Source organism: Grus americana, chromosome 1 (assembly GCF_028858705.1).
Source record: "Grus americana isolate bGruAme1 chromosome 1, bGruAme1.mat, whole genome shotgun sequence".
Taxonomy (NCBI): Eukaryota; Metazoa; Chordata; class Aves; order Gruiformes; family Gruidae; genus Grus; species Grus americana.
The window spans coordinates 21,997,285-22,141,463 of record NC_072852.1 but is presented as its reverse complement, the minus strand read 5'-3'; the positions used below and the strand labels follow the sequence as shown (position 1 = coordinate 22,141,463).

Below are 144,179 nucleotides of genomic sequence, written 5' to 3'. Positions count from 1 at the left end.
CAGTTTTTGCAACCATAGGGAGGAATGGGAAGATGTGAGACACTCTGCAGACACCAAGGTCAGTACAGATGGAGGGGGAGGAGGTGCTCCAGGCACCGGAGCAGAGATTCCCCTGCAGCCCATGGTGAAGACCATGGTGAGGCAGGCTGTCCCCCTGCAGCCCATGGAGGAAGGATGAGGGGGTGTAGAGATTCCACCTGTAGCCCATGGAGGACCCCACGCCGGAGCAGGTGGAGGCACCTGAAGGAGGCTGTGGCCCTGTGGGAAGCCCACGCTGGAGCAAGCTCCTGGCCAGACCTGTGGCCCCATGGAGAGAGGAGCCCACGCCAGGGCAGGTTTGCTGGCAGGACTTGTGACCCCGTGGAAGGGACTCATGCTGGAGCAGTTTGTGAACTGCAGCCCGTGGGAAGGACTCATGTTGGAGAAGTTCGTGGAGGACTGTCTCCTGTGGGAGGGACCCCACACTGTAGCAGGGGAAGGGTGTGACGAGTCCTCCCCCTGAGGAGGAAGAGGCAGCAGAGACAACGTGTGATGAGCTGACTGTAACCCCCACTCCCCGTCCCCCTGTGCTGCTGCAGGAGGGAGGTGGAGAATCTGGGAGTGAAGTTGAGTCCGGGAAGATGGGAGGGGTGGGGGGAGGTGTTTTAAGATTTGGTTTTATTTCTCATTGCTCTACTCTGTTTTCCTTGGTAATAAATTAGATGAATTCCCTCTCTAAGTTCAGTCTGTTTTGCCCGTGATGGTAATTGGTGAGTGATCTCTCCCTGTCCTTATCTCTACCCACGAGCCTTTCATTGTATTTTCTCCCCTGTCCAGCTGAGGAGGGGAGTGACAGAGCGGCTTTTGTGGGCACCTGGCCTCCAGCCAGGGTCAACCCACCACACCAGCTTAATTTCTAGTAGAAATGAAGTCAAATGGGGCTCTCCTGCTGTAATTTACAAAAATAAGAGAATGTCATGACTCTGAACCTCTAGTTCCTCAAAAGTATTTTGGTTTCAGTTGGCGCTGAAATGCTGAATTTCCCAGCCTATGCTGGTTTATGCCCAGTGCAATCTGACACTGAGAATTACTAGAAGGTTTCTGTCGATTAGTCCCTCAGGTCACAGCTTGTTCCTCTGCAGCACAGGACACTATTGCTTCTATTCAACTTGGACCTTTTTTTCACAGCAGGTCTTACAGAAGGAACAAAACCACACAAGTTGCAAAGAATAACCTGACATTTTACCTCTCTGAAGTTTGTGGTCACATTGTAACTGAGAGGAAAAAAAAAAAAGGGTTGAAAAAAGAATTGAATTTACTGTCAAGAAGTAGCTGAATCCTGCTCCATTTGAAACAATAGGAATTATTCTCATTTACCATTAGATGGCATACATACAGTATCAAATGCATGATTAAACAGAATTCCAGTGTACTAGGTGAAAGGTGAAGTAATACTTCTCTAGTATAATAGATGCACACTAAAGTCCTCTAATAATACTTGTTTCCACTCAAAGTTGTTATGTCTAAAGAATCTCAGACTCTCTACATTGAATACTGCTAGATAACAGGCCAAATAAGTCTGTGCTGCTAAAAGTAGCTCAGCGGCTCTTCACGCTGCAGCACTGCTGTCTGTTCAGCTCCTGCATCCCTCTTTCCCATTTTCCCTGTTCAACAAAGACATGCCATTATTTTAAGTTCTGTAACAGACTCACAATACTCTCCATCCCTTTCTCGTGGGTGTGTGAGAAAAGGAATCACAAAAAAATAAATTTCTGTGAATAAGTTAAATGAAAACCTAAGTATTTTACTTCAAAAAAGAAATGCCTGGATTTCTTCTCCCACTGAAATGGAGTTGGTCTTTATTCATAAGTACTCTAAGACAATCTGTCAAACCTGTGTAGTAGTTATTGTGTCAAGCTGTCCTGCTAAGCATGAGGAAGATACTGCTCTAAAGCGAGTAAGGACTTTAGATATACTTGACGGTGATCACATCATAAGATGTATACTGCGTTATGAAGTGGAGTTATGAAACATTCCTCCTGGCTGGGTCGGAAAGGAGGGGATACTGTTCAAGGCTGCAGTGGAGAAAAGGACATACTGCTTGGTACTGGCAGGTCTTGGTAACATCATCCCTCTTGTCCTGAAAGCCGGTGTGCCAGGTATATTTGCCTGGCATGCTGACCAGCTGTGCTTGGAATGACGGGCTGAGAAATGGAGGAAACTCAGTGCTGTGCATCAAATGTATGAATCTCTCGGTTAAGAAGTGGCAAAGGGGCGGAGGTTAATGTACAGCTACAGCCTGAGTCAAGAGGAGAACTAGTTCAGAACGAAACTTAAAAGTGACAACCTGTTCAGAAAAAAAACATTGAATTTGTGGAGGATCTGTGAGTGTAATAAGAGAACTAGAGAACTTTTGGGCTCATATGCCCAGAGGCTTAGATGTAGAGGATAAGATAGATATATTGTCTCTCATGACCTTATTCTCTCCTGCTGCTTAGTTGGTGGTCAGCTCATCCTGACTCATCAGATAATGTCTTAGTAGCAGATGTCTGATGCACAAAATGTCATGATGGCTTAAATTTGTCTCTAAACTAAACTATTTCTTTCCTTATTTGTGCTGGAAAGGAATTTGTTGAAAGTTAAGGTGGTACCTCAGCAGATTCCTGTAGAGATGCATACAGCAAACTAAATGACTTACTGATGCTACAGGAAATGGCTAGTATGATGTATTGCATAGTGTCAAGTTTTAGTACAGCTTTGTTTAGTCTGAAGAAGCTCTTTCAATTTAGAGTACTGCAGATCTGAGAAATAATTTTTTTCTCTAATAAAATGACAATGATACAGTGAAAGACATTCCAGACAGGAAAATAAAAAGCTAAAATAGTCTGGAATTAAAATGTAGGTGTATTAAGGATGAATAGAGGCCGGATTGACAAAAATGTCTTGTTGCCTCGTTTGGAGAGTAATTTTTCCAGACCACCTGTTGTTCTGCTTGATTTCTGTCACCTAGATGAGGACGATATTACACACTACCTTGCATGTGTTTCTGAGGTCTAGCACCTGAATTTCTATATTCCAGCCTGAAAAGAAGTGCAGCAGGTGTTGCAATTGCTAAGTAATGGAATTAAGGGAATCCCTCTAAGTGTGGGACTATTGGAAAAGAGAGATTGTGGAGGGTTTAAATGAATAAGAAGACTAGAAATATTTCCTAATTTTTAATAGGTCTCGCAGGGAAAACCTGCTCAATTCATGGAGCTTTAATCAATATTAAAGTAGCTTATTGATTTACCAATGACATGTAATTAGCCAGTAAACAGGGAGTAGTGCCCAATGGAGAGGCAGCTCTGCCTGGTCCAGGCATAGGTTGAGATGCTGGAGGAAGCTTGTGCCAGTGTCAATCCAAGTTTTGACTGCTGCTCTTTCTTGTAAAAGGTCTTATCCCCCCATTACAAATGTCCATGCTTTTATACTTCTTTTCAAGTTGAATTCTCCTGTTTTACAAAAGACTAAGCCTTGAGCCTCCTTCTAAACTTAGCCTGGAGAAGAGAAGACTGAGAGGGGATCTCATCAATGCTTATAAATATCTAAAGGGTGGATATCAAGAGGATGGAGCCAGACTCTTTTCAGTGGTGCCCAGTGACAGGACAAGGGGCAATGGGCACAAACTGGAACACAGGAAGTTCCATCTGAATATGAGGAAAAACTTCTTTACTCTGAGGGTGACCGAGCACTAGGACAGGCTGCCCAGAGAGGCTGTGGAGTCTCCTTCTCTGGAGATATTCAAAATCCACCTGGATGTGATCCTGTGCAACGTGGTCTAGGTGATCCTGCTTCTAGCAGGGGGGATTGACTAGATGATCTCCTGAGGTCCCTTCCAATCCCTACCATTCTGTGATTCTGTGATTTGTAATTCTCTGTTTACTATTCAACCTGCTCGATGGGCATCTTCCTCTTTAATGTGAACACTCTGGAGGCAAATGTCCTTCCAGACAGTTTTGAGCATTTGAGCCACTTGTATTGGGTATACTCCATGTCTTAACAAGTGCTGATATCCAGGCTACTTGCCAAAGGACCACCACAAAGTTTCTAGCTAGTATATAATGATGGTGTCTTTTAAATATTATGATCAGTGCTTATTTCAGAGTTACCTGGGACTTGTAGACATAGGCAGTGTTTGTTTCTCTTCAGGACAGATGAAGGTCTTGTCAGTCTTGATTAAAAGCTGGGAGTCATTCATAGTATATTTTAAAAATTGCTCACACAGACAAGGATATTATTACTTACATCATTGCATATGTTTATATTAAACCAAGTGGAAACTGGAATTTCCATCTCCTAGGAAATATTTGCATTTTTGCACAAAAAAAAAAAAAATATTTTTCCCAGATGAGAGCAAAAGTTTGGAAATATGCTTTCTTTTTCTTATCCTCCCTTAGGAGCCATAGAGAGAATGATTGCTTTTTGGGAAAGGGTGAAGAGAAGTGGGAAAGTATATTTATTTTCACTTATCAGCTCCCATCTTGGCAGCAGACTGCGTTAGGGCTTGAGGGCCTAACATATGAGGAGCTGAACAGTTCTTGCTCTCTTGAAAGATCTTGGGAGCCTGTGTTGTGGAAGAATACTGAAAACTTACTTACAGGAGCACACCTGGTCAGCTGCTGAAAAGCTGGGGAGTTTCAGAGCTCCTCCAGTGTGACAGTAATTTTTTGTGCCATAAATTAACTTTGTGATGCAGGAGGAAAATGTCAGTGTTCATTAGTTCTCTTATTTGAGCTTGAACCATAATCCTTACTATGTTCATCTCACTCCAGTTATAAATTGTGTTTTCTTGGATGGGATGGAGACACTGAAATAAAATGGGAGCTTTACATTTGTGTCTCATTACTCTATGAAAATACAGGTGAAATAGATTCTGGGCTAATACCTGGTCGTAGCTGAGTGTATAAAAGCACACAGGCTGTGGAAGATGAATATGAGGGGGCCATGAGTTTTCCCAGGGATGTGAAGTGAGCACTACAAGTAAGCTTTACACCCCTGAAGCTTTTTCATTGGTCAGTAAAATGATTTGAATGTGATTGTCCAGAAAATAGAGGATGTGGCCAGTCCTGTCCCTGCAGGACTGGGACTCCACTCCAGGCTTGTTTTGTCCAATCTTCTGTAACCTTCTAAACTGCAGCAAGCTGGACAAAGTGTTCATCACCTCCGGGACATAGCTGAAGGTTCTTTGCTGAAGACTTTTGAGTCACTAAATGTGTTATGGATTCAATGACTCTTTAAACTCTTGTGGTTCCTCCTGCTTTGCACTGTGAGCCTCCCTGCTTAGCATGCTGCCAATGAGGTACCACCTGCCCTGCAGGCACAAAGCAGGTGGAACCACAACCTTTTAATTTTGAATACAAGACTGCAAAAACCAAGCAGAAAGAGACCTGAACGACAACTGAATGCGAAACATTGCAAAAACAGAGCTTTGGGGACATGACACCAGTCTTTCTGGAGAGGTACAATTCAGGTCAGCACTAACCGTCTCAGCCAAGTGTTTTTATGGTTCTGTGGCACACTTAAGAGGATTTGCTACCTTTTAGTTGAGATTAAAATCTAATTCCCCTGGAAACTTTTTGGAGCACATAAGAACGAGCTGTTTAAACTGTCCAAATTCCAACACAATAAGTTGCATTCTCTTTAAGTACATTCCCTGTACAGTTACCTATCCTTCAGTTACTACTGGTTCTTTCCTTTCTTCTCTAAATTTGGTTTTGGTACTGCTGAATGCTCTTCAGCTTTGTGTTTCATTCTACCAGGGTTTGCCTTTCTACAGTAGATGAAACAGTACACTGGGATGAATTGCTCTGTAAAAATATAAGAATATATATTATTTCCATTATTTATCTTTCGTTTTTTCTTTTAAACAAAATAAAATCATCATGATACATAATGTTCATTTGACATAGTTTGTGGCCAGGTTCTGGTGAGTGAATGCCACTAGTTAGAAGCATTCAATTGCCTAATTTTCGCTATATCTCCTTAATTTTACCTTTTTTCCCCACCTTTTTGTGCACCACTAGCCTCAGTTAATTTTGCCAGTCATAGACAATTGTAACTGAAATGAATGCCAAATGGAGTGGCTCATTGAAGTGAACCCATTTATTTTTATGTCACTCAGTCATTTGATTGTATAAATTACACTGACTAAAATACACTCTTCTGGTTGTGTTTTCTTCTTTAGAGATATTCACATATCTCAGTTTTTTCTTTTTGAACAGCATTGATAGACCTTCTGTGTAGCTGCTCAAGAAAATATAATGGGTGAGGAGATTCCCCTTTTTTGCATCAAATTCACGAGATCAAGATTAATCTCCCCTTGCAAAGTTGGAGGAAAAATAAACACTCCCAGGCCATCTTATAGGATCCATTTTTAACAGAAAATGTAGTTTTTTCAAGCTGGCTTCACTTCACCAAAATGATGTTTTGGGGTTTTTTTTGTTTTGTTTTGTTTTTTTTTTCTACTTGTGGGAAAAAAGAGAAAAAAAAATGCTTATTGATGGTTGGTAGGACCTTACTCTGTACCCCAGAGGTCAATACTGTGTCCAGTCCTGTTTAGCATCTTCATTAATGATCTGGAAGATGGGGCAGAGTGTACCCTCAGCAAGTTTGCTGATGACACAAATCTGGGAAGAGTAGCTGATACACCAAAGGATCATGCTTCCATCCAGAGGGACCTTGACAGGCTGGATAAATGGGCTGGCTGGAATCTCATGAAGTTCAACAAGGAGAACTGCAAAGTCCTGCATGTGGGGAGGAACAACCAATACATGCTTGAGGCCACCCAGCAGGGAAGCAGTTTGGCAGAAAAGGACCTAGGAGTCCTGTTGGACACCAAGCCTGGAGAAGAGAAGGCTCAGTGGGAATCTTAATAATGTACATAAATACCCAAAGGGAGGGTGCAAAGAGGATGGAGCCAGGCTTTTTTCAGTGGTGTCCAGTGACAGGACAACAGGTAATGGGGACAAACTGAAACACAGGAGGGTCCATCTGAACATCAGGAAACATTTGTTTACCGTGAGGGTGACCAAGCACAGGCACAGGTTGCCTGGAGAGCTTCTGGAGTCTCCATCCTTGAAGATATTAAAAAACTATCTGGACGTGGTCCTGGGCAACTAGCGTGAGATGGCCCTGCTTGAGCAGAGGGGTTGGACCAGATGACCTCCAGAGGTCCTTGCCAACCTCAATCATTTTGTGATTATGTGATTCTGTGCACTGAAGATTTGCAGTTTTAATTATTGCAATGACCTAGTGGCTAGACACAGACCTTGGATTTAAGGTAGCACGTGAGTCTTTCTCTTCTTTTCTTGAGCTGCAGAAAGAAGAAATAACAATCAATCAAGTTCAGACAATTGGCAACAATAAAGAGTAGTGCAAACATAGTCCAAAAATTCACATTAGAAACTGGATTAGAATCTTTTTCTAGTAGAAATCACCATCTCTACTCAAGTTCTCCAAACCCTGGGGATGCATTCACTTTCTTTGCCTCTCTGATACCGTGTCTGACTGTCTTTGTAGGTGAGATTTTCAAGGTTGAATTTATCTAGCTCTGACTTTCATTTTATCTTGTTATGCCTTTGTCAGCAAGGCTGGGGAGTCCCTCTTTTTGTCACAGGTTTGTTTTTTTCTTCCAATGTAAAATATCTCTACAGAGTAATAGTCACTTTCAACCTTTTCTTTTCTGATAACTCCTGAAATCCTCCCTCAGAGAGCTTGCTTTTCAGTGGTTGGCTCTTTGTGCATGACAGTCTCTGCTCTGAACTCTCTCCAGCAGATTGTATAGCTTTCTTGAAATGAGGATTCAAGGCTGAGCATGACAAATTTCTTCCGCTCCATAATTTCACTTTCCATATCATTAAGAGTGTCAACTGTGGTTTGGTTGGTTTTCTTCTTTCTTATCAGAAGAATACCCTGAACATTCATGTTGAAGTTAAAATCAAGTTTTGACATTTATGAATTGAAAATTCAATTATTTTTTTTCCTCCTTTGAATTTATTTTAGCAGATGGTCTTGAAATATTGTCACTTCCTATGGGATGGAAATCCTGTTTACTTTTTCAAGGCCATTATTCTATTAGATGGGTGCCAATATCTCTCCGTATAAAAATGAAATCTCTTCTCTGGTTTGTAAAGAGGAAAATGGGGAAATACCATTTCATCTTCACTGATACAAACACAGAAAAAAAATAAAATCTTGTGACATTAATGAAAAAATATTCACTAAGTTGAAGGAAAAAGAGGAGGGTGGGGATTGTGACAGATGGGAAGTGAAATAACCTATTTGTGCTTTTGTTAGGAAAATGTGAAGTTTCCGTTAAAAATCGGCCAGACTATGGTCTGCACCACGCCAGAGTTACCAGGGGGCAAGGTGAAGTGCTAACCTTGTTGCCAGCAGCACACATCTTCAATGACTGAGAGCAAAGGAGAGCAGTGAGTGCCTCCTCAGAGCAGAATGCTTGTACTAAGAAATGAGGAGAAGATGAGAAACAATGCTCTGTATGGATATTTGCCAGAACAATCTTTACCTTAATACCTATTGGGTGCTTACTGAATATTTAAGGCGTGATCCTCCTCTGATTTTGACTAGTCTTGCTGGTAGAGCAGAGCGCTGAATGCACCACATGGCACAGTCTGCATGCAAAGCAAGGAGTGGGGTGGTGGGAAATGCTGTGGCCTTGACACATCTCCATTTCTGAGGGGCTACCCAGAGGGTTGCAATGGGACCTGGCATTGCTGAGCGCAAGTGTGTGCCGGCTGGAAGAACCGCCTGGATTCTTTCTTGTTTAAGCACCAAGACAAATGTCAGAAACACATAACCCCTAAAGGAGCAATATATTAGCACAAGCAAATTATAATAAAGCAGGAAATGTGTCATGCTCCGTGGCTCAAGCAGGAACTGACAGTGGAACTTCTTGAGCTCTATTTTTGACCTAGCTAGCTAGCTTTATGACATTGTGTGTCCCTTAACCCTGTTGTGCTTGTATTATGTAATATATGGTTATATCTGACCTCAGAGGTTTGCCTCAGAGATTCATGTTTTTCAACAGAATTTGGTGATTCTCAGGGGAAAAAACGTTATAAATGAGTCATTATTAACCTATTGCACATCCAAGCTAATTTATTTTCTCATGAGATTTCTGCTAAAAATCCTTTGTCTTTGATTTTTACAAAGAGTACTGAAGGATGCAAGCATTTTAAATCTTACCAGTTCTGAGGTGTTGTAGGTGGCTTAGGGCAAAAGCAAAATGATAAGTATAAGTGATATGAGGCCATTACGATCACTGCTTTCATTACACATCAATTTACGTGATTATTATAACAGGTACAGTATTAGGAAGGAAGCCAGAATTGCCATAAGGAAGAAAAAAAATCTTTACAATTTATAAAAGTTTCAGGTTTAAGGTTTCTTTTCCTTTGCCTTTGTTATAAAAAGTTGGAGCAATCTCTCTCTGGAGAGAAAGAAAAATGCTAAATATTCAGTTTGCTCACTGATAGTTCTATCAGGAGAACCAACAAAACCCCAAACCTAAAATCCAGCTACTGAGGAGGGGGCATGGCAAGTCACAGCTAGCAGGAAAGGCTTGCAGGGCAGGCAAGGAAAGGTCCAGCTAGTGGGACTGGGACTGGAAATAGGGAGATTCATGAGGAATAGGAGTGACTGTTGAAGAAAGGTTCACTGCAAGATCAATGGCAGCTTAAATCAGATCTTGCTACCCAGCAGGATTTACTAATTCCGGTGGATGTGATGCTGCTGCAGAAGTGGGAGAGCAACCAGCCAGCCTAACTGTTTGTATTCAGTGGAAGCTAATGATTTCAAAGTAATATAGCTGTACTTTAGGAACTAGCTATTATATGCTACTCTGTTACGTGTGATGTCTTCTCACCTTCCTTTAATAAAACTACTGTTTTTAAAGCATGTTTTAAAACATTAATTTTTAAAATTCATGTTTGCCTTGGGAAAAACTAGCTTATACAGAATCAGAAAGTTTAATGTAATTTTCCCAGGATTCTGGACCAAGTCAAGGTATGTTAGGAGCGACGCTTTTAAATGTTAACTCAGCCTTTGATGCTGTTAATCAGCTTATTGCAGAAGGACTTCAACTCTTAAGGTCTACTATTATACAGGTAAGAAAAACAGATGAGTGACAGAGAAAAGTAAAATACTCAGTTTTTCAAACCTCTGAAACCATCGATTGTGACTAGAGGTTTAATATAATTTTTAAAAGAGTGAGAATACAGGTAAAAATATAGATCACCAAATTAGAGAATATTTAAATATGAATTAGTTCTAAGCTAGTGACATTAATCTTCAGGCATCAGTGGAACTAGATGGCATATTTTCTGCATTAGTGATGACCTTTGACAACTTTTAGAGAACAGATAGATGAAGAGTAGAGAATAGGAAAAATAATCTGTTCCAAAGGAGAGGACAAGTTTAGCCTTTAAGACTGCAACCTACCACTGACCAGAAAAGTACCAAAAAAAAAAAAAAAAAAAGGTATGATCTGTCTGTGAACATGTAAAGGGTCATATGGTGATAAAATTCAAAACTGGTCAGTCAAGCAGTCTCATTTACTCCCTGGCTGATTAATCAGTTCAGTGGGTAGGAGAAAACAAGGGATGTGATTTATTTTGTCTTCAGTAGGACTACTGACACAATCCTGCCCATGTAAATTAGGAAGACATGGTTGGGTGAAATTAGTGTAGAGTAGATAAAGAGCTGCTTGAAAACCTGTGCAGCTATCATTAGGTCTTTGCCAACAATGGGAGGAGAAATCAGATGAGGACTTGGATGTATCTATTACCAGTTGATAGTTTACTTAATCATTATGGTAGTATGGATGACATAAGAGAAAATATACTTTAAAATGCTGATATGAAGTTAAATGTGGTTACAATAATCTGAGAGAGGAGGAGAGAGATACAAGTTAAGATTTCAAAAAGTTCTTAATAAATTGGATAAAGGGTTTGTAATCAATAGGATGAAATTCAATAAAAAGCAGTGCAGAATAATTCATTTGTAGGAGAAACAAAATGTAGAAATACAAAATGGACAATAACTGGCTAATGAGCTGTGCTGCAAAAAGTGATCTGAGCCTTGAGATCTGAGCTCACAGGTGCAAGTTAATGCAGTGTTCTCTCAACAAAACCAAATACCTTGCTGGGATGCATCAGTAAGATTGTTACGCCTCACCCAGCAGGTAATTTTGCCACTAAACAAGTGCAGTCTCAACTGACACCCCCAGGTCTGGGCATCGGAGAGGAGGGCAAGAACAGAAGAAAACTGATATGTGAAGAAAGGTTAAAATAGTGAGAGCAATGGAGGGGGAAGGAAGATAGGGTGACAGACAAAAAAACCCCCCAAAAACCAACCCTAAAACTTCAGGGGGAAACAAGGACTTTGAATAGACTCACAGAATGATTTGGGTTGGAAGGGACCTCAAAGATCATCTAGTTCCAACCCCCCTGCTGAGGGCAGGGACACCCTCCACTAGACCAGGTTGCTCAAAGCCCCAGCCAACCTGGCCTTGAACACTTCCAGGGATGGGGCATCCACAACTTCTCTGGGCAACCTGTTCCAGTGCCTCACCACCCTCACAGGGAAGAATTTCTTCCTAATATCTCATCTAAGTCTACTCTCAGTTTAAAGCCATTACCCCTTGTCCTGTCACTACTTGCCCTTGCAAAAAGTCCCTCTCCAGCTTTCTTGTAGGCCCCTTTAGGTACTGGACGGCTGCTGTAAGGTCTCCTCAGAGCCTTCTCGAGGCTGAACAATCCCAACTCTTTCAGCCTGTCCTCATAGGAGAGGTGCTCCAGCCCTCCGATCAGCTTCGTGGCCCTCCTCTGGACTCGCTCCAACAGCCCCATGTCCTTCTTATGTTGGGGGTCCCCCAGAGCTGGATGCAGTACTCCACATGGGGTCTTATAAGAGTGGAGTAGAGGAGGAGAATCACCTCCCTTGACCTGCTGGTCACACCTCTTTTGATGCAGTCCAGGACACAGTTGGCTTTCTGGGCTGCAAGTGCACACTGCCGGCTCATGCTGAGCTGCTTGTCCAACAACACCTCCAAGTCCTTCTCCTCAGGGCGGCTCTCAATCCATTCCTTGCCCAGCCTATAGTCGTGCTTGGGATTTCCCTGAACCAAGTGCAGGACCTTGCACTTGGCCTTGTTGACCTTCATGCGGTTTGCTTGGGCCCACCTCTCCAGCCTGTCCAGGTACCTCTGGATGGCATCCCTTCCCTCCAGCGTGTCGACCACACCACACAGCCTGGTGTTGTCAGCAAACTTGCTGCGGGTGCACTCGATCCCACTGTCCATGTTGCTGACAAAGACCTTAAACAGCGCCGGTCCCAGTACCGACCCCTGAAGAACACCACTCATTACTGGTCTCCACTTCGACACTGAACCATTGGCTGCAACTCTTTGAGAGCAACCATCCAACCAATTCCTTATCTACTGAGTGGTCCATCTGTCAAATCCATGTCTCACCAATTTAGAGACAATGATGTTGTGTTGGACAGTATCGAATGCTTTGCACAAGTCCAGGTAGATGACATCAGGGTCTCTTCCCTTGTCCACCAACTCTGTAACCCCATCATAGAAGGCCACCAAGTTTGTCAGGCACGATTTGCCCCTAGTGAAGCTGTGTTGGCTGTCACCAATCACCTCCTTATTATCCATGTACCTGAGCATAGTCTCCAGGAGGGTCTGCTCCATGATCTTGCCAGGCACAGAGGTGACACTGACTGGCCTGTAGTTTCCCAGGTCTTCCTTTTTTCCCTTTTTAAAAATGGGGGTTATATTTCCTCTTTTCCAGTCAGTGGGAGCTTCACCAGACTGCCATGATCTCTCAAATATGATGGAGAGTGGCTTAGCAACTTCATCTGCTAGTTCCCTCAGGACCTGCAGATTCATTTCAACAGGTCCCATGGACTTGTGCACCAACTTAATTTACCAGCTTTATTCTTCATGCTCATTGGAGTAGGAAAAGAAAGAAATCTGCTTATTTATCAACACCAGAAGTGAAAGGGAGAAGAAAATGTGTAACAACAGGAGCTTTGAGACAAAGGTAGAGACTGCCCACAGAAATGACACTCCTGTCTAGGGCTGGTCATCCATGACCAAAGGTCTAAGGTGATGTGACCTACCTGTGAGCTGTCTGGATAAGTCCCATCAGTTCCAGGCTAGGGACCATGGTTAGGGAGAAAAGGGGGTGGTGATGGTGGTGATACAGGAAATAATTGTTAGGGAAGCACAACAACCTGCAGCCAGGCAGGTATGATGGAAATAAATGTGTAGTCCTGACATTCACAAAAGGGATTTGATCATCCACACCCAAAAAGGCTGTATGCTCTGTTCAAGGTACAGTCGATGTTGCCTTAAGGCAACAACAAAGGAAGGCAAAGTCGCTTTTTGCCTGATATTGTAACATTTGCTACAACATTCACACACTTTGCAGGGGGATCCTGGGTGTGGTGCCTGCTAGAGAATCTAGTTTCATCATTACTTGTAACCGGAAAATATATATATTTTTTTTTTCCAACAGATGGATTGCAAATCAAACTGGGATGCCAGGATCTTTCCCTGCCTCCTGGCCAGTAGGGCTGGAATTCCTCCCTATGTCTGGGAAAAGTGGGAAACCTGGCTGGCTGCCAGACTGCAGATTAGGGCTGCTGAGATGCTGTCAGCAGCAGTCTTGATGGTAAATATTCATGAACAAAAATGTGCCAATATTCATGTTTGGCAAATTGCATATTCAATGTTATTGTCTATACCACTTTGTAAAGGTCATCTTGGCATCTAAAGTCAACTGAAATAACTGATCCACTGTAACAGAATACCATTGTCTTAGAAAGTGTGAAACCTGTGCATTTTTGAGTAGTGTATGTTGACCACTTGTAAACACTTCTGTTTCCATTATCAGGTGACAGTCTAAACATATAGAGTAGCTTTAATTTAGCAAGAACAACTGTTTGTCGTGCCCAGCTTTCCTTGATTCTTGCTATGCCTTATTTGACTTTGAGAGTATAAAAAACTGCATCTAGAATTTCATAATTTCACCCGCTTGTACAATGGGTTTTTATCTGCAGTGCGACGCAGCCAAGCTGATGGCTTTGCAGTTTTTGAATATCGAACACATTTTATTAAAAAAAAAAAATCACTCTACTTAGCTTTACTTCGTGATCTGCTTATTTTGGGATGGGGCAGGGAAATCCCATATTAATTTTCAGCAACAAGAAGGTATTGCTGTGGGTGAATTTCTGTCAGAGCCAAGGAAACGATTTTTTCAGCTGCAAGAATTCAGTGCTGCAATGTCATAAGAGCATGTAGTTATTATTCTGAATGCTATGCAGACTGTAACATAAGACAGAAAAAAGTGCTCACGAGGAACATATTGAATTATAATAAATCTGTCTCGTCTGGAGACAATGATGAGCTGGCACATTTTGTCAAGTGGCAGTCACATAGGATGCTGTGCACTGCATACATATTACTGCATTAGCAATAGGCAGTGAGAGGATGGCACCAACAGGGGAACTGCTCAGACAGATAGGTTGATCATTTGTATTCCAGAGCTCAGCAAGTGCTCAATTCACTGATCCAAACCAAACATGTTGAAGTCAAGGCCTGTTTCTATAACATGTTTGATATACAGCTGAGCAGTAACTGAATCAAAACAGCATCTCATCTCACTATTGCTGTCTGGTGCCGTACTGGGTGGTGAAAGCAAGTGAAGCTTTTCCTGGCACTAGGGGTATGTTGTATGCAAATGGACCATCTCAGTGGTAAATCTTTAATGTGGCAGACAGAACATTAATTGCATAGCTCCCCAGGATCATGTTGCATGCCCAGTTTCCTTAAGTTAAATTATTCCAACGATTCTTCTCTTGATGGAGAATTCCAGACGTTGTAGTCCTACTGTGTGCCATAAATTAACTCTTCTGCCGTTCGGCTTCAAGTCCTGCCTAACTCCTGGGGCAAATGCCATTCATATTCACAACGTGTATCTAACTGAGACAACCCAGTGTGTTAGCTACGATTCGTATTAATTTTCTGAAATGCAATCTAATCAATAATGTGATATGATGTAATATGTCCACAGTTACATCACCTTTTTGTAGGGTACCAATTCATCTGATGAAAATGAAAAAGTTGCTCATTCAAATCTTTAAATAAGTAAATGCCTAAAGTGCTCTTCCCCGACATATTATAAAACCAGTTCCTGGCATGTACACAGTGAGGAAGGATCAACCCTTTGCCCTTTGAGTCCGTACTATACTGAGGCCATATAAACATGCACACGCACCCAGATGTGCACACACACGTGCTCACACGCTTTGGTCTGGCAGCTTGTGCTGTAGAGACCTTGCTTTTTATTGGCTGCCCATAACTTAGCTCGACTTTAGCTTGTGCCATGAGCAGCACGCAGCAATTTGCCAGAGGTTAACAGCACGGCAATGCAGTCCTTTATTTTCTGTGAAAATTTTCACCTCTTCTTAATATCCCTCCATTTCCATGTATAGGTGAAGATCTATCAGAAACAAACTCCTTTTAAGAGTCATTCAAATATCTCTGTATGTGTGAGAAACAGTCCCTTTTATTTTTCCAGGGAGCATTCTAATGTAGCCCTTTCCATTGGAGTGAAGATGCACTATTTTAGACAGATTAGTCCCACTTGCAAAAAAGAAAAAGAAAGCTCAGTCCTTTCCAAAAAGAAAAGCTCAGCATCTCCTAAGATAGATTTCACTTGAAAGAACAGTCTAATCCACCTTGGCCTTGCTCCCATGGTTCCTTATCACAGTATACTTTTATCCTATTTTCTCTTCAAGAGAATTGACCCTCTTGAAAATACAGCATATCTCCAGTAAGGTGAAAGAAAACCAAACCAAAAAGCAACCAGACAATAAAAGGAACATTTTTAATAAAAAGGTGGAGGAAAATATATGTGAGTGATAGATGGGGAAGGAAGAAGATTGTATAGAAAAGATTGCTTATTTTACAAACTGAGGTTATTTTTGGGTTCTACTGAATTCCCTCTTGCACCCCTTCAATAATACATATGAGAAGCAGGCAGGAGGGCAAGACTGACCGTAGTAGCAAGTTATCAAGCAAGCCATGTACTTCTGCCAAGAATGACTGGTAGAAGGAGATGCCCTCTGTGACCAGATGCATTGCCAAGGCAAGCAGCAACTGGAACAGAAGAGTTGAAAAATGCTTATTTTCATGGTTTATTTAAAAAATTACATAAACAAACCAGCTAGAATACAAATAAAAGGAACACATCGCAGAGCCATGCAAGCTTAAATCAAAATGTTTTTAATAAGAAAGTATTCCCCAATCCTGTGGCTGTGGGTTGAGCACAACATAAAGAGGAAAATACATCCAGTAAATGTTCTTGTCAGCTTGACTTAGTTAATCTAGACATCTGGAAACACAGAAGTGCCTTCAGGTACGCAGTGACCTGTCTGCTGGACTTGGACTTGCAATATTGAACATGGGTTCACTGTATGGCTACCTTTAACTTATACAGCAAAAGTAAGCAACAAACAGCACTTTTGTACAATGCTACCTGACTGTAACTTGTCTGATACTCAGCTCCAGCAGATTTTAATTTGATTTGTCATGATCACATAAAAGAGAATGTCTGGTAGCTTGGACCTATAAAGCTCCTTATGGGAGCAGGATGCTATAGCATGCAAGCCACAATTTGGAGCTGTTAATCTTATACCCATTAAAGACAATGTATGCCCTGCATTACTAAATCTTTTCCAGACTCTCTTCACTTACCTTCCAGTGGAAATTATTCTAAGGTATATTAAGACTGTGATTAATATTTTTCCTCAGAGAAACAGAATGCCTAGTTTATGTGTTTCTGCTTCTGATTCACGTACTTGTGTTCTCAGGTCGGGGGAATCTCTGAAATCACCTCTGAAATGATACAAAAAGAGAGGGTTTGGAGACACCAGTGTTCAGATGTCAGAAAATTCCCACTGCTGCCCATACACTTAGGAATAAGAGGAACAGAGAGGGAATTGTATTGACTTTTAAAGTCACTTATTCATCCCCTGGGGTTCCCCTGTGGAGGTGCTGCTACTTGGCCCTTCTTATGCAGTGCTATACCTAAAGGCATTTGTTATAAAAAATGACATAATGTGTGTAACACTACAGTCATTTTTAAGACTGCAGAATATCAGCTTGAAGAGGTTTCTTTATAGCATGTTTAGTGGCTGATTATGTAAACGGAACAAAGTTCTTTTTCTGTTACATGAGTGTGTAATCTCTAAATGTTTACGATCCAAACAATTTGAAAATGTTGGCTTTTTTCCACTTTTAAAGGTTATACACCCAAGTAATCCCCACAAATACCAAACTGCAATAACATGTATTTAAACTTCAAATGTCTCTGGCAAAACGTTCTGTTTTTAATCATATCCTGGAAAATGTAAATGTAGTTTCAGAGGTAACAAATGGTTTATGGCAGGCCAGATTCTGTCTCTGTTACTCCTAAAAATCTGGGCTTGGAAAAAATGATTCTGTTTAAGGAGTAAAGCCCTTTGTAAGTGAATAAAAGTGGTAGGATCATTTCCCCTGTTAGCAGAGGGCGTTCCTATGGCTCTGGATATCTCTCTGCTTGGAGACAAGAGCTATTATTTCATTACAGTGCTCTGACAAATGGCACAGACACATTCCAGGGTCTATAAAACCTCCAAATGCAGTGGTGATACTTACGCCAGCTATTCCCTTACTTCAGACTTCATATGAAATAAAATAGACATTACTGGTTGGAAAATTTGACAATCTCCATTAGTGTCTGATCAAGCTGCTGAAATTACATGATGTGACCCTGGGTACTTACTTGCACCCCAGACATTGATGTATGTGATTTGTAAAACACCATGTATTCTGATCCCAAATCTCTGTTTCTCTGAATAGCCTTACAGGTGAAAAAGGAGGCTGGGGAGATGGGAAGGAACTGCATTAACATGAACTATCTCCTATTGCCTCTGTTGATCCCCTCAGTTCTTCCACATCTGTTCGAGCTGTCCATGTTTTTTATTTACCAATCCAGTGGTAAAAATAAATATGAAATAGCAGGTAACAACCTTACACTCACACAATGGTTTGTGGACGGTTTCTTTCCCCTGTAAATTCACCTCTTTTCCCTAAAGGCAAGATTAGAGGCGATCAGAAGTGAGAACGTGAGGCACTGAAAACTCCAGGACATTGAATTCTTGCTCTTTCACATGGATGTAGAGGGAATTGATGAATGATCAAAATATTTGCTCTTAAAACTTATAGCATTAATCTCATATGCCTTTGATATACATTGATCTGCTTATTGAGAGTGGTTGGTTCTATTCTTTTAACTGAATAACATCGCTGGCTGTCAGGTAGATGTGGAAGAAAATCAGACCTTGAGGAAATAAAATATAAGGCATTCTAAATTCTAGGCTCTCCTTCATAATTATATTTTTCTTTAAACTCTGTTTCTAAAGCTTAGGTGTAAATACACTGTTTTGATAGCCAGGTATAAATAGGACTACATACAGGTGAAGTATGTATTAGGATAAGCCAAGGCAACTCATTCTTTTATGTCAAAGCAGGAATTCATTTCAGAACCTTTAAAAGAGGACAGAATAATATTGGTCATCCCTGTTTTTTTTGTTTTGTTTTGTTTTGTGTTTTGTTTTGTTTTTAAATGAAATCTGATGGTCCAGTCCTCCATAAAACATGTGACATACTTACTCAGTTTATTAGAAGATCGTTAAAGCAATTGTTATCTCTTTAATATATTTTAGAAATTAATTATGGGTTTCTAAACACAGGAAAATGTCGAGTATGTTTTCTGATATAGAAAAACGCACAGCAGTCTCAAAAATGTGCATGTACTATATAGGATACTGATTTTTAAAACTGGTAGTGAAATATATTTGGACTTACTGTAGTCTGCAAATATTTTGCATCAGGAAAATTCATGAAGACAGCCTAAATCTTGGAAGTTTAATTACCTTACGAGTTTGCTTTAGGGGAGGAAAAGAACTCCATGTAAGGCCATCAGAAATTATTTGTAGATAATCGGAAATGACTTAATGATCTCTGTAGACTGACACTCTAGGCATCTGTTACTTTTTGCCACACTGCCAGCCATCTTGATCAACAGATTTGAAAAATCAGAAAATTGCACAGCTTTGAGATAACAGTGAGGGACCTAAATTTTGTAAGATAGTCTGTGTGAAAGTGGAACATTGAGCTTGAACACTATGTCAAAAAAACCTGGAAAAAATAGAAAAAGAAAAAAGACAATATTTGCAAAAAATATCCCCTATCTTACTGAGTCCTGTTAGCATTTCATAAAAAATTGACTTAGTGGAATTTTAGTGGAACTCTTTGCCTGCAACACCTCTCCCATATAGACCAAGTCAAGATTAAATCTTGACAGCAGTATCAGGCCTGTTTGCAGGCATAATTGTGCTGGGTGGCACCTTCAAGTCAAACGTCTCTATCCACCAGCTCTGAACTTGGGACAAAGCACAGATTGCTCAACTGATTCCTTGGTTTCAGTGGAGTGCATAATGTATGCTAAAGGGTTCAAGGAAATAAACTGAGGATAATGGATCTTTTGTCCTGCTGTAGCTGTGCGTGATTTGCAAATAGTTGTTTAATTCTGACAGATTTTCTCTTGATATCTTGTTTGTATTTTTTTAACCTTGGCTTTGCTAGTCGGCTTTTAAATCAGGAGTGGACAATGTTCTACTAAGGTTGAATGTTTATCCTGGAATTTTCAAGCTATTGCATGCAACTTGAAGAAGGATTTATTTTTGTTAATTCTCCCAAGTGCATAAATACTTTTAATGACTAAGTTTGCTCTATTAGACTACTGACAGCAATACTGTTCCCTACTGACCATTTTTTCTTCATCCTAAACAGTAAGATTTTTATTTTTGTGTCCTCCTGCCACCCCAATGGAAAATATTTTCAGGGCCAAAACCTGTTTTGACCTGTCTCTTGCAAAACACAAAATTACTCACGGACTCTATGCAGATCAGCATTTGTGGAGTTCTGTGACTTTCTACAAAATCTGCCCTGACCAGTCATATTTTGCAACAGAAGTTGCCAACTGCCTTCATGATGCATATGAGATATAAAATACAAATATACACACACGTGTAGATATATATGTCTATATATCTATATATCTATATATATCTATATATATATAGAAATTGCTAGTCTGTGTGAATTTTTCTGAAATGCTAAGCAGTCATATCTCTCATGGCTTTAAAACAAAGACCATTCAAGCCAGAAAACTTTTTTTTTTTTTCATTACTCAGTCAATTCCCTAAATCAATAAGCAATTCTATGTTAAACTCTGGTCAGTGCCCATGTGCTTATCATTTGTCATCTGTTAATTTTTACAGTCTGTTTAATTTCTTAACTTACCACCTTATAGATACACACTACTCGATAGGGCTTTTTAATGCACATATAATGTATTACCCCTGCCCGTGTTTGAGGTTTAATGTCACTTTAATCCAAGGAACTGACCCAGGAACTCTCATTCAGTAATATTTTATTCGCTTGTACAAATAGCATCTGAGCATCTCTAACGTTGACACAGACAACGATGCAGTGCTAATTGTGTGGACGTGTATGCATTGCTATATTCAAAGCTTCTTTTCTCAGACAGAACTCATAGTTCCAGTGTGTTTTATTTTGAGGAACAAAGAAATTGTTAAGCTTCTAAATGGTTATATTCACTTCGGTGTTTGCTGATCTGCTATTTGTGTTCATTATTTCAACTGTGCTTGCCCATTAACCATAACCCGCAAAATATTCTCTCACCCTAATTAAGATAGGTGGTGACACACTCTTTGTTGTTGACAGTAAAAGCTGACTCACTTGACACTGTTAAGTTCATATTAAAACACACTGGGCTTCCAAATCTGGTAGAAATCTGCTTATTTTTGTATACAGTGTACATTTCTTATAACTATAGTTTCAAATTATTACAAACAATCTTTTAGTATTACTTGGGGGGAAGAAATACATTTTTTTCATGGTATGTTTCTTAGCTCATTGAATTATGTGAAGGACTCTATAACCTAATAGAAAAAAAATATGTAAAATAACTAAAATCTCAGGTCAAAGTTCAAACTGGAAATCAAATTTATCTTTTTTTTTGTTTTGTTTTGTTTTTAAGTGAGGATAAACAGTCATCAAACAGATCTCCCAGAGGATGGGGTAAGTCTCAGGCAGGAAAAGTCTTTAAATCTGGGCAACAATTTTTCAATTTTTCCTGCATTTACTAGGTAGATGTAGGAATCACTGCCTGAAAGCAATAATATGAGATTAGTCTGAATGACCATTGTGATCCCTTCTGACCTCACCTACCTATCTGTGAAAAAGAAAATTACTTTCTGATTTTCTTGTGGCCATTTGGTCTATCACATACTGTGCATTAGCCCGAGACAAATAAAACCACGGGAAGGCAAATTGGAAGCCAATATTTGGACCAGAAAATGCAACAGATGTGAAAATTTTAATATCCAGTTTATACGCCTGCATGTACAACATATGCCAAATCTTCAAGAATCCAGACACTTGAACTTGTAATGGTTGAACACAGAAATTTATGCAAATAAAGCTCAAAGTCCTTTTAAATAATCCAATAAAAGGAACCAAGCTCCCAAACTAAATGTGGTGCTTGATCCTCTCTTCATGCTGCTGGGAACTCAATGTTTTACTGCCCTGACATGTATAGAAACGGGGATCTGGAGATATCCACACTCTTTTGAAGTCCCTGAAGAAACTTTGCTTTTCTGTTTCCTTCTGTGCTACTAAAGAATCATGACTATATTGCTACTTTGTACTTGACACAGTATATTGCCCTGCCATCCTACGTTTGCTAATTGGCAGAGAAGAATCACAGTTCACCCTTCCGATGTATAGAATTTCTAGTTATAAGCAGGGAGGTATATCTCCCTTTGGCTCAGGGAGGTAGAAGTACTGCTCTTGGCACTGTCATTAAAATGCCATATAAATGCTCTAGTCCCAGTTTAACACACAGTTTCATTCAGCATTTGCATGATCACATAAAACGAGACATGGGCTGAATTCGATGACTATAAACACGTGTTGTCTGTACACATGATGCAGTATGACTGTTCACATATGCATAGCTTTGAGAATTGGGTAAATGCTACAAAAGCTTTTAATCCTGCCCTAACTTAAATTTTTAATTCAGTGGTCATGATTAGAAGTTACATCTCAAAAATTGGATCTGTGAACTTAATATGATAACTTCTGAAATATTATGAAAGACAGAAGCGTCCTGAGCCCTTTTCATAGGCAGAACAGTAGCATCTCTGCAATATCTCTGCTTGCAAGGAGGAGAACCTGATGTAACTTTTTTTTTTTTTTTTATGGACATGTATTAACAATTATGAGTCATGAGGCAGTCATAGCAATGAGGAATGAAGTGGAAAATATCAGGTAGATGACCATCCCTTTCATCTCCCTGCCTTATTCATTCTCTTTTTTTACATCTGCCCCTAGAACAGCTAGATGTGAAACACTGCATTGATTAGCTTAATTGACTTGTCTCCTCAATTTGCCTTGGCAGCTACACCTGAAGGTTGCCAACATCTCAGCTTTCAGAACCCAAAAAGGACAGCCTACTCTCTATAGAAGTACTACTGCTCTAGACAGCCTGTTTGTGCAAGGTGCTACCAAAAATGCTACTAAAGAAGTGAACAAAGCTCAACAACCCCCCCACATTTGACACACATTGGTTAAAGACTGGTCGCAAGAGTAGTTACAACCAACTTTTACTTGCTACTGCAATTACAGCCTCTGCAACAAGAAACAACTAAGCAAAGTTGTCTTATATTTTAGTGTCCTCGCTATCCCTCCCTGAGCTTCCAGACAACACTGGAATACAAATTAGCTGATGGATTTTTATTTCCAAGGTGGTTAGAGGGTTCTTTCGGTAAACAGTTGAGAAATATCTTCTAGTGTACTTGATACTATTCTCATCAAACCTATTTGCTGGTAAGATGTGCACCCATTTCAAGAAGCAGTTTGATATATTCACCTTCCTTAATTTGAACCCTCTTAAATATTAAGGATACTTCTTAATTTTCAAAGACACCCCTGGAAACTGAGGCTAATTTTGTAGGGTGACAAAGAGAAAAAAAACCTGGAAAAAATACCTTCTTCAGAGAATTAACTAGAGAATGGGAAGAAAAGACATGACTTGAATGCAATAAAAATGATGAGAAAGTATGCTTTAAACACATAATAGGCTGTGTTGTACTATGAATTTTAAATGCTGCCTACCGTAGGCACATTTAGCAGTTGGCCCATCTTTTTTATATGAATTCCATCTCAGTTACTCAACAATTGGATTTTTACTGTCTCCTTTGTTTCTTGGCACTGCCATTGGCCCAACCTATTCATCCACTACCTGTTGTCTTGAATAGCTTATTTAGGAATGAGATCTCATCAGCTATTTGTGCAACACCTAGCACAACAGTGTTAGGTCAGGACATAATACAAATTGTCAGTAAGTATGGATGCTGTTCATGACTTTAGGCATGTTCAGGAATGAAGGAAGGGTCAACATAAAATCTTATTTCCACCTGAATTGCTCGTTTAAAAAAAAATCTCATCTACTTTAATAGTACTCAGATTTCATGCTAAATTTTAAAGTTGCAGCTAAAACTATTCCCATTAAAGTTCACATTGGGCCTTAAGTTCATGGGCTTTGTAAAGGAAAGGGATTTAACTATGCTTTAATCTTTCAGTGCTGGCTCTGAGATCTGAGACCATCCTTGCTGTCAATATGTGTAATTAAAAAGAAGAGGAATGATTGTGGATTGTGGAAAGAGGAATTATCTGTCCTTGTTTTTTGATGAAGAAAGCAAAGTAAAGATCCTGGATCTGATATACCATAATTAGCAGCAGTTTTAATTGGAAGCAAGATTGTTTCCATGGGATTGTCAGCAGGATGCAGAAACCATTTGGCTATACACGCTTTTTTTTTTCCCTTCTTTTTTTTTTTTCCATCTTTTTTTTTTTTTTTTTTTTTTTCCTCCTGTCTTTTAAACTGAACTTGTTCAGGAAAGGAAACCCTTTGGAATTTTCATTTTCTGAATCTGCTAACAAGGTGTAAGTAAAAAAAAAAAAAATATGGAAAACCATATAAAGAGAGCCCCATCCAAAAACACACACACACTTGGATGTTTGGATTCATTTCAGGCATAGAGGCTGTGTGTGGGATGATTTTTATTTAGGTGCTATTGACCCAGGAAGATTAAGGAGGTTTTAGTCCCCAAACCACTGTCTGCTTCTCACTGTAGCAGTTTCACACTAGTCACACACACTGTTCCTGCAGTGCAGCACTGCAGAGCTCTCAGTTCCCAAAAAGCAATAATGTCTAAAGCACCTAGAGCGGAGTTTTGCCTCAGCTGTAGCCCCACAGCTGTAGCTGATGCATCACCACCTGCATTCTGCCGTGTGGCTCTTTTCTTATACAGGTAGCTGTATTTTTCACCTCTTTGAGAACTGGTGACCCTGCTTCCTCCTTCTTCTTGTTAACAGTGACCTTTTTCAAGGCAGTAGAGGTAGCACAGTACCAAGGGCCTTGATTTTAAGAGGCAAGTGACCAAAGTGAGCACTAAGACTTCAATGTTGAGTGTCTTGATTTGTTCATGCTATAACAAGGGAATGGATCCTACTTCTTTCAAAAAGCTGTTTTGACCAGTCAGACTAAAAGGAGGACTACTACTTTCCAAGATGACCTTTGTTCCTTCTCGCTTCTTCCTGACTTTGTCTCTTCAGTACAGATGGAAAACAATTGCCTTAACCGAACAAAGTTATGTTGGCTTTATGAAGCTATTAGAGTGGCCAGAGAATATTATTATAAATGGAAACCCATCTATAATCCCTTCAAGTCCATTAGTAATCTTTCCACTAACGTGACCAGGTTCCACTCAAAAGGGTTTTTTGCAGGCCTTTGTAAATATACATGCATAAAACCACAGGCCATTGTCAGACATTACTAGTTAATGTTAAATGAACAACAGCAGTCTTTTACAGGACTATCTTCAGTTAAGGATATCTCAGAACTTAAGAGTGAGGGATGAGTATTTCATGGTGCACTGTGTTTTGTTGTTCTGCAGTTGCTTTTCTTGAGGAAGAAAGAAAAGATAGGGCTGGACTTCTGCCAGAAAATGACCACCAGTGTCCCCTCTTCCCCAAGAGGACAAGCTTTTCTGCTTACCTGAATATGACTTTTAGCACACAGGTAAACCCCACCACAGCTAACTCAGTGTCACTGTTCTGAAACAAATGTTGCCTCTGGAACACTTTCTGGAATGTCGAGTTGCCTAACTACATGCCTTGCTTTTCCACATTGACTGGGGACTTACTTAACTCAAAATAAGACCCTATTTAGTATGGACAATTTTCTTTAAACAGTTGATAAAATCTCAGAATAGGTTATCCTTCCCATCTGTCTGCAATCTCAGTATGTTTGCATTGCCTCATCTTGAGCAGCATCACAAGTCACCTGAAGACAGGGACTAATACACACAGTCTAGCTCTAGGTGTTTCTTCCTTGCACATATCAAATTTCCTTCACATTTATGCTTAAAAATAAAAACCATAGGCTTTTACCTGGAATTGGCAAACCATTTCAGTTTTGAGTGGAAGCTGGTGGTGAAAGTCAAAGGTTGGTCTCCAGATCCTTGCAAGATAAATTAATGATATATGTGAGTGAAACATTTATGGCAACAGGAACTGTTCCTGGCACAAAGCTGGGAGCCAACATCAAAATGAATCATCACCAAGATAACACACGGAGGAAAAGCTATGATATGTAGGAACAGAACTGGGACAAAGTTATTGCTACTAAGACTACTATGTAATGAATAATGACCTTTTGCCCTTTTGTACCAAAGATTCTTTTTATAGGGCCCTGCCAGCTGAAGATGACCACAGATGAGAGCTCTGTATCTAGTCAAGAGCACAGGATTCCTGTGAGAAACATGTGAATATAAATTATCCATAGGAAACTGAAATTCTTGTATGCACAAGTTGAAGTTCTTCTGTCAGGGAGATGAAGCCAAAATTGGCATCAAGTAGGGTCCAAATCAGTCCACCCCCAATGCTCTTACCTTTCACATCCAAAAAAATGGAATTCCAGCCATGGTAGTGTAGAGGAAAGATGACTGGGGAATCTAGATCCCTTTCACTATGAGTATAGCTGGTCCTAGGAAAATAAACTAAAAGTATATGACTGGTATGAATAAAACCAGTGGCAGATTATTACCAAGACAGTGAAAAGAAATGCAAGTGAAGGAAATGTGATTTTAAGAACAACTACAGTTAAACTTAGAATGGAGACAAGAAGTATCTCGCTACCAGAAAAGGAAGTTTCTGATATCACCCTCAAGTAAGAGTAGGGGTCTAAAGAAACATCAATAGTTTTTTGGATGGAACTAGAAAAGTTTGTGAAAGCAAGTAAATAATTTGTCTATTAAAGGAGGGGGTAATCTGCTATGTATGATCCAGTAACTTCTTTTTGGAGCCACATGCTCTATACCAGCTACACTCTGTCACTTATGCTCTGTCAAGTTTCTAATTATGTGCAGGAAATGCAAAGCACGTTTTCTCTTAGAAGTCTTTGGATGTTCACGAGCACTTTGGAACTCCAACCTGGCAGAGATTTGGAAGGGTGTCTCCCTTAAAATTGTCACCCAAATGAACACATATATAATTTTTCTAAAGGAAATGTTGAAATAATTTGCTTAAATTAACAGCCGACATTTTTTATTGTGAAACTAGATGAATCTTTGCCAATAAATAAATCATCTTTTTGGAAAGTTATGTTCCAGAACTGCAAATCATGTAGTGTAGCAAAATGACTCCACTACCTTTCAGCATGTTCTGCTCAAAATCCATACCTGTCTACGTACAATTTTGCAGTCTTAGTTTTCTGTATGTTTGTAATTATAGAATATTCATTGGAAGCAAGATGCTGAGCTGTAGAAAAGCTCCAACACGGAATTTACACAAGAATAGGATATATTTAATATCACGCACTGTAACTGCTGAACACTGAAAAAAGCTCTTCATATTTATTATGATCACACTGTATAAATCACGAATAAATGTGATAATTATTAGATCTATAAGGCTAGAAAATGTTGGGGTGATTATTATGAATTGAACTTGAGAACAGGCAAAACAGCAGGAATATCCATTGGATCCACAAGGAGAAACAAGAGTAAGGGACACTTCATGTAGTCTCCTGCATTTTTATGCAATTGATTCATGTGTTCGAGATCATTGTACTTCTAGTGGATTTTTTTTTGTCATTGTTGTTGTTATTCATAGATTGCAAATTAACTGAAATTGAACAAATACTGAAGATTACTGTATTGCATGAGGATTTTCTAAGGAGATGTCTCTAAGGGAAATACTGGGTTGTTTTTAACTAGGCAAACTGCTAAGCAGTATAATCAATCTATATGCCCAAACCTGCAGGGGAATAAAGTAAGATCCAACAATAGATCCAAGAGGGTTTTCATAATTTCAGAGTGTCTCAGCTGGAAACCCACCCAAGTAACAGAGAAAAGCAATTACACTTTTTTTATTAAAATGTTCACAGTATTTCATGTTGTACTGTTTTCGATTAAAAAAGTCTATTCATAGAGTTTAAATACTTATAGATCAATGGAGTTTTAAATCAGGAAGTTAATGGCTCTGCAGGTGACAATGGGTCCGACTGCATACAAAGTATGTGCATCTGACAGACATCTATAGTTCATTACAGCAGCATGGACTGAAATTTTCTTCACTTTATTATCAAGACATTGTAAATGTCTTGTGTGAATTAGAACAAAAATAGCCAGGGACTAAAATTTTCCCAGCTACTCTCTTATATCAGTAATGCAGAAGTTAATGGAGTTTGGTTCTGTTATACTGAGAAACCTACCATCCCCCCTAACTGTCAGCAAACAACTGTTGATATAAACCTTCACCTCTTGGGGGCAATTTCTGTTTCTTTAAAATATTGCTGTTGGAACCTCACTGTCACCTACTAACCCCACAGTGCCAGACTGTTCTCTCTTTGTTCTGTGACCATAAGTATAATGAAGTGTCTAGTTCAGGATAATTCTCTGCATAGAGGACGTGAACTCTTGATCTGACCCAGATTTCTTCTAGACTACACCAACTGAGGCTCTTCTCCTGTGTCCTGCAGCACCAGCTTGTGTCTTTGGAGTGGCCATCCATTCTGGCTCTCCATGGCTCCATCTTCTAGAAGGGATCATCTGTGGGGCTGACACAGCTGAATTTTCTAGGGACCTTCTCCACCTTTTGGGTTAAGGATCATAGAATCATAGAATCACAGAATGGTTTGGGTTGGAAGGGACCTCAAAGATCATCTAGTTCCAACCCCCCTGCTGCCATGGGCAGGGACACCCTCCACTAGACCACGTTGCTCAAAGCCTCATCCAACCTGGCCTTGAACACTTCCAGGGAGGGGGCTGCCACAACCTCTCTGGGCAACCTGTTCCAGTGCCTCACCACCCTCACAGTAAAGAATTTCTTCCTTATATCTAATCTAAATTGACCCTCTTTCAGCTTAAACCCATTACCCCTTGTCCTGTCACTACACTCCCTGATAAACAGTCCCTCTCCATCTTTCCTGTAGGCCCCTTCAGGTACTGGTAAGCCACAATTAGATCTCCCTGGAGTCTTCTCTTCTCCAGGCTAAACAACTCCAACTCTCTCAGCCTGTCCTCATAGGAGAGGTGCTCCAGCCCTCTGATCAGCTTCGTGGCCCTCCTCTGGGCTTGCTCCAACAGCTCCATGTCTCTCTTGTACTGGGGCCCCCAGAGCTGGATGCAGTATCTTGAGTAGTTTACAGATCAACAGCCCATCAGGCTGTTTTAAATCTGATTAAGATGACCTATTGACTTTTCCTAAATACAGCTGGCCAGGGACTGCCTTTTGGCTCTGAGGTTATGTTCTGTCTCACATACCCAAACTTTCCCCCTTCCCAAACACAGTCATCACACATCTTTAGGAATAGTCCCTGACATGTGCAGCACATTCAAAAAATGCCCAAGCATAATCCAAAAGAGCAATAGTTGATGCGAGCCAAAACTGTGCCAGGGACTGTGCTGATATTTAACCAGCGTGGGTGTTTGTGAGCTATGGACTGTTTACTAGAATATAGCCACGGAGCCTAAGGTCAGTTCTGCTGCTATTAAAATAGATCTCTTTGTGAATGGCCATCTATGTGGTCCTTCTCCCAACATGCTCAAACAAGGAGAGTTTAAGCATAGCCCCAGAGACCTCAGCTGGACAAAGCCTCTATGTACTGGCCCGATGTAACTTTTTTTTCTGCGCAAAGCATGTCTCACCACAGTGAGTCAAGAGGCTTAGCTTGTTCTTCCATGTATGGTGGAGCAAAGAGAAACCTTTAGCCTCGAAAAAAAAATAGCAATGAGAGAGTCTTGGGTCAGCAAAACCAAGTGAAAACAAAACTTTGCATTCTTCTCTAAGGCATTAGTGCAGACACAACAGTGAGGGCAGAGCAACAAATTTCACTTCAACTTTGATCCTGTTAGTTAGTGCTGACCTGAAAGTCAAAAGAAGTTACAGTCTTTCAGTGAGAGGACCCGGGCAAAATAAAATAAGCTAAAAATATAGACTTTCTATATTTCCTCCATAAAAAAGTGCCAGTAAAGAGACTGGAATTCTGGGGAGGTTGCCACAGTAGGAAATAGGTTAGTTCTGGTTCCTGGCCTGCAAGGGTGTCCTGTCACCTGGCCAAGTGGGGCAATCACCTCAGGGACAGGGAAGCTGATGATAAAGTTTGCGCAGCAGTGCTAGCTACGAAAATGCAGAAGGCACAAAATGATTTCTTCAGGGTGGCGAACCAGGCAAAGTTCATCCAAGGGTCCCCTGGATGGTGGCCCATGGCCCATCATATTCCTGAATCAAACAGCAAATTTATAAACACCTTCGTCATATAATTACTAAAAGATAACTAGAAACAATTACAACTATATATATGGAAATGTCTGTCTTTTGCAGACTCATTGTTTCACTTAGTTCAATGATTTACATATATTTATCCATTTGTTAAGGAGGTAAAGAAACCAATAAAGAAAGGAAAAGGGCTCATTTCAGGCAGTATAATAAATCTCCTTAGGGACATAAATGGGGAAAGATGACAAATCTACTGAGAAAGTCTATTTTTCTGCCCTTCTCCAATAGATCAGCTGTCAGCTGGTCTGCTGTCTGTGCTTTGCTTTTAAACTGACTTATACAGAGAGCAAGTATATATGTTTGTGTATGTCAGCTCTAATAAACCCCTTAAAAAAAGAGGCTGTATCTTCCAGAAACTTGCAAACTGAAAATCAAGGCCGAGGCAAACAGAACAGACATGATTTGGACAACAGTGAAGACAAAAAAAAACATGGGAGAACATCCCTATCTTGCGCCATGTGTTCTATTCTCTTTTGTTCAGTCTTATTCCTGGCACCAAAGGTAATGTTTACGGAGGAGTAATAGAAGCAGAAGTGGCAGCAGGTGGTATGCTCCAGACGGCATGTGTTAGAAATTGCCTAAATGAAGCTCTGGGTGTGCTGTTGGGTAGCAATCTCCCAGTCTTGAAGTGAAGTGGACAACAAGCACAGAAGTTGAAGAATGTGAATGTAAAAGATTTTATGCTGTTTATGGATGACATATTAGCAGTATAAAAAAACCCCCAAACAAACAACAAAATCAATAAATCTTAAAAGCAGTGTTTGGGAAGAATTTGCTCTGCCTTTCTTTGTCCAACACTTCAACATTGTGCGCTGAACAATGACGAAACAAGCAATTTATGACATTTAAAGTGCTTTATTTGCTTGCTTCCTCATTTTGTTGGTTTTGCCTTTGGACTAGTTATTTACCTGACTATTTCTACAAGTTGAGCTAACAGATGTTAAATATGCAGGAAGGAAATTGACCATCAGAACTTATCTGCAATTATTGCCTTCTTAGGAAATAACACAACACAGCATCATTCTTGGAAGACAACAACTGCTCTATAACCTAGATTAGAATTCAGTTTGCAAAGCCTGCTTTTCTTGCCCCATTGATCCATAGTGAATTGAATGCCAGACTCAAAGCTGGCACTTAAGGCCTATAACGAAAGTAAGCTGATTTTTCTTGTAAGTCAATGCAGCAGTTGGGAATTTTCTAGCGAAAGTAATTTTTATTTTCAGCAGGCATGGGAAACAGGACAGAAATGCCTATTCTTTGAAATAGTATTTATTTGTGTAGATGAGGATGATATTTGGCGTCATAATGGGAAGACAGTGGCAAACTTCATTCTCTAGAATAGGTTAGAGCCCATGACGTAGCATACATACCTAGACCTTGTCTGTTATTTGACTATGAGTCTTCTGAAGTAAGTGAGACTGCATCCTGCTTTTTCCAACTCTGAAGGTTTTTATTCATTTTGATGTTGAAGAGAAATTAATTCTTTTGTAATATTAATGTCAATTTGACTTTTGAACTTCCATAAAGTTAACATGACACGTTTATATTTAGAGGGAAACCTACCATTAACACTCGTTAAACAGTTTTAAATAAACTTTATGAACAAACTTTTCTATCAAGCCACAGATGATTAAATATTATGTTTTGTAAACTTTTACTTTAAAAGATTATGAATTTCCTTAGAAAGTGAAGAGAATGTGCATTGTCAGGAAGGGACATTTCAATTTGCTGAATTTACAAGCACTTTATACAAAGTAGAGATTTTAAGCCTGTGTCTATATTAAGAAGTAGTGCAGACCAGTAGGAGCAGATGTGCAGAATGAAATGGTGGTGAGGAACAATTGTTATAAATATACATTTCATGCTTTTTTTAACTTCAGGCTCACTCTAGTCTGCTCCATTGGACTGAATGCCCACTGGTGACTAGAGGGCATTCAGTGTGTTCCTGGATCACACGCTCTGGCTTAATGTCATCCAGTAGATGACATATAGAATATATTTTATATGTGCTACCTTGATTTTGTGTAAATAGGATCATAAGTAAAAATGTCTAGTCAAAGATACAGCAAATTTTACAATTAAAACAAAATAGAGAAGTAATTTGAACTTAGATTAACATTAAAACAAATGTAGAAAAGGAAAATTCAGAGGCAAGGCTACCTTAAAAACCTTATTTTTGTCCTGGATTAGCAAGTCTCCAAATGAAAGAGATGGTCCCTTAAATAGGGGAATGGAGAAAGTGGTTTTTTGCAGGTCTCTTGCAGCTGAACTTGGTTGGATCTGGCTACATAAGTTTCTTTTGAGAACTTAACATGCAGTTTTTATCATAATAAAATTAATGAGCTTTGAAGAAGTTGAATCAATGAAGCTTTTTTATAGGGTCTTAGGTACCAACTTCCAGTTTATATAGCGGTGCATGCTTGCTCTTTAATTCCACTGGGAGATGCATAGGATACAGGTTTTTGCAGTATTCTCAAAAAACCTAAACAAACCAAAACCACCCCAATGTAATACGACAAATAATTTTAATAGAACTATTTTACTATTGATCTGTCCACAATGCCCAGACAGTGGACTTGGTTTCATATGTATGTAAGCCAGAATCAAGCACAGATTTCACAAAGCACTATATGTGGTCCATATGGATACCATGTGCATGTTTTTTGTGCCCATACAATGATCACCTACCATAAGATAACTTTCATTCAGTTCCCTCTGGAGTACATGAAATGTTGACAAAGGGAACAGCATGTGCTGAACATTAATTGGCACCAGACAAACTCATTATTCTCTGAAAGATGTTGTTCATCAATAGGGAACCATCTGCATTGTATTTATATAAGTAACTATTGGTTTTTCTCTTATTACCATGCTGAATACTTGACAAAATAGAAAGGTATTCCTAATACAACCACTTTGATTATACATCCTGTTGAACAAACCAGGCACTAAAGATGTATGACTCTGAGTCCAAGATTAATTTAATTCTCTGATGGTCAAATGAGTTTCTGTCAAAAACAGTATGGAAAAAAATGTAGTGCAAGGTAAAGATGTTTGCTTTGGTGAAGTGAGAAGTCTTTCTAGGTCAGAAACCTGTCTCTGCCTGTGATGACTAGTGGATATTTAAGGAAAGAATATAAGACCTAGGCAGTGTCTCTCTGAGGTTTTGATATTTGGAAGCTCAGGTGCTTTAGCAAAGGATGATATCTATAGCATCATATTTGATAGTCCATGCTGGGTCTTCCATAACCTTTCCAATATTGTTTTGCTTATATATTCTCTTCAACATGGATGAAAACATAACCTTTTGGTGTTTTCTGTTTTCTAGAAAATTTATTTTCTATTGCAGGATTGTCTCCAACTTCTACTATACTATATCTACTCCAGTAATATTTTATGAGCTAAACACACTCATGCTCTCATGCTTAGTCCTAAGGATCGTATTATGCAAACTGAAAGAATGCTATGATGGAGAACCTCATTCAAATTTTGCCTAGCTAGCTTCAGTTCTATCCTTCCCTCTGCTGTTGATATCCATAGTTCCAAACACACTCCACCCTTATCTAGATAACCGATGAAGTATTCCACATTTCCCTCATGCGGGTGAATCTTCACCTAGTCTTCTCTGGCGTCACAAACCCAGCTACCTAGCTCTACAGCTACTCTCAGTTTGGCATTGTAGGTAAGGATATCTCTGACGGTTTGATAGTAGAGAATTCTTCCTAATACCTAAAAGTGGGCTTAATCTTTCTTTTTTTCATGTACACAGGATAAAATCCTTTAATAGTAGATTTTACAATGTAACCTACAATTTCTGAGGTTTTATAATTGATTGATAATGAGAAGAGAATTTATCACCACACTTTTTGGGAATAGGAAATGCCCCTTTTGTTCTGGGCTTAGTATGGAGAGTTTCTATTTTAATTTCATGCCAGACATGATGCAAATCACATAGGAGGTTCATGTTGACATTTAATGACATCCTAGTTTATTGGACAGTTGGAGTCTGAATTAGCAAGAAAGTTCTTAATAATGAAAAATTACTCCACAGTTGGCTGGGAGTTGTGGTTTGGGGTTTTTGTTGTTGTTTGTTGGTTTGGTTTGTTTTTTTTTCCCCCGAAGAAATTATGTATGACATCTAATGTTCAATTCCATTGATTAGTCAAAATTATTCTTGAGTTCACTTTACTGTTACTAAAAAGTGTAAACCCTGTACAATTCATTGATTTGCGTGCATTTTTACAAAATATCCAGTGATTCTGGAGAAGAAAAAAAATCTGAAGAGCCTTTCAGAATCTTTGCTTTAATTGTCTTGGTGCTAAAAAAAGTATTCATAGAAATTTTCTGGAGCAGGAGGAGCGGAGAAAAGTGAAATGTCCCAGTCAATCTGCATTACTTACTGTGACTGTACAGTGCTAATGAAACAAATTAGATACTGACAAATATTACAGATGTAATGATGAGTTGCATGGCAGAGTCCACTCTTAATTAGCAGTATGGGTACACTAACTGCACATGATGGGCATGGCATGCTTACATTTTCCTGCTGTTAAAAGAAGTGGTTTGTCATCTAGTACTAGTGACTTTATCATAGCTGGAACCCTTTTTTCCTGTGTTAGCATGATCTAGGTCAGATATCTTATGTGGTTCACACTGCAGCTGCACAATGAATTTTGCTGAATTAAAGAAAGAGAGAAATAGGCACAGGAAGTAGAGCTCCTGTTGTTCAGAGTGCCATATTGCATTCATTTATGGTGCCTGTGAAACACTGTCGATCCTCATTTACCTGGAAATATTTAATACCTGGGTTACTAAACAAAACGACACCTATGGCATAACATTTCCACACAGCTTAACAGGAAAAGAAGTAGTTTAAAACTACTTCATTTCAGTTCCGGATGCTAATACAAATCAACTAACATAATAGTTTTCAAAGTTCAGATAGATGCTCTTGAAACAAAATAAATGCAAGGTGGTCTTGGGAACTGTCTTTTGGTCTTACACATGTATACCTTAGAGTCACGACATGGTGTTAGTATAATACTGTATCTTGTCTCCAGTCTTAGTACTGATATTATGGAAAGAAGTATTTTGTCCTAGACTTGCAGGAAGAATGACAACATGTAGGATATGTTCTGTAATTAGGTCATAACTTTGTCAGTCTAACTCCCCTGGGGACTACCTCCCAGTGTTGCTTAGAATATAGGTCTTTGTTTCTGTCTTGCACATTTCCATCTCCTGGCAGGAGGGGGGTGGGCAGCTGTCATTCTTCACCACTCCAAACCCAATTTCAGTTCTTTGTTTTGACCCCTACAGTCTTCCCATCTATAGAGGTTAAGAGGTGAGAAAAAGGAGGTCATTATTTCATTTTTCTTTGTGAAGTGGGAAGAGTTGCTGCATACTGTTATCTTTGCCTGAATATGAATGAGCTGTTAGAAAGAACTGTTGCTTTAGCTCAAAACTTACCTGTTTTAATGCATGTAATTACATAGTGAATATACCTTGTTAATGGGAACCAAACTACTAAAAGAATGCAGGATTTTCTTATTCAGGATGAATTACAGATGCTGTCCATGACTTCTTTTGATGCTGTTAAAACTGCCTTTGATAAGAGTATTTGATTAGAAAAGTTTTTAGCATAACTTTTAATGGAGACTATGAATCAGAACTTTCAAGACTTAAAATTATCCTTATAAATTTCTTCTCCCATTTATCTGGCCTTCAGAAAAGATCAGTGCAAGTCAAAATGTCTAATCCCAGAGAAATGGGAGGGTCTAATTCCTTCTTAGATGAGACTAGAAGGCAAACGGTGTCTGGTTTAGTGCTCAGAGGGGTTTTTCGTCCTTCTTACTGCCACCTATTCAACTAAGTGGTCTTCAAAAGGCTCAGTGTTAGAATACAAATAGGAAAAATATTTTTGTGGCCATACTTATGTACTCTTGCTTTGAAAATTTTTGGCTAGTGCATGTATTTCTATTAATGAAATGGAAATATAGGGTGAGTATTGAGAAATGTTTCTTGGTGGGAAAGAAGAAAAATAAATTACTTACACAGTTTGAATCTGGGGGTCAGAAGCCTTGGAGGTCTTTTGCAAGCAAGGATGTTGTCAGTGATGGTATCTGGTTTTGGTGGTGGTGGGAAGAGGCTGTGTCCCTAACTCCTTGTGTTGCTGTTACAAAGCAAAACTGGGTTCACATTAAAATATAATTGTAGTTTGACTGTTATGTGCTTCTGCATAAACTGTGGGTTTTAATAATGTCTCTTTTCTCTTTTAAAAATAGAAAAAGAGTTTAAACCCAGAGTAGAGACATTGATCAAAATGTTCTGTCAAATTTTGTCCTGCTGTTCAAGTAAACTCTGTATCAACTAAATTTGGAGAGTATAATAGGGATTTTTTATTTTTTTTTTTTAAATGGGACTTTCTTTAACAGCCAGTATAATTACAGAAGAATATAAATTCAGACTTGATAAATTGTTCCCTATTTATAATATTAACTGAGGAACCAGTGTGGAAAAGTTCTATAAATGATAAGAAAATCTGTGCCACTAAATTACAAGTTTTATTGGATTCCTAAAGTAAAGCTTCTTCAGTTAATTGAAAACTTGATGAACTGTGCTTTTTGACAAAACTTTGGTTTTCATGAGAAAATGTTTTTTTTATAGGACTCAAATAATTGGATCTTGATGTTGAATTATTTGTATATTCAAGAAAATAAATCTTGATGGGTATGAGCAAGAAGGTCAGTAATTTCATTTGAAAATTTATTATTTCAGGCACATATGTGTTGATCATCTATGATGGCCTTCACTGAGGCATGCAAAATCAAGGGATGCTCTCTCCCTTGCATTGCATCATGACTATCAGTTGTAAAGGTGTTTTTATGACTAGATTATAAAAGTAGTATGTGCATGTACAAGATGTTCACAGACTAATTTTATCAACAACAGAGCAGTGTAGTAGGCAGACAGCGAAGGCACCACTAATTTTGCATTGAAGCTCAAAGCTTATATGTCAGTGGCCTGAGAAATTATAACCGATCACTTTCAACCATGCTTGGTGTTTATGTATCAACACTGGTATTTGAACAAACTGCTCAGAAAAGAGTGTGTTGCCCTTGCTGCCTGGGCATGAAGTCCTGTGCTGGCGAAGCTGATTCTTTTGTCAGGAAGCAAGGGCATGCTGCTGTCTTCTAATCTTGCTGACATTTAAGAGCCAGCCCGCTGTGCCCTTCTGGAGTGTAGAGAAACAGAAGGAGTTTTGCCACACCACTTCCTCTTCCAAGGACACATGATTTGTGGCAACGCCCTTCTCCTGGCTTCTCCTAAGGGCTAGAGCGAGGGGCTTTATTTCACGCTGGGAAAAACCTGCATATCTCACTCCAAACCTGTTCTGGATATAAATGAAAAAAAAAAAAAAAAGTCAGCGAAACCATGCTTTCATTTCATTAGCTTTTTATCACTACCTGTTGTGCTATAGAAAGCTCAGAGGCAAAGAGAAATCCCAGCGCCCGTACCTACTGATTACATATCACAGGGACGGCTTCGCTGCACCGTGGCTCTGCTGCCCTGGCAGAGCTCTCGTGAATTCTGCAACACGAACAAAAAGGCCACTCACAGTCTTTCAATCTGTTTAAGGGCCTCTGTCCTTCTTCAATTTTCCATAGGCTATATCCTGTTTGCTATTTGCAAGAGACCAGAGAGCAGTCTTTTATCATACACATGCCGCCTTCTCCTTATTAAACCTTGGGAGTTGTAAAGTTTTTAAATAAAGGTATTTCATCTGTGCAGCGTAAGAAGGACTGGAGGTTAAAGATCTGAAGCACAGTTTAAGCCGTCTATCTTCTACACCTGGCACTTTAGAATAGAGATGCTAATATTAATACAAGTTAGGCCTCAGGCCCCAAAAACCTTTGGGAAGACTTTTTCAAAGATATTTTTTCTTTTGCAAAGTGAAAAAGCAACAAAATAAAGCTGTTGCTTTCTCTTTCTGGAGAAAAGACCAGACAACAAGCACGGCCGGTATACTGCCTTTCTGCAGCAGTATCTGTCTCCCCACAATATCTTACCCATGTCTATGTCCCTCCTCTCCTTTGCAGTAGTGCTCTCTTTTTTCTCATAAGATTCGTCACTTTCTCTCTCCCTTTCCAACTGCAAATTCAACATCCCCTGCTTTGTCCTTTCCTGATGCAATAGCATTAGTTTTACCTCCCTCCACCTAACGTGTAACTGCTGTAACTGCCGCTGTCCCCAGGAAACCACTCATTTTGCCAGGCCAGCTGTAGTTAGATGTACACATTGTCTTGTTAGAGAGTTTTCTGAGTGGGACACCGTGGTGCTTCTCAGGTTGGGGCAGGTCAAACAGTGCTCAGTGCCTCTCAGGTACTGGGGAGACAAATACCTGGTCTAAAGCTCATGCATAGGCAACCTATATAGGTCTGTACTAGTCTGAAGGCTGTCTGAAGTACAGATATGGAAAGGACTGACTGGTGAGGTACCAACTTCTTTGTTCAAACAAGGGAAATAAGGTAAGATGGGTGGAACTGAGAGGAGATAGTCTTCTCTCAACTGAGGAGTCAGAAACACAAATCGGGAGTAAGGTACTAGCTTGCAGAGCTGCCCACTGCCAAAGGACAACTGTCAACCTTAGAAATTTTTTTGATCATTGGGCTTCCTCGCCCACTTTTGATTAAGGACAGCATGTTCAGTTTTGCAGAACATTTACCATCAACACTGTCTTGTGATAAATTTGCAAACAACCTACAAACAAAGCAACCGTACCAGTTATAACCTGTCCTTTTCCACTCGCCGCATCAAATACTAGTAATAGAATGCCCAGAACATATTATTATAATCTCTTAAAAATGAAAAGTTTTAATGTTGTATTTGGGGACTGAAGCCTGATACCGAGATTGCATTGATGGCCTTTAAAGAAGACAAAATGGTTCAATTATTAACATTCCTGAATATTTCTAGGAATTTTTTTTTTTTTGGAGAGTGAATGGATATGCTTTCATTTTGCACCAAAGTCCTCTAACTTTTCAATGTAAAAGTGTTAATTCAAACAAAAGTAGTATTGACCATGCACTTTAAGAGCTGCAGTAGTCCAGGCAAAAGAAGTTGTATCCATGCATACACACACACACACAAATTAATGACTTCTTTACTTTTTTTTGCCTGTCAAATGTAAAGGTCTGGCATGATTTAAATAGAGGATCTGCTCTGGCTGTAGGGACATTTCTCTCCATGTGTTACTGCCTTTGCTGCACTCAGAGCAGAGACTCTTGGAAAATGTATTTCTTTTAAAAATTTGCAGGTGGCTAAATCTCTAGATTGTTTCTCCTCCTCAGATGTGCTGATTTTTCTGGGTGCTCTGCAAAAGACATCACTAGGGATTTTGATGAAGACTAAGAATATGCTTCCTACTGATCAAAGAGAGTAAGTGAGAGAGTCCAGCTGGGTGTCTGGCTTCTTGAGCTTCAGGCTGATTCTTTAACTTAATTTTACTGTGTGATTAAGTTCGTTATGGGGGTTAGAGCCTTGCAGGATTCACATTTCAATGCAGCTAAATACAATTCATGAAACAGAAATCACACTAAAAATAACGTTTTTATTTTTTTCCAGGAGGAGCAGAAATGGAATTATCTTGCCCTCTGCTCCCATTCTTGCACAATGGAATGGTTGGTATGGAAATTCTTTTCTTCCAAAAAAGAGCTGACCCGTCACTTACTGCACATTGAGGATTGTTTAGGACCTTTGTTCCAGTCATATCCGAATAATGTAATGCTGCTTCTTATTATAAACCTAAAGCCATTTGGTTTGCTGATCATTAGATACTGCAATGAGCTCCATGGAGCTGATTATGAGATACTGAACTTGTACCAGTCAGAAACAAAACTTACTCAGCATTTTTTCAATGCTTTCAAAGAATAATTAGATTTATGACAAAAGTTTACTTTATTTTCTTTGTTTAAAGAGAAGGGAGAATAAAATATTTTTAGACAGCACCATTCAGAGAAGATCTGAGTGGTTTCTAATGATTTCCTCTGTATGTAGCCTGATGAATATTTTGGTCTAAAATATGCTATACATAAATATATACCTCTTGACACCAAATAACCTAGTACGTAATCTCTGTAAAACTGTTACCTTTTAAAAAAGCTATCATTTCAAAGGCAGACAGAATTGGCAGTTACCCACAGAAGTGCCTACTTTGTGTCTGCCAGTGAGGTAGAATCTAATACATTGCTATGATATGGCTAAATATATACATCCATAATGTGGTATGTCAGCTCAAAAAAACTTGAGACAGAGGCTTTTGTAATCCTTCCTTGAATTATATTGCATAATCCGAGTAAGTATATTGCTTCAAAAGGAGCCTGTGTGTACACCGTTACACTCAAAATCATGTTTATGGGCAAAGAAGAAGCACATCTACCTATATAGCAAGAATTTATTGTTGATACAAATGAAAACTTGGCAGTCTAATTGAAGAGTAACTATGTAATTATTACCAAAACTCCAAGGAATAAAAATGCAATTAAAATTGTTATATACGCTCTTAGTTTCTACCCCTTATCCTGGTGTTATGCTCGTGATTCCCGTGCTCCTTTGGTCGTAAGGTTGCTGGTCCTTCACTGAAAATAATATTATGTTCTTTTTAGTGTTTTCTTCTTTCCCACTCTAGCATCCATTTGGAGTCATTTTAAATGTTCGGTAGCAAGCTTTTACATCTTTGATCTTTCTTCATTGGTCTGCACCTGCATGTTACTGAATTTACTGTATATGGTGCCATTAATGTTTGTCAGATACTGTGTGTTTGTTCTCTTTGTTAATTCTAAAACCAGTTTTGTCCAGCTCCGGGTTTACGTTTCTATTAACTGACCACTGGGAAATTGGCTATAGTCATGGAGCTTCCAGTGCCAAGCCCGTGCCTCACCTCTTATCATCTTATCTCAAATTTGCTAGGTAAATTGCTAGGTAAATAACTCACCAGCTTAAAGAAATTTTTTATGTCAGGTAAGGTTGAAAAAGTGCTCTGCTGAAATTCTTGATACTCAGTTACAGTGTTTAACCCATTTTTTTCTAACTGCCAAAAAAGTTGGCTAGGTTTTAAATCGTATGACTTTGAGTAGGTTTCTACTGCTCAGCAACACCAAATTTATTTTTTTTAACTACTCAGTGAAATGGGAAAAGGAAACAAAACTCAACTTTTCTTTTTAACACTTCTTTCTTTATTCTTTTCCCTGTTGCATGAAAGAAAATTTCTAACAGTTGCAGAGTGAGAAGCAATTTGGGCTCCTCTCCGGGGACATCTTGCTCAAGTCGTTTTGGCCTGGATTCTTTCATTTCTGCAATGGAATATACCCACTTATCTGGGCTTAGATGTCTGCAGAACTACCTGTTCCTTTCATTCACCTCCTCTTTTCTGCAACCACTTTAACATGGCTTAGATTTGAGATTTCCAGAGAAGTGTGCCAATTACCAAAAATGACTCAAAAATGCACCTTAAAAACCATATTTCTGTTTAACTCTATATTACAGTAATTTGCAGACTTATTAAATTCTTATCTCCTTTCTGGTTTTGACAATGCAAGACAATGATACAGAAAGTGCCAAGAACAGTACTCGCCAAAAAAAGCCCCAGACCAACAAACAAACAAGTCCTGCATTGTATCAAAAGAGCTGATTGTGTTTTGCTTAATATATTCATACATATTTTCTTGTAAGTGAGATTTACCTACGACTAAGTAGGATCTTTATTTTTCCAAAAAGCAAGCAATCAAATACCAGGAAAGAGGAGGAGGATGAATAGGAAAGATAGGAAGGGAGGAGCTCCCGTTTTTCTACATGTGTAGAGGTGATCTTTAGTTCCCCTTCCTTTTTAGTTTTATCAGTATGCTTTTTGAGTTAAAAGAAAGTCATACAGTTTATGTGATAAATCCTTAAATTCCATTTTAAAGTCCAATATATTTCCATGCCATCCAAAGTTTGCTGCTATTCTGAGATGTTTAACTTGTTCCTTATGTAAAAAATATCTAAGGAGTGGCAATTTAGTTAATTATGAAAAGAGTCTGGTGATTTGCACAGAGACACTTATCTGAATAGTGTTTTGGTTTGCTATCAAAACTCTAAACTCCTGAGCCTTAGAAAATCTTTAATCCCAGCTCAGTTCTCAGCTCAGGTAACCCATAGGAATCATTTGATATGATGGCAGTCAGGAAGATTAAAACTTAGTAGTAATGATAGCCTGGTCATTGCTCGGTGGTAAAGAGGGAGCCATGGGGTATCTAATTGCGGGAATTGCTACTGAGAACCCAAGTGGAACAACATGAAGGTGACAGGTACAACTACCCTTCTACATTTCACCTGGATTTACAACCCATTCCAGTCACAGTAAGTCTTTTTCCTTACTTTAATACTCTTTGGAAAAGGCCCATATATGCTTTTTATTTTAATATAGATGCTAGCTTTAGTACTTTAAAGGATTTTTCAGTTGTTTCAAGGGGAACGACTTAGAAAAGGGTTCTTTTTGTGACTGTTTTGTTTACACTCTTTATTCAGAATATGATCTACAAGAATAAAATGCTCACTATTTTGTCCTTCTTTATAATGAAATTCAGTGAAGGATCAATTAATCCCATTAAAGTAATATACAGCAAGAATGGATTTATTTCATAATGTTTTTATAGCACTGATCGAATACATTGGATTAGATGTGATAACTCATGAGTATAGTTTTCTTAACTCCTGATAAAGAGCCATGCGGAAAGCATTCATGTAGATAATGATAAACTAATCTATTCGGGAGGACAGAATGTTTATAGCTAATTTATCAGTGACCTGCAACACAGTGTGAAAATAATTTATCAGTGATGTGCAATGTGTAATGCACAGGAAATGAACACAACTATTTTTAGATTCTTATTAATTTGCTGTGATTATAACCATGTGACTCTCCAGTAGCTACTGAAGACATGTTTTATAGTGTGACTGCATGTTGTTTTTACACTCTCTCCTCTCTGTTTTTAATTATAGTACCATCATGTGAGTGTATCTGGAATTAGAACACTGTAGCTGTAGGCCAGCAATAGCTTAATTGTTCAAGATCCTACACAAATTAATTGTTGCTTGTGATGAGCTTTCTTTAGAAAAGATTGCATTCCCAGATTGAAGGAAGCAGGAAGTAAATGTGAGGATGTTAAAAATAATGATAATAATAGTAAAATCAGAAGCTTTCTAAATTAAGTTCTAGAACACTATTTAAAATCACTCATATGCTTTCCCATTTAACACTGCCCTTCTCACAACTTCCATTTGACTATATCAATAGCAGTATATGTCTTATCGTGACTTAAGACTTTCAATATTCAGGACAGACTTTGCTGGCTATTGATTTTGGTCCTGAAAATGGACATACATTTAATTTATTGGAATTATCCAACACGTGTGAAACTTAGTTCTTAAAAGTACTGAAATCAGGAAATTATCAGGAAAGCAATCAGTACAGAGTTAGCATAGACATTTACAAGTTAGCAGAGCGATCTAAAAGTGCTTCCAAAGATATATAATTGCTAAACAGCAATAAAAATAAATAATTGCTAAACAGCTAGAGATCTACATTTTGCATATCATAATAGAACTAAAAAATATTTACAAAACAATTTTTACGGCAGACATCATATTACACTTACTGAACATTTTGACACTTTAGGCAATATCTTCAGAAATAATAAAAATGGAAGCAAACAATTGCTGGGGTTACGAAATATTTATAAAGCTTATAAAAAAAAGTTTTCCTACCAAAAAGAGATGAAAATCTAACTGAATAAACAGCAATAACAATTTATAATATTTGGAGGTAATAAAAGAAATCATTCATCACATATTGAAATGTAAATGTGGTTTTCTTTTGATAATTGTAACCTAGAAACATGCCGAGTGCATTTTTCTGAGCACCACTACTGAATGCCAGTTTTTGTAAGTTCTCTTAAAATTAATCTTTTCAGTCAAAGAATGTCACAACATTGAATGTTTGCTATTGACCTGTTAGTTTCATTGTCTGAAAAGTTAATGTTACTTGAATAAACTGACTAATTTCTGTAGTCTTACGATCAGCGTACATGGCCAGGGATATTTATGTAAAAGCACATAACACAGACACACTTTCATTTCTAGTGTTACCTAAAAGTAGCTTGAAGTCCTTCCTTTCTTCACCAAAGCTGTGTACGAGTTAGATGGAATACAACACATACACAACTAAATTCCAGTAAGGTACTACTCTGTCATTTGGAGAATACAATGGTTAGATACTGTTTACACAGAAATGTTTTGGAAGACCAAGACAGTGACTGTTTCAGGTTACAGGGGGAGATTACTGACTATATGTGTAATATTGTTTTTCCACTTCAGTGCTTAAGTCCTTCTGGTTGAAACTCCAAACGGAGTTAGGAGAAGAACCCTAAACCAAGAAGTAGTAGTTGTAGTGTAAATTGACAAACCAGAATGGAATAATGGGAAGAAACACTACAAAAGGGTGGTAGTTTGAAGATATTGCATTAATTTCTTACTTTTGGTATGAAACACAATAAACTAATGAAATATTATTTTCTTACTACTTAGAAAAGGGAAGGAGCTGAGTTTCGTTTAATTTGTTATTACATCAAATAGAAAAGAAAGCAAAAGGAGGGGAGGCATGCACAGAGACAAAGGAGATGGGGGCTGGTGAGGGAGGAGAGAAGCAGCATGGCAGAGGATGCTCAAGGGAGAAGGCAGAAGGCAGAAAGATGATAGGCAAGAGGACTTCTTATGCAGAAACCTAACCTTCATCTCACATAAAGCCCTTGCTGAAACTCCTCATGCAACCATTTGTGTGAGAATGCTTGATCAAACTAAAATTCAATGTCAGTGCCCTATGTTTCTCACCCTTGTCTATTATTCTTTCTCCTCTGATGTCTCTAAAAGAATGAATTTGTCACTGACACCTCCTCAGCTATCTGGAGTTCCTTCTCCATGCAGATGACCTCTTCAGTAATAGATGTTCTTCAGGTGAATGCTAGCCCAGCTATCTCAGGTGTCATCCATTGCCTCCTTTTCTATTCCAGATTCTGCTTCTCACAATTTTGAGTTCATTTCCTGTACTTTCATTCTCTCAGCTATGTTTGTCCTCAAGTTTTCCCTCCAATCACTACTTTCTGCAAGGGCAGGCTCATCTGTTGAACAAAATATCAGTATTTCTATTTTCTTCATTGTCCTTTGCTTTTATCTCTAGCATATTTGACTGGGAAAATGTTTCCATTCATATAACTCACATCACTGGGGAGGTCTGGTCAGTATCTCTTGAGGATCCATGCTGCAGTTGTTCATGAAGGACTTCAGCCCATGGGAAGGACCCACGCTGGAGCAGGAGAAAAGTGTGAGAAGGAAGGAGCAGCAGAGAGGAGCTGTTATGGACTGACCACAGCCCCGATTCCCCATCCCCTGCACGACTTTGAGTTGGGAACAAAGGAGTGAAATTGAGCCTGGGAAGAAGAGGGGGTGGGGAGCGTATTTTAGTTTTTGTCTTTGTTTCTCACTATCCGGATCTATTTTAAATGAAATTAATTTTCTCAAGGTCAAGTCTGTTTTGCCTGTGATGGTTACTGGTAAGTGACCTCCCTGTCTTCATCTTGACCTATGGGAGTTTTCAGCTTTTTTTCTGCCTCCATTCTTTTGACGAGTAAGAGAGTGGCTGGGTGGGTGTCTGGCAGCTGGCCAAGGTCAGCCCACCACACATGCATAAGCTGTATAATCTTCCAGATATGTTGGCTGCCTGACATTAACGTGGTTGAAAATGTTGCAATGGCTGTTGCAATGAAGGCATGGACTGATTCAGATGCTGAGCACTTTACAGGTGGAAAGATAGTTTAGTGCATGGACTGAATTCTGAGTCCAACTTTGACATTGAGTCTTCCCTGCCTTAGTCAAGTCACTTGCCTTCAACAAAATGTCCTTTGTGAAGTTTAATTATATGCTGCTTGCAATGCTTTGCTATGTAAGAATGAAAATCCATCACAGAATTCCCCTGACATTTGTTAAATGTGCAATGACCGACAGATCCCTACTGCTGTAACTGTGGGAGGACCCTGGATCTCTCACAGTTGTCAGACAGACATTTCTGCCTTACAGGCCTAGCTGAATAAAACACTACTCTTAAATAATATGGATTTTTTTTATGCATCAGAAAAATGTAATAAAAGTGTCCTTAGAGATACATGACTTATGGAGGTTTTCCTATCCCTTTTCTTTATTGATTTGGATTTCTGACCAAATATAGCAAAAGCAATGGAAGAGCTCCTGTCAGCTTGAAGGAACTTTGGATCAAGACCTTATTGAAGGATTTGGATATTGCAAGCATATGAACCCTTGAGTGGGCATTGTTAATTATACATCAAAGTGACTTGAAATTAGTTTCAATATAGACTCATTTGCCAGCCAGAACCTCATGATCTTGGAAAACATGAGCACTCATCCTTTGAGATGGAGGGAAAGGCAGGAAAAGCCTAGGTGCCAAACATGCAGGTTACATATGACAAGCCCCTATGTGAAATCTTATTTTAAAACCTGCAATGTTTGTCACAGTGCTTGAAAAGAACTTTTTTGTTGCTCTCCTCTGAGGAATAGTTTCCCACATTATACAGCTACAAGGTCTTATGATTAACTTTAAGTACTACACAACTTGCAGCAGTACTAGCATTCATATAGCTAAATTTAGCTATAGTGCTGCTGTTGGTTGCTGATAAGCTAAAATTACATCCTTTTGATTCGTCTGCAATTTAAAAAATATTTTAGAGGATTATTAAGTTCATAATCAGAATTATCACTGTCTCTCCATACTGGATTTAGGTCTTGTGGCTGAAGTGTGATTTCATACTTTACTATCTTTGTTTTTACAGACAATATACTTCATAAATTTAATGAAGTGACTTTAAAAAGTGACAAAACACATCAGATTTTTTAAATAGTTAAAGACTCTTCAACATATTCTGTCAGAATAGCAGAAAAATAAGATAAACTATAATTAAATGTCCAGTATTTCCAACCCCATGTAGAACAGCAGTAATAGTTCCTGTAATATTTTTCTGGATGGCTGCTTATTTTATCCATATAAGTCAATAATGCCTTTGATAGAGATGTGCAAGGAGTTTCCTTCAGCAGAGAATTTCAGGGGTGTGAAACCTGTTTTTCACATCTCAAACAATCTGCCAATGATGGACTCATCTTCTATTCTTACTCTCCCACTTCTACCCCTTTAAGACATTTTCATAAATGTAACTATCTAATAAATCATACACGTTTCCATTATTATTACTGAGCTAAAAGAGTTAGCAGCAGATGTTCTAGAGGTCAGCTATTTGGCTTTGCTCTTCTGACCCATTTGTTTGCTGCCTTTCTGAGGCAGAGCAATAGCAGACCACACCACAGGGACAAAGTGACGAACCTGTGAATTTCTTAAGATTACTGGATGGATGTTGTAGTCCACTATGGAAGCTCTGGGATGCTGTGGTATTGTCCACAGCTTTTGTTTATCTCAATTAATATCCTCAGTTTGAGGAGCCTTTCAAGTGGAAAAAAAATAGGAAGATAAGGCATCTTAAATTCTTGTTTTCCTGCCACGTAGTATGCAAAAGAGGGATGGCAAAATAAAGAGGTTATGGCCGCAGTGATCCCTAGCTATGCACTGTTGCCTAAATTTCCAGCTCCATTTCAGCTTTGATTTAAATAAAGGCATGCTAATATTTTAACATAGCAAAAGATGAAATGCCTGTGTAATTTTTGCAGAACATAAAGGAGACGAGTAAAGTCTGTTGGCATGATATGCTTCCAGGCTATGCTTTCACAGCCAGATAAGATTTACTCACAGCAGACATATGCTACCCTTCAACCTGGCGTAATAGAATCTGTATAAGCTCTCTTTTTGGGTGGAAGAATGTATTGAGTCCACATTTAAGTTACTGTGGTGGGTTGACCCTGACTGGACTCCAGGTGCCCACCAAGCCGCTCTGTCACTCCCCTCCTTAGCAGGATGGGGAGAGAAAATATAACAAAAGGCTTGTGGGTCGAGGGAGAGATCACTCACCAATTACCGTCATGGACAAAACAGACTTGACTCGGAGAAATTAATTTATTACAAATCAAATCAGAGCAATGAGAAATAAACCCAACTCTTAAAACACCTCCCCCCACCCCTCCCATCTTCCCGGGCTCAACTTCACTCTCAGTTTCTACCTCCTCCCCGCTCAGCGGCACAGGGGGACGGGGAATGGGGGTTGTGGTCAGTTCATCACATATTGTCTCTGCCACTTCTTCATCCTCAGGGGGAGGACTCCTCACACTCTTCCCCTGCTCCAGTGTGGGGTCCCTCTCATGGGAGACAGTCCTCCACCAACTTCTCCAATGTGAGTCCTTCCCACAGGCTGCAGTTCTTCACCAATTTCTCCAGCATGGGTCCCTTCCACAGGGTGCAGACCTTCAGGAGCAGACTGCTCCAGCGTGGGTCCCCCACGGGGTCACAAGTCCTGCCAGCAAACCTGCTCTGGCGTGGGCTCTTCTCTCCACGGGTCCACAGGTCCTGACAGGAGCCTGCTCCAGCATGGGCTTCCCATGGGGTCACATTCTCCTTCGGGTGCATCCACCTGCTCCAGAGTGGGGATGGGCTGCAGGTGGATATCTGCTCCACCACCAACCTCCACGGGCTGCAGGGGGACAGGTTACCTCACCATGGTCTTTGCCATGGGCTGCAGGGTGGAATTTCTGCTCTGGTGCCTGGAGCACCTCCTGCCCCTCCTCCTTCACTGACTTTGGTGTCTGCAGAGTTGTTTCTTTCACATATTCTCACGCCTCTCTCCAGATGCAGTTCTGCAGGTTTTTCCCCCTTCCTTTCTGAACTCTGTTATCCCAGAGGCACTACCACTGTCATTGATGGGCAGTGGCGGGTCTGTCTTGGAGCTGACTGGTATTGGCTCTGTTGGACATGGGCATCTTCTGGCATCTTCTCACAGAAGCCACCTCTGTAGCCCCCTCACTGTCAAAACCTTGCCACACAAACCCAATACATTTACTTCTAAAAGCACCTGTAATTCTACTCAGCTTTGTTTTGCAAGACTGTAAAATGACTTTTCAGTTTTATGGCGTCTCAAGGACTTTTATGTTATAGTTGCCTGATTGCCTTATCAGTTCATATCCTATTCTTAAAATCGTTAACAAAGCAGATCAAGACTACTCTGTTTACAAAGGCCAGATTGCCACGCACCAAAACATTGTGTTCTAAAATAAGGAGACGTCTTTATTATTACCCATTCTTTTTTGTTTGTTTGTTTTTTGTTCTTTTTCACTAATCATCATTCTAAATTAAGATGACAATTTTTTTAATATATTTACACTACTAATGGTCCCTGGTTATGAGTAGGTGGTAGATTAAGCTACCACCAATAAAAGTTCTAGACTGCACTAGAACAAATGAATTACTTCAAGTGAATAAATAAATTCAGATTTAACATTTTTTTTCCTCTGGAAAATAAAAAAACATTAGCTATTTGTCATAGCTAATGTGGAATTTCTCAAGCTATTCCAGAGGATAAAACTGTTTAAGACAAGAATCACCTGACAATACCCTACTACAGTGTCCTGTCTTGAACATGGGGGCAGTTTACATTGGAAAACAATTCTCTCTTTTCTATTGTGGCAACATGTACAGGTAGATGATTAATCTGGACTCTGTGTGGGCTGTCCTCAGTGAATTCTCCTCTAAGGCAAAGTTAAAGTAGCAGAGCCATATGATTTTAATCCCAATTTGGGATATGATCTGCATATTTTTGATATGATCTGCAAGGAAAATGCAGATAGCTTGAATGGTTTGCTCATCTTAGAGCAATCCTATTTGAAGGCCAATGTCAGAGATGATAATGACCAGTAAATATTATCTGGGCACTGGTAAAAGTTAAAAATATCAGAATGACCTTTCCTCATTGTCTGTGCAGCAGAATTTGCAAGTGTATGTGGCATTTACAAGGATAATTTTTTTTATGTATAAATATACTGAATACCTGCTCTTTGCTGCTGCTTTTTTTATTTCTCCAAGCTATCTTTTTCTGTCCTTAACTCAGCTGACTAGAGAAAGGTAAACTCTGAATATTTTATAGCCATATCTTTTTAGAAGACATAATAAGGCTCCACATGTTATCTGGCTGCAATTTCTGCCAAGGTACCTATACCAGTAAGTTGTTTTGACCATCTATTTTATTTTTGTAACTCTGGAAATTAGGAGCCATATAGCTCAGTATGCAGGCAACCTCTTTCTTATTCTTTTAAAAGCTTGACAAATAAGAGGTCTTTTCCCCTCATATGGCATAATGCAACAGACCATAATTATGTGAGGTGAAGGACATTTGCCTTGTTTGAAAAGGACACTCACATAGCTACTGCTTGTCAGCCAAGAGGCAGTGGTCATCAATGTAAGGAACACGTACAAAATATGAATCGATTATGGATCAAGATCTAGCTCAAGTGTGCTAGCTCTGAATTGACCTTGCATACATCAAAGCCTTAATCAAGACCTTCAGTCATCCTGCATTTACTCACTAAAAAGCATAAGGACTACTAAACCAGCAGCACTGTGGTTGGTGGTTACTGCATGAGACCCAGTTGCCACTCGTAATGCCTCACTAATGTATAACCTTGTGATTGTGTTCTGTTCAGAAAGTTTTCAAAAAGGATTTTTGATTGTTCTTATGGTTTTCTGTGCTTTTGGGAGAGAAAACTGGATAACGTGAAAAAAATCTGTTTTGATAGTGCTAGTTAATTCTGCAAAAAGTCATTTACAGGTGAGTTTTGTTTGGGAAGGGCTTTTTTTTCCTGAAGTATTCTGTTACCTCCATGTAGCAAACCGTGGAATGGCATTTAATATATATATACTGTATTAGCAAGTTCAATATACCCAGGCATATTCCTGGGCACTGAATAAAGGGAACGTCTTCCATCTATGGTAGTAAACTGTATCAGCCACCAAAACAGACCGGCTGCTCACAAACCACTTCCGTGCTGAACCATGCCTATGAAGTATCTGGAAGAGTGTGAGCTGGCCCAGGCCAAAAGCTTGCCAGGGGCTGTTGAATGGCAGTCAGTGCCAATCAGCCAGTACAGAGGATGTGCAGGTGCTAGTAATTTAACATACTGTATAGGTGTACCTATACAGGGTCTGCCCTTGTCTCTAATTCTCCCTTATTCTCTTCAAAGTAGTCAGCTTCCTCAGCTACCTGGGGCACAGCCATAGCTAATCTGTCTCACTGTGGCCATCTAGCAGTTACCTCCTCCTCTTGCTGTCTTCTCTCCCATTCTGCTGCAGTTAGATGCAGCAGAATCCACTGGACGGAAGTTATTTGTAATTCATTTGTTTTGCTGTAACGGTGTTTTCTCAATCTAACATCTTCATTGCCCATGCAAAATTAAGATGCACAACCTTTTTTCTAATGATGCAGGGTCACAAGGCAACTCAGGGCAATGAACGGAATTGTCAGTGAGGTTTCTCAGACACCATCTGTAGCTCCTCTCCTCCATACCCGGACTCAGACATATTTATTTTTGCAGGAGATTGTGGTTGTTTTTTTTTTTTTTCTTTTTTTTCTAAGCATAAAGGGCCATTGATCAGGGAACCAGTTCTGAATAGCAGTGGCTCTCAAATAAAACAATTAAAAGTAAAAAATTGTACTTCCTGTATTTTTGCTTGTTTGCTCTAATTTGTGAGAAAAGTGTGGTCTAGCAAGATGTATAGTATGAGTGCCTATCAGACAGGCCTGAGACTACATGCTGGAGGATCAGTAGCACTTCGGTGTGTGCTATCAAGACAAAACCGGCAATTTTTCTGGAAATTTAGAAGATCAACATATGTAGGTGAAAAATACAATCTGTAGGCTTTTTCTTGTGCAAAAGATGGCCATCTCCCAAAATAATTAGTAACCTAAACAGACCAGTCAGACAATGCTATATCTGCCATTGCAGCCCATGCAGGGTTACAACAAGGTCAATCCCTACAGCTGAGCTGCAAATTGACGTCCGGTCTCCTGAGCTTTGGATCAATGCCTTGTTCTAGTGTATTCTCTTCAGGTTACATTACTTTCAGGCTTGAATTTGATATTACCTTTGAAGAACTGAATCTGACTGGTGTATGGGCAAACTGTGTAAATGAGGCCTTTTATTCTGACTGAATTTACTCTTTTACCAGTATTGAAAGTTTGAAGGTTTATTTCTCTCTAGTGAAACACCTTAGATTTAATGTCTTCCTGCTGGACATGAAAACATACATCTCTGCTTCCTTCCTCCAGCTGGGACTTTACCTTGCTTGTTCTTTCATTCCCTTTGATTCCTCTGCTCACCTTCTTCTTTATTTGAGATTCAGGTGAATGCAAACTGAAGATGCTTCCCCTCTGGGAGTGGTATTCTGTCACTGGATCAGGTGCAGATGGCAGAGCTCTTGTTAACTTAATTGATTATTAAAAAGCTGACATATGGAAGGAATTGCTTGCTTTCACTTTTCAGCATGGGGAAATTGTAATGCTATTTGAGTAAACAACTTAGTTGCTGAAAATAAGAGTTAGCAATATATTAGAAGGCTGCTTTTGATCTTCTCATGAGTTCTCACCTCTCTAAAAATTAGAAGTTGGCAATGGTTGCTACCATGTGGAGTTGCATTTCAGATAAGTTACATATGAAAGGAGAATTAAAGAACTTCCAGCATTCTCCAGAGTAGTTGGATCCTATTAAGGAAGACAAAAATATGAAAGGTATAGAAAAAGTCCAGGAAATACAAGAAAATTGGAGAGGAGATAGTATAGACAGAACATGTTTGTTTTTTCATGTAGTGTATTCTCTGAAGTTTTTATTTCAATATTGCTATTAAAAAGTTCTGATTTTCCTCAGTCTTTTCATAACCAAACTGACTAAAGGACAACTATTCTTTCTATTCGAATAGTGAGAGCACAACAAAACTTGCATTTCAAAGACATGGACCAAACTCAACATGAATCTTGTCTATGAACCCTGAGGAGACGTTTGGCTTTGACAGATCTACTAAAGCTGCCAGTGTCTAAACTTCAAAGCTCTCGTAAAGAGGTTCATTGGAATCTGAATGTGTTGAGATTGTCTTCATTCAGCTTCTTCAATTCTGGCTGTGCACATCTGCTCACATTCCACACATATAGGATACTTCCACATCATTAGGATACTTTCTGAACTATCATCATGCTTACATCAAGGTAAGCTGCATGTGCTGTCTCTCTCTAATGTTTGCTTGGTTCACTTGTATGTTAAATTTTCAAATACCTTCACACTTTTCATTGTGTTGCCTCTTAGGAAGAACTTCTTGTAATACTCAGAAACCCACCACCTTTTTTAAATTATTTGTGAAAATCTTCCAGTGGGAAACCTGATAGTCACTGACCTCCAAGAGCACTGATGCCATGGCCTATTATGCTGAGATTCATCTTTTACCTATCACACATTTGATATTAGACATACAGACTGTAAACTCTTTGGGGTGGAAATTAATCTCTTTCGTCTGTGAGTTTTACAAGAGTTAGTATAGCATGGTCCTGGTCTTACGGTATTATAAGAACTTACAGCTTCCACCTTCTTATAACAACAAAGGAATAGCAAAATCTGCTCCCAATGTTCTTCTTTCTCATGGTATCTAACAATTAAACAATGTCTCACTAATCTTTTGAATAGTATTGTATACAATGTCAACTGTATACAACCACTTGAATGCTTGAAAAGTTGTTCAAGAGAAAATGCCAACACTACCACTAGAAAGAAGTCTTGCTACATGACATAAATAGGCATCTAAACATAAATTGAAGGATGAACAGCTGAAGCTTGCAGGATTGAAATAGACATATTTGGCAAAATTAAAATCTGATCAAATGTAGAGTTAACAATCTTATGGTACGTAGGTCAGTGTTTCATTAGGACTATCATGTCCAACTGAGGTTAAAGTTTTCTGACACAAACAACTTCAGAATAGTTGTACACTGTATGCAGCACTGGTGAGGCCACACCTTGATTGCTGTGTTCAGTTCTGGGCACTTCACTACAGGACAGAGGTGCTGGAGCGTGTCCATAGGAGGGCAATGAAGCTGGTGAAGGGTCTAGAGAGCAAGTCTTATGAGGAGCAGCTGAGGGAACTCAGGTTGTTCAGTCTGGAGAAAAGGAGGCTGAAGGGAGTCCTTATCGCTCTCTACAACTACCTGAAAGGAGGTTATATCCAGGTGGCTGTTGGTCTCTTCTTCCAAGTAACAAGTGATAGGACAAGAGGAAATGGCCTCAAGTTGTGCCGAGGGAGGTTTAAATTAGATATCAGGAAAAATTGTTTCACCGAAAGGGTTGTCAAGCATTGGACCAGGCTGCCCAGGGAGGTGGTTGAGTCACCATCCCTGGAGGTATTTAAAACACACATAGATGTGATGCTTAGGGACATGGTTTAGTGGTGGACTTGGCAGTGCTAGGTTAATGGTTGGAGTGGACGATCTTAAAAGCCTTTTCCAGCCAACACGATTCTATGATTCTACACTTGGCTCAGTCACTTTTCCAAATTTGTCTATAAAAGAAACTGTTCATCAATTGTTTAATCTGTTCATGAAGTGCTGTTTGAACTGGCATAAAGATGTTCAATTGTACATCAATATACATGATTAAATGTAATAAAAATGACCAGGGAACAAAGAACTACCTGTTTTAATCTTACTCTGCAACCAAGAGTACTCAAAATCTGAGTGTTTTACAGTCTTTTTAAATTTCTGTCCATTTTTTTTGTTGCTAAAAGCCAAAGCCCATACGTGTGTTAAGGAAGGTATGAGTGTGTAGTGATTTTAGACTGAGTTGATGTTGGGTGAATGAGCACCCAGGCAGTTGGAAGGGGAAATAGTGTCATGTTTTCCTTATTCTGGCTGAAGTCTCCTGAGCAGTGGCAGGGAAGGGAGAAAAAATATCTCTCTCTCCCTCTAAAATTCTTAAAGTAGAGAATTTGCACTCCTTGAAGGGCATGAAAGATTTCTTTGCTTTAGGATACAAGACAGTAATTTTCCATCCCTATGGGACTGCCATTAGACTTACAGTGGGGAAAGAGGAGGATTTCTGGTGTGTAGGAGCAAAGGAGAAGGAACAGGCTGGTATGTACCATCTCTCTGAACATGGGACTTTTACAGAGCTTCTCACTTTTCTTCTGTTCTTGTCCCTCTCCTTTCTCTATGCTACCAGAAAACACTGGTTTCTACCATGTTATATGTAATGGCCTTCTAAACTCTCGAAAGAGTGTAGAGCCAGTTACCAATTAATAAAATGCTCCCCCACCATTTGCTTAATTACGGTATGACAGTCAAGCCATATGGTCTAAATGAGACTTTACAATTTGAGCCAAAGCCAGATCTTAAATCCAGAGGTGTCAGTGTAGAGAATTAATTCAGGCATTGTCTGGTTTAAGAGAAAGGCAGTTAGCCCCTTTTTAAATTTGTGAGTCTGCAGCTGTAGGGAAAAATACAGAAACATCAATTAAGCATAACCATGACGTGTTGGTAATAAAGCCAGAAAGGTAATGAATGCTTCAATCAATAGCAAAAAGCAGTATATCGAATCATGGTAGCAAGCATGTTGGCTTTATCAACTATCAGAAGTTCCAGAGTGTTAAATACAAATCATTATTTCTGTGTGACTAAACATTCTTTGCTCAGTGATGCTGATAGGTTGGAGTCAACATGCAAAACAACATCAAAAGGCATCGTTCTTCTCATACAAGGAGAAAATTAATGAAACTGTTATTGATTAATTGAGAGAGGTGAACTTTGGTATAGAACTCTCTATTTGTTATATTCCAGTAGGACCCAATGACATTTGTTATAGTGCCTTGTTTTGAACGAACAAACAGACTTTAATTTAATACCTATCTTTTATTATTTTATCTCTCAACACTAATACCAGAGAAAATCACAGATATGCATCTTATTTGGAAAGAACAGTCATTGAATGTCTTCTAAAAAAAATTCTGATCTACACAGTTAGAAAAATCATGCTTGGGTGTGCTCTAAATTAATACTATAAATAACACTGCTTTATACAAGGTGAAAAAGAGATCCAACCCCTCAGTCTTGCCTGTGTTTTGGTCTTGTAACTGGTCTCTTTGTAGTACCTTCCCTTTTGTGTTCACATGTCCGCCAGCAGAGAGCTTTGTGTTGGAAAAGAATGGTTATTAGATATTAAATGCAAAGTCCATTAAGCTAGTGTAATTTTGATATAAGACATTTATCAATATATCAAATCACGCTCATACCTATGGAAGGTATTCTGTTCTGTGCAAGACTTTTTCCTTTATTATACCTTGAAGATACAAAAGTTACTGTTGTAGTAAGGGGAAGAGAAGGCAGTATTGATTGTATTCAAAGCTAAACTATTAAAATGTGAAACTGCTCATAAAGGTAATCTGGGTGGGAGGAAGGTTCCCTGTTTATTGTCTCTTGACAATTTATACACCAAGTATGTTCAGATTCAATGTAAAAAGATTTTCCAGTTGTCAAGCAATAGCTAAGTCAATCTGCAGTTTTTCTCCAAGTGTTTTCATCTGTAATAAAGGTACTAGACGTGATAACATGTACCTACTTCATGGTATTTTCTGACAGTTAATTAGTACATATTTGCAAAATTCCTCATATTTGCTAAAATCAAACCGATTTCAGATGTGATCATCCAAAAAACCTCCACCATTCCACTTCCATTTCTTCCGCAGGCCTACTTGAGAAAAAAAGTATTTAAGAACACTTGCATCTTATTTTAACATGCAAAAAACATACAAGGGATGCTAAGTTTAGAACTGTCTGAAGTCATCTCCCACTGACAGTCCCAGCTTGGCACCTGTATCAAGGCATGACAGTTGGCTCACCAGCTTACAGAGGCAATGACTCTTTTTCTGAAACTGCACCTGCCAGAAAAATCTTTACTTTTATTCCAACAGTGGTTATAGAAGATATATTTATAGTTTTGTGCTCCCCTAAAGGGTTAGAGACCAAAGTTTAACATCTTTTGTGCTCAGCATTATTGAAACCTACATGCAACCATTTGGCTGGTGGGAAAAGGATGTGCTCCTCAGTTCCTGACTGAAGATGAATATCCTCACAAATAATAATTACTGTTATAATATGAGAAGATGAGTAACAGAGTGTTGACTATTGTTCATGTGGTTCTGGAGGTGTTATATGTTCTCTGAGTACCTCAATTCCTGGTGATTTCTCTTTATCAATTGGTGGTTGTCAAATGCAAAATATGAAATTCCAGGTATGTGTTTTACTCCACTTGACCCATTCTTTCAAAGAACAAAATAAGCTAGTTAAGAGGGCAGAGAAAAATTACAAAAACCTGTCCTGCAAAACTACCCAGAATGCCCAGCCATCTGCACCGGCAAAGACAGGAGAGCCCACACTGCACAGATTATTATGATGTCTGTTTTGTGTAATACTCCTCCAGAACAGCTGTAATCATATTTCTCCTTTATTTATCAATTGGCCACATGATGTTCCTGTAAAGTCCACACCTATAAGTTTTGGTCTCAAATTCAGTCTGGATATTCACACGTTTATTGTTGGTATGGTGAGTTTTTTAGTGCAGCAGCCAAGATAATAGCCATCTTAACTATATGTTATTTCATAGAATCATAGAACACCAAGTTGGAAGGGACCTCAAGGATCATCTGGTCCAACCTTTCATGGCAAAAGCACAGTCTAGACAGGGCCCAATGCCCTTTCCAACTGAATCTTAAAAGTGTCCAATGTTGGGGAATCCACCACTTCCCCAGGAAGATTCCCAATGGCCAATTGTTCTCATTGTGAAAAGTTTTTCTCTTGTGTCCACCTGCAATCTCCCCAGGACTAACTTGTACCCATATTTTTACTCATGGGCAAGAAATACCCATGTTTACAGCAGGGCTAGGGACTAAGGATAGACACTATTATGATCATCATCAAAACTGCTTCATCATTATCTTTCTTCTTTACACAGTTTTTTCTTATGCCAACCGGCACTGTCTAAGACAACATGTGGAAGACAGCACACACCTGAGACTACTCTTAAAGGCAGTGGAGTGGAATTACATCAAGTCTGGCTTCTCCTACAGTACTCAGGTACAATACCATTGGGTTTGTGTTCTCAGGCACTAGTTTCTAAAGCCTGCTGTCAGGTAGTAGTGGGACCAGGGCTGCTCTGCAGCAGGGGATGAGACAAGAACCAAAGGTGATCACAGTACAGGCAGCACATCAACAGGGTGCAGTCCCACAACATCTGAACGGTGCAAGTCCCAGACAAGGCAATGAATCCATCTGAGTCCAGTAGTAACAGCAGAAGATGGGTCTACAACATAGCCCTAACATCCATCCAGGAGGCAGAGATGGAAACAGAGACATTTACAACAGTACACATACAACATAGCCTCAACAAGGATAAGGGGCCTACACCCGAGCTTAAATGAGTCTCTTGGGCCAATGGACAGAGGGTGTTGGTGGAGGTCCCAGCCGAGGCTTGTCAGGGAAATTAAAGCCTGCTACTGCACTCAGGACTCTAACATGTGCAGCAGATATTAGTTTCATTCTAAAAAATTTTGCTCTGAAAGAATGTAATGTACACATGCCATGATATCAGAGAATTCAAACTAAAACCTCACTTGTAAAATAATTACTGTAGGGGCACCTTATGGAACACAGGAGAAATACAGGGTAGCCTCAGGGTGTGAGATTGGTCCCTACCCCTATACTATTTAGCAGTATAGATGCAAACAGTTGGTCCTGCTAAAACTACTTTGTCCTCCAGCATAAACTGAAAATTGGTGTAATTAGATATCTGAGGAATCTCCCTCTGTCTTTTTAAAGTGAATGGACTCTTTATCATGAAGTTAAGTGTGACTAGTGTAAGATTTATGCTGAGCTGGAACTAACCCTTGTTTTGTTAGCAAAGCAAACTGTGTCTGCTTAAAGTATTTAAAAAGAAAGATACTCCATAATTCTTTATTTTGGCACTGAAATTTGAAAACAAATTCAATATATAGTAGTGTAATAGATGACTTTGAATGCGGTTTAGTTTAATATTTACGCAGCTTGAAGATGATTTTATTTTTTATGTATAAGCCTTTTCAGTGTGGTTACATATTACTCTGAATTGCACTTGTTTTGCTTTCATTTATTATAGCTTCTGGTTGTCTGTTCTGGAGAAGAATAATTGGGAGTACTTATGGATGCTTGGAATAAATCTGTATAAATTATCCCTGATAGTAAGAGGATATGAGTGTGGCCAGAGGCAAAAAAAACCCACCCCAAAACCAAACCAACCAACCAAACAAAAAATTGCAAAGGAGGTGAAGAAGGATGGGAAAGGTTTACTGCTTTCCTCAGAGCATGAAAATGTCTATATATTTGTCACACATAGTGTGTATTTAGTGAGGAAAGAGATAAAAATATTTAGTGCTGGATGGACTTAAGTGAATTCAGAGTTTTCATAGAAGGCAAATGCATATTATGCAAACCAGACATGATAGTTATTTAAAAAAGGAAAAAAAAATACTGATAAATATACAGTATGTTCTGTGGGAGTGCACTGGTGGTGTTGTTCTTGCATGCCACCTCTCTTCCCAGGCTCACGTGAATGACTGTTTTATAAGAGATGTAGTGTTCCATTTATGTGGAAGTGAATAGTTCAATTTACTTGACACATCTAGCCTCTTAAGCACTTTAGCTTTCCAGCAGCACATCGTGATTCCTATGAATTTATTTGTTAAAACTTGAATGGCTTTTTCCATACCTCCATCGGAATCATGTTCTAACTTTGCAGAGCAAACACTGTTTGCTACAAGTGTTAAGTATGTACTGCTAGAAATTCAAGCATGTATTATGTTGTTTCCCTTTTGTGATCAGAATTAAAGAGGTGGAGCGAATTTTATTGGCAATAACTGGCAGATTTTTAGGAAGAAATAAAATAAATACAACTTAGAAATGTTAAAGTTGTACACCATCTTGCATAATGAATGTGTCTAATTGGTAAAATCAGTGGAAGACATTGTAGATATATATGTCTCTCCATAATTATTTTCTTTTCCTTTACTGTTAAAACTAATTATTCTTGAATTTGTCTTTTCACTCTTGAGGATGTGTGCTGTATTCTCCTTTATACAAGCTGCAAACTCCTTAAGACAGAGACTCGGTTTTCCTCTCAATTTAAAGTATTCTGTGTATCTTTACTTCCATATTCATCACAGGAATACTGATATCCAATTCTTGAAGTAGCTTTTTTAAGAGGCTAATTTATGTAAGCGTAATCCTCAGATTAGAAGCATTTTCAGAAGTCATCAATTTCTGGTCTACCTTTCCCAAGGGTAGTGGGTTTTGCAGAAAAGCCAAGGCCAGAAGGCAACACAAAAAAGAGATGGAGGAATGTGAGAATGGAGGACAGAAGGTGGTGCCAAGGGAAAACAGCTGTTAGACGAGGCTTCAAGGGAAACTTGAAAAGACTGGCAGATGTGCTACACTTGTCAGAATTCAGAAAGCCCTCTGTGGACTGAAATACACAGCACTTGCCTATTTAGTAAGGTCAGACTGCCACTCCGAATGTTTTCCTACCTTTTTGATAAGACTCAAGACACCTAGATCCACCTTTTTCCCACATCTGTCCTCTTCTTTTCCATAACATTTGAACATGTCACAGTCTCAGCCCATAGTTTCACCTGAAAACAAACCTAAGGGTTGACAGATGCACAGCTACATGTTCCAAAATACAAGTACTATTTTGCTTTGCTTGTTTGCTTGTTTGCTTTTTCCTAGTGTGGTAGGGTTTAAATGACAAGTCATATTACTATTCTCTTTTGTTATCTTTTAATAAAATTGTCTCTCTTTGTCCATAAACTATACAAGTGACTTTTGCACTATTGCACTATTGGAAGTAATCTAGTTTCTATAAATATTGAATGCTCATATACTTCTGTGACGTGTGAGACATTTTTATTTTGGAGATGATTTCTAAAATACAGAATTAAAATGTTGTCCTAAAGTTTTCATCAGCTAATCCATTAGTTGAAAAAGAGATCTGTTATTATATGTGTAGTGTGAGCATTCTTTTCAAATATGAGCTTGGATTTTAGAGTCAAAACTCAATTCCCTGCTCTTAATTGATTTTCTGCATGATTCTAGGTAAGACACTTCCTTCCCTGTGCTCCGTAAAACAGATGTAATTCTATCAACTTGTTTTTGCAAAGCACTTTAGCTCTTCTGTGAAATTGAGAAGACTTGAGAAGTACTATTTTTATTCAATTTTACACGTTGGGCTTCTTATTTTTGAAGACAGGCTTTAATTCCAAACATACTCTTCTGAGTACATTAATATTTAAAAGCTGACCAATAGATATAAATTAGTATCAGCTGGAATACTGGGTTAACTGATCCACTGATCAAATGAGTTTATAGAACAAGAAATTCAATATAACTTAAGTAGGCAAGTTTCACTGCATCAGGTTATCTCAAAGCAAAATAAGGAAAAGGTGGTGAGGGAGAGAGGAGGAGTTAACTCCCTCTCTGGAGAAAGTTGGGGACATATTCTTCCTCTTTTGGAAGCATCACCCATTGTGCTGACATGGAGCAGCTAAATATTTCCCCTCATTTGGGGCAGATTGTAAAATCATTCATACTGCCAGTCTTTACAATAAAAACACCGGATCCCAAAAGCCTGCTTTCTGTGTGATAATGGCATTTATTCCCTCTCTGAAACCTTTCTTAGCGGGTAGCTGCTTCCCCTGGAGCCCTTTATTCTCAATTTCCGTGTACCATTTCTTATAATTTTCTCCAGTTCCTGTTCTCCCATTTGTGATGGCATTCCCTCAAAACAGGCAGTCACGTTCCCCAGAGCCAGCCAAACTGTCTGACTTTAGTTTGGTGTACGGTAGATCCCAAGAGTCAGATTTGAGCCTTGCATATTCTCTTCTCATTTGTGGGAAGACAGTTCTTGCTGAGGAATTTACTGAACTACTTTGACATCTCTGTATAAAAATAATAAAAGAGCTATGTGTATTGAAGTTATAAGGATAGGTTTTATATTTAAAAACATAATTAGGAAAAAATAGAACTGGGTCACATACAGACTTGCAAAGGCAGAATACTTCATTTTTTATTTTGGTCTATCAACATTTTTCAGTAAAAGTAACTTACCACAGTAGTTTAAGGCTTGTCATGTATGCGGAGTAGAAATTGATTATAAGGTTTCAGTACATAGTGGCTTCCTGTTGATATGTGTATTTTTTTCAATCAAGAAAAAAATGTTTTTGTTTGCATATGAAAGCAACCTTTTCCTGCATTTTTAGATATAAAATACTGGCTTTTGTGCTTTTATAAAGACGTGCTGAACTGCTTGAGTTATCTTTCCAAACACAGGTATACTCAGGGGTGGCTTGCAGACAGGCAAGCTGGAGAGGGATTGAAATGGATGTGTTAAATTTAGAAAAAGGCTCCCATTTTTAAACCTTTCGTAAATGCTACCCATGTTTATTCTGCGGTAATAAAATTGTCACCAGCTTGTGACAATTATAAGTATGTGCCTACGCAATGTTATTTCTATGTAAAGTAGTATCTACATCAGAGTAATATACGTAGTGTGTAGCTATACTTGTACAACAGCTTGACATGAAGGTAGGTTGGATGCTAAGATGTAATGGCTGATGGTCAGAATGACAACCAACAAAATACCATTTTATTTTAGAGGAAAGCAGTGTCTCACTGGAACAGTATGTGTGTGTGTATGTCTGGGTGTTCAGTTTTGTCCTGATAGCTTACCATTTCTGCTCTGATTGACATGCTGGTCAGCTAAGTTCTGTCTTTGCATCTAGATGCCTCAAGACAAAGAATGGAAGTTTATTTTTGCTTTCAGTCTTACTGACAAAGCGGGAAGCTCAATGGCATTTAGCCTGTATTTATGCTAATAGGAAATACATGTAGTATGTAGCTTTGAACATGTCTCATGTAGCTATAGCTCTTCTATACATTCTGCCAGCTCTAACAATTGGTTTGTCATATATTATGTATGATTTTCAGTGTGATGCTGTAGGACTTCTTGTGATCTTTTATGCTTTCATTTTCCTTGAAGTGACTCTGGAGCAGAGTAGAGAAGGGTGCTAAGTTCTGAGAGCATTTCAGGAAAAGGGAAGGAGGCACAGCACCAGCATCCCTGAAAGGTGAGCACCACACATCCTCTGGAGTCATAGAATCATAGAATCATAGAATGGTTAGGGTTGGAAGGGACCTTAAAGATCATCTAGTTCCAACCCCCCTGCTGCCATGGGCAGGGACACCCTCCACTAGACCACGTTGCCCAAAGCCTCATCCAACCTGGTCTTAAACGCTCCAGGGAGGGGGCATCCACAACCTCTCTGGGCAACCTGTTCCAGTGCCTCACCACTCTAACAGTAAAGAATTTCTTTCTAACATCTAATCTAAATCGACCCTCCTTCAGCTTAAACCCATTACCCCTTGTCCTGTCACTACACTCCCTGATAAACAGTCCCTCACCATCTTTCCTGTAGGCCCCCTTCAGGTACTGGTAAGCCGCAATTAGATCTCCCCGGAGCCTTCTTTTCTCCAGGCTGAACAACCCCAACTCTCTCAGCCTGTCCTCATAGGAGAGGTGCTCCAGCCCTCTGATCAGCTTTGTGGCCCTCCTCTGGACTCGCTCCAACAGCTCCATGTCTCTCTTGTACTGGGGCCCCCAGAGCTGGATGCAGTACTCCAGGTGGGGTCTCACCAGAGCGGAGTAGAGGGGCAGGATCACCTCCCTTGACCTGCTGGTCACACCTCTTTTGATGCAGCCCAGGACACGGTTGGCTTTCTGGGCTGCAAGCGCACACTACCGGCTCATGTTGAGCTTCTCATCAATCAATACCCCCAAGTCCTTCTCCTCAGGGCTGCTTTCAATCCATTCCTCGCCCAGCCTATAGCTGTGCTTGGGATTGCGCCGACCCATGTGCAGGACCTTGCACTTGGCCTTGTTGAACTTCATGCGGTTCGCTTGGGCCCACCTGTCCAGCCTGTCAAGGTCCCTCTGGATGGCATCCCTTCCCTCCAGTGTGTTGACCACACCACACAGTTTGGTGTCGTCGGCAAACTTGCTGAGGGTGCACTCGATCCCACTGTCCACATCACCGACAAAGATGTTGAACAGTGCCGGTCCCAGTACCGACCCCTGATGAATGCCACTCGTCACCGTTCTCTGCTTGGACACTGAGCTGTTGACCGCAACTCTTTGAGTGCGACCATCCAGCCAATTCCTTATCCACCAAATTCAATGGTCCATCCATCGAATCCATGTCTCTCCAATTTAGACAAGGATGTCGTGCGGGACAGTGTCAAATGCCTTGCACAAGTCCAGGTAGATAAAGTCAATTGCCCTTCCCTTATCCACCAAAGCTGTAACCCCATCGCAGAAGGTCACCAAGTTTGTCAGGCATGATTTGCACCTAGTGAAGCCGTGTTGGCTGTCACCAATCATCTCCTTGTTTTCCATGTGCCTGAGCTTAGTCTCCAGGAGGGTCTGCTCCATAATCTTGTCAGGCACGCAGGTGAGACTGACCAGCCTGTAGTTCCCTGGGTCTTCCTTTTTACCCTTCTTAAAAATGGGTGTTATGTTCCCCCTCTTCCAATCGGCAGGAACTTCACCAGACTGCCAGGACTTCTCAAATATGATGGAGGGTGGCCTCGCCACTTCATCTGCCAGTTCCCTCAGGACCCACAGATGCATCTCATCAGGTCCCATGGACTTGTGCACCTTCAGGTTCCTTAGATATTCTCAAACCTGATCTTCTTCTACAGTGGGCGGTTCTGCATTCTCCCAGTCCCTGCCTTCTGTGACCTGGACAGTGTGGCTCAAGCATTTGCCAGTGAAGACTGAGGCAAAGAAGTCATTGAGTACCTCAGCCTTCTCTATATCCTGGGTAACCAGTTCACCCGTTTCATTCTGGAGGGGACCCACATTTTCTCTCATCCTCCTCTTATCACTGACATACCTATAGAAACTTTTCTTGTTGTCCTTGACATCCCTGGCCAGACTAATTTCTATCAGGGCTTTGACTCTCCTAACCTGATCCCTGGCTGCTCAGACAGTTTCTCTGTATTCTTGCCAGGCCACCTGCCCTTGCTTCCACCCTCTGTAGGCTTCCTTTTTTTGTTTGACTTTGCCCAGGAGCTCCTTGTTCATCCACGGGGACCTCTTGGTGTTTTTGTTTGACTTCCTCTTTGTTGGGATGCATCTCTCCTGAGCTTGGAGGAGGTGATGCTTGAATATTAGCCAGCTGTCTTGGGCCCCTCTTCCTTCCAGGGCTTTGTCCCATGGTATTCTACCAAGCAGATCCCTGAAGAGGCCAAAGTCTGCTCTGCTGAAGTCCAGGGTAGTGAGCTTGCTGAGTGCTCTCCTCGCTGCCCTGAGGATCCTGAATTCCACCATTTCATGGTCACTGCAGCCAAGGCTACCCTTGAGCTTCACATCCCCTACCAGGCCCTCCTTATTGGTGAGAATAAGGTCCAGCATGGCACCTCTCCTTGTGGGCTCCTCTATCACTTGGAGGAGAAAGTTGTCATTGACACATTCCAGGAACTTCCTGGATTGCTTACGCTCAGCTGCGTTGTCCCTCCAGGGTCAGGTGTGGTTGAAGTCCCCCATAAGGACCAGGGCTTGTGAGCGTGAGGCTGCTCCTATCTGCCTATAGAGGGCTTCATCTGCTCAGTCTCCCTGGTCAGGTGGCCTGTAGCAGACCCCCACTATGATGTCCCCTGCCCCAGCCCTTCCTTTAATCCTGACCCATAGGCTCTCGGTGGGCTCCTCCTTCATCCCCAGGTGGAGCTCCATGCACTCCAGCTGGTCATTGATGTAGAGGGCAACGCCTCCTCCTTGCCTGCCCAGCCTGTCCTTCCTAAAGAGTCTGTACCCTTCCATCCCAACACTCCAGTCATAGGAGCTATCCCACCACGTCTCTGTAATGCCAATAAGGTCATAGCCTTGCAGGCGCACACACGTCTCCAGGTCCTCTTGTTTGTTCACCATGCTCCGTGTGTTCATGTAGAGGCATTTCAGTTGTGCCCCCGATGAGGCTGACTTATTGGCTGGGGTTGCTGGGATTCTTTTGACGTATCTTCCCAGTGTTACCCCATTGGTTCCTGTTGCACCCGGAGCCCCTGGCTTGTCCCCTCTAGGCTTCGAGCGTGCTGTGGTGCATCCAGCATGTCTCTGAGCAGTAGGCCGAGGGCCCTTGCCAGCTCCCCATCCTTCCAACCTGGGCACATCGTCCCACAACATGTCGCTGGCAAGCCTGATGTTATCCCCTTCCCCCTTCGAGCCTAGTTTAAAGCTCTATCGATGAGCCTCGCTGGTTCCTGGGCAAAGATCCTCTTCCCCCTTTGAGAGAGATGAATCCCATCAGAGTTCATCAGGCCCGGTGCCGTGTAGGCCGCCCCATTGTCAAAGAACCCAAAGTTGTGGCGCTGACACCAGCCACAGAGCCATGCATTTATGGACTGCGTCCGCCTGTTCCTCCCACCATTGCTGCCCTCAACTGGAAGGAGGGAGGAGAATATTACCTGCGCTCCCGAATCCTTCAGTGACTGCCCTAAGAGCCTGAAGTCCCTTTTGATCGCTTTTGTGGTGCGTGCCTCTGTTTCATCCCCACCCATGTGTAGGAGCAGCAGTGGGTAATAGTCAGAGGGCTGTACCAGGCTGGGGAGTTTCCTAGCAATGTCCTTGACACGGGCCCCAGGGAGGCAGCAGACTTCTCTGAAAGGAGGGTCTGCCCTGCATATCGGGCCCTCTGTACCCTTCAGATGGGAGTCCCCTACGACTATAACTCTCCTTTTCTTCTTTGTTGGGGTGGTCACGACCCGAGGCATGGGCCTTTTGGGCCTAGGTGCTACCTCGGGAGTAGCTTGACCGTCATCCATATCCTCACTCGAGTGGCCTTCCACAGCCAGAGCCTTGTACCTATTGCACAGGGGTACGTGGGATGGCGAGGTGGGTGAGGAGGAGAAGGTTCGCCGCCTGCTGTGCTGCGCATGGACTTGTTTCCACTCGCTCCCCTCTTTGAGGCTGCTGCCTGGCGAGGGGAGGATACAGGATCCCCTTCACTTTGGCTTTGGTCTGTTGGCTGTCCCTGTTCCTGCTTCAGGGAGGGCAGAGCTTGGCTCCACCACTCTCTCTCTCTCTCAGCCTCTCTTATGTTCCTTAACCTCTCTACTTCCTCATGGAGTTCTACCACCAGGCTGAGCAGGTCATCCACCTGGTCACACCTGAGGCAGCCAATCTCACTAGTGCCTTCCCCTGCCAGTGCCAAGCTCAGGCACTCCCGGCAGCCCGAGATCTGAGTGGCTGCATGCTTCTGTGGCAGCTCTGTTTGTGTTGCCACATGCTTCCTGGTGAGCTCAGAGCTTAGGGCTTTATGCCTGGTGGGCGCCATGGCTGAGCTCCTTCTATGAGAGTGTGATGATCACCAGCGGACTCTCCTCTTGAGCAGGTAGACTGACTAGGCCCTGCCCGCTTGCCCTGCCTGCACGAACTGCCGTGCAAACTGACGTGCCACACCCTGGCTGACGCACCACGCCCTGGCTGATGTGCCACGGTCTGTTTGCCTGCTCTGTTCGCCGTGCTCCGGGTCGCTAGCGCTCCCTAGGCTGCTTCTTATACGTGCCGGGGGGTGGGCACTGTCGCTTTGGCAATGCCCAGGTCTCGTCAGCGGTTCCCACGAGAGCGGCCGGCTTGTGGCGGGTCTCTTCTGCGTCCCTGGCATTTCCCTGCCTCTGGAAAGTCAGGAAGAACCCCCCGTGTGCCTAGATCTGCCGCTCCGCTGCGGGTCAGGCCAGCACCGGAGCTGCACTCTTCGGCGACTGAGTCCTTTTGCAGTACTGCCTACAAAACCATGATCTTTCCAAAGCAACCTTGTGCAAGGCTCAAAACTTTGGTCCTGAGATGCAAATGTCCTTGGGGACGATGGGCATCAGCAATAAACACTACCTGGGCCCTAAATTCTGAAATAGCCTGGGGTGAGATGGTGAAATTTGGTATGGGGCCTGGGGGTGCCTCACGGTAGGTCCCTGGGATTTAGTGCAGGGTTCACAGACGCCCCATGCAGCTTGAGGCCAGGACAGGCATGGCATCACAGGCCGTGACCATGACCAGGCACAGGTGTGGCTGTGATGGAGAATGGGCTGTAGCTCAGGCAGGGACTGAATTGCAAGTGGTTCGTGAGAGCAGGAGGGAGGATTTCTGCTGAGACTTCTTCCATCTTTTTCTTCACAACAGCTCTTGTCAGCCAGCTAAATTCCTAGAAATGGGGGTAAAGTCCTCAGGACCCTAAAAAGTAGTGCAATACATTGTGTATTTCCAGTGTCTGACAGTGATCGCTATGACTGCTTTGTATTTTTTCATTTGCAGCTATATGTACAAGAGAAATGCCACTCTTGGTGCAACCAAGGTGCCAGCCAGCCTTGGATCACAGATCACAATGCAAAACATGTTTGGTTATGTCTGAGGAAAGGGGCCTCCACACACACACAAAGCACAGACGCACAATGGCAGGTTGGGAACCTGTATAGTACCCTGTCCTGGCCATTCCCGGGGCTGTCACAGGAGGGTGATTAGCCCATGAGTGGCTCATCCACATGAATGTGAAGGAACACAGAGGTGCAGCGGCAGGCAGGAGAACCCCAACAGCCCAGTCAGAGCAAGGGACACTGCCCTGGCTTCTTCCAGGAGAGCCTCAGCACCACTGTCTGGTTATGATACCCATCAGGATGATTCAATGAGAGCAGGTCTCAGGAGGACCGTTCAGAGTGAGTGTCATTACAAGATACAGGGAAGAGCATTTAGGGATTGTTCAAAGTTTATTATGGGTTGTTCAGGGGGTGGAACCAAAGGTAAAGAAAGAGAGGGATCGAGGTGATTAGGGGAGCATCAGACATGGGAAAGTAAAAGGGTAAGAGGTTAAAAGGGTCTGGATGTGTGTAAACTGGGCTTATAAGTACACTTGTCTCACCATGCCCTGTGCCTGATCACTGCAGTCTACCCTGTCTTCTCAGTAAATTCCATTTCTATCTTCCTGGGTGAGGGGGTTCTCTATTCCTTGTGCATCTGTGTTAATGGAGGTCTAGGTGCCAGGAACTGCAGTTAGACCAGGGATCACAGGGCCCAGGTTTCTGGGGCCAGCAACTGGCATGAGTGAGGGTATGCACATCAGTGTGTGATCACTAGCAATATCAAGCTGGGCTAGCTGGTAAGTAGGTTAAGTAGCTTGAGAGCCAGGTATTGAAGTGGTTGTAAGACTAGGTCAGAAATTTGTGTGTCTGACTTTATATGTGTCTATTATATGTGTATTAGCTAACTTTTTTCCAAGACTTCGCAACCTAAATACTTTCAGGCTTCTGTCACCACATGTCTCCCCATTTTATTCATTCATTCTAGTAATCTTTTGCTGCATCTGTTCTGATTTCAATTTATCTTTTCTGACCATTGGCCATCCCTACTGTACTGGTTCCAACTGAGGTCTCACCAGTGCTGGCACAAGAGACACTGAGCTTTGAATTGGCCTTTTTATGACCTCACCTGTGTGATGATGCCAAACAGTATTCTCTTCTACATAAAAATATGAAATTCATAATCAACAATTTGCCATTATATTCACCAAGAAAATAGCTAGTAAAACACTCTTCCCCTCACAAAATGAAAAGAGCTGAAATTATTGCAGATTATAACACATTTATTTTTTCAAACTTATGTTAGAAAAAGCGTAAAGTCAGTTTGAAAAGGATAATTCAAATGTTCCGTTAAAATTCTTCATGTTTTCAATATCCAAATAGAAGCGGCATCTGTTGTACTGCTTGTATTATTTTTAAATGTCACCCGAGAAGAATGAAACCTTTCCTCTACTACCAAAGAAAAATAACCCAACTTGGGAGTTGAAAGAGAAAAAAAAAAGAGCAAGGTCATATGAGGACATATCTGTCCTATTTAAAGTATTTTAGCAGAAATTAATGTGTTTTATTTTGTTTCTGTATGTATGAAGAATGTGTCTGTTGCACAGCTAGTGGGGTGCCTTGATTCCAGTTAGAAGGATATAGCTTCTTTTGGGGGGCTGGGTCCCAAGAACGAGCATCCAGCTACAGGGCATGCATCTTTTAGGGAAATAGGTTTATGAATGAATCAAGTTCCCAGTGGGATTGTACCAGGCTATCTGCAGAGAACTCAAAGGGAGCGCCATGGGTTGCTCAAACTGGTCATTGCATACATAAGTTACCATACCATACACTGCTAGCACCTCAGATTCTTATAGACTCCACCGAAGACCATTGTCCCCAAATCTAATATGATTTATTTGCTCACATTTTTCAGTTCTCTCCAACTGTAGCTTCTTAACATTAGAACATAAATGTTGATAGAGCAGCATTATCATGGAGCTTTTTGATGTTCAAAATTAACTCGTAAGACATTTTTATTGGCAGAGGTGTTTGGATTTTTTTCTTTGCTGGAGGAAAAGAGAGAAAAAAATGGAAAGAAGTATATTCTGCATTTTTAAGTAGTAGTAGAGGGCAGGCAAGAAGCTTTTTGAACCTCTAACTAAAGCTATTTTTTAGGAACTGGAATTCTTTTGCTTAGTGTATAATAATACTCAATGTGAACTTATACTCAGTAAGAGATGCTTCAGACAAAACTATTGACAAGCTGGCATGCTTTTATATGAAGATTCTTTGCTGTGAGAAAAGGCTGTAAAGACATTTCAAAGCTATCTTCAGCTAAATAAGTGTTACCCTGCAGTGCTCACAAGAGAAAAGAGAAAAGGCTGTTCATCTAAAATGTCCTCCTGCAAACCAACAGAGAAACAACTGAGAATGAGAGGAGAAACCTTGATTCTAATCCTCCTACTTTCAAAACATAGAAAAGAGTGGCTATACCTCAGATGGGATGAATTAACTTACTCTCACTTCTCCTCAGACTATACAGGTGAAGGAGAGGCATCAGAGGTTCTCCTTACAGCTCCTCTCTGGGTGGCGTTACATTCAGCTAAACGTGGTTCCTCCATTCTAGCCCTCTGAGACTGGAAGCTACTCACTACCAGAAAACTCATACTCTTTTAGAAAAATGTAGAACAATTTTTTTCTTGTTTTCATTTTTTTTTAAAGGAAGAAATAAAGAGAAGGAAAGGCTGGAGGGAAAAGAGGGATAGGAGAGACAAAAAAGCCTTAAGTGGAGAGAGATGTACTGGAATATGAAATTATGCTCTCTCCATTTCCAGAAAGACCTGAGAAACTTAAACATGATACCGCTTTTAAATGGCACATTCAAACGTTTTTAACTGCTCAGTTATGACTGTGGCAATTAGTGTTTGTGAGGGGGATTAATCACCAGGTTTCCTGGCTCAAAACCTCTTCAGTTTGTAGATGATTTTTAAATTTTTTCCTTTGTATTTTGGAAAGAAGGAAAATCTCTTCCTTCAAAGCTGCCACAATGTTAAGTCTTAATTGCCATTCCTCCTCATACCTACGTGTACCTAAGCCATCCTCACGCAACAGCTGAAGTATGGAATAGTATATATCCTGAGAAAGCTTGATTGCTTCTCTTCATGTTGGCACATGGCTACTCTAGTTTTAATGTGTTCTTGCTTAATTGTCTTGCCTTTAGCATTGTATGCTAAGCTGGAGTTAGTACATCATCTCTTCTTGATCATATTTCAACTGCAAAAAGAAAATCAAGCACGATTTTAATTATGCAAAGATGTTACATATTTTTCTTGCCCGCTTAAACTGTACATTTATTCATGTACATTAACTGTAATTACTGCACTGGCTCCTTGTACCAAAATATCACAAAACTGTGGTTAGGATTTAATCATGTATAAATAACCCTTTCAGCAGATACAGTGTATGAAAACAGAATTCCATATGATACTCTAGTACTCCTTGCAGCAGGAGTATTTGTATCACATGAGTCATACTCATTTGACTTCCATAGAAACCTTTTGCAATTGAATGCAATTTCATTATTAATAGACTCTACATGTGTCATTTTGCAGTTTTGGGTCAGTTTTACAAATGTCAACCATTTCTGAGTTTTGCAGTTAAAGTTCCTATGTGGATTCCCTTTCTGTTCCTTTCCTTTTCTGTTGCCTTAAAAAGTAGGTCTGTAGTATTCCCTAAAGCTCCCCCTTTGTTACTTCACAGAAGAAAACCATCTTACCTTAACAAGAGATCTAAAATACTGACTCCACTGTCCCCTTGAAGCTGGGTAGGCTACCTCTCCAGCAGAGGTTTGATGGACTGTCAGGACAAAAGTAACTTCATGAACAGTCTGACCTATTGTTCTGTTATTCTGCCTGCTCTCCTTCTCTGAATATATATGTATTCAGATGTGTGTGTGTGTTTATATACATATATTAAAAGATTCAGTTGGAGATTCACTGAGGAGAAAAACTGACATGCAAAACTGCAAGTGTTTGGCTTCAATTTTCTGTGGCTAATTCCAAGGATTTACTTTCAGCTTTTCTTGTGGATGGAATGGTTTCTTACATTTTGAATTCATAAATTAAAGAAAAGTTCCGTTCTTGGGAACATTTGGTCCTTCCAACAGCTAATTTGAACTAATATGATTTGTCAAAGGAAAGTGTCATTTCTCAGTCAGAATATAGCCTTTTCTCAGTTTCTAAGAGAAATGCCATTATTGCATTGACTAGCTATGCATTATTACTTAACATTGTCTATAACTGGGCAAAGGTGGTAGTCCACACCCTGGAGCAGCCTATGACCCAGCTCCACGCAGCTGAATTAATAGGAGGTAGAACACTTATAGCTTAGTGAAACATGTCCTGCATAAAACCTAACTAAACTAAAGTTGATTTCAAATCTCAGGAGCATTTGCTCATGCAGTGACACTGGGCCTTCCGGGGCAACTGCAGGGGAGGTGCGTCTGTCTGATGCTGGACACATCGGCATATAAAGCAGCAAAGATAGATGGGCTAAATTGCGTTAGCTGTATAAGGTCCATTTGTACTGCAAATCAGGACATGGTGTACCCTGAGGTTTCCTCAGGTCTGCACCTTGGTGCAAGCTATGTCCATGTAATATGGGCAAGAGGGGAGTCAGAGTTAGAACCTGGAATCTAAAGGTAATGTAAACTTAGTCTGTGTGCCTTGGGCAAAGGACAACTCTCTTTTTATCTTCTTTTTTTCCATTCCAGCTACAGGCAAGGTGTTTTGTTTTCATGTTGTATCACAGGAAAAGTAATAAACTGAATATCCCTAACTTGACAGTATACAGAGTAGGCAAAAATTGGTCTGTCCATTCTTACGGTCCAATGGTCAAAATACCATGTAGCTTATGATAGCTGCTGATTAAGGAAGTATTTCTGGTTGGTGGGGTTTTTCTGGTTTTTTTTGTTTTGTTTTTTTTTTTTAATCTGTTTATACTCTACTTATGCCTATGATGTTCCAAGGAATAGTTTGACAATATACAGAGAAAGATGTCATCTCCTGGATGACTTCCAGCCTGTTACAAATACTGTAAAAATCTTCAGGAGATTCAGCGAATGAGTTCAGATAAGTGTCCAAATAGCTAAGCTTATTGAACCTTTTAAGGCTTTTCCTAGAACTTCCTGAGAATTTCCTTTTCTCTGTCTGTTCTTTGTCATCTTTTGGTTTTTATTCTTTGTAACACCTTGTTCTTGATGTGCTTTGTAACCTTAACTATTGGAAAAATCTCTACTCCTGCCTCTGTGCCTTTCTTCCAAATGGTCTCTTGCCTATTTCATATATTTGTCCTTTACTACTCTTTTGCACTTTTTTTTTCTTTTATTGAGTTATAACATTAAAATGGAGTCAGACTCTGATTTTTACCCTGCTTTTAGCCAACAGACTAAGCATCAGCAAAAGATTTGGTTTAGAAGTCTGCAGGTAGTACTTGTATGTAATGATTCAGATGAAATCTATTCAAAATATGATTTATTTGCCACAATAACCAACACCTGGAGAAACAAATTTAAAGTAAGAGACCTGCACTGCCTCACCTAAGCTTGGTTTTTACTCTTATATTCATGGTCTCCTCAGAATCATATTATGTCTGTGTGCAGCAGCTATCATTCTAATCAGCTTGCAGAAACTGAAAATTTCCCTCCCCCTTTGCCTAAGAGTGTTTAGGGTTGTTTTTTTTTTTTAAACAGGTAAATGTTTGTCAGAAGATCCATGCTGCTAAGGTTGGGGCAAAAGAATCTCTGCCTTTTTGTAACTATAAAGATTGGTTTTATGTTTGAGGGAACGTTCCTTATTTATGTTATTGTTTTACTATTCCTGCCTGGTTTCTGTAACAATACATTTTAATCTCACTGTCTGCATTCATGCAGGGTAATATCACAGAGTTACTCCGACGATCTTATGTCATTTGTAAAAATTGATGACAAAAATTACCCTTTTCTCCACAGCGTCCTCATGTAGTGGAGTTGGTTTTGGATAGGCAGTAGTGTTTGGCCATTCCAATGGGATTAGAAACTTTTCCCTCCAATCTGAAGAATATCTTCAGCCCCTTTGTAAGGTTTATTTACACTTTGACTTCCCATCACCCTTTGGCTGCGTGCAATGTACAGGCTTTCTTTTCCAGATAACAATCTTCTTCATTCCTGATGAGAAAGAACTGTAGAATTGTAAACTGTGGTTTACAACAGTTTTAACCATCACTTTCTAAACTGCTGTAATGCAAATGACAACAATTTCAAAGAACTGAGAAAATTAGTTTTATTTTTTCTTGCTTTCTTGTGTTCGTGTCTTTCCAGAAAAAAAGTTTATAGAGGAAAATAGTCTTAATTTTATTTTTCCTTGTGTTATAGTATAATTGGAATCAGGTTTTAGATTATCTGTAAATAAAAATTACAATTCTTTGGGATTCTTGCTTAAATAGAGTGCAGTTATATCTTTTTGACAGATGTAGTGAAATGGGGTTGAGAAGCAATGATGCTTAGTGTTCAGCTGCTCCTCCAAGATGTGGATCTGTGTGTGGGCCACTGAGTCTCCCCTCAGTGGCTTCAACGGCAGACACAGTATAGCATATATGGTTTGGAGGTTAAGACTGTTTAAACCCCGCTAAACTGATATTCCAGAAAAATATGATCCTTGTGGAGTCTTTGAGCTTATAAATAGACTTATTTTGGATTCTCTGGAAAGTCTGAATTCTGTTTTGAGTGAATTGGCTTCTTTTCCCCCTTTCCATAATGGCTAATACTTTTGTAAAGGCACAAAATGAATTCTAGATGCATGCCTCTAACTTTTGAAATATACAGGTGCTGTATTGTCATCCATTCAAAACAGTGTCATCTGCTTGCCATGCCCTTGTTTTAATAAAAACAATTCAGGTATTTACAGTAAAGTGACATGACCTTGAAAGATGATTGTGTTTCTACTGCAAAAGTGAATATTCCCCTATCACTCACTGATCAATTCATCCACACACAGTCACAGACTGTATTAAAAGCTTCTAGCAGGGTTTAATGTATTCACCCTCTCCCTTTTAATAAATGTGTTAGAGGTAGGAATTTTAGTTTTTGCTTGGCTGGAGTGAGGCTTGTCTAGATAAAACACACAGGAGCAGTTTCATCTCATCTATTTTCAGCCATCTAAAAGTTTGATGTCTAATCTGCACAATTTGTCTAGGTTTCCTTTATAGCTAAGAGCTAAAAAAAGAATCTTCAGATAGTGATTTTTCTCAGATTAAATGTGTCTCAGGTGAGATAGATTGCTTTCTGGACATACCAAATTATTTCTTTTTCCCGTTCTATTTTACAGAGGGAGTCCATATGAACAACTTAAACCAGACATACAACTTTTAGCTAAATGAAATTAGATGATGTTAATCTTAGGCAAGTGTCTTGAATTAATTTTGGTACGTAAACTAGACATGTGTTAAACCCACAAGATTCCTGTCTTCTTCAAATTCATCTCTTCACTTTCAACCACATTCTTGTGTAAATATATTGCAAATCCAAATTTATTCCTAATCACAATAAATACAGATCTGGGCCTTTGTATGTCTCTGTTGCTAATCTATGTTGTTTCTAAGACTGATCAGAATAAGGATGTATGTTTCTTGTGGGATGTCTCCAGTTATTTTTAATGCTCTGCCTGGAGGGATGGGGTTTTCCGTGCTGCTACGAAGCTGCAGTATTTGCGTGGGAGTCATCTCAAGTGACCCATTTGGAAGCACAGAAATTCTTCTTCTAGGTGTCTCAAGATAACAGAGGATGGTCTGATGATGAGCTTCAGTCTAAGAAGTTTGTTTTCAGATTGGGAAGTAGACAGCTTGATATAACTGCCTATATGGACTGTCATTTGAACTATTTTAAACTATCTGTATTTGTCACAGAACCTATGGGGATCTGTGCTTTTCTGGATTGACAGTTGCAAATCCTCCAGAACCTCTGAAATGCAGCTAAAGGCCCATGTTTAGGCAACAAAACCGACGCAAGGAGTAGTGTGTGATTTAAGTCATCCCCTTGCAAACAGCAGCAAACAGTTCATACCTTGGCATTATTAGTTCAAACTATAGGGGAGGCACAAGGGAGCAGTCAACCAATAAGGGGAAAAAATGTCTAAAGGTTTAATAAATGATATTAATTAACTGCACGATAACTGCTGGTCATGGTGGCATCATGCTTGGTAAGTTTTGCGGCACTCAGATACCACCTTACAAACCCATCCATACCAGGATCCCATCTATGGTCCTCAGCAGTGTCAACCTCTGTCAGTCCCATTCCAGTTGTCAGGTTTTAGGCAGTTTCTAACATAGTTTGTGGTGGGGTACTTTGTTGATAAGTATGTTTATATGTAAAATATTTGGAAATACATCACACTTACAGGACATATAATTCATGAAGTGAAACCATACTTGACTGGAAAGAGCACGGTAGGATTCCCTTTTGGCAATATTATACACCAAGAGCATTCAGCCCAGCTATTTATCAACATGGATGTGCAATGGAATACTACCGGGAATGATGCTTCAGAGACCTTCTTTTTCCCAAAAGAGCTATACATTAATGCTTTTACCTCTTATCTGGAATATGTACATGTAATGGCAAAAAATTGCATTCAAATCTATCAAGTAAGAGCATGGCTTTGCACGAGTCTTTTTGTAAACTCATTAACTTTGGCATTTAAAGATTTACCTTTTTACTTCCCCCTCTCCCCCCAATGCTTAAATTTTTGCCTTATGCCACCTGTGTTAATTTAAAATTATCAGAGCTGGTGTTGTGCTATGTAAGTGTACTTCTGTGTAGGAAAAACCCTTCTTAAAGGACATAGCATTTGGAAGAAAGGCAGAAGTGAGGAAAAGGGGGCAGGGGGGTTAAACAAAATTAGAGAATTAGGTAACCCTTTCTATTTCCCCCTTGTCCTCTCCATTTCCTGAGACAGGCTGCTCTGTACTTCAAGCTGTACTTTGCCTAATATGCATTTTGTGATTTCCCACAAGAGAGCTATGGGCAGCATAGGAGCCAAAGCAATGTGAGGCAATCATCCCAAGAACAGTTGAAAGGTTACTGTTATATGTATATGAACATTTTGTACCATAGTGGCTATTTTAACTGATTTGGCATATGTTAAAGATTCAGGAACATGTCTGGTTCTTTGCAGCGTGGTTTGATGCAAGACACACTCAATTTCTTATCAGTTTGCCTTATTTAGGCAGAGAACGGATTGAGAGAAACCCTGAGGAGAAGGACTTGGAGGTGTTGGCTAATGAAAAGCTCAACAGGAGCTGGCAATGCACGCTTGCAGCCCAGAAAGCTAACTGGATCCTGGGCTGCATCAAAAGAAGTGTGACCAGTAAGTTGAGGGAGATGATTCTCCCCTTCTACTCCGTTCTCATGAGACCCCACCTGGAGTACTGCATCCAGCTCTGGGGGCCCCAGTACAAGAGAGACATGGAGCTGTTGGAGCGAGTCCAGAGGAGGGCCACGAAGAGGATCAGAGGGCTGAAGCACCTCTCCTATGAGGACAGGCTGAGAGAATTGGGATTGTTCAGCCTGGAGAACAGAAGGCTCCGAGGAGACCTTAGAGCAGCCTTCCAGTACCTAATGGGGGTCTACAAGAAAGCTGGAGAGGGACTGTTTACAAGAGCATGTAGTGACAGGACAAGGGGTAATGCATTTGAACTGAAAGATGGTAGATTTAGATGAGATATTAGGAAGAAATGTTTTACTGTGAGGGTGGTGAGGCACTGGAACAGGTTGCCCAGAGAAGTTGTGGAGGCCCCATCCCTGGAAGTGTTCAAGGCCAGGCTGGATGAGGCTTTGGGCAACGTGGTCTAGTGGAGGGTGTCCCTGCCCATGGTGGGGGGGTTGGAACTAGATGATCTTTAAGGTCACTTCCAACCCAAACCATTCTATGATTCTATGATTTTTAAAGACTTCAAGTTTCTATCAAAGCTTTATTCTTACCACTTAAACTTCTAGATGCTTAAAATGTATTTAAACCTGCTTAAAGATGCTTAAAACTCCCTTCATGGCAGAGATTTGAACTTCTTGCTCCAAATACCAGCATAAGTGACAGTAAGGGGAGCTGTGGTAGCATTTCTTTTTCATTTGCTAGGAGAAATGTCAAAGTTTTCAGATTGACTGAAACATCAAGAAAAGATAATGTGAAAAGTGCTAGTATAATTAGTAGGAATCATTAAGATGTAGAAGTGCATAAACATTATTAAGTTTAAGAGGCAAGATTTTGCACCATGGACCTATAAGAGACAATGTCCCATCAACAGTCAGTGATAACTGCTTATTTTTTAACAAAGTTGTGGGTTATATGTGTTATATCCAGACTATAGGTTCCTTACAACCTTTTATTCCGCAGAGAAAGAATCAATAATTAGGAAGCTTGGAAAAGGATCCTGCTTTTCTCCATTTTCATAATTTTTTAGCTTTTTAGTTTTAGCAAAGGCGAGAGAATCCATATGTGATTCTTAGGTATCTAAATCAGGGTATTACAACTTTATTACACAGACAATGAATTTAGTCAGAAAGGTTTATATTCACCTCATGTTCTGGGAAAATAATGGCTTTAATAAACTAGATTTGAAAAGAAGACACAACCTTTCTGTGCTGTATCTTTCATAGCAACCTGACCTGGACACTAGCTAAATGCCAGAAAACCCGAGGCAGTAATGAAATCTGGCTGCTTGCCAATACCACTGACTCAACTCACTGCAATGCTAAGTCTTATGTAGAAGCCTATGGCGCAGTGACAGAATTGCTTTCAGCTTGGCAAGAACAGTATAAACAGACCTATGGGCTGAGACTACAAGTGCACAAGAGAACTGTAAACAACTTGACTTCAAGAATCCCAGCTGAATAACACATCGTGTTCTACTACAGTTACAATGCTAGATCTCATGAACGTAACCTTCACAAAGGATAAAAGCCACAGAGAAGGTTGCATGGTTCACATTTCTTTGTGTATCAAACATACAGGAGGAAAAAAATCTGTTAGTTTGAAAGTAAGTAAAAGAATTCTCTTCACCTCTTACACAAACAAAAAAAAAAGGCAAAAAAGCTTATACAAATTGTAAGCATTTACACTAGTAATTAAAATATTCTCCTATGTAAATCAAAGCAAGTAAAAATTCTAGCTCATTTCTTGGGATTATATCTTTACTGTCTGACCCCACCAGCCAAAACAATTTGATTTCTCAAGAATTCAAGGCAGCAAAGGGCAGCTAATGTGCATTTGCTTTCTGTTGATGGCTGTGGTCATCTGAGAACATAAACACAATTAGTTGTACAGTGATACACAGAACAATTTTCTTTTAATAAGCTTAACAGCAACATGATGCATCACTGCTTGATATTGATAATACACCCTTGAAACCATTTCTCAGGCTGTACAGGAAAGCGTCAACTTTTCTTCTGTTTTGCCTAAACATTATGAAACATGTCTGCAAACCATTTTGCATCTCAAGATCATTTAATGAATCAGCAGGTATAGAAGGAATGATGAATAAAGTACTTCTCATTTAGGAAAATATCTTCTCTATTGTTTTCCAGTATCAAACTGTAACAGCTACAGCTGCAAACATTTCCATTGAAACTATTGAGATTGAGAACCGTATAATGTGACCTGCCTGCAGATTTAACTGTTTAATAGTGTCTGCCTACAGACAGAGACAGCAGCTGGGAGAAACTGCTCAGGTGTGCTGCGGCAGGCAGCACCAATGTGTGTCCTTTGAAAGAAAATGTATGTCTGCCCATGCACGTACGTGTTGTTTGTACATGCATGTTATGTGCTTATATTTAGACATTTCTGCAACCTTTTTTTGGATGGCCTTCTGATATCTTATACACCATGAGCAGTCTGTGGACAGGAGGCTGAGAATCACCATTGTACTGCGTCTTATTTGGAATATGATTACCATATTTAGATTTGTGGCAGAAAATAGTGATACAGCTAAGAAAACATTGACCCACCAGATAGATCCTGCAGGCTTCTAAGAGAGTGAGTTATATAGTATGAGCTCCAGCTTGCGGGGTTATTTCGTCCCTCAAGTGGTACTGATATCTTTTTAGTCATATATTTGTTATAAAGGATTCATAATTTGTCAGAGTTTTACTTGGCAATTAGCATTAGAAACAACCCATATAACTCATGTAGTCTAGCATCGTAGAATGGTTTGGGTTGGGAGGGACCATTAAAGGTTGTCTAGTCCAATCCCTCTACAATCAGCAGGGATATCTTCAACAAGATCAGGTTGTTCAGAGCAGTGTCCAACCTGACCTCACATGTTTCCAGGGATGGGGTATCTACAGCCTCTCTGGGTAACCTCTTCTAGTGTTTCACCACCTTCATCATAAAAGATTCCTTCTTACATCTACTCTGAATCTACCCTCTTTTAGTTTAAAACCATTACCCCTTGTCCTATCACTACAGGCCCTATTAAAAAGTCGGTCCTCAACTTTTCTGTAGGCCTCCTTTAAGTACTGAAAGTCTATGGGTCTATGTCCCAATCCCAGCACAAAATAATTTAACACATTCCTGGCAGGTGTTTTTTTGCTGAACGCCTCCTTTTCCCACTTACCCCCTTCAAAATCTTCCTGGGTAGAAATCGCACATCCTGTCCAGGCATCCCATTCTGGTCCTTAGCTATCCAGAGTGAGAGAGTACTATAATCATAAGATAGTTCAGTTTAGAACGGACCTCAGTCCAACCTCTTGCTCAAAGCAGGGTCAGTCTGAGGTCAGACACAGGTAGATTAGGGCTTTTTATCCAGTTGTGTCTTGAAAACCTCCAAGGACAGGCAGAAACTGCACACCTTCTCTGGGTAACTCTATCCAATGCTTGACTGTCCTCAAGGTGAAGAAATTTCTCCTTACAGCCAACTCAAACAGTATTGTTTCATTTTATGCCTGTTGTCTCTTGTCCTGCTGCCGTGAAGAACCTGTGTCCTGGCTATCTTCTTGATAGCCTCCCCACAGGTGCTGGGGCGGGGGGCAGCTATTTTGTCCTCCTGATGTTATTGCTTCTCCAGGCTTAACGAGCTCAGTTCCCTCAGCCTCTCCTCACAGGACAAGTGCTCCAACCCCTCCACTGAACTTATCAATTGATATAAACAATACAAATGGCAGGAGGGTTTGAACCAGATGATCTTTAAGGTCCCTTCCAATTCAAACCCTTCTATGATTTTATGATATCTGTCTTATACTGGGGGGGGGGTGGGGTGGGTCCAAAACCGGGCACAGTGCTCTGATGGTGCTCTAAGGAGTGCTGAGTAGAGGGGGATAATCCCTTCCCTCGATGTACTGGCTCTGCTCCTGCTAACGCAGCCCAGGAGGCTGTTGTCCCTCTTTGCTGCCAGGGCACTGCTGGCTCATGCTCAGCTTGCTGTCCACCAGACCACAGAGCTGCTCCCCAGCCCTCCGTACCTAGGTGGTATCATTTGTGAGGTGTTTTCATTTTCTTCTGCAGTGATCATGATAAATTGAAAAATAAGTTATGACTTGTCAGAAGAAAATTGATTGTTAAAGACAATTTTGGGATATTATAAATGCCACTAACATATGCGGCAAATTTTTAACACTACAAATTCAACAGCACAAAAAGATGACTCATAAGTCTTTGATGACTCATTTATAATTTCTGCAGGTCTTACTTGCAATTGTGTTTAATAATTAAAAAATTAGTAATCTGCCATATAGTCAGTCGATAAAATATTGCACATAACAGTAAATACATTGCTGGGCAAAATGCAGAAACCATAGAGGAAATATCAGTGGTGACTGTTGTGATATTCATTTGTAAATTATCTTTGCTAAATAAGGGTCTCTGATGGTGCATACGTGCAGCATTTTAAGAAGGCCTTTGCAGACTGACTGTTAAATTATCACACATATTTTATGTCACCTGTGATGATGTGTGTTAGGAGAACTGCTATCTCTCTGTTTCCCTCCTCTTCACTGTTATTTCTGGTCACTACTGATACTCTGAGCAGACAGAGGAGGCTTTCAAACATGGGAGTAGGAGAGGGAATAGATGGCAGTACTGGGATACTTTCCTCAGTTTGGCCTCTGACTTAATTCAAGGGCAATAGCTAGGGGTCCTTGAACTTTTTAGGGCACCAAATATAATATATGGGCTAAATTCTGCTTTTGCAATATAAAGAAGGTAATTCTGATTTTTTTTATTTCTTATAAGCCACTCAAAAACTTGACGCACATCTTTGAAGCGAGGGTACAATTTAGGGGCACAAGGATATTCAGCTGTCAGTGGACCGGGTATTCCTCAAGTCCTTAGATGGTAACAGATTTGTGCTTTGTTATACAGTACAAGCTGTAGTCCCATTAAGGGACTATCTCTGACGCTTAACAAATGCAGTGCAATTAATTTTGTAAAAAAGTGCATGATAGATGCGTTTAACACATGTATCTCCACATTATTTTCTAACCTTTGAACCATGAAAAGTTCCACTTTCTCACTTGCCAAAAGCCATGTGAATTCTATCCTGATGGACAAAAAGAAATACATTTTCCACCTGAAATTATATATATATATATAAAATCAGCTTAGCTAAGATAGCTAGAATATGTAATGTTTCACTACTGTACTGTTAGGATTTTTAAGCTAATTCTTGAGACATTTCTGTGTCTCTTTAATCCTCTATGAAATAAGAGGTCTTATGAAAATAGGTGATTTCTTGCAGAACTTGCTTTTCTGGGCTATCTAGTAACTGTGATAGTGTTATGGAGGATCTTAAGGAAGTTTCCCAGTCTCCTTTCCAACTCTTGGCACCAAACTAGATCCTAGAAATCAAAGGAAAAGCCTTGTAGTTCTCTGATTCATGTTCAAGGGAGGAAGAACATTTGGAAAATGGAGATTTTTGTCCTCCCTTGTAGAGAGTACTTAAACAGGGATTTTCCAGGAACATTTGCATGGCTTTTTAAGAAGATGGAAAATACTTTTGTCCCAGTTTTTTCCATATCACTAAATTTTCCCTTCCTCATCCAGAACTACATAAATGTTAGAGCTCAAAAAAAGGTAAAAATTTTCCTATTAAGTTTGGCAAGTTCATGTGTTTTTCTGTGTCTTAATTCTCGAAACCAACTGCTTTTGCTTTTGCTAAACTTCTTGTAAGAGGTAAAACTTGAGACAAAGTTTTGGCAAGGAACTTTTTATCCCAGGTGATCTAGCAAAGTTATAAAAACTGGAAAAAAGATGTGTAATTAAAAGGTTTTGTAAAATGAATTTAACCTAGCAGAATCTTTAGTTCTGCCTCTTATAACATAAATAGAGACAACCAAAACACCCTGGGTTTTTTTTACTTCAAGTTTATTTTCTAAATCAAAGATAAAAATAAATTTCTGATATATATTTATATGTTCTTCCTTATACTCTATACATATAAGACATAGATACACGTAAATCTTGTGAAAAATCAGAGATGTCTTAAGATGTAAGCAAGATAAAACTGAAAAAAAATATATATATGGGGGTTCTAGTAAGATGGGAGTGGGTTAAAATGAAATTCCTCACATTCAAACTCATTTTTCTGGTTTTATGTCCATGTTAAATTTGAGTGTCCAAAGCTGACAGAGCTGATTTAAAGTGCCAGTTTGGATGTATCAGAAATCTCCTGAGAGAAGCTGTTTTCATAAGCTTTTGCTTAATAATATAAACCACTATTTTCAAGATTCACTTATTTCACAAGTTTTTGCCCTTTCCTGAGTAGCAGAAATCTTTCAGAAATTAGACAATTTCAAAACTTATTCTACTTGGGGCCCAAATAAGGGGGCCATGAAACCTAGCTCAGCTAAACTTAATTTACATACACACAAATATTCTTGTGTCCATTTTACCAAAGAGTATATTTCTGTCTCTATTATATATGGAAAATTATCTTATGAAATTCTTCTTTACAGAAATGGTAATATTTGCTTTAATTAAAACACGCTTAGCACTGTGCTTGCTATTGCATGGAATTTGATTTGCATGTTTAAAATCAGTTTTGGAGTAGTGTCTAGGAAGCAACTAGGTTTGTTTTTCATTGCTGTGTTTTGTTTCTCATGTGCAGCATTGCAGGATTTGAGGCAAATACTTACTAGGGTCAGCGTAGTTGAGTGGAAATTTTTTTACCCACTCTCAACTCTATGGCAGAGATGTGTTCTCAGACAGTTGAACCAGGTTCATTTTGCACTTGGCTGAAATATAAAGGAGAAAACAAGCAAAAGCTAATCTGATGAGATTCACTTTTATTTTAAATTCTTCTTCACATCTGTTTTTATGAAAGTAGAAACAGATGCAAAGACATTACATATTATCAATCAATCATGGCATAAACTGCCTGAAATTCATTGTTGAAACCTGAGCAGACATAAACAATCCCCCCTCCTTTTTTTTTCCTGTCCTTCTTAAGTGCCAAGTGACTGAATATATTGAAAAAAAAATTCAAAGGGTGCAGAGCTGTTAAGGAAAACTATACATTTAGTACTGAGATCATAAATTTTTGCTTTCTTCTGACAAATAATCCATTTTACTGTATTACATGTACAATTATAGAAAGTTACATTACAGATCAGTTAGTGATATATTTTTAAGGAAATTAAATTAATTAGTTGTGTAAGTTTGTTAGGTTTCCAAACAGGTGATTACTAATGCTGAATGTGATATGAATTTAATTCTAACAGCAGGGCTCTTCATTTTATGTTAACATAGTTAATGTAAACTAAAACATTTCACACCATACCTGTCAAATTCACAAATGGAACTAAACCAATATTTTCAGATAACCTTCAGTGGTCTAGAACATAATTTTCAAATACTTGTATCATAACTGAGATTTCCAAAAAGCCTTTAAAGTGCCTTTCCTCCAGGCTTTCATTCAATGTGCAGGCTAGAAATCAAAGCTGTGTAACGAACGACGCTGTTGCCTGTAGAATCTGGTGTCATTTGTTGCAGAAGTCAATGGGTACGTAGCAGGTGCGGTCAGGGACTGTGCAACGACTGCCCTAGGAGTAATACAATGAAATCTGGTCTTAAAAACTAGGACCTACAGAAGTCCCTCTTGGTTATGCCATAGGGTTCCTTTGTATTGCTAAAGAGTTGTATTAAACTTTTTCTTCTGAATGAGTTTTCTGCAAAATCATTGTAAACAGTCTTTGAACACATATAGCCCTGTGGAGGGCTGCATACTTCTAAATAGCCAGGGCTTTTCAAGCAAAACTAATGAGCAGTTTGATCACTCACTATCTTAGTTCCTTACCTGTAGTACTCGTACTTATTGTTTAGCTCACAATATTGGGATGAAAGTGTATAAATATTAAAAAATTTCAATTATGCCAGTGGTGATAATGGTGGAAAAACCTGTGAGCAAATGAATACCCTTTTCCAAGAAGGATTTGAATGGCATGCAGTAAACAGAGTACAGGATTCCATGAGGAACAATAAGGAAAGGCAAAATATTACATAGCAGCTCCATAACCGAACAGTATCCATCTTGTGGACTGAGCTTCGAGTTTTATAGAAAAATATCCTGCTAACTAAAATTAAGTGTTTCCTATACAGGACATATAATAGACCTGAATTATAAATGCATAGGCAACCTTATTTATGGCATTACTTAAATTTGGAAAGCGTGACTGCAATTGTAATGCTAATTTTTTAGCGTCATTTTTGCAGGTGTTATATGCATATGGACATGTATATAAAACTTTTGCATTTTTTTATGTTTTAAATGCAATCTATTATTATAGAAAGAAGTTTGAAAGTATTATAGTAGCCTAAATAAGAAGATAGAATGTTTTGGGTTTGGAGGCATATAAAAATTAGAGAAATAGGTTGATCCATCTAGTTGTCAGGTGTTTTATTCCTTCAGGAAAATCCGATGAATATATTTTCTGGCTGAAGTTTATCATTAATAGGCAGAAAGAGATAAGAGTGTTTTTTCTAGATCTAAACTCAGAAGGAATCCTAGAGAAGAAATCTGGACCCTATTTAAAGTTGGTAGGAGTTTTATCATTTGCTTCAGTTTGTAAGAATTTAGCCTTAATTACTTTAAATAGAAGGAATTGATTAGTCTTGATTAGTTGCTTTGCAAATAAAGCAAGTAAATGTTGACTATGTTTTGGAACAGTTGGGAAAAGCAGATGCTCATACCAAATAAAAAATATCAGAGCGCTCTATATAATTACAGCACAACTTTCTAGGAGTACATTGTGACTTGCTATGAAGACATTAGACTTCCAGTGCAAGTGCTGCGTATTAATCAGTTAATGTGCATGAAGGATTTTGAAGAGCTGCTTAAGTGCTGATCATTAATAATAATTTACCCTATGTAATGTTTTACTATATGCCAGACATAAGCATGGTTGTGTCAAAAACTTGCCAAAACTGTAATTGCAGCAAAAGAAGTAAACTGGCCGGACGCCCAGCAGATATTAAAGACCTTGTTTAGTATGTCACACTTGCAAGAATGAAGACTTATTCAGAGCTGGCAAAAAAGACAAGCATATTTCCATATGCGTTGCCCAGTAAAATCCAAGTTCTGGTAGAATTCAAAGATTTAGAATATTGTTCAAAACGTGTTAGAGATAATGACACTGGAAACTTTCAGATACCCTTTTCCATCATGCCAGTGCAAGAAGAATGAATGCTGATCAAACAAAGGGAAATGTAAGACCCTGAGAGATCACAGAGGCCAAGAACCAGATGACATTTTGAAAAGTTTATTTATATGTATCACAACTATAAGCATACATATTTTAAAAGGAAAATATGAAGTGTAAAGGAAGATAATCTTTGAACTGTAAATATAAAAATTTTTTAAAAAACAAAATATGAGTTATAAATCTTTATACTGTATAAACTTCTAATAATTGTTCAATTTTTTTCTGCTTTCCCTTTCATAAATTATTACCAATATTTTTTCTTCAGTTCTCCATCAGATGATAACAGACACCACTGGAGTCACAATACTGAGTTGATACTGATACAATTTGATCTCGTATACCTTTTTCTGCAAAACATACCTGCCAATACACTAAACTTGTTATATTTATTGACAGGAATGCTTTCATGTTTGATTCTGTCAGAACAGCCAGAAGCCTTTGATTTAGGTATGGGATGCTCGCTTACTCACTTACCATGGTTATTTAATCTAATCATGGTGTTCTTTTCATGTTTTCCTGTTTGCTTAATTGAGGTCATTATCTGTCAGTATAACTTACATAAAAATATGATGACATTGGTAATGCTGGCAATATTGCAAAGAGCAGCATTAAGTACTGGATGAAGATATGGAGTGGAAATGACATATAATGAATTTAGTGCAGATATATTGGACAAGGTTATCGGCTTCAATAATGACAAAAAGCATGGAAACCCACAAAAATGCTATCTGTTTTGAAAGAATCACAATACAGTTTTTAAATCTTCACTGAATGTCTTATAGAACTGTTAACACATTATAGATTGTCATTTGAATGATATGCAATTTAATGCTTGTGGATGGCATATGCAAAGTATTTTTAAAATACCCATTGTCCTACAAGGCTTCCAATGCCTTCGAGCTTGAAGTATTGAACCATTATAAAAAAAGGAACTGAGCAACAGAAAGGAGGGGTTTAATCTGTCAGATCTCCAACAACTATAAATGCTTCATCATTACTGAGAGCATTTAAATTATTGAAAAATCAGTGACATGACCAAGAAAGTAATTTTATAAAATATACAGTACAAGTCTCTATCTGGAACATTTTTGCTGTTTTTTATCAGTTAAGAACTTTTGTGTGTGTGTGTGTGTGGTTTAGAATGAGGTATCATTAAGCTATTCCCTAGACTAGGGCAAGGTTAAAAAAATGCACATGTAAGTAGATGTTAATAAACTGCTTTCTTTACCACATGAAACAACTTGGGATTTGTTTGTTTGTTTGTTTTATTTTTTGTTTTGCATTATCATCATGGTACTCAATTAAGTATACCTAGCTCTGTATCGTGTAAATGATTGAGAAATATATGAACATTTTCATTTGGACTGATATTTATTGTCTCAAATATGTCACAGGTATAGTTTGGTGGACACAGAAATGTTTAAATAATAACTGTAAGAAATTAATTAATTTTTAATTACAGAATTTCTAAGGTATCTAAAAAGTTTTTTATTAAACGAGCCCTGGAAAGTCCTGAGATAGATACCATTAGACTCAGAAACAAAGCTCTTTTCTGTTCACTTTGAATTAATACTGTTTTAGGGTTCTTCCTTCCCACTACTGAAGGGAATGGCAAAAGTCTCCTTTATCATGGGCAGAGAAAATCCAGCATGAATAGATGAAAAAAAAAAAGAAGAAAAAAAAAAAAAAAGTGGTCATTAGTGATTAGAATGTATTACTTCTGAAATTATCCAGTCATTTCTTGGAGATCTCCTATCTGAGTACATGGATCTTCGGGTAGAACATCACCTGAAATAACATAAAGAGAGATCAAAATACTGAGGGAATATCAAACATTAATATTCCATAGAAACAAAAGATATCAGATTGTTGGAAATCTAAGAAACAGCACTGCAGAGGAAGTAGAAGTGAGTAAAAAAAGAAAAAATGGAACTGGAAGATACTTCAGAAGTCTGAATAAGGAAGAACATGAATAATTTTGAAAAAGTATCTGCCATTCGCTTGTACAGCACAAGAGTTTTGTTGTGTCTTTCTTCACATACTTTGTTAACGTTCATCACCTTAGGAACACAAAGAGAACTAACAGTTCCCTTTGCTATTTTAATTATTTTCTTTTTGCACAACATTAAAGAAATTAGTTATTGATTGTGTTGACATTTATAGCTAATCAATTTTTTCAATGTTTCAGAATAAAGTACCTATTGCAATGCACATTGCACAGTGAATTTCTTCAAACAACCTAAAATAATGCAGACCCATTACTAGAGCAGGGTAAAATAGTTTCTGTTTGGAAAATATCAGTTCATTTAAATAAAATCTTGCAATAGAGATTTATTGCTTCGAGCAATACACCTAAAAAAAATAAATTCAAAGGGAAACATTTTTGGCCAAATGTGAGAAAGCTAATGGTGTGGTGGTTAGGACATATGCCTGAAATACGACAGACAAGATGAAATTCCTCTCTCAAATTCATAGCATGTTCTTAGATGTCTTGCAGGGTGAGTGCCCTAGCCATTAGCTTTTCTGTACATTGACTTTCTCCTCTCTAAGGCTTTGTAAGGTCTTCTGCACTTTGCCCAGTCTGGAACCAAAAGACCCGTCCCAGTGTTGTACAGGCTGGAAAATTGGTTTCCCATCCAGCTCCATTTGTAATCAAATATTTTATTTCTCCTTAGGATGAAGGTCTTCATTTAAGTTCTTGAAACATGGTGAAATGGAGAGAAATCTTCAGGTTTTATTCTATTTTCTCACTTCCCAGTAAGTAATGACCCACAGTTGCTTGCTTTTAGTATGTGTTATGAGTCTAAAGAGGACTACTTTGATCACCTCTAAGAGCCCTTCCTACAGCCCCATGGAAAATAAACAAAAAGAAGAGTTCTGTGAGGCAGGTCACTGCAGAATAGTGACCTACCAGTTCTGGCAGTTCACAGCTATGTAAATTCTGAGCAGAAAGGTAGGGGGTTTAGTGCACCTCAACTCTGGTCCCCTTCACAACCACTGGCTTTTTGCAGATCAGTTAATGATTAGTAATTTACTTCTCTGATAGGGAACCTCTCGTTCCAGCAACTTCCTGACAGCATTTCCACCTGAACCGCTGTCTGAAATTAGGTTCTTCGTCATTGCAGGTAGCAGCAGGAGAAAATATACACTTTTGGGATCGGTGAATACTTGCTTTGCAATTATCATTCCTGTGGGGTTTTGCCTACAGTTTATAAATAATAACTTCTGAGAAGCTGGTAACCTAGCTGGTTGATATAGCATCAGATAAGTTGTTAATTTCATCTTGGTTTTTGGTCATTTCTTTCTGTTTTCCAGAGAGAATGAAGCATTTGTTTTTTATTTGGGGAGACTGTGAATATATCAAAAGTATCATTTATTCAGTCCTGTTGGAAACACAATCACTCTGTGCTGGGAAGCTAAACAGTTCAGGCAGGGGTTCAAGAGCTCTCTGTGATTAACTATACTGTTAATTGTTAGCATGATCCCTAACTTGGTTTTGGACTGTGCCAACTGTGCCTGGGCACAGTTAGGGAGTCACCAGGGACAAGGGATCATTCCTAATAGGCCATTTGGACTTGGCTACTCTGTTCTGGGAGGGAACAATGCTCAGCTCTATGGACCGATACGAGCTATGCCGTGCCAGCTGGCCTCAGGTCCACAGAACGATCCGTGGCCCATTTAATTTACTGGTGTAGATGTAGCCAGTAGAACTGTGGCCAGCACAAGAGATGAAGAAGAAAAGTTTCAGTAGTCAAGAATATTTTCAGCTTAATGTCAGCAGCACTCCAAATCACCTTTTCCTAGACCTGCATAAAAGCTTGTTTTCTTGAAATAAAATGCAATTTTGAGGTTAGAAAGAATTATCTTTGCCCTTTTAATTTAAGCTGCCCAAGCTAGGAAGTGCTCTAGGGAAGCATTTTCATGGTGCTCTGAGTGATTTCATACTTATCTATTTAATTATCTTCACTCATAATAAACTCTGCTTTGTAACAGTAGGTAGTGCTATACCTTGTTTTAATTAATGAATCAGTTAATGGGGAACCTGCAGAGTCAGAATATGCTAATTTAGAGAGAATCTAGTTAATTTGGTGAAACCTACTGATGCAGTTCAAGCTGCCCAACATTTGGACCAATAAAGTAGAACAGCCCTTCCGGACAGACACCAATGGTCACTGGAAGTAAAGCTGGAGTTAAAAACAAAGAACTATTTCTTTAAATTTATCACAGTGCTGAGAGAGAGTGCCCTTCAAAATTATACTTCTTTAAAGACATTTAATGAATAAATACATTAGAGAAATGAAGAGGATACCTGTGATTGTGTGTTAGCATGTAGCTCTGAGGCACAGCCTTTGCATATGGCTCTTCAGTGCTGAACCCACTCTTGTGTACTGAGAACTAACAATCCTGGGATCCTGAGGCCATGCTGGATGTGCAGCAACTACAGGTATTAAACAGCAAACAGTGTACAGCGCTGGCAAGTAGTCAAAAGTTTGGGTGCCTCTGTTTTGGAAGGGAGGGTAGCATGGGTACCAGGCAAGGCTCTTGAGATTGCTCCAGTCAAACAGATGTCTTTCCGAGTATGGAACTCACGTAATGTCACACATAAAACAGAAGATGAAAAGGCGGAGTTGGTAAGATAGATTTTGAATAGCAAATAGCTAAATAGAGAAAAAATAAATAACATTTTGTGCTAAACTGTAAACAAGAAAGCTTCTAGAGAGTTAATTGGTAGGTTTGCATGAATATCAGGGAGAAGCAATTAAAAAGAACATTACAGGGAAGATAAATGATTGCTACCCTTGCAGCGGATCGCCCCTTGAAAAATAATAAAGATCAGGTACTATTAGAAACAAAGGCACTCATGCAGATTGATGGACTGACGAGCAGCAGCTGCCGAGCACAGGATGGTGTGTGTGTCTGAGTTCTGGAGTTTGGGAGTGAAGCTGCTGAGTGTATAACAGAGGTTTGGAACGTCTCATTAAAGTCTTTCGTAGTTCTGAATCCTAAAGGCTGTGTGAGTGTTTGAGGGGCTGAACTCTATCTAACTAAAATTGCTTTGAGAAAGATCTTGAACACTGAATACTGACAAGTTTTCTTTGAATCACAGATACATTGACTGAAATAGTAATTAAAATATAATTTATAAAACTTCCTGGTGTGCACAAGATAAACAATCTTGACTTCACAGATAAATATGATGGTTTTTTGATCCCAGAGAGTTCCCAGTGTATGTAAACAAAATAGTAGGCAAACCAAAGTTGGAAACATTTTATCTGATTTTCAAAGTGTTTGCTAAATCCCACATGGGAAGAATTTAGGGAACTAAATAACGATTGGTTTTCAGGAAAAGTAATGTCATAGATTAAAAACCAGGTAAGGGGTAGAAAAGGTATTCAAATTTCATCAAGAAAAAAAAAATTAAAAGTGATGTTGCCTGACCTTTCATTTCTTTTATATACGGTTAAAAATGTTGACGTAAAAGGAAGGAGAAATGAGGTGACAAAGTCTGTATATGCCACAGGTACTAACATTAACCAACTCAGGAAGATGCAGGAAGACCTAAGATCATAAAAACAGCTATACTGGGTCAGATTATAGATCAGCTTTGTCCAGTACCCCATTTCTGATAGCAAACATATAGGGAAAGAGCATACTGAGAAGAAGGGCAAACATTAATACTTCCCTTGGTATATCCTCCTAGCTTCTAGCTATCTGCAGCAAAGACACTTCCCAAGACAGAAGACATGTCTGTGTCTTTATATTTAATAGATTTAGGGAATCTAACGATTTGGATGTGCGGCTTGACGGCAAATGAAATTCAATAAAGATAAATGCTAAGTAATGCATATTCCAGTAAATAATTTGATTTATACACATTACTGGGTTCTAAATTAACTGAAGTCACTCTGGGAAAAATAAAAAAAAAAGTGAATATAAACCTAGGGCACCAATGTGAACCCTTTATTATTTGCCATTTGTATATTAACTATTTATATTGCAACAGAACCTCCAGACCCTGCCTGGGCCGCGGCTGTGCTCATGCGTTACACAGATAGAGTAAAAAGTCTCCAGCCAGAAAGACCTTGCAATCCGTGTGTAATAACAGACAGGCAGATGTGGGGGAACAAGGAAACAATGAGGGAATATTGATTGAAAGGATAAGCAGTGGTGTCAGATTAATTGACCTTTGCTCATTCTGCATTGGTGGTCAAAAAGGAAACAACATGTTAGCATGTATAATGCCATTACATGAATCAATGAGTCCTAATCTTCCCATCTCAAAAGGCTACAGTAAAAACAGAAGGAATTCAGAGCCAGATGACAGAAATGATTCAGAAAACAGAAATGTGGGATTCAATGATTAGGAATAGTTTAATTTAGATGGGGAAACATGGTTTCAAGATGTGAAATGATGAAGGCACGTATAATAATGACAGGCAAAGACAATGTCAACTGGATGGCCCTAATTAGCTGTTCTACTTATGTAGGGCGTAACAGACATAAATTTAAAAAAAAGAAAAAAAAATCTGAAATGTAATTTATTCTTTTGTTTTTTTTTTAGTTTATGGAATGAGCTGTTATTGTCTGATGTCACTGTGACCAAGACTTCGGTCATATTCAAACTGGAACTGCAGGTTAATCTGGATAATGCCATGCGTAATTGTGATTCTCTTCCTTTAATGGTATGCACACCACTATGCATCCAGGCGTTGTCCAGCCACTAGCTCATGAAGGACAGGAAAATATTTTCCTCATGGACAGTTTAGCCCATAATTGTCCAACACTGGGTTTCTTGCTGCTGTCTCTGAAGCACTTAATGCCAGCTACCCACTGTGAAAAATAGGACACCAGGTTAGCTTCGTCTGATCTCTAGCAGCAATTGCTGTGACCTTTAATGAGAAACTCTATTAAATATCAGAATTGAGATTATAATGTATGCCTATGAATAATTGGCAACATTTAGTTTTCAGCGTGCATTTGGTTCTCAGTTCTGGCTCAGCGCACGACAAGCGCTGCAGCAGGGCTGATATGAGCATTTCAGGGAGGTCTTTCCTTCTCCCTCCCTTCTCTAGTCCTAAGGAAGGAGGGAGAGCAGGGGAAAACAGCAACATTGAGCTGATTTAGCTACAAACGGCACCGCTAACTTCAAGAACAATTAGAAACTGCACAATGAATAATTCAGCATTTTGTCACTTCAGGGGCTTCCCATTCTGCCTTTATAATTCAGAACCCTTCCTTCTCCCCCCTTCTCGTTAAGGAGAAATCCTAGCTGGAGAGGCAATCTCCAGGGAGTGCCTTGCCTGCTTAACATGCAGGTGGCATTTCCCTGGGGTTTGCAGGAAGCTCCCAGCTGGAGGCACGTTGACTGTATGCATCTGGGACCTCTATGGTACACACGTCCCGGCCATGCTCACGCAACTGCGCTACGTAAGAAGAGATTTCCTGTAAAAAAATCTTTTTCTTTCTTATTCCCTGCGTTGTTTGAGGAATGGGAGGTAATATGAAATTAAAGGGAAACAGTATTATCTAAGAATCCTGGAGTGCTAATAATTTACAGCAGGGGTTTTTTATCCTTTTTTTTTTTTTTTTTTTTTTTAACTCCAGCAGAGGAAACTGTTACTCGGTAACAACAGGGTCTGATTAAAGACAAGAAAAGTGAGTAAGAGATGAGTGGGCAGACAGGCACATACTATAAGTACAACAATTTTCTAGCACTTAGCTTGTGTGAGGAGCTGAAGACCTCTTCTTGTCCTTCAAATGAAATTGCAGGCATTCAATGATGTTTATATGTACAAACAAGCAAATAAACAAACAAAAAACCTTCTGTGCAAAAAACCCTTCTCTGCTCTTGCTGCCACTGTCAGTAGGAGCATTACATTCTGGTGACAAAACATCGAGCAAAGAAAACCTGTACCGAAAGAAAAGCTTTAAAATAGGCTCCCAAGGACAACATATTGTTCCAGCTCAGAATAGAACTGTGCTTTTAAAACGTCAGGGCTTGCAAGTCAGTGTATTTATAGTGCGAAGATTTATTATTGCAGTGTTAGACTTTATATATGCAACACTAAATATTAAGTTATAAGGGAATAGTTAATATGGCCAGATGAGTGCTAATATTTTGTGATTTTATTTTTTTAATTTTTTTTTTTTTTTACATTGTACAGAAACTCAGCACAGTTTCTAGCAGATGTTTTAAGGAAGTATTTGGGTCAAATTTTAATCCAAACTGAAGATGGGTGGTCCCAAATCATTGCACCTGTCTGCTGCAATGCAGATATTAGTGAATCTGCATTCTCTCTAATATTTTTCTGTCTAGGAAAGAAACACCTTTCCCATATAAACCTCTTTCTCATATACTAATAAAATGCTCTGCCTTGCTGAGTGCCCCTTCAGAGCACAGGGAATACAATGCAGATTCTAGGCTGACTGCAAATCAGGGCAGATGTATTTTCTTAGCACCTCTTCTGCAGTCTTGTCTTTCCAATGTGTCTCTTTAGCAAAGTACTCAGGCCAAATACTGCAATTGGTTTGCTGAATTGTCTCAGAGCCATGGCTTCATCACCTAAGGCTGGACTGCCATTGAAAGGAGAAAACTCCTCCCGTTTCTTTGCTCCCAGATGAGAACTCCCAGATTCTTCACTGTGGTCAGCCAGATCATGGACTTCATCCTATTAAAAGCCAAACCCACTGGAAAATAATTGATTTTTAGCAGAACAATCCGCAATGTGTCTGATTGCTCGGTGGTACAGTGCTGTCATGAGGTGGGGGCGGGCAGGAGCACCACGAGGGTTGGAGTCTAACACGGATTTCAGATCAGCTTCCAACACCAGGCAGCTGTACCCTCAATTGCTTCCTTTCATACTTCTCTCTTCAAGGACACCACAGTATTCCTGACACACCAAGTAAAGGCACAGGGTGATTGTTGTTTGCACTCTCCAGTGATGGTGAGCCTTAGTTTATCACTTGTTAAAAATTGTGAATATTGAAATTTGAATGTACCCCTGTGGCATTTCAGCTCTGTGTTTGGTAGGATGTCATGCTACATAAAAAGGCTTTTAGGAGCTCTCACGTATTTGGAAGGCTATTTGTAATGTGAAGCTGAATCAGCCAGACAGTAGAGAATAACATATGTCTCCAATGTTTCTTTACTGACAATTTTGCCGATTTTTTTGTATTGCAACACTTCTGCAGATAAAGATATGAGTAGGTTGTTCCGTGATCCACAGAACAGATGAAATTAGTCATTAGCTGTGACTACCCAAAGCTGTGCACGTTTTTGTTTGCCAGTCAGTATGCTTGGCTGACTGGCCAGTAGGTACATGTGTTCTGCTGCCAAAACAAGATGTATAACAGATGAATTCTGCCTGTCTTTCCCTTCCTGGCACTCTCCTTTAACCAGTCAACATTCTTCGTGAAACTTGCAGCAATTTCATTATCTTTGAGACTTCAGCTTCTCTTTCTAATTTTCTGAAAATTAATCAATAATGCAAAATGTAGTAAGTGCGGTCTGATGAACAAATGTACAAACAGTTCAACTATATATGCCTTGGGAAACCAATGTCAAAGTACATATTAAAAATAATATATAGGGAGGATCCTTTCTTCCAACCGTAGTTGGATTCTGCATTGCAGAGAACTGAAACATAATGTTTATATCAATCTTGACACAACTGAGCAGATAGCAGTCCAGCTTTGAAAGGATAACCAGTATCTTTTGTTTCAGGGTCTTATCTCCATGTCTTTTTTGTCTGTACAATCCTATTGAGGTTCAGACACTCTCCTGTATATCTCCACTTGCTGGTCTTTCACTGCAGATCATATAACTTTAGGCAATGGTAATATCATTATGTTAATATTGTTATAATATGCTATTAATCAGCATTATATAAATATTTCATAAGTTAATTGTCTGAAATTATAAGTGCCATAAAAATCTTATAAGAGGAACTCCACATGAATAAAGACAATGCAGCCTGTTCTCCTGCTCGGAAAGACTTCTATCCTCAGAAGCTTGTCCATTGCTCCCCAATATGTCATTTGGCCTGACAGAAGATGCTTACAAAGTCTATCCTTCTCACAAGCCTACAACTATCCTTGCTACAGCACTGCTGACTGACAGTTCAGTCATCTCCTGATCAAAGCTGCCTTGTGTGGGGAAACAAATTAGATGGTTTCATGATTTCCAAGGCTGGCTGCAGCTTAGGATAACTATTGGACAACTTTAAATTATTCTAAAGATGTAAATTTCACAACAAAGCAGGTATTGAACTTTCACCTCTAGCCTTAGCATCTACTCCTCACTTTTCTCCCAAGTGTATTCCTCCCTACATATGTATTTTCAAACAAGCAGTTTCATTTGCATTCATGTTGCATCTCAACTTTTGGATGTATTGTTCATGTGGAAGTGCTAAGCTCTCTTGTATTTCTCGTTGTCAGCTAGTATGTTGATCTTTAAACCATCTTTAAAGTTGATTAATATTTTCTCATTGTCTTCATTCTGATCTGTATTTGTTAATATATATTTATATTTGTTCTCTTGACAGACCATCTCTTTTTCTTGCATTTGCATAGTGCACATTACAATAGGCCTTGAGTCTAGCCATGGTAGGGACTCCTATATGTTAGTACAACATAGTGATAGTGGACACAGAAGGGTAGGATAAACCCCGTGCCCTAATGGTGTTAAAGAATAGAAATAGAAATGGAAAACTGTCATCAGTTTTGTGTGTGTGTGTGTATTTATATATACCTGTGTGTGTGTGTGCACGCGTCCATGTGCACATGTAAGAGAGAAGACAATATTTAACATCCTTCACCTGTCCTTGAATTTGGTTATGGTGATTCTGATATTTAATTCCAAAGCCATGTGAACTGGGTCAGTACCACTGACAGACCGCCGAGGGAAAGACACTGAGATCTCCACACTAAAATTCATTTAGACGGCGTGGCTGAACTAAGCATGTGCTTCATGAAGTTGGGGAGAAGAGAACAGAATGTTATGACTAGCACATTTCAACAATCCATTTTTAGAAATGCCAATTGCTCTGAGTTATGCAGAAAACAACAGCCCCTCACGGTGCCCAGACCCTAATTCCGAGTTTGAAAGATGGCCATGGCTAGCAGCTGCCAACGTGTAGTAGGTGTGATGCCAAACACCTCAGAACTGTTTCTCATGCTACATGTGGCTGAGGGGAACCACCACTTCGGGTTATACGCCACATGTGCAAGTCCAGACCGCACATGAAATACAGACTGAGGTCTCTTATTGCATGTTATCTACAATCGCTTTAATACAGACCTGGCATCCAGTGTCTCAGCACATTCAGATTCTTTAAATGGTCCTATCTCTCTACAGTTAAGGTAGTTCAAGTTTGGAACCTTGCTTGTCACATGAACAAAGCAGTTCCCACTGTCCTATTCATATTAGCACCACACTTTGTAGGTTAATTCTGTGACTAATATGTTTGTTTGAAGCAAGCTGGACAAGAGATCATTAGGTTCATTTGTCCAGCTTTGCAATACTCTTATAGAGGGATAAATGACTGAAAGAAAAAAAATTAATTTCTTATGTTCTTAATCTTTTTGACTGGTGTCCCATATGCTAGGTTTTGTTCTTACAAACTCTTATGAAGATGCCTAACTCCTACCTATGCAATAGTTCGAGGATATCTGAAAGAATGTCATAGTGACATTCGCCACAACAAATTCCATGGTCAAGGCTGGTCACTAACATCTGTGACAGAGGAACTTTTTGGACTAATCCTGTTGATCAATATATACTGGAAGATACAAACTATCTGGCTGAACATAAATAATTCTGTGCATCTAAGCCTCTCCTATATGAAGACTCATCCACCAAAACTTGGGCAGCAATCCAAACTGCCTTTTCCCACTCCACTCCTGAGTGACATGAAAGGATTTTGCAGAGATTGACTTTTCACTGTCTGTTCAGGAACTAGAGGCTCTTGAATAAATTTAGTAGGTGCCAGTTTCAAAACAAAACAATAGAAAATAGCTTTAGTTAAAATAAGTATTAGATCTATGGAACTCCTTGCCAAAGGATGTTGTGGATGAAAACATGCTTTTTCTTTCAAGGAAAATTGTACAAAAAGAAATATCCTTTGGAGATTACTAAATAGACTAAATATGTCAAGTTTGACAGATCCCCATATGCAGAAAATAGACAGATATGGGGAAAAAAATGGGGGAAATGCTGTTATTTCCCTATTCTTGCACTTGGTTGCCTGTTCTTGCCCTCTTCCATTCTTCTGTCATAGGCTTACGAGTGTTCTTGAGAACAAGTTACTGGTGAACTCTTGGTCTGAAGCCATACATCTGTTTTTGCCTTCTTTAACTGCTTAATCCTGTAAGTTCTGTAGGTACCTTCTAGTCTGGTGTGGAAGTTCATTAAGTGTACATATTTTTTCCTAATGCAAGTTCAGAATTAGATGAGCCTCCAGCTCCTTCAGGAAATGTGTTCTGCTTCAAGATTTCCAAATAAACCAGCTAATCAACACTTCTTGTAGTGAGTAAGAACAGTTGCTCAGGCAATAGATGACCTACCGCCCAGGCGACTCTGTGCCACTTTGACATTCTTGAATGCTATCGCATACTTGGTCTCCTAATGTATCCACAAAGCAGTAGCTTTCCCTTTGTGAACAGAAAAACTTGTTCAGATGCCAAAAATATTTCTGCCTAGATTGTAAAAAATCCCCGCTTCCCATCCCTCACTAAGAAGTGGCACTGTCCTGGTTTGTTCAGGCTTTTCTCCTTGAGGCACTCTTCATGTATCACAGAAACCTGAGGATTTCTGTTCCCTTTTCCTCCAATTTTACAAGCAAGCCCACCCTGAGACACTGTATCATGACTACCAACCTTGCAGCTTTGGAAGATTAACTGAGAAGTGCCACAGAGCTTGCTAACATCATATAATTGACTGAGAGGTGCTCCCAAAGAGTAGTATAAGGAACTCCACCACCACCAGACTCTCATGATTGGGTTTTTACTTTTGAAAAGGGTTCTTCACACGGGTTTTTTTTGAGGAGGGGAAGAGGTGGGGTGGAGGAGAATGAAGCCTCAACTGCACTTTTCACTGCTTTCAGAAGGAAAATTTCAGCAGTATTCATGCAAGCTGTTCTTGTTTGGTCACTAGTCTGGATTGTTTGCCTCTGCTTGGAAGAATTAAAGCATTTTCAGAAAAGTAATCTTATCACATGAGAGGGCAATTAGACATTTTGTAATCCTATCACCCCTGTGTTGAAATTGCTGTGCCCGGTTAGCGATAACTCTGCTTCTAAGAACAGAGTGAGCAGCAGCACAACATGAATTATTTAACTCGATGCTGTACTTCCTGTTTTCAAGTCATCGGACTAATACAGGCACCACAGACAGTAATTATTCCCAGCATAGAGAAGAAACAGTTAATGGAACCTGCCTTTTAAATCAATATTATTAATTCAAGGAAAGAAACAGCATGTACTATCTGACGCCTATGGAGTTTTGATCTGGGCTTGATGTCACGCTGAAGTAAGTGGTTGCCATGGAGATGTGAGCGTATGTCTGCGTATCCCTCCCTGCAAGCGAGCTGCGAGGAGTGTTTTTGGAGAGGAAGTGCCCATCTGTAGTCAATCGCTATTGTTCTTGCGGAGCCACATGCCGGCCTCGCTGCAGCCTGCCGAACTGCGTCACGACACAGCAGTATCAGCCCCTCTGAATAAAGACTCCCTGTTGAACCAGATTTATCCACCCTGCCATTTTCACTGTCATTTGATTATCTGCCTGTATTTTCTGGCTGTGCTAATGCAGTCTCTTAGCACTGTTATCATAGAATCCCCATGGCTTGATATCTCACAAAGCTGGACGGATCTCCTTGTGTTTGCTTGCTTTCTCCATCGCCCTCTCCATTTGATCAGGGGAAAGCACCCATACTATGCCAGCCTCTTTGCTTATTTTCCTCCCTCTTAGATGCAGAAGACCTTGAAAACCTGAATGTGCTTTCTCCCCCGTACAAATTCATAGCAACCGAAAACTGCTTGCAATAGATCCTTGTATTAAATCATCATTATTAGTTGCCAGCATATGTTTCTAGAACAAAGACTGGCAGTTTGGCACAGTCCACCATGATTATTGAATATATCTGTTTATTAACCAATTAAGTAATGGGCTAGTATGCCAGTGGCATATGAAACCAGGGCATTATTACTAACTGGAAGATGTCAGACAAAATTACTTCTGCTACCTGAAGACAATGCTATGAGACATCTTCCTGAATACCAGGTGGAGTCTGGGAGCTTATTTTCTTTTCCTCCTTAAGTACAATATTCAAAGTAATGTCTGATAAATTTCTGCCAAAGATTCTAGGAAACTACTGTCTTGAATACCATGCACAGAAAGAATCAACTATGATGGGAGCAGAAGATTTATTCAACTATTTTCCCCTTTATTTGCCTTCTCTTTCTTTCCCTCTTATTTCTGACTTCTCTATCTCTATTTTTTTTATCTCTTATGTCCAGTAAAGGTGCATTTGAGCTACCTAGGCTTCTCATTGAAAGAGATGCAAAAGTTTTTGGAACAGCCAATACACGTACTCTCCTCTGCTATCATTCTCAGAAATGACCAAACCATTTTTTTCAGAAACATCGGAATGAATCAGCTTTGAGCAGACACCTGGCATGGGAAACTGCAGGAGAAACAATTAAAATCTAGTAAATTCCAATAATGGTAAACATTTTGATTGTGAGGAATGTGCCTACCAGGGATTCTGGGTCCTTACCTAGCCATTGAATATTGTCTAAATTCACTGCTACCGGTGGTAGGTCGATTACAACTTGAGTACCCCCAGCCTGGATACAGGTGCAGCATTCACACCTCAGCTTGCAATGTATGCTAACTTTCCTAATTACATGATGAATGCAATTTCATATTTGCAATCTTCCCTACCACTATAAAGAATACAAACATTTATTTAGTCCTCGATTGTGTGGCACAAGCAAGGTTGCTGAGGCAGTGTGATCACCACTGCAGGGACACATAGGAAAAGAACAATGACTTCCCCCCGGCAACATGTTTTATTTATATCTCTTCGATGCCAGCTGGCATGCACACTGGCAACTCTGGGATCTCCGACCCTGAACTAAACTGCTGCAGGGCTGAGCAGGAGACTTGGCAGGTACTTGGTGAAACTGAACTGCTCTGCAAATGTTCTAATTTTACCGAATCTATGAATTTTAAGAGAAGTTTTAGAGGAATGTTTCTGAACAGCTTTATCAGTTCTATGAGCGGCATGTTCTTACTACTAGATTTCCAAAAGAATTGCCATATCATGTGATTTTACTTTGTAGATGGGTGCTTTGCTGTGTTGTGAGGGGTGACTGATGATTTTTGAGCTTTTGGGGTAGCCAGTTTGGATGAAGAGGCCAGCCCCACCTACACAAATAAAGCTAATCTGCAAATAGAAGAGCAGTACATCTAAGCCAAGCAAAGAAACATAAACTTTCACTTTTGGCAGTAAGTGGCAAGTTGGATTCCTAGTCAGGGAAAAAAAGGTGTTACTATCTTGGTGAAAACCTCTACTGCTTGGAAATTGTGGAAGGTTTAACAAGGAAACAAACACTGATTGGAGGGATGGGTGAACATAAACATATTTATGTTTTAAAGTGTATTTAAACTATCCATCAGAAATGCACTGAAATTGGCATATTCCCACAGAACATGTAAATCTCAGTGGATTTTCAGTTTGACAAGGCTTTCCATTAGAAAACATCTAGGCAGGTTTACTTTCTTCTACACAATGTCCTGAATTTTTCACTTGGTTGACTGAAAATCCTACCATATAGGAGACCTTGGACTGTGGTTTTTAAATAATTGCTCAGATGGCTTACTAGACATCTGAGATTTCTGGGGTTTATTGGATCTACAGCTTTAAAGGAACCTGCCAAGAGGCGAAGACAACTCTGGGTGGGCAATCCATAAATTATTTTGGTAACCAATGTGACATTTTTGGTGAAGCAGGACATACGCAGGTGAAAGTCATATGGGATTCTGAACAAGGATATCTCATCCTCTAAATCAGAATAATTCTCCCAGGGTACTTGCCACACTTGAACTACATTCACTGATTTAAATTACAAATGTTGCTGTGGCAATGCTCACCTCTTCTACAATAGATGACTTTCCAGACATAAGACACTGTTTTGTCTCTTCAGCCTGAAAGATTTGTTTATATTCCTCTCCCATTCTACAAAACTACCACCAGGAAAGAGATACAACTGCTGAATACAATTGCAAATGTTCCTCTTTAATCTGGTCCATTATAAAGCAGGGAACTAAGATTTTTCAGAACCTGAAGGAGTCTGTATGTAGGCTAACAAACAATTACATTGGTGTTGGTCACCAATTATGAGACACTGAGGTGTGAAGCTGCTTTCTGTTTGCTTTTTTAGAAATTTGACATCAGAATTTTTTAGTGTAATGCAAAACATTGCTGCACCTTTGTGATCCTCTGTCCTGTAAGTCCTAGGACTTCTGATTCTAGAGAGGCTCTCTAATAAGAAAGCTTCCTACCTTTGTAGTAAAACTTTTGCATTGCGATATTTCTAAAATAAAATATTGTGGAATTTCAATTAATGTAAATACTTGAGTTTTAGGAACATTAGTAATTTATTTATTCATTTTATTTTTAGGAAGTCAACATTTTTGCGGACCTGGTCAGCTCTTAATTCTTATAATATAAATGTAGCAAAAAGTCTTGAATCTTTGCTCTAAACTTAAAATGAGTGAAGAATATAAATATGCATATTTTCTTTGTTTATTCTATTTTTTTTCAGTTCATTCAAGTTCTTTGGCATCTTTTCATTGCACGCAGAAGGACATGTTCAACCTCCGTCAGCAGCCATGGCCCATTTTATGTTCTGAAAAATCTTGCCAGAATGGCCCCCCTCAAGCAACAAATGGCCCAATTTATTTATGACAGTGCCAAAAAAACTATTTCCAGGATGTTCATAGGTCAAGAGCTCCACTGAAATAGAGAATGCCTTGAGGACCTATTGCATTGTTTATTATTTACTGTGTATGTTGCAGTCATGCCCTGAGGCCACAATCAAAATCAAGAAAGTCAAGGGAGATTGAAAGAATGATGATCTTGCTTGCCGTTTGAGATTATCCTTATAACTTTGTCACTCTATGTCCTGTCACCCCTTTCCTCTAGGACGTTAGTTTCCCCTTCAAACAATTTTATCTGTAAAAATCTCCTTCTATTATCCCCGTTTCCATCTTTGCCTAGCTGCTGTCTTGAGTTAAGACCACTAGTTACTCCAGTAGAATGCTTAAAATGCATGTTTCATGATTAAAATGCTTAAACGTTTCATGATATCTATGCTTAAAATGGATGTTTCATGTTTTCTCTTTTTGGATTCTTTCTTCTTTTACACACACAAAAATTGTATATGATATGAATGAAGTATCTCAGCAACTTACTTTTCAGTGTTTTTAAAAAATTTTGAAGTTCAGCTTTTTTGCTGGTAGTCTTTGGGAAGGGGGGTACTACTTTGCATGCAGAGCTGCAAGTCGGCTAGGGAACTAGAGAAGTGTTCAAGAGTCCTGAAGACAGGGCACGTCAGAGCAACTGTTTCTAATAATACTCATCCCATTCTGCTTCTTTGTTTACCCATCTCCTTCCCAGTCCTCCTAAACTTCCATTCTGATTTGATGTTTCCTTCAGTCATGTAATGAAATCACTCCAGGTGACTGAGACCTTCCTATCTGCACTGAGAGGTTTTACAGGGATAGTGGAGAAATCATGAGCAAAGCACCGAATGCGAGAGTATCGAGCAGGAACTAGTGGTAGTGAATTTCTCTGGTCGTTTGTAGGAAACATATATTTTCCCCTGTTTCAAACAGATCCATAGAAATCACAGTATATTTACTGTATCTATTTAGTTCATGTGAATAAAAGTCAGTTTATAAGTAGTCAGTACTTGCCAATGGTTGTGAGATATGATGATTCCTCTTCTTGCTTATCTAGTTCAAACTTTTAAAATATGATTCTATCTAACAATGAATACAGGATGCATTTGCTGTGCTTGTTCTTATTGATGAACATGTTGCAAAGAGTAACATAATAAAAATATGCTTGTAGATTGTGTAGTGAAATAAAACATATGTGAAATTGTTCGGGCCTCCAGAATTCACATTACAGTTTCCTCCTCTTGAGGAGGAAAGATGGGTCTGAAGGGAGAGTGGGATGAAGGGGAAAATTTGAAATAATTTTGCAGAGCTAAGAGAGTGACTGGGCAATACCAATTAATCTGTATTTATTCTGGTTTGGGGACAAGTTTTGCAGGGGTTAGTTAACTTCATGCTCTGTTCATTCCCTCTTTGTGCACTCTGTGGAAATGACTGTTATCCTTTAATTTATTTTTTCCTAGTATAAAATGTTATAATATCATCTTCTTCTGTCCACTAGGTCAGACAGAGGTCCAATTACTCATTACAGCAGGAATTTGTATTTCTGGAATGTGATTCTCTTGAAGCCTTTTTATGTTTACACTCTCAGTCAGGATAAGCATGATGAAGAATGAGACCGCAGAGCACTGAGATCAGCAGTGTTTTCAGCATCTGCATGCAATAATGCGATTTGACTGACTTGTATGGACCTGAGCCCAAAAATCACAGAAAGGATTTATTTAGGCTGTATTGGCTTACATGTGGAAGATGTTCCCACTATAAAAGTTATGCCGATTACAATATGTGATCATTTTCATAAAAGCAGACAGACTTGTCTCAGTTTTGTTCCTCAGCTTATGTTCCTCTAGCCAGTTTCCATCCCACTGTTTGTAAAACAGCTTGTACATCTTTAATAATGATATGAAGTTGGTTCAGAAAAATAGCCAAAATTCTATTCATCTGTACTGTATGGAGGTTTGGTTCATGAGTCTCTGAAGAGAGAGACAGAAAAGAATACAAAATGTACTTTATCTTCAGTACAATTCAGGTTACTACACAGATCCTCCTACTCACCGCACTTCAGTGAGTCACGCATCCTAAGCATAATGAATCCTCTTTTTTTAATGTGCTCTGATGCTAATTTTCTCATTTACAATTATAAATGTTACATTCATTTTAAAAATTTGACAAAATCAGATTGCCAAAAATATATAATAATGTAACTGAATAATTTTAACTCATTCTCAAATCCATTTTTTTTTTATTCTTGTACATTTTTGTAGCTATTTTGCATTAACTTTGTACCATATGTGCCTTGATACAATATTGGGAAAGGTGCTATTAACCATATTTGTCAATGCTCTTTCTGTGTGATTAGGTTTTATATTACTAAATTTGAATAATACATCGATCATAGAACTGTCGAATTACAATGCAACTTTTACTAAAATGTTGGCTGAAAAGGACTCCACTTACACCTTATTATCTTTTTTCCCCATAATTGGAGTTACATAATGGATTTTTTTCTGGCCTTTTTGATGTATTGTTCTTTCTTAATATTTGAGGAAAATGAGATTATGAGTTCACTTGAACCCAAAGATAGATTTCCGTGTAAAATGAAGCCAGAGAGCTATATAACATATCCCACCTTCAATAACTTGCAGTGATGTACAGAGGTTTAGCTCTACAGGTCAAAAAACCCCCCAACCCTCTCAGCCAGAAGGAATTGTTAGGTGATTTTTATGATCTGGATAAATGTGCCCTTTTACAAAATAAAGAGATTCAGAAAGTCATTAGCATGCAAGCAGAAGGCAAAGTATTTTCTATCTGTCTTGAAAGAGGTTAAAATCCTGTCTGGGTAAACAGAAGTTCTGGTCTGTCATGTCTGATCGGTCTTCCTAAATACTACAGCACTTGCATTCAAAATATGACAATTATCCCGTAATAGAATGCAATAGCTTTGCAACCTTGAGGATATTACATTATTTCACACCTCAAGGTATTTTTGAAAGAGCCCACAGGTCTGGCTATCACATGCAATTAAATGGTGTTCAAAGGTGCCCACAGTTCCTGTAACAAAACAGTGTCAATGAAGCCTGTCAGAGTTTTTCTGTACCTGTACTGTGAAACCTCAGAGGGAAACAGCCGTCCTGAGATGTTTGAAGTTATACTGCAAGTGAAGCTTAGATACAGACTTGGCTAAAATTAACGAGAAAGTTTATTTACATGGCCTTTTTCAGAGAAGACCTGAACTTGCTCTGCCTAAGCCCCAATTCAGGATGATACAAACAAGTTCTGATCTGAAGGGTCTGTGCTTGATCCGTTGTGATAAGCCCTGTTGGGTGTACGGTGCCTTTTGGCTCGGAGTTTATATACCTCCTGTCATGATGAAATGCAGGCAGAGCAAGCACAGGTCTAGGCAGCAGACCGAGGATTTACAGTGCATTATGTAAGGCCAAGGCTCGAATACACAATAGTCCCTTGACCTGGAGGTAAGAGTCTGGAAGATAAGGGGTTTCCCTTACTCACACAAATGTGGGAGATAAATAATAGAAGCCAAACAAGAGAAAATAAAATACCGTGATACTTCTTAAGGAGCACCTTGTAATATCTTAACCTTTTTTTTGAGAGACAATTTGCACTCAGAAAAGACTGTCTGGATGAGCCTACATAACTCATAAGTGAAGCACCATGTATTCTTGTGCCTTTTCTGACAGTCTGTATGTTAATAACATCCAGTGTGCACTACTGCTGGTGTTCCCTAACAAGTCTGTAGTCTTCTGCTTCTGGCCAGTAAATTATTTGTACAGGGGTGCTTAGATGCCTCTTCAACACAGGCCAAGTCAATACTGGTAATGATTCATTGTGAAATAGTGCTAACACTCTTGGACACTCTCACCACTTTTGTTCACCTGAAAATTATTTCTTTTACACTCAGAAAGTTGTGTTATTACCCACTGTACTCAGTAGAGAATCAGTTTTAGAAATCTGTTTCACCGTTCACGAGGGATGAATGGACCTACAGAAGTACCTATGCCTTTCTGTTGTCTGGAGAGGAAATTTAACCACTAGCTTAGATTAGAAGCTGGCTAAACATATGTGTTTAGTGTAATTTCTTGCCTGAAGTATTCCAGATGTCTGCAAAGCTGTCGAATACAACTGGTGGCCTAAAGACAATCCAGGCACTTCTGGAGTAGGAGCTAGAGCATAATTAGAAATTGCTTGGGTAACTCAGCATTAGTCATCCATGTTGAGAAAGACTGAGACACTAAATTTACATGTGTACAGGAAGGTGACTGCATGTGAGCCAGATGTTTAAGATGTTTAATCAATGAGGGTACAACTCGTGTCATCTGAAATGCCCCAGTGTACCCAGCATAGTATCCAACTGCTGTAACAAAAAGGTATAGGTCTCCTATAGGCTCCACCCCATACCTGAGAGGCTTCAGCTGACATCATAGACACCTGGGGAATCTCAAATGATGATAAACATCAAAGGTTATGCAACAGAGTCGAATGTCAGATCTAGAAGTGAGAAAGCTATTCAGCTCACCCAAAAGTAGTCACCCACTTTCGAGTCCATCTCAGGAGCTCTCTGTACTGCACTGACTCAGCTGACTAGATCAGCAAAGACGGTAACAGGAGCTCAGACACTGAACGTACACCTAGTCGCATGCCTGGATCTGGAGATGAAATCCACCCTTAGCTGACAGAGGCCTGAAGTCAGGCGAGATGAATCCCATTCCCAGCGTTCAGTACAAGAATACACGAGAGGCGATTCTCCCACCCCGACATTAGCACTGTCATCCTGAGTTTGGAGAGGCTTACCAGGCTGTTAACAACAAGCTGTTTATTTAAAATGTCAGTTATGTAACTTATGACTATTTAAATGTTTTCTTCTTTATTTTACAGTAAATTAACACAGTTTAAAAATTACTCTCACTTCCCACTTCATTCACTCCAAAGTAACCAGAGTTCTGATTTTTGTCAGGACAACAGTGAATACAATAATTTAAGCAGTCTGAAATTTCAGCAGCCGCCTTCTCATCCATGTGAAGTTCTCTGGTTGTTTTGTGGGACAAAGACGAAGTTTGGCAAAAGCAGATTACTTGAAATAATGCTATTAGCTATGCAGCTTTGGAGAGATTTTTTTTCTGGAAGGCTCTCCATGTGAAAGAGCCTGGGCATCCCTTAAGTACATAATTTCGGAGATGAAAACCTAGCAGACTAGATGACAACACCCCAAATCTGTCAGGTATTGAACTTCCCATTGGATCACTTCCAAGGAGTAAAATCATGTGAAGTATAGCACTAGCACAAATCAATGGTGCAATTCAGTTCATCTAAACTAGTTAGTTGATATAGCCATACTCAGAAAACATAATACTCATTAGAGCTGCTGGCATAGGGATTGTCATCCCTATCAGCCTAGATGTAAATTCAATGAGATAATTCAGAATTTTAGAGGCTTTAGTGGAGAGAATAAATTCTCTTGCAACATGGGAATTTTAGTTATAGAAATAATAGACTAAAAGGTGAAGTAGAGAGGTCAAATGATCAAGCAAATCAGTTTGATTTAAGACTAAAACTCCCTATCCTTAGTCATGTTAACATTCTTGCTCAGAAGTGTGTCTTTGAAAGCCACTTCTAATTTAAGCAGGCTGTTGAAGTTTGATGTACATGAACACACACACACACAGAGTGAAGGTGAAAACTACAGGACAGACTTAGCTACACAGGGGCACAGAAGGAAGCAAGGACCTGAGCTTTTAAATTTATGTGTCTATCTAAATGATTTGGATCTTGCCTTCCAGAAGTGTGTGGTTGCCTTCTCTTTAGAAAGGATGTGTAAGATGCAAGCAGCTTTTTTGGTTGCTTGCTCTAAACAACTGAGGTAGGATTGATGTACGTGATTGGCAGCAGCAAATGAGTCCCAAAAGCAAAGGGGAAGTGGATTAAATTGTGGCTTCTTAATTTCTTTCCTAAGGCACTGATGGACAAATGCAGCCATATGATACTCCTTGCTGTATTGCATTGACAAAAACTAACTCCTAAAACGTAACAGATTTACTTTTACAAACAGATTTCCATCTGTATTTCACCCTTTCCTAAGCACAAGGATCTCTAAGTTTTTCCATGGCAGAATCAACTGTGGCGTGTGCGATAGTATTTGGTAAGGAGGCGTTTTTTGATAGCCTATACAAAGGCATTTCATATATTATATATAATACAGATATAGGAATATGTTTTGTTGTAGTGTTAAATCTGTTAGAAGGCTTGAATGAAACCAGGGTATCAAAGGCAGTAGAAGACCTGTGTTGTTTATGGATGTAAACTTTGCTAAAATTATCTCTGGATACAAACATCTTCCAAACAATTGCCTATCATTCATGCACACAGACATAAATTGCATTCTCCCATTATAACAGCTGTGAAGAAAAGTTCTTTTACATTTAATTCTGAAATTTCTTAATAATTTACCTCCCTTAGAGCTACCTAGGACAGTTTACCTTGATTGTAAGAGTTACGTTTTGCTTCTGCTATACACTTTGGAAACCCATTAAGGAACCTTTAAACTTTTAGATGAAACGGGCAAAGAGATGGTAGAATAAAACCCATCTGTGCAAAACAACACACCGACCCCTGATACATAACTATAAAAACGAATTACATTTTATCTTCAAATTACATATTGAGAAAGGATGATCTGCTGAGCTGGAGGGAAAGAGAAATGGCAGTTTGAAGGGTCTCGTTCAGCAAAAGTCATAGGTACCTGCAGCATTTGTGTCTCTAAAGGTGTTGCTTACATTGAAAGTCTGGGCTTCACAAACTATTTCTCTGTGTTCTGTAGCGTATTATTCTGTACTAACGGTGTTTGAGACCTAGTGTAGATATATAGCCAGCCTAAGTCACATACCCCCAAAAGTCCGTTTTCAAATAACTAAGGTGACCCATTTCTTAGTAACCACAGAGCACTGTCTAGACTAATTTTATTCACTTCTGAAATTATTTTGGTATTCTGAGGTTGCTTTGTATTTTCAGAAGCACTGAAAACTACACAAGCAAAAAAGGATTAATGTTTTGCATACTAGTACAACAGAATCTGAAATTTTACTCTTTCTTGTCCATGTAGTACAAATTTGCCAGTTGTTAAGGGTAATTATTATGGTGCTCAGCAAATGAGAATTGAGGGGAAAATAAGAAGATTTAATTTTTGAAAGCTGAGGTAACAATAGATTCATTTTTAGTGAAAGATGCAGGAGGAATATGAGTTAAAGGCCAAGGAAAGAAAGACATTTTAACTAACAGACAGAAAATAATTGGTGAAATTGCATTTATTTAAACCTCTTAAAACTTGGTTTCCTCAAGAAGCATCCAGAAGACAAATGTTTATATAGTTGCTCTTTGCAGTGTGACTCCTGTGAATATGAGCGATTGTATTTCTACTACAATATTTGCCTTTTTGTTTATTACCATTCCTGACCTGATTCAATGCATAAAAGAGCAGGGGAGAAGAAAGAAAGAATAAACAAAAAAGTTTTTTTCTGACTAACAGTATAAAACCCCCTTGTTTTCTGGTGGTTCTTGTCTCTCCTAGGTTCTCTCTTCTCCACTTCTCCAAGGGTTAGTATTCAAAAAAACTTCCTCAGACACTTATAAGGCATTATTGATACTTATTGAACACTACGCTGCTGGTCCTTCTGCTTTCTTTGAATTTTCAAGGTTTTCATATGCTCTTTATCATTCTGTGAAATTTATTTGTAACAGGAGATCAGATTCAAAAAGTATTTGGTGCTACGAGAGAAGGGAGCACGTGTGCACACAGAGATCTGCAACGCAGCACACGTGTGCATAGAAACAGACACTGTGATTCCATAAGCCCTGTTTGCAAAGCAAAGGTGAAAAGATAAGGTAAAAGGTGAAAATATTTATATATGACATACATTATGATACATATAACATAAAGGAGGACATAATACAAGAAGAAGAAAAAGAGAATAAGTCAGAAATTTGGAGAAAGGAGGAACAAAAAGCCAGGAAAGTGCAAATTGCCACAGATTTAGAATGAAAAGTGATTCCAGAGCCAAAGATATTTGTGCTGGCCGCAGAGTTTGCACTCACATGGGTACCTTGAGAAGCCATCCTCAAATATGCTAGAAAATACTAAAAAAATAAAGTATTAATTTTTTCCAGGACAATTCCTTTTCTCTTTGAACGCTTGTGCTCTGGAAAATAAACGGCGCATTGGAAAAACACCTTGATAATTTTGATGTCCTTCCTAAATTTAGCTTCATTTGAGTTATTGCTAATCTCTAGAAGCCAATCTAGGATGTGGATCTGTGCAGGTACAATTCTTGGATGGCTGTTAATGCTTTTCTTTGACCTTTGTATCTCCAAGAACACCCTAAGGACTGAGCAGCATCTGAATAATATGCGTTGAGAGTATTGCTTGTGAATGCAGGTGTCTGCTATAATCACAGAGACAAAAACTCTGTGGCAATCCCAGCCTCTGCCAAATTCTGTGCATGGACTGAGCCAAAGGTTTTGGCAGAGACCTAGCCCATTGCCTCTTCATTACTCTTCTAAATATACAGCTCAGTATGTCAGTTTTAAAGAACTGAAAAATGGTTTTAGAAAACAGTAAAAACTATGACATTGCGTGTCACCTTTCCAGTGCCCAGTATATCCATATAATTTTTTGCTTTCAGCTTACAGTTTATATTTATTATATTATAAAGTTCTGTAAAGGAGATCACAAAGACTCACCCAGAATGGTGCATGTGGCTGCAGAGATACAGAGCGGTCAGAAAACCAACTCGATAATCTGAAGTCAGTGCATTTATGCCCTTTAACTGAAACACAGCATTACTCACTGCCCACTGAGGACAGTGCACGATTCCTTGTGGTCCCTTACTTCCGGTGACGTTCAGAGATGAACACGAAGGTTTTTTACCAAATTGATTTCTACATAAATGCAAACTTTTTTCTTTCCCCTCCCGGTCTCTTAGTCCTGCTGAAGTGCTGTTGGACATTCAGCGCTTTCAGGAATTGCTTGTCCGTATGCCTAATTTGGGCTCCTGTTTTTTGCGAAACTTGACAAAGGAATGGCTTATTGGTATGAGCTCTAGCCTGGGTTTGCTAGAAGCATTCTTGCTGAAGTGGTCACATCTTTCCAGTACACATGAGCTAACTGTTAACGTGAAAGAGGGAGATGAATTACTTATCACAGAAGAAATGAGCACAAGTGGGCACCAGAAATGCCGGCTGCTATATTTAGCTTATAATACTAATATTGGAACGTCATAGTCGTGCCCTCTTCCTTAATGGCAGTCCTGTGAGATTCTATCTAGATTTTATGATCTTATATGGAAAGTAATTCAGCTATTTGGGGAACTATGCTGTGTGCTGTGTACAAACAGTGAGGCTACTTACGTCTGTTCTCTGTGTTATCAGTACCATTAAAAAGCCACATCAGTTGGGAGGATGTTCTGCTTTATAGTTTCTGCTTTTATTGTTTCTAAGGAAACCACTTTACTTATCCACACTCACTGTGCCTGCCACATCCTCAATTTACACACACTCAGAGCAAGGAAAAGCAGTACATCAGAAAATCCGTTCTCAATAGTACTCTAAATGTATCAGTATTACTCATCTTCATGCTTTTTAAGTTAGACCTTCTGATTTAGCAAATGTCCTGTGTTTATGTAGGTTTCCACAGGAGTGAGCCGGCATGGAGATACTGTGCCACAGTTCTGGTCAGCAATTTGTGGGGAATTTAACTGTTACTGAACACCAGGAGGACTAGAAAGGACTGTGTTTTGTCTAGATAGATGATGAATAGAGGGAAACTTATAAAAAAGGCTAATATGTTCTTTTAAAACACTTGTGTTCTCTCCTTCCTTCTTAGCTTGATAGAAAAGACTCTTGGTGTTTATGGAATTCAAGGGGGAAAATAATTTTTTAGAGTAGAAATTCATACCGATGATAAGGCCAAGAGAATTATTATTTTCGCCTGAATCTATTCCTTCTTTATGGTTTATCAGGTGTTTTGAGGGACTGCTTTTCAAAATGGTAGCTTTTGTCACATGTTCCTTGTTCTAGACCTTTAAAAAGTTTTTTAAGCTTAACACATTTTAGACACATCAGGCGCTGGATGTGCCCACAATGTGGATGAGGTAGGGCTTCATAACAACGTAGAAACTCCCATCAACATTTTTAGAAGCGTATAGCACTTTGGATGACACTTTTGGGAGACAGGAAGGGGAACAGGTGCTCTCTTAGCCCTCTTGGCCTCCATATTGCACTTCATTTTAGCAGCCAGAGTTTAATACAGGCTGAGCAGCCACTGTTTCGCTGAAGAGAAGAGGATTTGTTGACCTGTGATTCTGTCTTTGGCAGCCCTGAGAGGTCTTGCTTGAGAGAGATGGCAACATATCCTTTTGCATTGGGACATCAGCTATCTCAGTTAAAACTTCCTGTTTTTCTGAGCTGTTGGTCAGAGACATGGCAGTCTGGAATTGTGAATATCATTTAGCCAGCTGTAGATTGTCTGTCAATATGTTTAGCTGACACAGTGGCTGACCAAATATTTCAAGGATTCCTTCCAGTTGGAAGATGTACCACTGTATTGGACTCACAGAAGATTTGGTTTCAATGCAACCCAAGCAGGAAAAGAATGTAGAAGCAACCAGAGATTTTTCTGACAGACTAATTTTCTCATGGAAGTTCAATTTATTTAAAATTAACTCTTGAGAATATTTTGATTTTAATAAAAGGTTTTCATATTTCAGGGAAAAAAAGAATATTCTATTTCAATATTTAAATTAAGATCAAAGAGCAATACATCTTTTGATTACCATAGCCAAAGAGGGATTATTTCAGATAAGATTTTCTTATGGAGGAAGCAAAATTATTTCTTTGTTTCTGGCTAACACACAGTGGAAGTAAAGGTACTAACTATGCTCTGAAAGTCAGCTTTCTTTTAAGGAAACATCTTAAAATGATAAAAGCAGAAAGGTATTGTAATAATTTATATAGATTCCCTGGGTAGGTTTAATATGAAACTTCCATTTTTAGGGCACAAAGAAACATAACAGTAACATGTGAAAGAATATTGTACAGGTATAGATTACATCATAAGGCTTTACAGCTGCATCCTAGCTTGAGTGTACATTTATTGGTAATAATAAACATTTAAAATTTGCTTTGTAACATTTCATAGTTCTTAGGTATAAAAGCATAAAGCTGGCATAATATTAAAAACACGACTCAGATTTCTGAAAAAGTGTTAAATTGGTTTCATTTGTGGAGTATTAGGTACTATAGGTATTTGGTCTTGCATGTAGTATATTTTAATATGCTTATGAAAACCTACAGCTGAATGTAATTCAGTATGAATGGTTATCCCTTTGAAAGTTCACTCATTATTAGCTGTTTGTCATTTATTATTCCAGTCATACAATCAAGGGACTGAAAAATACTGTGTTAGGTAAGCAGTCACAGTAAGGTTCATTTTCAGTGTGTAGTGGGAAAGTATGCCCTATGGGACAGTCACAGCTGATCAGGGTGACGAATCCCACGCTTGTGAATAATCGTGAAGTTTGCAGAAATCAGGTCAGGTTTCCTGACAACGTGGGAACAAAAGCACTTGCAATCATGCTAGTTTTTAATTGCTGTATAGCTATTGTTTTAACCAGTTTCATGTTTTAAGATGACTTATCCATTTTTCCTACACTTATGCATTGATTATACAAAGACATTTTGCAAACTTCAAAGTCCTTGGTGGAAGGAGGATGCAACAGCTGGTTTCTCCAGGTCCTATTTCCACTCTTCTAGACACACTCTGTCCTAACTGGACAGTCTTAGTGCTCCAAAATGAGACGTTCAGCAAACTTGTGTATTTGGGGCTTCACATAGCTGTAAGCAGATAGAGGCTGGCATAGTTGTCTGGGACCTGACATGGTCAACATGATTGTGTAATGGAGAACTCTTTTATAAGCAATAACATTGCTGAAAATATGACACCACATATTTTTAATTAAACCGAATACCATTAAGCAGTTGAGTGAAAAAGTACATGTAGTATCCCCACACAGCTACTCGATGTTATCTGTCCACCCTTTTACACGAGCCAGAAGGAGAACCAGAACATTAACAAACAGCTTCTATTCTCACAGCTCCAAGCAGGGAAAGAATAACAAGTTGTGTAAATGGAAGCAGAAATATTAGATTTCACATTATTCCTTTTTTCCCCCTCCTGTCTTCTGAAGTGTTATTAGTAACAGAGGTAAGTAAAAATGTTGTAAAGGTTTAGTGTCCTGTTACCTGCTAACTCCTATGTCTACCTCAGTCACTGAGATTTTACAACCAACTATAAGGAGATTACCTCAAATCCTTCTCGATCACTGCGAAGAATAGTTTTAAAAGGGACCATGACAGATTTTGCGAGGCCCATATTTTGATTTGCTTTTCGGAGTTATCATCTTTTAGAGAGTTGGGATTTAGGGAGTCTTTTTAAAAATAATGATTTTTTCTGGTATTGAAAGAAACCAAAACCCTCCACCAAGATTAAGGCCTGGTGTGTTTGGTACTTTATATTTCTTGGCCAGCAGAGGGATGCTTATTAAAAGAGATTTCTTCAAGATTTCTTTTTTTTCTTTTTTTCCTCTGCAGTAGACTAACTTGCTTTTATATTAGAGATTCCCAGTCTGGGAGTAAAACAAACCAGAAAAGTTACAGCATGACATTCAATTGAAGAGTCATCCCGGAGTTACCAGCAGGATCTGCAGGACTTATCTGCATCCTACCAGCCCGAGCAGTGCTTTAGGCACAAGCAAATAAGACAACGCCATAGTCTCAGAGACTCCCGCTCACCACTAAAACCAGCTGGAGAATCGTGTTTTCAGATATTTTTTAACAACTGGCTTCAGATACTTACAATGACACACTGTGATGGGTACTATACGTACAAATAGACACAAGCACATGCATGCATGCAAAATCATTTAACAGAGTTTTTAATAAAGAGATAAGCAATCATTACAGAGCCGGCCGGTCTGTCGTTTCCTGGCAAATACATGCGGTAGAATTGACTTTTGACCTCATATTTGCCAACAAGACATATTACGTAGATCTGTGGCAACACACTGATCACTTTGCCTTTTATAAATTATTTATAAGTGTCCATTAATAAAAGTGTACTTTTATATCTATAGGACAGAACTATTGGGTGAAAAGTCTGCCTTCTACAAGCCTTTGACTCTGGCCCAGAAATGAATGCATATGGCTCCTGCTGAAGTTTCAGGCATGTCCAGTTATCTTTTAATTGTTTTTTATGCCATCTACAGCATATGGCCAGAAATACTGAAATATAATACATTGTCATTTACTGACTTTAGGGAACTCTTTCTCAATTTAATTAAACAGGATAACTCACTAATGGAAGTGCTGCCTATTATGCATGAGGAGTCTAAAACGATAAATGGGTTACAAGCGAGGCCATTTCTGGAAACCGAGACAAATTCTTTTGACTGGAGACATGGGCTCCCATCTGCAAATATTTTGTGTTTCTACTTTTCTGTCAGCAAAGAGTGATCTTTATACAGATAAACACACCCTTCCCCTCCCCCCCCCCCCAAAAAAAGATACGTGTAGCTTGCATTAGATTAAGTCGGATTAATGTCTCTCTACTTAAATTGCTATTGTCATTTTTTTTCAGTTGTATACTTCACATTAGCAAAAATTATAGTCATAGTTTGAATTTATTTGACTGACATTTTGTATTTTAAAGGATCCTGGGACAGAACATCAGTGTCCCAGTCACATGGCTTTTCTCTGAATGATTTAATGTGATCTCAGGTGCAATACTGCACATGGATGCAAGAAGAGCATAGATTTGAGCTGGTATCTTTAATTTCCTTGTCCACTGCCCCTGAACCCCAAACTATATAGTGTCAGAGGACATGTCTGAGTCTATCTGTCCAGTATCAGGAGAGAACTATGAACTAAACCAAAAGAGCAAGAGGATCTAACCTGAAAATGGGCATTTTAGCTCAAATCTCTTTTGCAAAATCATGTGAAGGACTTCATTTTCAGGCCAGTGTCAGAAGAAAATCTCTAGCAGAAGTCTAAATCTCAAAAAATGACGCAAAATGAAATCCTTATTCTCCAAACAGCTCCAGCTTGGGCAGCTTGTGAGTATCTCTCTGTAATGCCAAATACATAACCCTGGAATGTCCCCAAAGTGGTCTGTGAATCTGTAATTGCTTTCTTAATTTACCAGAAACAAGGCCAATGAAACTAGGAATGCCAAGAAAAAGCAGCAAGGCACGTGAACTGTGTTACCTGATGGTGCCAAATATATTTTTGCATGAGAGGCTTGCAACTTTATATTTTCTAACATGAAGCTGTCTTATTGTCCAGTTTATGTACGTAATAAACTGAAATATTTTAGCTATGTTCATCATGAATTTCTTTATTAAAATGTATGCATCTTCAAAGAAATTTGCACTTTACACTTATTTCAAGGGGTCTGCATCTGAAATTGTCAGCGCGATGCTTGCAATGCTCTCCTGAGAAACCATAATCCCTGCCAAAAAAAAAATCCTCAGAGCGATGTCAGCAAGATTTCCATCACTGGGGCCCCATAAACTAGGACTACCCATTTAGGGAGTTAAACAGGAGCAATTGTTGCTACATCTGTCTTAGAACGAGCGCTCCCCACACTCCCCCCGCAGTGGCTCTGACAGCATGAGAGCATTATTTCTCAGTGCCACCTTCTACCGTTGCCTTATGAAGAATTTATATGTTTTGAGTTTTCCTTCATGGCAGGCGTCCAGCGGTGCTGTACTATAAACCTGCCACAAAGAATGAAAGAAGTGCAGTTTTCAGTTCAATTGGGGGCCCAGACTGATGAGCTCAGACAGGCCAAACCTCTAAAGGTTACTGAGTCTGAACCTCGGCTGATTCACCGAGCACCGTCAAATTATGTACTACTAAGGAGGTAGCAAACATTTTTTAAAGACTAATTACTTGAGAAGGTTGTGGAGGGTGATTAATAGACCCAAATCCTTTATTGGAGTTCTCTTGAGGAACCCTAATGAAATAACAAATCCAGAGAGAGGACAAATTCTTTTCCTTTTTTGGCAAGTAGTTATTTAAGCCGAACAATGCTGCCAGCTGAATGCATCATTAAAGGGATGGCTTACTGTTGCACACCAAAACCCCCACTGTGATAAATGGCAAATAAAACACGTCTTTCATCCACACATCAAGGCAGATGAAGATGAGCAGAGCAGGGCTACCAGGATCAGTCTCCTTGGTGTGATCAGGCGCTGATGGCCTGTAGAGGGCTCTCAAGGTCCTCTGCTGAGGCTCTTAACCCAGTTTCACGGGCTGCAGCTGGAGGTTTTCTAAGGTCACCGAGGTCTTTCTCAAAAGGGCTAAACAAAAGGATCCTTCAGCATAAGCGTGCATTTTTCCCCTTTTCTATGGCCTTGCTGTTTCTATGCACTATCTCCAGCCACAACTTTGCCTACATTATTTGGTTTAGCAAACAGATGTTAGAAAGCCACTTTTAAATATAAGTCTCCCCTGTAAGGGTCATGGGGGGGGGGGGGGGGAAGGAAAAAACCCAACAGGCTTGGAATAGGAATGAACACTTTCAGCATTTTCTGCCTACTGTCGTCATCTTTGAGGCGACTGTACTATCATCACACAGAACACAGGTGATGTGTTTATATGTAGTTAACTCATTTTCTTCAGTTCCTAGAATGATCTGGGATATGCTGGAAAACAAATATTGCATTGATTATCATTTCTTTAAAGTGGACTGTACTGCAGAATACATGTCGCATTTGATACATAAAGTGAATAGCAGAACCAGCTACACAGGTTCTTTATCAAAAAGCTAGCATTAAAAACCAAAACCAACCTGCAAGTCAGTGCCATACGTGCATAAGGACACGAAGCCTGCAGCAAATTACATTTACATATATATCATGGCAATTAAACCCTTGTCTTGTGAGTTAATGACATGTTTTAATTGCTTGTAGCCATGGTTTTCTTTCTTAAAAATATCACCTGTACTGGACGAAGGAAAATGCCCTTTCCCCTTTGACAACAGCTGTATTTTAAATCTCCAACTGTTGCTGTGATTATCTGCACATGTAGAGCTGAAAACTTCAGAAGAAATAGATTATTACAGCAACCTCAGTTCCTGTCTTCTCTTGTCTGGCTATACTGAAAGGAAGAACCCTCTAAAATTAGCATAATTAGGTTGTTTTTCGTTTCTAGTAGAGTTCCTTTATAGAAGGACAGATCCCGTAACAGTCCTTGACGGCACCTTCTGGCATTACAAAGTTTGTTTGTTTGCCTTTTCAGGAAAAAAGGGGGTTTTATATTTTACTACCTTTACTTCATGTTTCTATTTCCTTTCCTTGTAGTACCAGGGTGGCTTTAACTAGGACAAAAGTTATATGTGAAAACCTTACGTCCTGTTTGTGTCCTAGTATGTAGCAACACAGCTGTAGAAGTAGTGTTGTAATTTTTCTTACTGGGTCTCTGAATAAGCCATTCAAAGTACCAGTTGGTTCTATTCTCCTTAACTGTAGCGGAAGCTGCCACTGAGTTTCTGAAGCCAAGTTTGCTGTGGATCTGCAGTAACTAGTGGAAAGAAAATGTGCGACAGTAAGAGAGAATTGTAAGTAGCAACAAGAAGCAGTGATGGTGTAACCAGGTGGTATAGACTACAAATCTCAAGGCTGCTGAATGATATGCACAAAAAACCCCAACCCCAGGACTCCTCAAATGTTCCCAGCTTTATAGGGTTTAACCATTTTTGCTTCTTTAGGTCAGCCAAGGGTAGAGAACCATTTCTCTCCATGTTAAATGGCTGTGGGCAGTGAGAGCTGAACGTGGTAACAATGGGACTGTCAGGCACACGTACAAACGTTATTCCTTTGGACTGCTATGTAGGCATCCGTAAGTACCTACAAACTGGTACCCTTGAGAGGTTTTTCAGTCCTACATCTGCTGTATTGTAGGAGTTTCTGCAAAACCTCTAATCTCTTACAGCAGGGTAAACTGCTGTAAATTCCTTTAAGCAGGCAGGTTCTGTAGACGTGAGGAGAAATAGGAGACCTTTCCTATCTGCCATTCCTCAGGAGCCATACAGTACATGCCACTGCTGGATGCTGGAAGATAGAGTGAGTCGGGCAGTGGCTAAAATTTTATGAAAACGTTATAGTATATTTAAGTTTTCCTGGACATGTTCTGGGTTTTTTGGGCAGATTTTTTCTATACAAGGATTTTGAAGACTTTATGTGTTTTTCCAGGATTCCCTGCTGTCTCTGGCCCTAGCAGGTCATATCCTGCCAACTAAAAGCCACACATCTGGAATTCCTCAAAATATTGCAAACCAGCTCCATGTGCATCAAACCATCTGCAGATGTGCAATGTGGTTTATTCTGTGCATGCCCAGGAGGTTCAACATGTCCTAAAAGTGTTTGGTTTACTGTGCATGTGTAGAAGATATATGCATACTGATTTCCAGACCAGATGTACAGAGATGTTATGCACTGACAGTGAGAAAGGTCACATGGGAAATTTTGACTCTGCAGAGCTTTGTTCTGAAGGGTGTTCTAGCTTTCGGTGTTTCAAGCACACCTCCATGTCATTTTCTCTAGGAATTTTTTTGAAATGTCAGTAGTTACCAGTGAGGTCCTAACATCTGTGGAGCTGCCTAACACCTGTAGTATCACTATAATTTTGTGGAGCTGTCAGAGGTGGAGGTTCAAATTCATGGTATTTCTACTTCCATTCAATGCCCATTACCAAATACCTTATTGGCATTATGCCCTGCTGTCCTTACTAAATCACAGAGAAATGAACATTGATTGCAGGAAGGATTTTCTCTTAGGAGAATATGATCATGCAGGTTGGAAGAGACTGACTCAAAGCATGGTCGTGCAGACCAAGCTGCTCAGTTTGGTCTTGAAAATCTCTGAGTGACTGAACAGCTTCTCTTCCACTGCTCAGCTGTCCTTGTGGAGAAAAAATTTCTCTTTATGTCAGGTCAGAGCCTCCCTGTTTCATTTTATGGCTACTGTCTCATATCCTCCTGCTGTGCACATCAGTGAAGAACCCAGCTTCACCTTCTTGGTAACATCTTTAATGCTTGCAGGCTGCTGTTGGTCCCCCTGAAGCCATCTCTGTTCCAGGCTGAAAAGCCCAGCGCCCTCAGCCTCTCCTCAAGGGGCAAGTGTTCCAACTCCACGCCATCCTGGTGTCCCACCACTCAACTCATTCCAGTTTACTGATATTTTGTGAACTGGGGAGCCCAAGACTGCTCACAGTTTTCCAGATACTTCTAACAAATGTGGAGTAAGAGGGACGATCCCTTCTCTTGATCTACTGTGTGTGCTCCTGTTAACACAGACCAGGAGGCTGTTGGTTTTCTTTGCTGCCAGGACAGACTTGTTCACGCTCAGCTGTCTGTTGTCAGGGTGCATCGAGGGCTGGCTGCTCCCTGGGGGATGGGAGGCTGCGAGCAGAGCTCAATGCCAGGGCTTGCAGAGAAAGGTCTCTCCAGCCAGTGCCTGTCCCACACTACCAGAGTCAGGTGAGCAGGGCAGGTCTGGAGATGGTACCCAGCATCGGACACAGTATGGTGGAAGCCAGGCAGGTTCATGGTGACAAGTCCGGTCCTCGGTCAAGCTGGGAAATCAGATGGGGCTTAGCTGGATTGTCCATCAGGTCAGGTTCAGAGTGGCCATGGACAGGCACAGGCAGGGCTGCAACGTGGCTGAAGCTGTAGGTCAGTCAGGAGCCAAGAGCGAGAGTCTTGGCTGAGACAAGCTCCCAAGGGAAGGAGTGGGAAGCCCTGCTGTGACTGCCTACAGCTCCTTCTCCACAACAGCCCTGGTCAGCCAGCTGGCCTCAAACGCAGCCACCTTTGGCAGTCAAACCTTGGGAAGGCTGGGGAGTGTATCCAGGGTGCTGATAACTGTCTGCTGAGGCCCCAGGTCCTTTTCAGCAGAGCTACTCCCCAACCAGTCAGTCTTAGTCTGTACATTGCAGTGCATTTTTTCCATCTCATGTACAGGAGTTTGGATTTTTCCCTGTTGAATTTCATGGAGTTCCTGCTGTCCCATTCTTCCAGTTTGGATAGGTCCTTCTAGATAGTGACCGAATAATCCATAGAGCACTTTAGTGTCATCCACAGGCTGGATGAGAGTGAATTCTATCTCTTCCAGACCAGTGACAAAGAGATTACATTCAGATAATACGAGTATAGACCCCTGAGGAGCTTCATTTGTAACAAGCCTCCAAGTGTGAACCATCAGCTCTTTGAACTCAATGGTCCACAGGTTGGCCCACTGCACTGATGTTCAGTAGACTAACTATCCATCCAGACCATAACATCCCAACTCGGATAAAAGGATACTATTGGAGACTATATCCAAAGCCTTGCTGAAGTTGCGTTAGTGACATCTACCAGTATCTCTTCAGCTACAGATCTAGTTATTTTATCACAGCAGACAATCATATTAAGGTTCTTTCATGTTACTAATCCTGGGTTACAGTAAACAACTCTACTTCATTCCTTACTTGCTATCCTCTTTGGACACTTGATAACAGATTTAACTAATGGCTCCTTAGTAATTTTTAGCCAAGTCATGTGTATTTTATTACTTTAATGTTTTCTTCAGAAAAATACATGAGGGAAAAAAGAGGACAGGAAGAGATAACAAAGGAACATCTTGTGATAAGCTTGTTAAGCTTCTAAATTTAATAAAGAATACAACAACAACATGACTTTATGGATCAGATGCTCTTGCATTTGTAATTTAGAGATTAAATGGGAACATTCTTCTTATTTCAAAAGGGTAGGATCACTTGCTGTTGTATATGCTCAAGTTTTGAATTACATTTTACAGACTTTGAAGAATATTCCTTCTTCAGCCTGAATGGTTTTTAATTTCACTTTTCAAACCTTGAATTCTAAAAAGCACATAACAACATCCCCATTTCTTGTAGATCTTCAGTACTAACTTCATCACCAAAGCAGTGATGTAAAGCCCATTGAACTCAGTACAATTCTTCCTTTAACATCAATCATTTCTGGATCAAGCAGTAACTGACAAAGCATGCTAAATTCATTTTTAATTCTTTTACCTATGGCTTTTTGATGAGTATGTACAAAGCCATATATAGGATATAAAAGAAAAATCCGCAGTGAATAGAAGTTATCCTATATGTCCCAGATGCCTGAGCATAGACTAGTTTTCTTGAATTACTTGTTACTGGTATTTAATTTTAATGTTTGCATGATAACCTTATTGTCTAAAAGTTCTCTGGAATATTTAATACCTGATGTTAACAGGCAGAAACCTGCTGGCTAGTTGTGAGTGGCCATTTTAGTCACATGTTGCTGTAATTCTCTGATTAGAGCAGTACAGCTTACACGTCAAGTCATGTGTAAGCCTGGGATATAATCAGGAAGACCATAGATATCTTACGGACAGCAGACAGAAAAACAGAACAAGGCATTTTAAAAAATGTTAAGCTGCTCAGGGTATGCCTTTGTAATCAGCTGCAGTTAGCTCTATAGTGCTGTGCCTGAGCTAACAAGCCCTATGTAGAAGAGGCACTTAGATGTTTAAACAACACTAATGTCACTAATTGCACTAATGGAAGGTGATTCTTTTCCGGTGAAACTGCAATAACTGAATAGTATCTGCACATGGCCAAGAGGATGTCTGTTGTGTATAGACCATATAAAACCATGACAGATCCCCAAAATAATGTTCCAAGAAATATTATGCTACTTCATAATAGCAGCCTTCAGTGGTTTGGGAGGTATAAGGAAAATATATGTTGCCACACAGATGGCAAGAAGGCAGGATTTTTACTTTGCTGGGTTTTCTTCAGAACTGGAAACACTGACAGCACTGGGTCTTCAGGCCTTAGGCTGGTACCCTTCCAATTCAGGCAGGAATCCAGTGAGATCTTGTCAAAATGCAGATGTATTGGATGAAGTGTTTGGGTTCAACAAATCATCACATTCCAATGATTTTTTTTTTAAATTGTAAAATTTCCGTAGGTCTACTGGTGAGCTCTACCGGCTCACAAGGGGTAACTTCCAACACATTGTCAAAATTGCTAAAGTGTACTTTGTAAGGAGTTTCAAGAAACTGCCACTTTTTTCCCTCCCTCCCTCCCTCCCTTCCTTCCTTCCTTCCTTCCTTCCTTCCTTCCTTCCTTCCTTCCTTCCTTCCTTCCTTCCTTTCCTTCCTTCTTTCTTTCTTTCTTTCTTTCTTTCTTTCTTTCTTTCTTTCTTTCTTTCTTTCTTTCTTTCTTTCTTTCTTTCTTTTGCAATGTCCAATCCCATTAAAACATATTTCTTTTGATACAAATATATAGAAGTACAAATTCATATTTGTCTTTAGCAAGCATTTCTACAGACAAAAATTGGAGCGTGCCTGAAACTAAGTTACTTTGGGTAGAGTACAAAACATATTTTTTTTGGTGCTAGCACAACTATAGCACATAAACACTGGGTTATTTTACTACAGTACAAGTCAGTTTAAAAAAAACCAACAAAACACTAGGCATTCCTATCTGGGTTTGGATTCATGTTTCAAATGAATACCAAGTGATTATGATTTCTGGAATTTATTATGCATAATTGCTACCAAAATATAGCAATGGTCCAAAACCCAAAGCTGTGTGCCATTTCTAAATTTTAACTCAGCTATGAGTTCAGCACACTTTCCAAATGATGTTATAGTTTGGCACTGGCTTTGAATAGTTCCTTTACTTTGCTTTTGTCCTGTGGAGGCAACCACATAGCTCTCTTTTCATGTAAATTCAAATAGCAAGCTCTCTGTGACAGCTGGGTGTCCATGTGAATGCTGTTAATGCTGTCAATCTCAGTGCCATGAAGTTTTCTGCTTGTAGCACAACACCGGATAAGAATCCCCTGACGGAGCAATGCTAGGTTGCTGTATGTGGGTCAGACCATATTAGGAGCCTTGGGAAATTCTTACAATATAACACTTTCAATTTTTGCAGACTTGTGTCAAATGGCTTCACTTTTGAAGGAAAAAAATGTAGGGGAAGAACACAACTACAGTGGATTTTGCAAAGGCTAATCAAAGCATGTTTCTACCTTCCAGTGAAGCGTGGTGCTGAGTCTTAGGCTAACCATTATATAAACCAGTCTTTCTATACCTATTGACGTTTCAATTCAGATCCTGAAAACAATAGTTGAGCCTGGATGTTAATTGGCTATTTTAGGGTTGTGCTACTACAATTACTGTTATCTCCTTCATGATTTAGTTTGGGTCAATGCTAGCTTAGACACTACACATCATATGCATTTGTGGATACGTTCCTACACAACTAATTATAGCTTTAATTAATACAAAGGATAAATCTGATTTGGACAGAACAATAAAACAGATAACCATTAGCCTCTGATTGCTTTCCTCATTTTTCTGACACATTGTGAGATTATTTTTTTTATTTTATTTTGAAGAATGGTAGAGGTTGGAAGGGACCTCTGCAGATCATCTAGTCCAACCCCCCTGCTAGAGCAGGATCACCTACAGCAGGTTGCACAGGATCGCATCCAGGTGGGTTTTGAATATCTCCAGAGAAGGAGACTCCACAACCTCTCTGGGCAGCCTGTCCCAGTGCTCGGTCACCCTCAGAGTGAAGAAGTTTCTCCTCATATTGAGATGGAACTTCCTGTGTTCCAGTGTGTGCCCATTGCCCCTTGTCCTGTCACTGGGCACCACTGAAAAGAGTCTGGCTCCTTCCTCTTGACATCCACCCCTTAGATATTTATAAGCGTTGATGAGATCCCCTCTCAGTTTTCTCTTCTCCAGGCTGAACAGACCCAGCTCTCTCAGCCTTTCCTCTACAAGAGATGCTCCAGTCCCCTCATCATCCTCATAGCCCTCCGCTGGACTCTCTCCAGCAGTTCCTTGGACACATTGTTGCAAGTCAATATGTTCTTTTCTTTTCTTTTTCTTTTTTTTTTTTTTTTAAACATTTCTTTCAACTTCTGGCTATGCTGGAAATGTTTAAGGGTGCTCGTGAAATGAAGAATGAAGAATTTATGTTTCCTATGTTACCTTTTGGACAACTCCTAGAAATTCTCTTAGAAGTCCCCAGCTCTACGGTGTACAGCAAATTTCCCCTTTGGCACATTTTTTCTCCTCCAGACCGCATAGTTTTTTCTCTTTTTTCTTTGCTTACACATTTTCCCTTTTTTTTTTTTTTCTTGAGGTTTCCTTTTTCCTTGCTTCATGTGAACTTAAAATGCAAAATAATCTTTCTGCAAATAAGCCTTTAATCACTCTCTCTCAGCTTCAATTTTTTTAAGAGCTGCAGTTAGTATCCTCCTCCTTTCCTCAGCCACATTTCTTCAAGCTCCAATCTGTGTTTCCTGTTTCTTAAGTCCTCCTATATAAACAGAGTCCAGTGGTCATCTTGCTTTGAGAAGACAGTAACTTCATCCTTGCTGACATGTGGCTTACTCCACAGCTAAATGGTCGGTCACTAACATGAGAGTTTCATACTAATTCTGGAGTTTATATGTCCCACCAACAGATTTCCAAAACCATCATAGTTTCATGGACAGAGAGCGAGAAAGGGAGGAACATTTTACAGCCTCAGAATGAATGGCTAATGTCTAATAGCCATGTATGACAGAGAACACATTTTTACGATCAACTTGAAATTACTGGATGCTTTTAATAGCAAATATCTGTATAAGACAGTCAGCTGAAACACCCTAATGGACAGGGTTGGATTCCTCCCCCCCCTGCCTTTCAGCAAATTGAAATGAATGAATGAGAGAGAGATATTTTATATCTGAGCAAAAGTGGAAGATCCCTTATTAGACGATTTTAAAACATTGAAAAAGGTCTTGTGACTAATCTAATTTCTATGACAAACATTAGGACAAGCTCTGTTAGAGCTAATACCTTGCCCTCCCTCAGCCTTCATTCATTATTGCCTGAGAGTGCCTTAGATGGCTCGTTAAGGGAGCAGCCCTACCGCTGATTTGCAGGGCGAGCTTTGGCATCAGCCTCTTGACTGCTCCTGGAACTTGCACATGAGCACTGGGAGAGAGCAAAAGGCTGTGTTCAGCAGGTCTCACTCCTTTAAGTCACACCATTCAAATCAATGGCCAGTCCATGTGAGTAAACCTCAGTGTAATGGGGGAGGCTTGCAGTGGCAACACAGAGCTCAGGTGTTCCAGTAAGACAAATGTGGCATTGAAGAGTAAATACCTCATATTTTTCCTTGATTTCATCTCAAACTTACTAGAGGTTTGAAAGAAATAGAAATTACTTTAAGGCAATCTTATTTTCATCTACCTTACAAATTTCAATTATTGACAATGGCTCCAAATACTACACTGTTTACATATCCTCTAGAAATCTATTTCTTTATTTGGCTTCTATTTGCCATACTTTATTACTGAAAAAAACTGTTCTTGCTCAAAGTTATGGTAATTTCACCACTATGGAAAGAAAAATAAATAAATAAATAAAATCAACATTTAGTATGTAAGACTGAGTTTGTACATGATTTCTACCACTATTTTGAAAGAGGTGTGAGCAAAGCTTACTTCAGAGATTCCAGTCAGACCAAAAAAAAAAAAAAATCAAACCAAAACAGAAAAAAGTGATTTGTGCATAATTGCTAGGTACTATGACTTCAGGGTGCATCTTACAGCGTAATTCTGTGCTGTGATAGGGAGATCCTGGGTAGTTCCAGGCTGATCAGTTGAGTTATCCAACTCATGGCAATGCCTTTCGAAGAGACTGGCTTGTGCATGTGAGTCAGTACAGCTGATTTAGCCTAGCCTGTGTGCTTGGGTTAATTAGCCCAAATTAGAGCTAATTAGTGAGATAGCTCAGGTGGAACAGTATCCTGCTGCAGCTATCTTGTTTCTGGTTCTGAACTTGGTTCCTCTGAGCTGGCTCAATGCTCTCTACTGAGCTGCGTGGTGTGGGCTTGCCCTAAATAACTCGCTCCAGGTTCAGCTGAGTACATTTCAGCGCCAGGAATAGTACTGCCATCAGTTGACTTCATGACCTGCCTGAAACCACGCTATTGTTGGTTTTCTCAGAGTTCTTGATTTTATTTTTAAAAAGCCTTCAATTTTACAGCTGAGCAGCTTGAGGCATAAAGAGGTCAGTCAATGGCACTACTGGGAGTAGCGCCTGGTATCCTTTTGAGAGCCTATTCCCAGCTCTTTGGCTCTAAGCGGTAGAACACGCAGCCTCCTTTAGACTTATTCCAGAAATGATCTATAAATACAACAGCATCAGGTTTGTTTTGAGCCCACACATAAGGAGTTTATTTGAGGGCACCCTCAGGCAGCCTTTTCAGTTATAAAATAAATTCTGAAGCAGCTCTGCCGTGGCTGAGACTTTTTAGATATTCTCCAGGTTATACAGTGAGTAATATGTAACGTTAGTTGCCATTTAAGGCTCCAGAATGTGGCAGTTGCACAGATCTGTAAGATAACAAGGTGGCCTTCTTCTTCACATTTATTTATGCATTCTGCCAAATCCTTCCCTTTTTTTTTTTTTTTTTTTTTAAATTCTCCTCTTTCCTCCCCCCACCCTGTGAGGAAAGGGACAGCAGAGGAAAAGCAAGAAAGGTTAGTGTGAGCTCCATTACAACCAGTGCCTGTTGATGCTTGCTGTTAAATGACGTGTGAAGTGGGTTGTTAATGGACTTTTTTTTTTTTTTTGATCCTGAAGGATTAGCTTTTCACCTTTGTGATAAAAGAATAATTCACATACACATCACTGTTGAGATCCAGAAATACACAGCTTCATATATTCTGTTTCTGATCTCAATTGGATGAGTGAGATTTATTTACAAGTTAAGGGTTAGCAGACTGCATAACAAATATGCTTTCATAACTGATTTCATTTTTTACTGGCTCCAGGGTAGCTGATGGCTAAAGCCTTAAGTTTATCTACATTACCTGAAGCACTGGCTAAGTAATCCTTTCACTGGTGCACTCAAGAAACATGTGGTCTTATTCATCTTGAAAAATAATAGAAATGAAACTACGTAATAGACAAACATATTGTGCATTAAGGTAATTTTTTTCTTGTGGTGTCTGCATTGTGGGTGACATGCTACAATACTATTTCTGAGTAGAAATTTATTCAGTTTAAGGATGTTTTTGAATTTAGGCTTATGCATAAATAAGTTAAAAAAGACATACAGTTACCTATTTTAATACTTTGCTAAACAGAGATGGACTATGAGCCTATGGCCTTTAAACTCCCTATTTTATACAGAAGTTCTTCTTGCAATCCCAGAACATTGAAAGAGCACACAACATAGTGATTCAAGAGAATCTAACTGGAAGATAACAAGCATAGTATGCATAATTATAACAGGAGGAAGGAAATAGTTTGGACAAATATAAAACAATTCACCCAACCTCAGTTTTATGCAAGCTTATAAAAAAGTTTGAGGGAAAGAAAATAATGAAAGATGTGGAGTTCTGTGGAAAACAGAGCAAATATTAAATGAGATTTTTATAGGTAGATTGTGCTAGTCTAGCTGGGTATTGTTCATTTATAAATAGTTGTTAGTTTTAGACAAGGGAAACAGTAGATTTAATCTACCTCTAATTCAGTAAAACATATGCTATGGTATCACCCAACAAAAGGGATTGGTACTAAGACTGGAAAGTAAGCCTGAGGCTGGTTGAGAAGAACATGACACCAAGTTACCATTAAGAAAAATACTGAAGAAAGTTATGACTGAAATTCCTCAAGGCTCAGTCTTAGAACCATTCTTAGTTAATACCTTCATTTATTTTCTTTTCGTGCTAAAGTCACTAATGCACATTAAATATTGTTGGACACACAAAACTGGTAATCATTCAAATCAGCAGTGAGTTGGGATATCTTGCAGGAAGAAGTAGATTACTGGCACAAAAGAGAACTGAGGTAATAGAAATGGGATAAAATATTAAAATACAGAAAGAGGTCTCTGTGCTGAAGAACTAAAAGGAACTTCTGTTCAGGGGTGATCAGTGGAATAGAGGGCACATGTTACAGCAGCAAATAAAAAAATCTTGGTTTAGAATCACAGAATGAAGGCTGAGAAGAGATACGAATGCTCTCTGCAAATGCATCAGGGGGGAATAAACAGCAGGGAGGGAGAAGAACTAATTAATCTAAAGGACACTGTTAGCAGGATCATTATAACATTTAAGTTAGAAATCAGAGGAACTATCAGAGGAATGAGGAATGCCCTTCTAATATGGAATCAACTTCATTAATTTTAAGCTAGAATCTACTGAGTTTATAAAAAAGTTTATATGATACGGTTATCTGCAATAGCAGACAGCTAGACTATGTAAGTTAGAAGGCCTCTGAGAGTATTGTGCTCAACCTCCTCTTCAGCAAGTATTGAACTTTCTAGAAAAGTTCACACAATGATCAACTATCATCATGCAATGCTCAACCTTGACCAGACTTAGTTTGTTTGTAAAAAAGAAAGTACACAACTTTTTTCATTTGATGTTGAATTTCATGTTCATGGACTTCCTAGAGGCACGATGGGATCAAGGCAGAACATTACCTGGAAATAAATGGGAAAAAAAGAAAAAAAAAAAAAAAGGATCTGAATATGATGAAAAAAACCTTGTGAAGTCAGTGAGTTATGGCCAGTAATACTAGAGAATAGACACAAATTATATCAGAGGACATATAAAAGTGTAAACTAGTCTTGCAACTTGTATAATCAGTTTTTCCTATTCAGAAAAAGCACACTTTGACTAGGACTCTGTCCATTTTGTTCTACTTATCCTTCATACTTTTTCTTTTTCTTCTCCCACCTGTACCCCAGAACAACCCTTTTTAAAAAAGTTGGCTCTGATCTTCTATGGATGGGATGAAGACATTAAAACCAGGGGTTTTTTATTCTTTGTGCATTGAAAAGTCAGCATAAACAGAAAATCACAAAAATCATTGTGATTTTATGTGTCTTTGCCTACGCAATACCTGGACTGTTTATTGGTGCAGCGGGTTTGCTTTCTAATAAGATAGAAAGTAATAAACACTTTTTATCCTTGATTGAAACAATTGTTTTCTGTAGAAATCAGAGATATTATGCCACTTCAAACTGGCAGAATAATCTGAACTAGTATCTATAATTGCTGCTGAACAACATCTATTTTGTGGCTAAACAAGGACTTTCATTTCCAGTGTTGCCAATCCGACACTTTCTGCAAGTCATACATTGACCTTTACTGTAAAAGTTTAATCATTTATTTCTTCTATTAACTGTAAAAATGTCCAGCCTTTGTCCTCCTTTTGACTCAGTGTTTAAAAAAGAAAAGCAAAGAAAAAGAACGTTGATCTACCAGTCAGTGCGTATGAACTGACCCTTGGGCCCTCTCTTGATCTTTATGAACTGACAAAAAAAAAACCAAATCAGAGCTATGATACTATACAAATACTGGTAAATGCAAGGCTTTCAAAATTATTTTTATCGTCACCCTTCTCTTCTTCCTTTTATTCCTAATCCCATTCACGTAGTTTTGAGTGATGCTGTTTTTATGATTCCTATGACCTTATTTTTTCTAATATAACGTTTATTGAAAGTAACATCCTAGATCATGCAAATGTTCTGAAACTTTCTATATTTCATGAAAAACATACTAAAACTATCTGTGTACATACAAATATTTTAAGATATACATATGTATGACAGTCACAACTACAAACAATTTAAGGATTTAAAAATGTTTCAAGTTTTTCAGAAATCTTAGCTTGGAGATCCCAAAGAATTCATTCATCTTCTCCTCACCTGTCCATATATAAATGAGAAATGATGATTGGAGGAGAAAATTCTGAAACTATTGTTGCCATGCCGAGCCAACTCCTAATTAAGAATATACTATTAACTGGGGTGACATGTTTCATTTTTCAGGGGTTCTATGTTAGTATCTTCAAAGGAAAAACCTACATGAAGAACTTGTTGTTCTGCCTAGGTTTTTTCCTACTTACACTCCATCTTTTTGCCACTCTGTACAGTAATTTTCACAGAAAAGAACATTCTGATCACAGAAGTTTCACTGTGAATGAGAGATCTAGACATTACCTGCAAAGGGTGTTAACATAGTATTTGAAAGGCCACAAATTAAAAAAGACAAAGATCAGCTTTCTGGTGTTCTGTTACTACAGCTGCTGGCTAGAGGACTACAAAAACAAAAATTTCAATTTTATCATGAGGCTTGAATAGAAGAAAAAAAAATCCTAAATTATTTTACAACTCTAGATTTATGTTCAATCATTTAAAGTGAAAGCTTTTTAAAAAAGATCATACTGCTGTTTTTCATGTGTGTTCTCAGTACCCTTGGAAAGCAATTTTTGAAGCAAGTGGCCTCCAGGAAGGCTCAGTCCTAACACTGGACGAAGATGTGCACTCTGAGCCGTGCGTGTCAACCCCTCTCTGCAGATTAAAAAAAGTATCAAATAGCCGATAATTTTCTGTGTTAATTGTCATTAACCTTTTAGAATAAATAATTAAATTATTCACTGTTGTACAAGGTCACTGTTCACATTTCAGTAGGCTGTGATCTTAACTGAAATATAAAAAATATACTATGTGGTATATGAGAGGTGATTCAGTTCTGGTGATATCCAACCGGTAGTGTAGTTGAAACATGTTTGATAAATGAGGAGTGAATACATCATCCTATGAAATTAATGCATTATGTATTATGGGACTTTTTGAGTAAGTATGCTTGTAAAAAAATAAAGAAACTTAAGTTACTGAGGAAATGCTCCTCTCAATTTGTGTAGTGACACTCTCGTTCTGTACTATTCAGCCAAGTAGTTATACTGGCAGAAACATTGCCCTCATATAAACTGGGAATGCTTGTGGATTCAATCAAGATTAAAACTCTGGCCAGGGCACTTTTTGCTGGAATGTGAGAAGATTCAACAGCTCTAGGAAAGAATTTGGAACAATGATTAAGAGCACTTAATGATCTAATATATACGTGAAAATTGTAAAAGTCCTGACATAATAGAGATGTGATACATAAATATTGAGAACACTCTGTTCAGGGACACTTAGGAATGCTGCATGCTGATTTTGTAATAAAAGATGATAGCACATGAGAGAATGCTGTTTCCAAACTGTATATTAATGCAGCTGTTTAAGATGATCGACTCAATATTAAAACCGAATAAGAACATGGGGAAAAAAGCGTAGTCAAAGCTGAGGGTTTGTTGTTGTTATAGATGTTCCAGTATATTTGGAATACAACAAAACTGGCTTTTGGAGACAGATTTTGAGTTTGTTGGTTTGGTTTTTTTTTTCATTTACACAACAGAGATCTGACCTGTGGTAGGCTTCCAGACCCTGACACTCTAGAAAGAATAAATAATATGACCCTTTTGGACAGAATGGTTAGCAGGTATTTGGGATATCACAGATTATTCTCAGAAAGAGGAGAAAATATTCCCAGAGCTTGACATTTTTTAATGCACATTGACGTATTAAGCAAGAATGTCAAAAGTGAAGCTCTGTACACACAAGACGACTCAAACATCAAGAGATCAGTCCCAGTTTTTCAGCATTCTACATCATTCACTCCTTGCTCCACCCTTCCAAAACTACTCAGTCCTCTTGCTCTTCCCTAGTGCCCTGGATATTTTACTATGGTCTCGTTTACTACAATGGTCTCAGAACATGTGTATGGATGGACAAATTTAGCTGAGGAATCCTCTAGGAAAGAGAAGGCTAGAACCTCATTCTTGTTTGAATTAAGTGGTAAAATCCTCCAGACTTTAATAGTGTGGAAGCGGTGCATAATTGCCTGTTAGGTTTTGCATAATTTTCACACAAAACAGTGGGAGTAAGAAAAATAGAAGTAATTAGCATGTTTAATTTGTGTCAAAAAACAGGGGTCACCTATTATAACCTGGGAAGAGGTATACTGGCCACAATTAGCCATCATATTGCAGTTTATACCAGCAGAAGACTGGTCCTTGAGCACAGATGCTAGTAACATTGTCGTGGTTTTCAGCTGCGATAGAGCTAATTTTCACAAGAAGCCGGGAGGGGACACAGCCAGGACAGCTGACCCAAACTGGCCAAAGGGGTATTCCACACCATATGACATCATGCTTAGTATATAGAAGGGGCTGGCTGGGTAGGAAAGGTCTCTGCTCCGGGACTCCCTGGGCATTGGGCTCTGGGCAGTGAGCAAACTGCATTGTGTATCACCTGCTTTGTATATTCTGCTGTAATTACTGTTGTTATTTCCCTCTTCCTTTGCTGTCCTAGTAAACTGTCCTTCTCCCAACCCATGAATTTTACCTTTTTCTTCCGATTCTCCTCCCCGTGCTACTGGGGTGGGAGGGGGGTGGAGGAGAGAGCGAGCAGCTGTGTGGTGCTCAGCTGCTGGCTGGGGCTAAACCACGACAGTCTTTGGCACCCAACGTAGGACAAAAATGGTTGAGATGGTGACAGATCTGACCAGATGGTGTTAAAACAAATTTGTTATATGCGTTTATTGTATTAGTTAAGTAGTCACTGGTCACAATGGTGATTTGTTTGTTCACTTGGTTGTGTTATGTAAATCCTGACTTGCTGTATGTATTCCCTGTGGCACTGTTTATCACCTGTGGGAGAGGGATCAGGATTCTCATTTTGCTATACTGTGTAATATCAACTTATGATATGATAGCATCAATGGTCATGAGCCTAAGCTGGTATTTGTATGTGGTATTGCTGTCATGCCCATACCTTGGATGACATCTCTTGGAATTTATTAATAATCCCACCCAATCTATGGGGAAGACGGAGGGGAAACTGTCTCTCGCTCTTTCACCTCCCCTTTTTCCTTCAGGCTAGTTACAACAGCTTTTGAGAATTTTTAATGCCTTTGGGGTGTTCAAACCAGTATGCTCCTATTGCTACGTGTCCTGAATTTGTTCCAGGTCTTGTCTAGGGTTACAAAAAATTGTTTTAAGAATACCACCCAGAGATCTGCCCTGAGGCTGGATAGTCATGGGTGGCATGGCATGTGGGAGAATATGGGCAAGTATCTAGACAAGTTCTCACCTCTAGTGGTTTGGAATTTCACTCACTACAGGACCCTGATAAAGTGATAAAATATTTGAAAGGAAAATGCTGTGGCTATTCCAAGGAGCACAACTTACTGCACTGTGCTGGGCCCTGGCCATGATCTACCAAACACTGCTGGATAGTAGGCAGCACCCTCAGGGGGAAGAGAGGGAAAACAGACCAACAGGCACCATGGCTACTCAAACCCTGGTGATAGGCACTGCAGCTGAACAAAAAAACCCAACCCATACCGGCAGCAGTTGCCCCTATATGGAAGATGAAATACACAAAAAAGTCAATTTGCTTAGTAAGGGATGACGATGAACGAGGACCATCACAAGAACAGGAGAAAGAGGCAGAACCAGGGGTAATCACATGATCCCTGTCCCTGAGTGAGCTGCGAGATATGCAAAAAGATTTCAGCCGCCATCCAGGTGAGCATATTGTTACCTGGCTGCTCCAATGTTGGGATAACGGGGCCAGTAGCTTGGAATTAGAGGGTAAGGAAGCCAAGCATCTGGGATCCCTATCTAGGGAAGGGGGCACTGGCAAGGGGATTGGAAAAAAGACACGAGCCCTCTGCCACTGGAGGCACCTTCTGTCAGGCCTGAGGGAAAAGTATCCCTTCAGTGAAGATGTTGTATATTGCCCGGTCAAATGGACCACCATGGACAGAGGTATCCAGTACCTGAGGTAATTAGCTGCTGGGGAGATGGTTTATTACTACCTGGACAACACGCAGTTACCCACAGATCCTGATGAAGTCCAGTGTACCTGACCCATGTGGTGGAAATTTGTATGGAGCATATCATCATCATACACCAACTCATTGGCAGTAATGGACTGGAAAGGTGAAGAGGCACCAACAGTGGATGAAGTGGCTGGCCGACTCTGGCAACATGAAGAAAGTCTCTGTTCCTGCCTCATCTTGGCTGTGGAGAAAGTGTCACGGAAGATCCAGCAACTCAAAGAGAATATGTTCTATTCCCCATGTGTATGGACCAGTATCTCGGCTATTAGGACTAAACATTGCTCTGCTCAAGACAGAGGATGTACAGGGTACACACCATGGGCCACCCTGTGGTTTTACCTGTGTGACCACAGAGAGGACATCAGGAAGTGGGATGGAAAATCAACCTTGACTGTTGAGGCACGAGTACGTGAGCTGCAAGGAAAAACAAATACAAAAAGGGATTCTTCCAGGAAAAATGACACTCCAGTTTCCAGCGGGCAGTTTTCCAGACCAAGTGGAAGGCCTGATTGTACTTCTGATCCTCTTGAAGGGACTTTAAGTCATTTTTACAAGGAGTGAGAAACAAATATGATGAGTAGGATTAGAGAGGCCCTGCCTGCAGCCAGGTGGAGGAAAGGGACAACCGAGTTTATTGGACTGGGGATCTGATGCCCTGGCATGTCAGATCCACAAGAGTATAAGGTTCTAGTGGACACCGGTGCACAGTGTACCCTAATGTCATCAAGCCTTGAAGGGGCTGAACCCATTTGTATTTCTGGTGTGACAGGAGGATCCCAACAGTTGACTCCACTGGAGGCTGAAGTGAGTCTAACAGGAGATGAGTGGCAAAAGCACCCCATTGTGACTGGCCCAGAGGTTCCATGCATACTTGGCATAGACTGCCTCAGGAGAAGGTGTTTCAAGGACCCAAAAAGGTATTGGTGTACTTTTAGCATAGCTGCTTTGGAGGTGCAGAAAATTGAACAGTTGTCTACCTTGCTCAGATTCTCAGAGGACCCTTCTGTTGTGGGGTTGCTGAGGGTCAAAGAAAAACAGGTGCTGATTGCCACTACAACAGTGCACTAGTGGTAATATCTCACCAATGAAGACTGCCTGATTCCCATCCATAAGCTGATTCAGAGAGTCAGGGACTGATCAGCAAGACTTGATCATTCTTTAACAGTCCCATATGGCCAGTGAGGAAGTCCAATGGAGACTGGAGACTGATGGTAGACTATTGTGGCCTGAATGAAGTCACGCTGCTGCTGAGTGCTGCCGTGCTGGATGTGCTAGAACTTCAGTATGAACTGGAGTCAAAGGCAGCCAAGTGGTACACCACAATTGACATAGTTAATGCATTTTTCTTGATCCCTTTGGCGGCAGAGTGCAGGCCACAGTTTGCTTTCACTTGGAGGGGTGTCCAGTACACCTGGAACCGACTGCCCCAGGGGTGGAAACACAGCCCCACCATTTACCATGGACTGATCCAGACTGCAAGGGAACAGGGCAAAGCTCCAGAGCACTGGCAGTACATTGACGACATCATCATATGGGGCAACACAGCAGAAGTCTCTGAGAAAGAGAAGAAAATAATCCAAATCCTCCTGAAAGCTGATTTTACCATAAAACAAAGTAGGGTCAAGGGACCTGCACAGGAGATCCATTTTTCAGGAAGCAAATGGCAAGATGGGTGTTGTCAGATCCCAATGGATATGATCATCAAAATAGCAGCTATGTCTCCACCGACTAGCAAGAAGGAAACACAAGCTTTTTTAGGCGTTGTAGGTTTTTGGAGGATGCACATTCCAAATTACAGTCTGGTTGTAAGCCCTCTCTATCAGGTCACCTGGAAGAAGAATGATTTCAAATGGGGCCCTGAGCAATGACAAGCCTGTGAACAAATTAAACAGGAAATAGGTTATACAGAAGTCCTTGGGCCAGTTCAAGCAGGACAAGATGTTAAAAATATGCTCTACACTGCAGCTGGGGAGAATGGCCCTACCTGGAGTCTCTGGCAGAAAACACCAGGGGAGACTTCAGGTCAACCCCTGGGGTTTTGGAGTCAGGGATACAGAGGATCTGAGGCCCACTACACTCCAACTTAAAAGGAGATATTGGCTGCATATGAAGGCAGTGAGCCACTTCAGAAGTGATTGGTACTGAAGCACAGCTCCTCCTGGCACCCCAACTGCCAGTGCTGGGCTGGATGTTCAAAGGTCCCCTCTACACATCATGCAAATGATGCTACATTGAATAAGTGGGTCGCACTGATCACACAGAGGGTTTGAATAGGAAACCCCAGTCACCCAGGAATTCTCTAAGTGATTATGGACTGGCCAGAAGGCAAAAATTTCAGAATGTTGCCAGAGAAGGAGGTGATGTGTGCTGAAGAGGCTCCACTGTACATAAGCTGCCAGAAAATGAGAAGCAATATGCCCTGTTCACTGATGAGTCCTGTCGCGTTGTGAGAAAGCATTTGAGGTGGAAGGCTGCTGTATGGAGTCCTATACGATGAGTTGCAGAAGCTACTGAGGGAGAAGAGGAATCGAGCCAGTTTGTGGAAGTGAGAGCCATCCATCTAGCTTTGGACATTGCTGAATGAGAAAAATAGTGCTTTACTTCTATACTGACTCATGGATGGTGGTAAATGGTGGTTGGACCAATGGAAACAGAGCAACTGGTAGTGCAGAGGCAAACCCATCTGGGCTGCCCCATCATGGTAAGATATTGCTGCCAGGCTAGAGAACCTGGTTGTAAGAGTGCATCACATAGATGCCCATGTACCCAAGAGCTGGGCCACTGAGGAACATCAGAACAACCAGCAGGTGGATCAGGCTGCTAAGATTGAAGTGGCTCAGGTGGATCTGGAATGGCAACATAAGGGTGGCTCGTTGGGCCCATGACACCTCATTGGGCCCATGACACCTCAGGCCATCAAGGAAGACATGCCACATATAGATGGGCTCATGATTAAGGGGTGGACCTGACCATGGATGCTATCTCACAGGTCATCCATGAATGTGAAATGTGCTGCAATCAAGCAAGCCAAGCGGTTAAAGCCTCTGTGGTATGAAGGACAATGGCTGAAATATAAATATGGAGAGACCTGGCAGATTGATTATATCACACACTCACAAACCTGCCAAGGCAAGCGCCATATGCTTGCAATGGTGGAAGCAACCACCAGATAGCTGGAAACATCTCCTGTGTCCCATGCCACCGCCTGGAACACTATCCTGGCTCTTGAAAAGCAAGTCTTGTGGTGACATGGCACCCCAGAAAGAACTGAGTCAGACAACGGCACTCATTTCTGAAACAACCTCATAGACAGCTGGGCCAAAGAGCATGGTATTGAGTGGGTGTATCACATCCCCTGTCATGCACTAGCCTATGGGAAAATTGAACAATACAAAGGACTGTTAAAGACTACACTGAGAGCAATGGGTGGTGGGACCCTCAAACATTGGGATACACATTTAGCAAAGGCCACCTGGTTAGTTAACACTAGGGGGTCTACCAATCGAGCTGGCCCTGCCCAATCAAAACTTCCCTGTACTGTAGAAGGGGATAAAGTCTCCATAGTGCGCATGAAGAATGTGTTGGGGAAGATGATCTAGGTTAGCCCTGCTTCAGGCAAAGGCAAACCCATCCATGGGATTGCTTTTGCTCAAGGACCTGGGTGCACTTGGTGGGTGATGTGGAAGGATGGGGAAGTCTAATATGTACCTCAATGGGATTTGATTTTGGGTGAGAATAGCTAATAAATTGTATTATGTTAATTGCTAAATAACTCTGCCATTGTATGTCATCATTGCTACAATTGCTATATGCTGTGTCAATGGCATTACAATAAGAATCACCCAAGTCAATGAAGGATGAACTTTGATGAAACTGAGCAAAGTGCCATGATGACACCAGTAGAACTGACACCAGCAACTGGCGCCCAGCAACTTCCTTGAAATTGACATCCTGAACCCGCAGACTGCAAGCATGGACTATGCCAGATACACCAGCCACGAACTCTGGATGCACCATGCAACAATCCGACCACACACACCATTGCTCCTGCCCTGAGAGACTGTTATAACAGATGGAGCCCAAAGTCATGGACTAAATGAACTCAACAGACAATTTAGAGGGATGGCCATTAGATTAAGGGAACGATATCTGCATCTATCTATCTATCTATCTGTCTGTCTATCTATCTGTCTATCTATCTATCTATCTATCTATCTCAAAGACAGGAAGAGTGGTGGTGATTAACTGGAAAGTGTAAGATATGGTCACGACATAGATGGTATAGAATGAGGTGTGGATAATGTCCTGCTTTTCAGCTGTGATAGTTCATTTTCACAGGAAGCTGGGAGAGGACACAGCCTGGAAAGCTGACCCAAACTGGACGAAGGGATATTCCATGCCATATGACATCATGCTCAGTATATAGAAGGGGCTGGCCGGGTAGGAGGGGTCACTGCCTGGCCATTGGGCTCTGGGCAGTGAGCAAACTGCATTGTGTATCACCTGCTTTGTATATTCTGCTATAACTACTGTTTTTATTTTCCTCTTCCTTTGCTGTCCTAGTAAACTGTCCTTCTCCCAATCCGTGAGTTTTACCTTTTTCTTCCAATTCTCCTTCCCATCCCACCGGCGGAGGGTAAAATGTGAGCAAGCGGCTGTGTGGTGCTCAGCTGCTGGCTGGGGCTAAACCACGACAAACATATATCCAAATAAAAAGGCATGTTACAGCAGAAGGAGCAGAAGACAGAGAGAAGAGCTTGTAAGGTTAATTCTGACCATGACTCTCTCCACAATATTGCATTGAAATTAATGGAACAGCACGGAAAATGGAAAAGCACACTTTCTTGCTTCACAAAATAAAGAGTATTTTCGATAGGTAAAGATTATTAAGGAATGTTTCTTCAGGCCTATGAAGATTTGCAAATATCATAAAGGGAACTTCCATGAGCTTTCCATTACTCTAATTCTTCATGTTTTGATTAAGTCAATAATGTCTCTCATAAATGATTGGTTAAGGATTTTGAGCCTGATTTTGTGACTATTTAGCCATATGCATTCATGTTTAAAATGCAAATGAAATTGCATGCCTAATTTGTGCATGTAGGCAATTACCTTAACGGATATACAGACAGGATAATTATATCTGCAAATGTGCATAATTCCCTGTGTCTGTGTATACAGTTATCTGATTTGTTCATGAAACTGCAATAATTGTGCATGCATATACTTCTATGTCTAAATTTTCTGAAAAATTTAGCTTTATGTATTTTTTGTGACTTCCTTTAATTTTATTATCTAATTAAAACATGCATTGTGTGAAAATTTCTTACATTGTTAAATATTAATCCTTTCCATATGATTATATTTTCCATATTCCAAACATAATACTTAACTTGATACTATTGTTAAAATGTTAGGTATAAACAATGGCAGGCTTTGCTGTTCTTTATACTGGACAGCAATCTATTGTTCTGTGCAGATGTTTGCTAAGGCACACCCACACAATATTTAGGCTCCTAAATATAATCTATGAAAACAATCTGAATTTCCTAAACTGTGCTTCCCTACTAAAGAAACTGCAATTACAATTTTTGCCAATGTCTTTCCTGTTGATTTTAATTTCAGCTGAATTCAAATGTGAGAAATAAAGCTTAAACAATTTTGAATTATTTTGTAGTAGTATGACAAGTTAGGTAGAAGCTCTTTTGGGTTACTTTTGTTTTTTTTCCTGTCTATATCCTAAGTTATGATTGTAAATAAGAATCTGGTAAAACTTTTATTCTGTTAGACAAGGATTTGGAAATTATATCTACAAGGCTCATTTTTGCTTTGCACATTTGCAGAGCCACCAAATGCGTTCTCAGTATAACATTTTTTGCTAAGATTGCTATTGTTTTTTTCTAGGTGCTCTTCTCCTTTTAGCTAGCCCTGAGGTACACCTTAAACATTGCAAACTCGTTCAAGTGTAAACTGGTTCAAGTGTATTACTCTGTAAAACCTTATGTGTGTTTTAGATTGTTTAGAAAGCGTGGCTAAATGATTGCTAGACGTTTTACCAGTTAATCCATTGTTCTTCAATCAAGCTGTAGACTGCTTAGAATAATTTCCACGCTGTTATTTACATATGTACTCTTCATTAATAATTTACTTATTCTAATTTATTTTTAAAAAGAAAGTTCTCAATATTGGGTGTGAGAAAGGAGTTGATAGGTGCTGATACATTTATTTTAAATTCTTACCACATTTTCTCCTTCTTTTGGTATTATTGGTAATATAATGTACTGGGCACAAACAGAAATAACTTTCTAGAAAATGGCTTTTTTATGAAGCCTCAGAAGATCCCTAATGTGGGGAAAAACTAAAGTGTATGGAAAACTAATACTAAAAATAGAGAAAACAAAATTGCATTTGATTTTGTTGGTATATTAACATATGGGAGAAAGTAATTAATAGTTCTTTTTAGAGTTTAATTTCATCTATCATGCAGAAGATAAAAATCTACTAGCAGGCAGAGACTGACGAAAATATACTGGTGGGCTGTGACTACGCATTTTTGTTGGTAAATATTTTTCTGTTCATTCATTCCAGTGAACACTAGAAGGGCAGTACAGAAATTCCTTGCATTCCATATCCTGGATGAGGTCCATGAAGTATTTAAGTCATATTAAAGCAGCTATTGTTAAACCTTTCCTTTATTGTCCTGTTTAAAGCCACAAATTAAGACCAGTAAGGAAGTTATCCAAAACATTTCTTAAATTAATAGCATTCCTTTGTTGCATAAAATTCTACCCGCAGACAAAGAAATATGAATTATATTATCGAATCAGTTAAGCATTTTAGCTTCTCAGCAGATTGATATTAGAGGAAAAACTAAAGAGAAACTTGAAATTGCTTGTGCTTGCATATTTTAACTGCTAAAAAATCTTCAGATACATCTACTCTAACTGCTGGTCAGTCGAAGTTCGATTACAGTTTTCGTCAAGATCTGGATTCGGTTCACAAATTTTAATTTGG

The 144,179-nt window shown here is 39.6% G+C and overlaps 2 long non-coding RNA genes across 4 annotated transcripts; one reads left to right on the top strand and one right to left on the bottom strand.

The window, feature by feature from the left end:
* The first annotated feature begins 42,341 nt into the window (after positions 1 to 42,341).
* LOC129197414 (uncharacterized) lies at positions 42,342 to 104,344 on the top strand. Its single transcript, XR_008574318.1, has 5 exons — positions 42,342 to 42,481; positions 53,091 to 53,373; positions 58,157 to 58,278; positions 90,004 to 90,085; positions 104,155 to 104,344. It is a non-coding gene; the product is annotated as an uncharacterized LOC129197414 (long non-coding RNA).
* On the bottom strand, positions 87,370 to 113,243 carry LOC129197401 (uncharacterized). Of its 3 annotated transcripts, none has more exons than XR_008574310.1 (3): positions 113,039 to 113,243; positions 91,638 to 91,766; positions 87,370 to 89,116 (listed from the first exon to the last, which is right to left on the bottom strand). It is a non-coding gene; the product is annotated as an uncharacterized LOC129197401 (long non-coding RNA). The 3 variants fall into 3 exon arrangements; XR_008574311.1 differs by lacking the exon at positions 113,039 to 113,243 and adding an exon at positions 91,859 to 96,267; XR_008574309.1 differs by lacking the exon at positions 113,039 to 113,243 and having other exon boundaries at positions 91,638 to 96,267.
* Between the last annotated feature and the right edge of the window lie 30,936 nt (positions 113,244 to 144,179).